The sequence below is a fragment of the Chlamydotis macqueenii genome, chromosome 4 (genome assembly GCF_036417535.1).
Source record: "Chlamydotis macqueenii isolate bChlMac1 chromosome 4, bChlMac1.mat, whole genome shotgun sequence".
NCBI classification, from domain to species: Eukaryota; Metazoa; Chordata; class Aves; order Otidiformes; family Otididae; genus Chlamydotis; species Chlamydotis macqueenii.
In genome coordinates this window covers 18,514,871-18,650,808 of record NC_141559.1, presented here as the reverse complement: position 1 = coordinate 18,650,808, position 135,938 = coordinate 18,514,871, and the positions used below count along the sequence as shown (strand labels likewise).

The 135,938-nt window shown below is 46.0% G+C and overlaps 8 protein-coding genes across 11 annotated transcripts; 4 read left to right on the top strand and 4 right to left on the bottom strand.

The window, feature by feature from the left end:
• Positions 1-8,405: 8,405 nt before the first annotated feature.
• KLHL8 (kelch like family member 8) lies at positions 8,406-35,829 on the bottom strand. 3 transcript variants are annotated; one of them, XM_086747626.1, is made up of 10 exons: positions 35,760-35,829; positions 23,256-23,566; positions 19,554-20,102; positions 17,060-17,246; positions 16,236-16,379; positions 14,947-15,058; positions 12,422-12,590; positions 11,710-11,869; positions 10,499-10,700; positions 8,406-9,996 (listed from the first exon to the last, which is right to left on the bottom strand). In XM_086747626.1, the coding sequence occupies exons 2-10, from the start codon at positions 23,457-23,459 to the stop codon at positions 9,873-9,875; spliced, it is 1,851 nt and encodes a 616-aa protein (XP_086603752.1). In that variant the 5' UTR covers positions 23,460-23,566; positions 35,760-35,829; the 3' UTR covers positions 8,406-9,872. The 3 variants fall into 3 exon arrangements, with proteins under 3 accessions (XP_086603752.1, XP_086603753.1, XP_086603754.1); XM_086747627.1 differs by having other exon boundaries at positions 23,256-23,499; positions 35,760-35,819; XM_086747628.1 differs by lacking the exon at positions 35,760-35,829 and having other exon boundaries at positions 19,554-20,023; positions 23,256-23,351.
• A 10,770-nt stretch (positions 35,830-46,599) lies between these two features.
• On the bottom strand, positions 46,600-52,554 carry LOC104482143 (estradiol 17-beta-dehydrogenase 11-like). The gene is made up of 7 exons (XM_086747539.1): positions 52,324-52,554; positions 50,213-50,320; positions 49,907-50,038; positions 48,581-48,687; positions 47,815-47,952; positions 47,442-47,558; positions 46,600-46,748 (listed from the first exon to the last, which is right to left on the bottom strand). Exons 1-7 carry the CDS (start codon positions 52,531-52,533, stop codon positions 46,661-46,663), a joined length of 900 nt encoding a protein of 299 aa, XP_086603665.1. The 5' UTR covers positions 52,534-52,554; the 3' UTR covers positions 46,600-46,660.
• Positions 52,555-56,246: 3,692 nt separating this feature from the next.
• LOC104477863 (estradiol 17-beta-dehydrogenase 11-like) lies at positions 56,247-62,489 on the bottom strand. Its single transcript, XM_086746516.1, has 7 exons — positions 62,023-62,489; positions 61,200-61,307; positions 60,894-61,025; positions 59,758-59,864; positions 58,270-58,407; positions 57,897-58,013; positions 56,247-56,930 (listed from the first exon to the last, which is right to left on the bottom strand). The coding sequence occupies exons 1-7, from the start codon at positions 62,230-62,232 to the stop codon at positions 56,843-56,845; spliced, it is 900 nt and encodes a 299-aa protein (XP_086602642.1). The 5' UTR covers positions 62,233-62,489; the 3' UTR covers positions 56,247-56,842.
• Positions 62,490-62,713: 224 nt separating this feature from the next.
• On the top strand, positions 62,714-73,243 carry NUDT9 (nudix hydrolase 9). Its single transcript, XM_086747181.1, has 8 exons — positions 62,714-62,914; positions 64,632-64,868; positions 66,300-66,395; positions 67,186-67,272; positions 68,594-68,705; positions 69,121-69,267; positions 69,505-69,589; positions 70,650-73,243. The coding sequence occupies exons 1-8, from the start codon at positions 62,781-62,783 to the stop codon at positions 70,814-70,816; spliced, it is 1,065 nt and encodes a 354-aa protein (XP_086603307.1). The 5' UTR covers positions 62,714-62,780; the 3' UTR covers positions 70,817-73,243.
• A 108-nt stretch (positions 73,244-73,351) lies between these two features.
• SPARCL1 (SPARC like 1) lies at positions 73,352-89,996 on the bottom strand. The gene is made up of 12 exons (XM_010123767.2): positions 89,874-89,996; positions 83,703-83,780; positions 82,199-82,316; positions 82,015-82,068; positions 80,367-81,533; positions 79,173-79,242; positions 78,413-78,531; positions 77,679-77,799; positions 76,735-76,871; positions 76,090-76,238; positions 74,999-75,147; positions 73,352-73,720 (listed from the first exon to the last, which is right to left on the bottom strand). The coding sequence occupies exons 3-12, from the start codon at positions 82,250-82,252 to the stop codon at positions 73,692-73,694; spliced, it is 2,049 nt and encodes a 682-aa protein (XP_010122069.1). The 5' UTR covers positions 82,253-82,316; positions 83,703-83,780; positions 89,874-89,996; the 3' UTR covers positions 73,352-73,691.
• On the top strand, positions 89,373-112,718 carry DMP1 (dentin matrix acidic phosphoprotein 1). Its single transcript, XM_086747180.1, has 5 exons — positions 89,373-89,431; positions 110,351-110,424; positions 110,537-110,584; positions 111,018-111,272; positions 111,420-112,718. The coding sequence occupies exons 2-5, from the start codon at positions 110,371-110,373 to the stop codon at positions 112,716-112,718; spliced, it is 1,656 nt and encodes a 551-aa protein (XP_086603306.1). The 5' UTR covers positions 89,373-89,431; positions 110,351-110,370.
• A 4,462-nt stretch (positions 112,719-117,180) lies between these two features.
• On the top strand, positions 117,181-125,634 carry IBSP (integrin binding sialoprotein). 2 transcript variants are annotated; one of them, XM_010123770.2, is made up of 7 exons: positions 117,181-117,261; positions 121,993-122,057; positions 122,140-122,190; positions 122,306-122,377; positions 122,568-122,624; positions 124,574-124,675; positions 124,959-125,634. In XM_010123770.2, the coding sequence occupies exons 2-7, from the start codon at positions 122,004-122,006 to the stop codon at positions 125,535-125,537; spliced, it is 915 nt and encodes a 304-aa protein (XP_010122072.1). In that variant the 5' UTR covers positions 117,181-117,261; positions 121,993-122,003; the 3' UTR covers positions 125,538-125,634. The 2 variants fall into 2 exon arrangements, with proteins under 2 accessions (XP_010122072.1, XP_086603483.1); XM_086747357.1 differs by lacking the exon at positions 117,181-117,261 and having other exon boundaries at positions 121,971-122,057; positions 124,577-124,675.
• A 1,820-nt stretch (positions 125,635-127,454) lies between these two features.
• MEPE (matrix extracellular phosphoglycoprotein) lies at positions 127,455-132,877 on the top strand. The gene is made up of 5 exons (XM_086747774.1): positions 127,455-127,582; positions 128,413-128,478; positions 130,044-130,094; positions 130,613-130,705; positions 130,816-132,877. Exons 2-5 carry the CDS (start codon positions 128,425-128,427, stop codon positions 132,724-132,726), a joined length of 2,109 nt encoding a protein of 702 aa, XP_086603900.1. The 5' UTR covers positions 127,455-127,582; positions 128,413-128,424; the 3' UTR covers positions 132,727-132,877.
• The last annotated feature ends 3,061 nt before the right edge of the window (positions 132,878-135,938 follow it).

The window sequence follows — 135,938 nt, the reverse complement described above, 5'->3', positions numbered from 1 at the left end:
AACAGCCAAAAGTATTTTTGAGTTGTTTTCCAATAATATTTTGTTGTTATTTGTTTATTTATTGGGCCTTTATTGACCAAACCAAATTTTGCAACGGTGTTTAATTTATTTTGGGATTTGTAATACATTATAGATTAGCTTGCTTTCTCTCTTTGGCTTGGCTTACCCTTTTCCAAGACAAACATTGTTTTTGGCAAAACAGCTGCATTAAAGTTGATTGCAGTTTCTCAGCCCTATGCTGCTCTCCAGACACTAAAATAGCCTGCTGGCAGCCTGTGCTTGCTTTATATTAATTACACTTTTAGTAACCTCTCTCACTGCCCAAACCCAACAGCGTTCCTGGGCCGTCGTCGGCATTTCTGAACCTGTTTCCGTAAACTTTGTGTTCCTGAAAGGAGGACTTCTGCACGTCACAACGGCAGCATGTCATCACTGCTGTTTTGTGATATGTTTTGACAAGGTACAGGACTCCTGGAATTCCCACTGTGTTCTTCTCTCCTGCTCAGTCTTGCTGAGGTTAAGGTTTTCTTTGGGTCCAGCATTTCATATCGTAGCAATACAGCAATGTTGTCCACTGCTGTTGTGTCAGCAAAACTGCATCCCAGCTGATAGATTTTTTTTTTTATTTCTGATCTCTCTTGATATTTTGAGGCACTTACCAGCCAGTATTTGGTCTGTGGCAGCTGAAAGGTATTTCTGAAAGTTGCTCCAACCTTTTCAACTTTTTCCTTGTTACACATGAGGTGCAGCAGGCTCTGAACTTCCTCATGAGCTCTCCTCGCTGTTCAGAGAAGAGCTAATTAGGACTTGGGGTCAGGCTTTTGCTTTGTCTTGTTTTTCTGGAAGGCCTGGGGAAACAGGACTGAGCAAGATGCAATCTGCAAAGCCGGACAGGAGCTGAAGGTTTCATGGGTGGCGTTTTCTTTGCGATGTGAATGCCATAGTGCCATGGGTGCTGGCAAGGCTCATGTCATCAGATCTCCGGGCAGCATGTGAATTGTGTTACGCTGGCATTTCTGGGTCATTTCTGCAGGATTTCTATTTCAACTGTTACTGTACAGGGTTGGGGTTTTGTTTGTTTTTTTTTTTTACCCTGCTTTAATCATCATCTTAGACCATAAATAAAGTCTGTAATTCTTAGTGAAAACGTCCTTAAAAAATAAGTCTCAGATTTCCTGAACGTGAAAAATTGGTCTTAAATGGTCCTCATCCCATGGGGAGTGACATGGCAGTCTTCCTTCCCACAGCGGCTCTTCGCATGCTGGGACACAGCAGTGGCCTGGGCACGGGAGAAGCGCGATGTCTTAGAGCCCCATGGAGAAACAAGGAGGTCAAGCCTCTTGCAAAACAGAGTCTCTAGGGGGAAAAGAGGTGCAAAGAAGTTAGGGGAGTTAGGGGAGGAGAATGGTCTGTTTGACTTCAGCACAGAATCTGTAGTCTGAGGCTTCTGTGAATTAGAAGTAGCTGCCTTTTATAGTCCTTGAAAAAGACAAAAATCAGATCTGTGATACAGCTTAAAAAAAAAAGGAAGGTAAAAAAGATAATTTCTCTGTTCTGGTTTTGTTAGTGAGGGGGGGCCTAAGGTGGTAGCTTCTGTAGGAAACTGCTAGAAGTCGCTCCCCTTTGTTCAATGGACTCGGCCGGGCCTAGGGCGGACCCGCTGCTGGCCAAGGCCAAGCCAATTGGTAGCAGAATGTCCCGTGATAACGCCTCTGCGATAACGTATTTAAGTAGGGGAAAACAGGAAAAAGAGGAGGAGAAGATGTGAAGCAGCTGAGCGGGGGGCAGAGAGGGGGAGGCGCGAGCCTCATGGGCCTTGCAGGCCTCACCCTCTGGCCTCCCACCGGGCAGCCGACTGGGCCCAACTCGGCCCGGCCTGGCTGCAAGAAGTGGAGAGGAGATGAGAAGTGAATAAGATGTAAAAAGGATCCTGAGAGGCGTCTGCCAGCCTGTTGTGAGGAACGGCTGCAGACGCCAAGGTCAGTGAAGAAGGAGGGGGAGGAGTAATACGGCTTCTGGCCAAGATTCCCCTGCAGCCTGTGGTGATGACCATGGTGGAGCGGGTTGTCCCCCTGCAGCCCATGGAGGTCCACGGAGGGGCAGAGATCCACCTGCAGCCCATGCAGGACCCCACGCCGGAGCAGGTGGAGGCCTGAAGGAGGCTGTGGCCCGTGGAAGGCCCGCTGGGACAGCTGTTCTAGAGGGACTGCACCCCGTGGAAGAGATGACCCACGCCGGAGCAGTTCCACGAAGGACTGTAGCCCGTGGGAGGGACCCCACGCTGGAGCAGAGGAGGAATGCGAGGAGTTCTTCCCCCGACGATGATACAGCGGCGTAAAACAACGCGTGATGAACTGACCGCGACCCCCATTCCCTTTTCCCCCCGCCGTGCCGCTCGGGAGGGGAAGGTAGTAGAGATAATGTTAAGCCCGGGAAGAGGGAGGGGTGGGGGGAGGTTATCTTGTTCCCTGTCTCATTCTCCTGCTAATTTTAGAAATAAATGAATAGTTTTCCCCAAGTCGAGTCTGTTTTGCCCGTGACGGTAACTTTAAGGATTTCTCCCTGTCCTTATCTCAAACCTCGAGCCGTTTTTCTTATATCATCTCCCCCTGTTCTCTCGGAGGGTGGGGGGAGCGAGAGAGAGACTGCATAGTCTGGTCCTGATCGGGGCTGAACTACGACATTCTCCAAAGAAATTGTGCTACAGATCTTTTGTTTGTTTGTCTTCTGTACTGAGGATGAATTGCTCTGTGTGTGTGTGTATATGTATCTATATAAAAAAAATTAAAATACGAATTTTGACTGGCTTGTCTTCAAGTTCTTTAGATGAAAGAGATGTTTGTCAAAACTGTAAAGATGAAATGCAAAACAAGCTGCCTGGGGAGGGGTATTTTTTTGTTATGCTGATCTGAAGCTGTCTCACCCTCCCCTGTGCTCTGCTCACACACGGTTGCACAGCCCCTGGGTGCAGGGGTGATGCAGCCATGCAATGCGTGACTCTGCCGCGCATCTTCCTTGGTATGTGGTTGAATTTCTCAAAATATTCAACAGAATGAACTTGGCACTGTCTTCACTTCATTGCCACCTTTTGAGGGAAGATACCAAAATGGTGTGTTTCAAGGTTTTTAACCTCACAGTGTGAAATTCAGGTATCCATCTTGATGAGACTGTGATGCTGGGATTCATTTGTAAGTACTACTTCAGCAAAACATTCAAGCATGTTTCCAAATTCCATTTATTTTGCTTGAGACTGGGGCATGTTTTACTGGGCCAGATGTCCTTGGGAACATCAGGAACTCCGGATACCTGGTACGTATGTATTTTCCTTTTCTCCTCTCTCCTAATGACTGCATGCATAGCAGTCTGATGCTGCCTCTGCCTTCTGGTTGATAATATGAAAAAGAAGACAGAATTAGTCTTCTCTTTTACCAGTTCGTTTTGGCTGACAGCTTTCAGTGAGGAAAACTAATTAAGGGTGGTAACTAACCTTTTGCTAAAAACCAGTCATCAGCAGGTGTGAACTGGCACCACACACGTGCAGAGGGGTGAATCTCAGCCTGAACCCAAGGTACTGGAGATGTTCGTGCCCCAGCTGATGACCCCAGCAGGGCTGTGCCGTGCGTTTCTGTGGCCACGGGCTTTACAGAGCAGGGCAAGTGTATGCCCACAGCAGCTTTCCTTTTTTTCCCCTCTGACAGGCGCCAGGGGAGGGAGTGTTGGCATGAGGTAGAGCGGTGTGGGTGCCAAGGTGAAATGGGGTTCGTCTGAAAGCCAAAGCTTGTGTGTGCACAGGCGTTGCAAGCAGGAAAAGAGTGCATGGGGCAGCGGCGCTGGCCCTCGGGGGAGCATGGGGTTTTAGATCTTTGCTGGTAATTAGGTGAGATGGATTATGGTTAGCTGACCTGGGGGTGCTCCAGCAATTTGTGTGGAGTGGGGAGTGATAAGAGGTGAAAGCAGCAGGCATGGTGGGCTCTGGGAGGCAGAAGGAAGACCTTGGGAGCCAGACAGCAGTAGCGAGAGCAGCTAGGATGTCCACTGAGGATGGCTGTTTGGCTCTGCTCTTCCGTTCTCATTCCTGTCCTTTCTGTCCTGCATTGAGCAAGGTTTTGGCTGGAGTGCTGGCAGTCACTTGTACAAGAGAAAAGTGAGAAGCGGGAGGAGAAAGTTACCATGTGGCATAATGTGCAATGACAACGTGACATCTAAATGCAATCATACTGGCAGCTGTAATGTGCTGTTTGTTTCATCTGGCGGCTGTTCAGCTGGAGATCTGGCTCGGACTGTGTCAGAACACTGCATGGATTTGCAATTACTTTCTCCCAGCTGCCTGTGCTGAGTTAGGTGTGCTGACTTGCACTGTCCTGTTTTGTTTTTTTTTTTCCTTTCTTCAAAATTGTGTGTGTGGGAAGATAATTTGCTTATGATTCTTTGCCTGTGTTAAGTCTTTCCTGTCAAGCAAATGAAGACGCAAAAATGTTTCTCAACGGCCATGTAAGCAGAGACAAGCCTCACTGCCACTCCCTGGAACGGCTGTAGCTGTGTAGTTGCCTGCTTAGAGTATTAATTTTCAGGACCATTGATTTAATAAGCATCAGAGAAATTCTCCTGTGGGACGCTGCAGAGCAGCAGGGGTGCTTCAGAAGCCAGGCAGGCAGCCATAGCCATGCATGCGTTCTCTTCAGCACAGCCCGGTGCACGTGTGTCTGATGATCTGTCAGGATGCTGACTGCCACACCACATAACGTAGATGGTGTGCACTTGCTGAAAGACTGAGTCACCATTTTGGTGGAAAACTTAGGGCAGGTGGGTGTTTGCATGGGCTTTTTGCTTGAAGGGGTGGAACACAACAACCCCTGCAGACCAGACAAGTCAGATGGCAGAAATTACATAGCTGCCTGTTGACTTTTTTCTGTGTGTGTGTGCTGGAACAGCTTTAAAATGAAACTGTCTGGAATCCAAAACTTGTGTTAAAATGTCATGAAGTGGCAGCAACACCAACCTTGCTGACAGAGCCAGGAAAGAATTACAAATCTGAGTTTCATCTCCTGGCTAGGAGTGCTTTATTTGCTGCCAGTTCCATTTGAGAGAACATGCAAGGGTTTAGAAAACAAATACAGATGTGGTAAAAGCAGCCAGCAAAAATATAAGTGGAGCATCTGGAATAAAGTCCTTGGGTTTGCAAAACTGTGCACTGCAGCAGTGTTGAAATAGTTTTAAAAGTAGTTTCAACCTCAGTGAAGGTAGAAAGCCCCATTTAACTGTGGGAGTGATCTGGAGTTACGGACTTTCCAGGCATTTGTTCTAATAAAGCTTGAACAGGTTAATTTTTATGGCCTGATGACAACTTGTCTGTAAAATGTATCTCAGTGTCATTTGGTGTCAGAGCCGTGGTCCCATCACACAAGATCATGCTGAGTGTGCTGCAGCTGCCACAGCAGACAGAGCGGACAGGCAGCAAACGAGGTCAACGCAACCGCTTCTGTTTCTCATTGTGGTTGAGGGCAGTTATGCTGGAGCTGTTGGGAAGCTGCGCAATAAGTGTTGCATTCTGAGCACTCAGTTTTATCTTTAACAAATCTTTATTTACTCAGGAGTTACCCTCAGTTGGTGAGGCCTGCCCCTCACTGCTCACTGTTTGCCATTTGTAGGTCTCTCTGCTTGTGGATATGAATTTTCTCATGCAACTCATTTCCAACTCCTAGAAGAGCTGGAGTCACTCCAGAGTCAAAATGTTGTTGCAAGTGGAGGTGAGACACAGAAATGAGGTTATGCGGTCAGGATGCAGTAAGGCAGTCTGATTTTAGGTAAGTACACTCAAAAGTTCAGAGCAGCAAAGGGATTTAATCAAATTTCCTGGGGCTTTGATAGCCTTAGCTAGACAGCCTAGCACAGAGGAAGAGGCCATTCAGCCCAAGCGTTGGTTTCGGAACCTGCTGCCAGTGATGCTGGTGGCAGTTGTGCTTTTATGTGCTGAAAGAAGCTCCTGGAGACAGACGCAGGATCCCTCCGGCGCCTGGCCGGGATCACGGCTACCTCCTGCTTCCGTGCAGCAGCCCGAGGCGGTTGGTCGATTGCCTGTTGGTTATGTTGCAGAAATACACAGTGTGCGCAAAGGCCTCTGCGGAGGCTTGGTGATTTGCAGGGCTGCGTCCCCCTCTACAGGCAGACATTTCAGTGGACTCATTTTCTCTCAGCCCGTGTTCAAACAGGAGGAAAGTCTGTAGCCCTTCTGATGGGACTAAAAGTGTGTGCATATATTTTGGTTATGTTTTAAAATATGCAAGTAGTATGTGTGTTGCCTTCTAAAGTGTTCTGTCTACATCTGAACATTTTAGCAGGATATCTAATCTGAACAGTTTTGCTGTGAGCATGGCTCTATTAGGAACGAGGTGCCTTTGGGGAAGAGGAACATTAAAAAATACTCAAAGATGTGAAGTATAACCAAATTCTCGCAGTCCCCTTTGAGCTTAAGTAATAAGGTATGGATTTAAGATTATTTTGAAAGGACATATTTTACAAAATTGAAATAAACACTAATACATGCAAGATCCTAGGCATCATCATGATGTTACGGCATGTCCTGAAAAAAAATACAATCAATCAGAAATTACTATTTTAATGTAGCGATCAGAAATCTAACTTAAAGGGAAATCTTTGTCTTGATCTTCCATACATAAAAGTGCTCAGACTAAAATTTCCTGAGACGTGGCTGTGGGTGGCACAGCAGATGATGTGCTGCCCTTGGCAGCGTTATGGTTTGGGAGGAACTGGGAAGCTGCAATCCAAGTCCTGAGTTGAGAAGCAGTGTCATGCACGAGAGCTGCTGTGGGGCAGGAGGAGAGCTCGGCTGGGGAGGCAGCGTGTCCCAGAAGCTGGAGCAGCAGTGGGGTGGGCAGGCAGCAGGGTGGGCAGGCAGCAGGGTGACCCGTGAGCACTGGCTGCACATGCGTGACTGGAGATACATGGCCAAGGGGGATGATCAGGAGTGGTCCAGAGCCTGGGCTTGCTCTTCCCAGAAGCCCATGGCATGGTTACAATCAGCAGGCTGGAAATTTTGGTGTAAGTAACCGTGACCACACTTCTGATTCTTCCAAAATGATTTTTTTTTTTTTCTTTATGTTTAAAGGATGCACTAATGGACATCTTTGCGTTTGTGATTTTTTTATGGGTAAGGACAAGGCTTGTAGATGCAGGAAAAAAACCTTAACAGAACCAGTAACAGTTCCACATTGGGGATCAGACGTGCATCATGTTTAGATGTAATGATTTCATGACCCGGAATATTTAAAGACTTTAGGTTTTGTTCTAAGTTAGAAGACGCGGCAGGAGTTAAGGGCTGCTGCCGCTGGAGGGCGGCCTCACCTCGGGGAACCAGGCTGGGCTGCTCTGTTCCCTCATCCTCAGCGTGGGGATTACTTCTTTGTCGCCACTATCCTGTTGCCAGTACTGGAAGAAAAACGAATTTGCTGATGTTCTGTCACAACAGCTTTATATGCAGGTAAGTCATCACAGTTTGTTGCCACAGTAATCCTATGCTTTTGGGTTTTGATGCTTTGACATCATTATCACATTTCCAGCAATAATGTTTCTAAAAACAGTTCTGCACAAAACATTTGTAGTTCTGCTGCCATCTAAGGTTAATAATGTGGACACCACTGTACTGGCAACAGGGTTGTTCATTGTTAACCTTTTTTTGCAGTTTTCCTGCCAGCCCTTAACAATATGCCTTCAGAAGCCTGAGCACAAATGTTGGGGCGTGGAGGAGTGTGAACTGAAATACAACAAAGTTCCTGAACACAGCCGTGTTCAGACCTCGAACCATTTGACTTCCAGCTACAGGATCCACAGCAGAGCTCCTCCCACACCATACAGAATCCCAGTGTGTTTGCTGTAACCAAATTTCCCCTCTGAACGCAGGCATCTCCTTTTGGTGCCTGGAAGGTGACTGCTGTCAGTGTGCGTGTGAGTTACAGGCTGCACCCATGGGTGCTGGCACTTTCCCACCGAAAGGAGAAATGTATCAGCTGGCAAGCAGTGCTGCCAGGCTATGTGGTTTCACAGTCAGAGTTACTTCGTGGAAAACTTGCCCTTTTATTTTTTTCTCTTAAGTTTTCTTGTTAGCCAGGACATCCATAGAAGAACCTGTTTGGTTCCAGAGAGGGAACCTGCACCTCTTCTTTCCACCCCTCCAAGCCACGTCAAGAACCAGAAATACCTCAAGGGTGACCATGTCCTTGCACAGGGGAAAAGGCAGTAGCAGGGTGGTATGGCCCACAGCTGTAACGCAGGGTTCTCCCTGCTGACAAAGGCTTCCCGTTGGGAATTATACTCTGCAGAAACCAAAAAATACTCAATGTTGTCATGTTTCCCCGCAACAGCGTGCAGCCATACTATAAACAAGGTGCTTTGAAGTACAAATGTTTTATTGCAATGTTTCATTATTTACAGTACCGTTCATTTTGTCTCTGGGTGCTACCAAAGTGCAAGCCATTTGAAACAGGAAAGCTAAATGATGGGAACCCAACAGCGAACCACGCCTGTGCCTTATGCTTGTGCTGTCCTGCCTCTTCCCTGGCACTGAATGCAGAGAAGTTTGATGCTCTCCCTGGTCATCTGGAACAGGCTTTGGTCATAAAGGATTGTCAGCTGTTGGGTCTGTTCAGGGTCATGCAGGAACAGGAATCTGCAGTCTTTCCAGCTGGAATTTGCTCGGAATTCAGGGTTTCTGACTGTGTAACAAGACGCCTTTGTACACAGCACTGTCAAGTTGCTATTCTAATTTTTTATGTAAGTACTTTTTTATTTTCCAGATCTTTTTGTTGCTGATTCTCTTTGGTTTATGTAAGCTGTAAGTCATCTACCCATTTTGAGGCTAGATCTTCCTGGCTGAACTACTTTAAAAGAGCCAGTACCTCTACAATTACCATGGAGTTGCTACTGGATACTGAAATTGGAGATGTCATCTCCTAGAGTTGCAGTGACAGGTCTTTACAGAATACTGCAACTTTCATTATGCGTTTCCATTTCGTATTAAAATGGTGATTCAGACACCACTGAAGCCTACATTTTCACACACTATCATCTCAAAGTAGGACAAATTACACTGGTTACCTCAGGAATGACCTCTCAACAGAAGAGGTGGAGGGCGGTTATCACAAATTTTACTGAAGACTTGAGAATTCCAGTATTCCAGTGGCTCAACTCAGGTAAAGAATCTTTTCAGCTTTGTAACAAGTGTATTAGCTTGAAAAAATACTTTGAAAGACAGTTTTCAGATGGAGTACCTGCAATTTCCACTGCTGCCAGCAGTCCCCTGGGAGGTGGGCAGTGAACTTCTCTGCTGCAGTTATCTTAGTGTGCAACAGGGATGTTGTTACCTTCTAAAACTTGAGATGCTTTGTGAAACAAAGCTCTTGTACAATTAAGAAATGTTTAAGACTACATTCCTGAAAATAAGTTATAGGAAATGGCACTCGAGTCCTCCAGAAAACACAAAGCGGGGCTGTTGGGTAAGGCTCAGCAGTACTAACTGCTGCTCGCTCTCCTCACCCCATGCCTGCTTCACAGCTCAATAATCAGTCCCTGCAACAGCTGCCTCATGATTCTGAAATTACAGCTACTCAAAAATGTGATGATTGCAGCTCTTGGCAGGTTTTCTCCTGTGAGTTACACTTTTTCTCCATGTTTTCACAGGCTTTTCTGTATCACTATTGATAGAAAGCCACCAAAAGCTTTACAGTTGCAGAAGGTAACATTTTCACAAAGAAAATGTATTGGATTTTTCTTAACCTACTATACAAAACACAGTGTTTAAAAGCTCTGCAGTGCTTCCCTACTATCATTCCTCTCGAATTTGGAGGAGGCAGTGGAGCTCACATGCAGTCAACAACGTTGCTGGATCCTTGGCCGACATCCCGGATCTGGCTGCTGAGACAAGAGCACACAGCCACGCCCGCCCCTGCTCTGCAGTGCGACACAGAGCCAACAAGTTCCCACCTAAAGAAGATGACAGAGGGAAAAAAAGAAAAGTAAGTTCCTGTCCTTTCTGAGCAACTTGAAAGTATTTCTTTTCTGTGTCTGAAATTCTATTATACAGCCTAGCTGTTTGCACAAAAATACACTCTGCTAGTTTATTCTTCTTATTTCTCTGGTAAATTTAGTGCAAAACCAGACTGAAACAAAAAGAAGAATGTAGCTTCTTATTCAATGAAGGCAGGAGGCCAAGGGAGGGAGAGGAGGAGGTGGTGCTTAAATATTTACCAGAAGAACCTAGTGGCATAAGCAGAACTCTTGTATCACTAGTCATGGATATTACTCAATTACTACCAGGAAACCACAGATAGACTCCTGCTGCACACTATTTCTATTATGTTGTGTTTTCATATAGGCAGATTGCATTGTCCTATTAAGCCAAATAAAAAAAAAAATCTAATTACCTATTCACTATGGGATCAAATGCATTGTCCTATTAAGCCAAATAAAAAAAAAATCTAATTACCTATTCACTATGGGATCAAATGCTTCCACTGTATTCAGGTACGCGTTGCCATTATGACCTCCAACTGCAAAAATTTTACCCATCAGTGTCGCTATGCCAACGCCCCCTCTTGGAGTTGTAAGCTCTGCTACGTATTCCCATTTGTTACTGCGTGGGTCAAACCGCTCCACCGAGCTCAGTGGAGAGTTGTCATCAAAGCCACCTGCAAGGAATCATGACATTATCAGTTTTTAGCCACTTCTAGTGCTGGTGATATCTAGGTCTGGTATTATCAGGCTACTCAGCATTCAGTGGGCTAGTGTGCAGCTCTATTTCTTTATATGAATTTTAAAAGCTCTTAAAAATTAATTCATCTAACAGCTCTCCCTCCTGCCACCGTACAACCATTACCAAGAGTGTTTTCTTCTACTCAAGTTGCAAAGAGAACATATTTCTATTATTTTTCTTCTTGAATTCATCTTACACATAGTTATAATGAAACAGCTTCTCATTTGGAGTAGAAAAAAACTAAGCCCAGTAAAAGGCTGGTCCTGATCTTATTCTGACTTAAGCAAAACACACTCTTGCGGTGTCTTCAAATTACAGCATTGCTGAATACTTGAGTAGGAAAAAAAATCCTCAAGTAAGACTTCAGTGATGCGTTCCCCTTGCTGAGGCAGCTGTCAGAGGAGCATTTTACTTGAAACTTTTAAAATCACTCATGACAATATACAAGGCAGAGTTCTGAAACTATGACTACAGCATAGCTACCTGGTGTCTTCCTCCCTTGGGAAAGCAAGTAAATGCAAGGAAAAGCAGAACAAGACAGGCCTAGGACAACTGGCTGTGCAGTAAGTGTAGTCACCGTGAAAAAAAACTCCTCTTGTCTACACTCAAAGTAGAAGTAGAGTGCTTTAGAGGTCTGTGAACTTAAGAATAATTTTCCGAAAAGGAAACTCAAGATTAGTGAGTCTCAAGAGGATTTTCTATATAGATATATTGTCCTGAACAGTATAGTCCTCCTGAAATATAAAAAAATACTGCTTTTTATTTCCTCACTAATGTACCTTTGTTTAAGCATGCCCTGGTTGTGCTTGCTTTCTTCTCCTGCCCAAGAACACAAAGTTACAGACCAGGTCTATCTGTTCCCCAGTTCCTCTAGCAACAACAGCCTCTTCCAAACGCCAGTGCCTGGCAGAAACAGCCCTACAAAACGCCACATGCCTACTCACCAACAACGTACAAGCAGCCGTGGAGCTCGCTGACACCATTGCCGGCTCTTCGCTGACCCATCTCTTTCACTTCTATCCACTTATCCAAATGGGGATCGTATTTCTCCACGCTGGAAAGAGATGCTACACCATCATTGCCGCCCACAGCGTAAACATGGTTCTGGAAAACAGTTTTGTAGAGAAAGATTATTTATGTTTATGTATTTACTCAGGTTTTCATAAGCAATGTTAAAATTATAGGAAAACATGGTATATCCGTACAGTCCTAATTATTTACACCTTGTAAACACTATCGTTCAACTAAAGAAGTGAAAAAGTTACGTAGGGTTGCAGATATTTTGCAGATTATACACGGCGACAGGGGAATTAAAGTGCAGATGCATTTAGTACCTTTAAATATAGTAACCATGACAAACCAGCATCTTCTGAATACGACATGAAGCATTAGCCTGGTGATGTTAGAAGGGTCCTGGTACTTGTTCCCAGTACCTCAGATACTGTTGAAACAGGGAAGGCAGTCCAATTTGATATGAGTATTACCCCAAATATCCTCACCTTTTGCACAGTTCCATAGGATTTTGATGCCCAGAGCTGCTCAGACCCAGCAGCTGCGTTTTGTTTAAAAATCTTGTGTTCTGCCTTATAAAAGCAGATGTGAAAAGAAAGATTTGTTTCTCCGTTGGCCTTGACTTGGGAGGAAACAGTCACTTACCACAAGGGCTACGGAGCCAACACCTCCCCTGGGAGTGTTCATTGGGGCAACCGCACTCCATCGATCAGACTCAGTGTCGTATCTCTCCACATCGCTGAAGCAAGTGTTGTCATCTAAACCTCCTATTGCGTAAATGGGGCCACCAAGGGAGGCAAGAGCGATTCCTCTCCTAAGAAAACCATAACATCAATACCTCAGTGCAAATCCTTAAGGAAAGGGAATGGGAAAGACATGTCAAGTGCAATGTTGGCTGACTGGCACCTGTTTCAAACAACGGGAAAAAAGTAATGAAAATTTTAATAGTGAAATTTATAATAAATAATGGCCAGTTACTGTGGCTGGCCCTCTTGCACACCTGTGTCAGTCTTGCAGCTTTCTCCTGAAAGTCTTTTGTATGTTTGCAGCCCCCTCTTTAGAGGGGCTCTAGAGTATTATCGTAACTTCACCTCAGCTTTCCCAGGCATCTCTATGTTCCTGTTTTACCCATGAACAGGACTGTTGCAGCTAGAATGTTTTTAGACGGAAAAAAGACAAAGCTCCCGTTTAAAGGAAAAAAAAACCAAATAAAGGCAGGTGGGCATGGAATCAATGTCACCTAAAGCCCAAGTCCTCTACTTACATTCTTGGATACATAAGATTGTCTTAGTTATTTGATTTCTCTATCTCGGTACTGAATTTTACACCTCCTATCTTGTTTTATTGAATGTGATGGAGAACCAAAAACCTGCTGGCTTTAACTTTGTTGGTATAGCTGCTGCTACAATTTGAGGATGATTATATTATATATATAATAGCCAGGGGAAGTTTAGATTGGATACTAAGAAAAATTTCTTCACTGAAAGTGTTGTCAAGCATTGGAACAGGCTGCTCAGGGAAGTGGCTGAGTCACCATCCCTGGAGATACTTAAAAAACATGTAGATGTGGTGCTTAGGGACATGGTTTAATGGTGGACTTGGCAGTGTTAGGTTAATGAAATGTGATGAACTTCAAGGTCTTTTCCAACCTAAATGATTCTATGGTTCTACATTAAAAGGCAAACCTGTGCTGCATATTAGATGACTGAACTCTAGCAAGATTTAATTGCGATTTCTTCCATTCTGTTATTTTCCATTGTCTGCATTAAAATAGTTGTCAGATTTTTTTTTCCTACTGAATCTACCAATACAGGAGTACAATCAGTACTACAAAATCAAAAGTCTGGTCTAGAATGTAAGGATTAAGTTTCTGCTTTAACTACCCAGATAGGAGATTTACCATTTCACTGAGAACATTCTTGCCCATTGCTGAGAACATTACACAGAGGGCAGGTTCGCAGATACCTAGGCAGCAGCAAGGAAGGCACGATTTTTCTACACAAGAAACTTTGTGGCAATATCTTGGACTTATCTTGAATTGCCTCAGCAGATCACGTAGATGCCATCAATGGTGGCAGTTTTTTCTCAACTAAGTATTCTGACACCACCTCCAAGAATGGGAGGAGTGGAGCGTGGCCAAGGCACAGCAGCCCTTTCATTTCCCGAGCTACTGAGTAAGAAATGTCGCAGAAATCTAGGGCTGCTGTTTGCCAAGAATATGCCCGGGGGTGGTGGCATGAGGGAAGAAGAGGAGCAAGAAGCTACTTCTAGGAGTCTGGGTCTTCTACTTTGATGAGGTCAAAGCTACAAATAGCTTTAGGACTTAGCCATGCTCAGTATTTTACTCCTACTTGTATATTATGTTTTTAGAAACAACAAGTAACAAAACAGAATGTAGAATTAAGGAGATTTATTTAAATGACAGCAGAAACAAAAGGTTACAAATCTGTGAATACAGTAGCTTCTTAAAAGAATCTTAAATGTCAAAAGGCAAGAAAAATCCTCAATCTGAATCTGTGTTTTAGTGCTTCTGGCCTTTTGTGGCAAAAACATAGGCAGCTATTGGTTTCCTGGGCATAAAGTATTTCACTGTGCATGTTCTGCTGGCAGTTATCTTGCTCGTTCTTAAAAAGTGCAAAAACCCCACAGAATCAGTTAATCAGTTTCAAGTTATTTATCGGGCATAGCAGAAAGGCCCTTGATATTAGAATGTAAGCACAGCTGGAGTAGAAGAGCTCTCTGCTCCAGAAGCCAGCCCCACTCAAAAAGAAAAAAAAGGATAACTGTGTGACAAAAGAAAGCCAAAGCATAAACACAACCAATGTTGCCATCCAGGACCTCTCCATGAAGAGAGGGATTATGCAGTTTTGCACTGTTACACACAACTTTGTGTTTCTGCAAATATGTGATGTCTCCAAGTATGTGATAGAGATTTGTGTTTACTTTAAAGATAGTAAATAAAGGTGTTTGATAGCATAAAGCTCCAAAGTAGGAAAAAAAATCCTAAAAATAGCAGAGTTTGGAAACCCAAGTAAAGGCAGGATAGACATGATGTTCATAGAATCATAAAATCATAGGATGGTTAGGGTTGGAAGGGTTTCTCAGCATCAGCAAGAAATGATGTATCAGAGACTAGGACTTAAATTTTCTATCAATCACAGGACATGTACCTCTTTGTGTTCATTGATGCCTTCATCATCCACTTGTTTGTGAGAGGATCAAATACTTCCATGCTTCCTAAGTGTTCATTTCCATCATGTCCACCTACTGCGTAGACTTTACCTGAAACACATACACATCTGTTGATACAAAGATTGCATTTATGTAATATCCCTGGAGACAAACAGCTCAAGCAAAGATTAAAGCTTTCAAATGTTTTCAATATCAGAATTTTCCTAAGTATGGACTTTATATTTTTAGATGCTTTACTCAACCAGAGATCTGTTCTAATGTGGGTGTTTATACAAAGCTTGAGATATGCAGGCAAAAAACATAACTTGAGTACTGCAGATCAGATGAGTTTTGGACATTTATATCAGTCTCTCCAGATTTCCTACGGAGAAAAGATGATCTCTGTTCTGCTGCAGCAATACAGGGGCTACTGTGTACAAGGAAAAGTTGCATCATGAGTGCTAAGCTGCTCTGGACTGCACAGACCTTTTTTCAGAAGATGGAGGCTCAAAAATAAAGGTATGTCTGCTCTTGGAAGAGCTATGGTCTTAGTGACTTGCCTGTATGGATTTAAGTATGAAGGGAGCTAGTATGAATACTAGCAAATTCTGGCTGACTCTGCTGTGTAAGGCCACTTCTTTATAAATGGATTTTAAAAAATAATTAAATCACCTATTAAGGCAACAGGCTACATACAGTTCATGGAATCACAGAATGGTTTGGGTTGGAAAGGATATTTAAAGGCCATCTATTCCAACCTCTCTGCAAGGCGCAGGGACATCTCCAACCAGATCAGGTTGCTCAGAGCCCTGTCCAACCTGGCCTTGAATGTTTCCAGGGATGGGGCATCCACCACCTCTCTGGGCAACCTGTTCCAGTGTTTTAACACCCTCACTGTAAAAAGTTTCTTCCTTGTATCTGGTCTGAATCTACCTCCCTCTATTTTAAAACCATTACCCCTTGTCCTATCAAAACAAGCCCTGGTAAAAAGTCAGTCCCCATCTTTCTTATAAGCCCCCTTTAGGTACTGGAAAACTGCTATAAGGTCTCCCTGGAGCCTTCTCTTGTCCAGTCTGAACAACCACAAGGCTCTCAGTTCACAGTAATGTCAGTAAGCATGCTCTCAGGTTGTTTCAGAATCAAAAACCCCTTCATGGGGAGAAGGTTTACTAAATTGAAGAATATCCAACAATTAAGCCATTGCAAGACAGATTTATTTAGTACCAATTCCAGCAAAAGGAGCAAACAAGTGCCTTTTGAATAGAGTTTCCTGAATAGGATTACTGACCTCCCACAGAGATCACACCCACATGCCTTCTCCTGCTATTCATTTCAGGGCCGAAGAACCAGCTGTTCTTACTGATAGAGTAACATTCAATGCTGCGAAACGGGTCACCCGATCCACCTCTACCACCGACACAGAACAGCACACCTGAAGAAGACAAAACAGGTTTCCAGAAAACTAGCAAAAAGATGGGGGATAAAGTTGTATAGCAGAGTGAACTGGAAATTATGTCGTTTGGGAGAAGTCATATTTTTATGCGGGGCACAGTTATTGCCCTGCATAACTGGGTGCTGGATTTTGGCCTTTGCTTGGCATGCTTCTATGGCAATTAACTATCTATGCTCTTGCAAAAACAGTGCATATTTTAAATATGCTTTTTGTGATTTTGCTTAGGGAGATAAACAGATTGATTGTTAAATATAACAATGTAAAAATTAGGATTTGCAGTCTAATATTCATCACTCACTTTTGGTGTAGGTTAGACAAAGTTTAAGTTGGCTCAACCTCCTTGCCCCAAAAGATCAGTGTGTACTGTTTTCAGTATAGCTCTGAGCATACTGCCTGGACATAACACACTTAACAGTTCTAGCTTTAATACAAATAGAGCCAATCAGGATAAATAAATAATACTTTAAAGATAGAAAATGACTGCTAAAGTTCTGCTAGGAAAATGCAGCACATTACCTAATTACCAGAGAGGTTCGCAATGGCTTTCCCAATTTTGCATTAACAACCATTTACACCAAGCTATCTAACCCTGCACAGATGTGCCGCCGCCTCTTCTCCACACCACTCCCTACTGGATAATCAGACACACATTTAATTACCAGCAGTCTGCTTCCTTGGTGTTGTGCGAATGGAGTACTCAAAGTCTGGCACTGCCCTGCTGCTCAGGTGAAGGTGGTAGTTTCTTGCTTCATCCAGCAAATCCCTACATTTTAGATTCTGCTTGACAATCTCTTCCTTTGCCACAACACCCATAAGGAAACAAATGGGCAAGAGAGGCAGCCGTACCTGACAGAAATGAACACAGTTGGAGTAACTGGCTGAACTGACTCACCATTCACAGTGACGCACGCCTAACAGATGGCAGCTTCTGAGCCAGCTGCCAGCCCCACGCTCTCCACTAAAAAGAACGGCTTTCAGAGGTTTTTTTTCCACAATAACAACAATATGAACAGTTCTTTTTAGTGCCAAACGTTTGCTACAACCATTTGTGTTTAAGAAGCAATGGAGATCAGTCCCTTGGCCCAGGCTGAGTGGAGGAAGAAGTGCCGCTGCCTGTGCTGCAACTGCGCCTGCCTGGTGCGACGCAGGCAGTGTCCGTGACTTTACCAGGGTAGCCTGTGTCAGGCTGGTCTGCTGAGGGTAGGAATTGTCAACTCATCGCTATGCCAGCATAGGAGGGCTATTGCTAGATTGGTTCATTTTCTTTGGGTGGCAAGTCAGAAAGGAAACACTGCTGGCATGAACCAAGTTTCTACTTAAGGGGGTATTGCTAAGATTTTTTTATTTAAAAAAAAAAAAAAAAAAAGGTTGAAAGGTAACTGAAGTAAAACCACCATCTGACTTCGTAATGTTTGGAGTCAACACTGTCGAACAGCTCCCAGTGAGCTCAGCAGCAATGGTGAAGGAGAAGTCCATTATCTCCAGTGCTTCTCAGAGAGAGCAGCAGGATGGTGCTGTTATCTGGCTGAGAAATGTCCCTGTCCCTGTCTTCAAATAAGCAAGTGTCTCTACCAGTTCCTCCTTACCTACTTGCTTTCAGTCCCATTTCTTTTACTTTGCTCAGCCTATTTTAGGCTGCTTAAAAGCACGACCATAGCCCTGCTAATAGACTCGTGAGGTTAGTGATGCAGTAAGAACTCAAGGCTGACAAATTCAGGACTTCATTACAACAGCAAAACCCGTAAGGCTGATTATGATGCGGATAATAACCGTCAAGAGGCCCAGTCATGTTTTCTGCTAGCAATAATGTCCAGATCAACTGATGGCTCCATACACTCTGGCAAATAACCCATATTTACAGGAAGGGGGTTACTTTTTCATTGCTTCATTCTAGACCGGTTTCCATGAATAGAATAAAGCAGTTAATCTCATCTGCTAACACAACTGGACAATAAAAATCAATCTCCTTTTTTTTTAAAAAAAAAAAAAATCTCAAATGATATTGCCTGTAAATTAGTGTACTAAAGAAGTTTGGGGTTTTTTTGGTACCAAAAACCTCATGCTAGTCTATATGAAACTGAAGGTTTCTGGAAGACAGTTAATAAACAGTTGTGATCTTTTTACCAGGAAATGTGAAAAATGATGCATGAAGACAATGACAGCAGCATGTTAGTGGACCTCTCGTTACTCACATGATGCAAATACTAGCAAATCTGCCAAATGCAAAATATTCAAGTTGGAGTTCAGTGACAACTGAAACAGCACAGTTCATCATACCTGCTAACACACATAGGGCATTTTGCAGTACATGGCACATTCCCTCTCCTCCCCAGCACAGGCTCTCCATACTTGTCTCAAATAATGTACCTTAAACTCCCATAACCAGCACATACGGAGCTTGAATAACTGAAGTACGTAATGCTTTGCCAGGAGGAGGTCTGGTGGGTGTTTAATGTCAGCTGAGTGATCTTTTGATACCCATATGTGTCTCTTTCAGAAGCAGTGGACTTACATCAAGTCTAGACAATTAACTGCACACACCTTTCGGATCCTACAGGTAACCAGCAGTGCTAGTCTAGTGAGCGTTAAAGGGTTTAACATATGTTTCTTAGCCCGCTCGCAGGGCTAACGCATCTTGGTCTTTTGTTAATTAAATACATGGAACATTCCAGAAGTCACATGACTTGATGTGACATGTCTCCATTGCAGTTTTACTTTCCTAGCCGTGTAAAAAAACCCCACCTCCTTGACAGCTTTGCTGTCCTTTGTTAAGTACAAATACTTGCCAGGAAGGGAAGCGAGCATTTCAGGCTGTAATAGCATCAAACCAAGTGAGGTGATGGCTTTATGTTCTCCACTGTGTGTAAATCTAACATCTTTCTGCTCTAACACAACTGCAGCTTTTTGTTGGCTCCCCACCCCTCAGCATAAAGTAAGTGAATACTTTTGTCTCTACAGAAACTGGAGAATACCGCTTCTTCCTGATACTCAATAGATCTAACCTGCTTCCACTGTCAACTCACAACTGTGAATACCAGATGAGGCACCAACTGGTAAGAACATCTTTCATCTTGAGATCTACCCAAGTACTAACAGTTGATTAGACAACTTAACCAGTGACGAGACAGGCACCCAGCCCTCAGTCTGCCCTACCTGCGCAAGTATTTCATCCAGCCACATAGCGTGATGCTGTGGATTGGCTAGCAGCCACTTGATAGCAGCATTGTAAACTTGCTTTTCGTTTTCAATATTCAGGTCACTGGAGGACAGGAGTTTATGGAGGTGCTGCGGTGAAACGCTCACGAAGTCTTCACACTCCACCACTTCTGCAAAATGTTCACAAGCATACTGATCAGCCATGTCCATCAAGTCAATACGGTTGTGACTCTCTGCAAATGCCCTGACTGCCAGGCAGTTGGAGGGATGGAAGTGCAGCTTCATATATTCACAGCACGCCTTTGCCACCAGTTCCACCTGAAGAATGCAAGCAGCGTACAAGAGAGGCTGGACGTTATCCACTGTCAGAGTAAGCCGGGAGGAGTACACAAACTTCACTAGGTCTTCTATTGCATCACCATCAAAGTCCTTGATCTCGATCAACGTCTGCTTGGCTTCAGCCATTTCTGAAAGAAACATGGCTCTGAAGTAAGGTATAACACAAGCTAGCACCAGTTTGTGGCAGGAGATAAGTTTTGAACCAACCTGAAAAAAAAAACCAAAAAGACCCAAACACTCTTTTACTGGAATGTCAGTTTCAGCTATGAAAGGATGGACAGTTAAGCTGAAATAAGAATTTGAACTCTATATGCATTGAGCTACTGTATTTTGTTCAAACAAATTAACTCCATTTGCCCTGTACTTCTGACATTAGATCAATGTATCCCAAGCAGATCTGAGTTGTAACTTGGCCGCCAGAGTAAGGCAAGGCCATAACACAAGGAAACAATAGCACTGATGCACTGAACTTGCTTTTCTTCAAGAGCTATGTCCTATTTTTTAAATGAAACATCCTTAGGAACCTTCTAGATGCATCTTGGAGACAGGAGGAGACTGCTAGGCACTTGTTTGTTTTATGTATATTCAGAGACTTTAAGAGGGAGAGAAATTGTAAAGTGACGTTTTTAGACTCCTTAATTTAAACCTCTGGACTTTTACTACTGTTGAGGAATTGAATTTGCTTCTTCATAGAAGCAAATTCATGTAAAACCACAGTAATAACAGCTAATACAGAGATTATTAAAAGTTACTAATTGAAGACTTCAAGACTTTTAGAAGCTGTTTAGCCACAAAAAAAATGTAATATTCCCCACAAAGACACAGTATTTTTCAAAATTCTGATCAGAAAGTGCAAAATAAGCTTTTCACTTATGAAATTCTAGAATTCAATTACATGAAAAGAGAAGTAAATACTGAAGGCAAATCAACAATCCACTACTATGTGTTCCAGGAGTGCTTTCTTACAGCCTTTGTCTTTCTGCAGTCTGCGTTAACATAAAGGGATGGCCACATTAAGCAACCACTATCCCTGACAGAATCAAATTACATGTTCATTTTCAGATGAAGGTCTTACAGTGAGCTGTCTTGCAATTTAAAAAAAAAAAAATATAAAGGATAATTTAGAGGGTTTTTTTCTAGCTCTGATTGAATACACAATTGCTCTATCCTTTTTATAAGTGTGTATTATCAACACAAGTGTAACCTGCCTGGTGACCAGTAAGTTGAGTACAGAAAGCAAACACACATGGAAGAGTACACAGATTAAAAGAGAGGAAAAGATGGATGGTTCAGTGTGAGTTAGATCACTCCAGAAGGAACAGTTATTAGACCTACCAAATGAACAAATACCAAACCAACAGGAGAAAAGCAGATGGTATGCTTCTGCCACTCTCCACGTTCTAAGAGGGAGCATATAACAGCAGCAGACAGTAGGTGAAATTCCAGATTCTAACTCTTTGGAGCAGAGGAAGTCTCCCTGTGTGCTCCCATGGTTTGTCACTGTTACAGTGTCAGCACTCCAGCTAATTATAGTACTGATGCAAAAAGATGCTACCAGCTGGCCTGCTATATCAGGGAAAGCTCCTAGGCCATTCTCACATTCAGAGATTTTTCATTCTGCCCATCATCCCACTCTCAAATTAGATCTTTCTTTTGAATTAAGTGGCTTCACTATTTTACCCAAATCTGCTTAATTTTAAATATCCATCATGTTCTTGGTATTTCAAAATCAGACTTCCCCTCCAATTATTAGCTATCACAGATACACAATCATATTTTGAGTGCCAACAGTTAAATCAATAATTCGTCTGACAATAGCAATGCCAGAATTGCTCACTATCAGAGATCATGCACAAAAGCAGAAAGTTCAGTAGAGAAGTAACTGTTCTTAAAATATGAGAAATGCCTGAGCAGAAAGAAAAATCGAGCCCTCCAGAAAATTTTTGTTCAAGATACAATTTCCAGTTCCCTCAAAATCACTGATTTAGGAAGCCTTACAGTAAGATGTACATAGGTTGCTCTAGCCTCCATAGATTACACTCTCTGCTTGGGAACTGGAAGCCAAGTCATGCAATCTAATATTCTTAAATTACCAAAGTAGCTCCACACAAATAATAAAAATGAACATTAATACAAGCGTAACTTAGGGAAAGTTAAACTGTAATATACAGCTGAGTTACACAGAATGCATTAAAGCAATGCTATGCAAGAATCATAAAACTGGTTTCGTCCTCCTCCTCCTTTACTCTTTGATCAGCTGTAGAACATAATTGTATGGGTGTTTGGTTTTTTTTTTTCTTTCTTTGCTGGAAGTTAGATTTGTTCCAGAAATCCTGTTTGCCAGGAAAAATCTAGCAAAGCAACACAGAATGCAAAAAAAATAGAAGACTGGGGATGAATGTGTATGAGAACAAAGAGGCTAACAAGGAGCTGAAATTGCACAGTAATACCCTGATCAACTGTAGGAACTTGCTTAGAAGGCAAGCTGGGTGAGGTCAAAGAAGTAAGTCATGTTCTTCCTCTCTTGAACTGTCAGTATGGTAAGTGTTTACATTTTAGTTGTAAATGTCCTAAATAAAAAAAAAAACCCATGAGCATATCTAGAGATGCCTCAGATCCAACTGAAAGAAGGGATTAATACCAAGGAATCAAGCTGATAAATAGTGATCAATGATTTACTGACCTTGAGAGAAAGATCAGTAGAGTCATAAACTTAACATAACGAGATACTTTCAGGATGCTCTAGCAAGAGCTAAGATAAGTTAGATGGGAACACCCTGAGGGGGTACAGACACACTGGCTGAGACCAAGATAAGGGGACTTAAGAAGTTTAGAACCAACTGATAGAGCGGAATAACCAAAGAAATTGGGAACCAGCAAAGATAAGTCAGCAAGAAACCACCCTGGCAGCAAGAACAAAGCAGGACAAAGGTCTGAATCCACGCAGCTGGACATAGTAATAAGGAGGAGAGAACGACCATCAGAGAGACTGTGACTCCTGAGCACAGACACAAGATGGACACAGAGACCCAGGAATAACCTGTCATGGGAGGAAACTTATGATAATGATTTATCGGAAACCTAATTAATATATAACCAAGTCCGCGGGATGATGCATAAATACCGTACCGGTTGCTTAACACGTTGTGCACATTTGGAGGAGCGATCCCCTGTGCTGCCCAGTGCTGAATAAACATACCTACTTTACAATCTTACAGATTGTGGAGTCTGCTTTCCGCACGTCACAACAGGTATTATGTGGCTTCCCTACCCCTGCCCAAATTCATAGCCACCCCCAACACACTTATTCGCAGCTTAATCTTCAGAATGTTAAATGCAATGAATGTGTGACAACATCACCTTCAGTGTAACATCACAGAGCTCTCCAGCTTCAAAGAAGTGAAGAAGAGAGCTGTGAAAATCCTTCCAAGCCTCATTTGCTTCAAAGACAAAGATGTCATCTTCACCGTCACTGTTGGAAGACCTAGTTTGCTGCTGCTGCCGCCTTTTTCCCTTTATCGCATGTTGTTTTGCCTGCGCTGGGACCATAGATTCTGAAGCCATTGGCTGTTTCTTCTTTCACTGCGTGAATCTTCAAAAACTCCTGCCAAGACAGAATCCAGCCCATCAGGAATCAAGTCCTAAAATGCAATTAAATTCTGCTCATCTTCCTGTTTAAAAAAAAAAAAAACCCACACAAAAAGCAGATGAGATAGTAGGTACCGCTAGTAACGAACACTTTGATTACATGTTATAAATACTACCTATAGTCTTACTTGGGGAAGGTGAGAGGAGAAGGAGGGGAAAAAGGCCAACAGTCAAGAATCCTATGCAGTACCTTCAGGAAAAGCCATTGTTTGTGAACTTTTGCCCACACCTCTTGAAAAATACATGAAAAAGTCAAGGATATATTGGACAGCTGTGCTTCTTTGGTCCCTAAATAGCATCATCTCTCATCACTGCTACCACAGACAGACTATGATCTGTCCCGACAGGTATTTTGTACATACTTCTTACTCGGCTTTCCTAGGTCTCTTCAAAAGCTAAAGCAATCCTTAAGTCTTTTGTGCATTTATGTAAATGTAAGCAAAATATTAAAAAGCTTTTACAGAACTGGAGAACAATAACTTACACTTAGAGAAAGATCTTGGAATGCAAATTATTTCCTTTTATCTAGCAACCTTATTAATCTAACAAATTAATATTTAAAGGATGACAATGAGTGTTATGCAAAAGTTTGCTCCTGCTTGCCAGCTTTTATTTTAGACTATGTTCACCCAGCTTAGCTGAAGATATTTAAGGCGTCTAAGATTTATACAGTTTGGACTAAAGGAATCTTAGCTGCTCTAACATCACAGCTTTCCCAGGGCTGAAAAACAAATGAGGGACACCACAGCCAATGGGGAGAAGGCTTTTTCTGCTTCTGTCACTCAAATATTTTAGTCTTCCCACTGCTGTGAGCTTCAGTTAGATTAAGCTTGAAGACCACCACTTAATTTGCAAACAAAAGTAAAGCAGTAGAGGAAGAGCAAATTTTTTCCCAGCATATTTTAAGTTTCAGCTCTGTGTGTCTAAAATCCATAAAAGCCAACTCAGTGAGATTTAGGTTTACATCCACAAGCTTTGTGGAAGATTATGAAGCCCACAAAAAAAAAAAATGAAGTGACCTGAAGGCGATCATACTTATTTCTGCTGTAGGTCACAGGGCTGTTGCCAGCTCCATGTCCTGTGCAGTGACAAGGCTGTTGGCTGCGCCGGGCCAGGCAGGTTAAAGTGAGATCAAACATGCCTAGTATATTCACTAACTGTGCTGTAAGCAAAGTAAGTATTCTTCCTTTAAAAGATATCTAAGAGAAAGATCTTACATCTTCCAAAACCACAAACTAGCTCAAAGATATTACAGATCACAGGATATTTATATAGTTCATAGCAAGGAATACCTTTTTCTGCCGAAAACTTAACTTCTATTATGACAGATCTGACAAATCACTATACTAAGATGTTTTTCTAGTTCATTAGGAGGAAAAGTCTTGGTATTTTGTTCTCTGCTTTTAACTTCAAATCAATCCTCCACTACTGGTACTCACCACCTTTGCTTTGTTTAACATGCCCTTCAAAGAAGTCACTATTACCATGGAGATATGGATGTAACACAGAGGTTCAGAGGCAATCTACTGAAGTTACAAAAGTAAACATGGACAAGCAAGAGGAAAAAGAGAGAAGCTGAAATGCTGTACAAGGGGTTTGAAAAGCATTATGTATTATTCATTCAGAGATAAGATACAGCATCTTTAGCCTACACTTCTAGAGAACTCTTGCTTATTTTGGTCCTTAACTGACATTCACTTCACTACTCCCTAGCCACTCACACCTAACAGTATTTTTACAGCTGAGTAGAAACACTGCTTTCAGATAGAACTGCCACTGATTAGCAAATAGTTGACAGCTCCCAAGCCATAAGGTTTTTCCATCTGGCATATATGCTACATTTATCCTCATGCTTTAACTGCAAATGCTCATATACTTTCCAAAACTATTCTGTGTCTCAGTGTAAAAGAGGTTGATGGTATGCCACTGTAAAAACACCAACACAAAACCCACAAGTCTTAAGATAAATCAGTGCTTTTGATGTGACTTTTTTTTTATGTTTTAAACTCAGCAGTAACACAAAAGCCAAACGTAACATTTTAAGCAATGCTTTTCATCCATATTTGATGCTTACATCAAATTAAGCTCTTGGAGGTGCTCTGAGCTCTCACTTGTAAGAAAAGAAGTTGAGTGCATATTTGGATTTATATATTTAGTACATACTAAGTACACACTTGGTATTGCAGGGGAAGAAACTAGAAATCACACCAGAGGAGACCAAGGCCATTACTCAGGTACGTAGCCATGGATAGGAGAATCACTTGTACGAGGGAGCTCCCAGTATGGCAGTATCAAATAAGTGTACGGGAACATCAGAGCAAGTCAATTACTGCTGCTTAGGTAAAAAGTTTCTGTGACATGTTAAAAATCAACATGTTTAATATAACCTTTAGGAAATATTCAGCTAGCAATAGCCTGACACACTTCAGTTTCATTTGATGAGACTTTGTGACATATAATAGTATCTTAGATATGATTTTTGTTCTTCCCCTAAGTCACCAATTCAGGACCATTTTGTTTTTGTGATACATCTCAATCATCCAGATCTCTTTAGATATCTATGCACAAATCCTCTGCTTGTCTAAATTAGAGCATCTCACAGTTTGAGTCTTCAAACAAATCACCATCTACTACGTAAAGTACCAGCTGTAGCCGTGAGACAGTTGTAAAGCTAACTTTGAAGGAGGGCCAGGTCACTGTATATATCCAGTTGGCTGTTAATTGTAGCTGACTTGAGAAAAAGCACTGTTATGAATTGTATCAGCTATTTGAAAAATCAAGGCATTTTCACAAGTGGAGGGTTAAGGTAAGTCAGGAGCCACTACCATACTTAACTTCTGTAAAGAGCCAGTCTTATCAACACAGTGCACTGCTAGAGTTAAACACAAAGAGAAGTAACATCACAGATGCAAAACACAGTACTAAGATAATGTATTGAAGTGTGTGATTCAGTGTATCACGACCCAGACAGAAGCAGAGAACAGATGTTTCATTTGCAGAAAATACCGGTTTGGGCTTATCTGAATGCTTAGCTATAGGCCTTCACTGTTCTCAGATTTTACACAGAACAGAGATGAGTTTTAGCAGCACTTGAATCAAGATCATAAACTCTGGAAATCTGAAGGTCAAGCAGAAGTCATGAAGATCAGTATATTTCAACTCCAAACCTACTCCTACCTCCTTCCAGCTTCAAGTGGAACGGTAAATAGTTTTGTTACTGAACAGCCTTAAAGGGATAGCATATGAAAAGAGCAAGAAGTTGAAGCTGTATTTTAATTAAACAGTTTAATTATACAGAATTTCACTAGTTTAAGAACCACTAGCTTGGAGGACTAATCAGCACTTAGGTTAGCATGCATGATGCTCTGTTAATTATGTATTAAGAATCCACAAACTGAGAGAGAAGAGCTGTTTACAGATTTGCTCCCTAAATCAACAGTAACGCAACAAAAACATCCAACTACTTGAGGTTAGTTTAGTACTGGGTGAATGCCGCAGACTTAACACATAGTCTTTCCTCTCTAGAACAAAACACTGCCATGGTCATTCAAAACCTCAATAACGTGCTCCCTTTTCATCTTGGCAATTAGTCTTCCAGCCTGGGTATAGTCTAGTATTTTGACCATCACAGAAATTGACTGGCTCAGGAAACTAAAGGAAGTGCCTCATTCATAACATCATCTGTTATGCCTTGTAGACAGCTGCTTGACACTTTCCATGAAGGAGTAACTGTCTGAATAAATAAAACAAACAAAACATTGTTTATAGCTCACCATTGTTTGCTGAGAGCAAGTCAGCAATTTCCTCGTTCAAGTTAAATATTTAAAAATATTGAGGATGTCTGCTGTTCTCAGAGTGCAGCTGTTCCAGATCCCAGAACTGATGTTCTGGTCCTCAGGCAAGGGACCGAGGATCCCCTCTTAGCTATTTCTCACTAACAAACTTAGAAAAGCAAGCAGGGATGGGAGGTCAGAGCACAAACATGTTATCTTATATCTGCTGTAATTCAGATAACAGTAGCATCCTAAAGTGAAGCAATTTTGATTCAGACATTCTAGCTAATCTGAAACTGAATTAAGTGTAAAATTCCTCAAGTCACTGAGTACTTATGTTCAGTAGAGGTAAAATACCTCAAATAATTTTGAAGCAAAAAGAAATGGAAGACATTAGGCAGTGGCAGGACATGAATGAACATCGCTGTTTTCCTCTGTCATGAAACTAAACCCCAGGAATCCTGGCCGACAAGGCAATCTGAATGTTGGAATACATGGCCTCTTCCCCTTGTCAGGTACCTTGGGAGACAGTGCCCCAGAAAGAGCGGATCGTCCTCATTCTTCCACTGACACAAGGGAGGAAGACATTTCAGTGATACAGAACAGAAACAAAACTGACTCCCACTATAACAGCAACTAGGCAGTGTTCAGATAAGAGGTACTATGGTACCCGTAAATCCAATGCTCTTTATGAGCAGTGGTACTGAAGCTGGAAAAAAGAAGGCAGAAGTCCAGGAGAAATGAAGATAGAGATGAAATTTTGCCAACGGTCCTGTAACAGTCCTGGTTACCCACCCACAAGATGAATAAAAATCACATGGAGATCTGTGCAAAGAAGGGCAGTTAGCCTCGCTCAGAAAACAAAAGGGCTTGTTAATTGAAGGAGACAACAAATTTGCCTTCTGTAAATGCAAAGCTTGGTAGCCCTATGAGCAGGGAGGTTTTGGAAGTGACTTGAGTATGAACAGATTGCATGCATACAAATGTAAACAAGTTTGTACCTGTGGCTGTGTAAAACTAACTTGTCTAATACAGAGCCTGATGAGTGTCTGCGGGTAATTATACCCTGGTGCTCGTGACCACACGATTAGATAAGCATATGCAGTGGCAAGATCTTCTCCAGTTTAATCTAGCTAGCAGCACAAGTCTAGCTATTGTCCTGTGCTGTACTAAGAAAACTTGAACATCTGAAAAGAGGGCAGCTGGCAGGGCTAAGGACGAGACAGAAGGAGAGAAGCGGGAAAGGCAGGAGGCAGCTGCAGTGCAAACTGTAGCCAAGCAGCAGCTTTGGCAGGGACTGCACAAGCAGCCGGTCACTGTTCAGTCTGGTTACAGCTGCATCACCAAGAAGGAACGTGGTGGGAAAAAACTGATAGACAAAATAGTGTATAAAAACCCCAGTGCTCTCCCCTTCTCTATTGACCCATTCCATCAAAGGAGATAAGGAAGCCTCATGCGAAATTGCTCAGATGCCCATGCTAATTAGGGCAAATCAGACAAGGTTGGAAAACATGGGAAAGTTCAAGTTACATACTGCATTACAAGCCTAAGCCTACTGAACTTTTCAGCAAAGTTAATTTAACAGAAAAAAAAACAAAACAGAAACCACACATCTAACTGGTTTAGCTTGTTTAAAACCACCAGGCTTCCTTTTGTAGAAATTCATTTACAAAATTCTTAGATAACACTAATACAAAATTTCTAGATCCGTTTAGTATTTCAAAGGTTATTTGTAGCTAAAACTGACATGTATTATTGGTTTACATTACTTGTCACACAGGTGGTTCTTTCATCTGCTTCTACAGCCAAAACCCCCTCACTGCCATAGACATACGAACAGCGAATAAGGATTGCTCTTTCTTGGAAAAACACAACAAGGACAAAAAAGGTTTTGTAGAGCATGAAAAGCATAGTCAGATTAAATCTAATTTTGGAAATAATTCTGCCTGGCAGTCCCTTAATCCTGTTTTGAGATAGCTTCTTCTCTGCTTCCTTTCATCCAATATTTGAATATGCTCAACAAAATTCTACTGAGGTTTAATCCCAGTTTCCATCACACACCGGAAAGGCCAACTGTCTTCTGAGCTTTACGGGATGATAGCTTGACAATTTTGTTCATTTCTCACAGAACTGTTGAATCATTTAGGTTGGAAAAGACCTTTAAGATCACCCAGTTCAACGGTTAACCTAGCACTGCCAAGCCCACCATTAAACCAGGTCCCTAAGCTCCACATCTACAACTCCAAGGGATGGTGACTCCACTACCTCTCTGGGCAGCCTGTTCCAGTGCTTGACAACCCTTTTGGTGAAGAAATTTTTCCTAATATCCAATCTAAACCTCCCCTGGTGCAACTTGAGGCTGTTTCCCCTCGTCCTGTCACGCTTTACTTGGGAAAAGAGATGGACATCCACCTCATTAAAACCTCCTTTCAGGTAGTTGTAGAGAGCAATAAGGTCTCCCCTCAGCCTCCTCTTCTCCAGAGTAAAAAACCCCAGTTCCCTCAGCCACGCCTCAGAGGACTTGTGCTCCAGACCCCTCACCAGCTTCGTTGCCCTTCTCTGGACATGCTCCAGCACCTCAATGTCTTTCTTGTAGTGCCCAAAACTGAACACAGTATTTGAAGTGTGGCCTCACCAGTGCTGAGTACAGGGGGACAATCACATCCCCAGTCCTGCTGGCCACACTATTTCCGATACAAGCCAGGATGCTGCTGGCCACCTTGGCCACCTGGGCACACTGCTGGCTCATGTTCAGCCGGCTGTTGGCCAACACCTCCAGGTCCTTTTCCGCCAGGCAGCTTTCCAGCGACTCTTCCCCAAGCCTGGAGCATTGCATGGGGCTGTTGTGATCCAAGTGCAGGACCCGGCACTCAGCCTTATGAACCTCATACAATTGGCCTCAGCCTGTCGATCCAGCCTGTCCAGATCCCTCTGCAGAGCCTTCCTACCCTCAGGCAGATCAACACTCTGGCCCAACTTGGTGTCGTCTGCAAACTTATAGAGGGTGCACTCGATTCCCTCGTCCAGATCATTGATAAAGGTATTAAACAGAACTGAGCTCTGGGGAACACCGCTTGTGACCAGCTGCCAACTGGCTTTAACTCCATCCACCACCACTCTTTGGGCCCGGCCATCCAGACAGTTTTTACCCAGCACCTGTCCAATCCATGAGCAGCCAGTTTCTCCAGGAGAATGCTGTGGGAAATGATGTCAAAGGCTTTACTGAAGTCCAGGTAAACAACATCCGCAGCCTTTCCCTTGTCCACCAACTGGGTCATCTTATCATAGAAAGAGATCAGGTTGATCAAGCAGGACCTGCCTTTCATAAACCCCTGCTGACTGGGTCTGATCACCTAGTTGTCCTGTACATGCATGATGGCACTCAAAATGATCTGCTCCATAACCTTCCCTGGCACCGAGGTCAGATTGACAGGCCTGTAGTTCCCTGGATCCTCCTTCTGTCTCTTGTAATTGGGCATCACATTTGCTAACCTTCCATCAACTGGGACCTCCCCTGTTAGCCAGGGCTGCTGATAAGTGATGGGAAGTGGCTCGGTGAGCACTTCCACCAGCTCCCTCAGTACCCTTGGGTGGATCCCATTCGGCCCTGTAGACTTGTGTGTGTCTAAGTGGTGTAGCAGGTCGCTAACCATTTCCCCTTGGATTATGGGGGCTTCATTCTGCTCCCTGTCTCTGTCTTCCAGCTCAGGGGGCTGGGTACCCCAAGACCAATTGGTCTTACTATTAAAGACTGAGGCAAAGAAGGCATTAAGTACTTCAGCCTTTTCCTCATCACTGTGTTTCCCCCCGCATCCAATAAACGATGGAGAGTATCCTTAGCCTTCCTTTTGTTGCAAATGTATGCATAGAAACATTTTTATTGTCTTTTATGGCAGTAGCCAGATTAAATTCTAGTTGGGCTTTGGCCCTTCTAATGTTCTCCCTGCATACCCTCACAACATCCTTGTTGTCCTCCTGAGTTGCCTGCCCCTTCTTCCAAAGGCCATAAACACTTTGTTTTTTCCTGAGTTCCAGCCAAAGCTCTCTGTTCAGCCAGGCTGGTCTCCTTCCCTGCCAGCTTCTCTTTCAGCACATGGGGATGGCCTGCTCCTGCACCTTTAAGATTTTCTTCCTGAAGAATGTCCAGCCTTCCTGGACTCCTCTGCCTTTCAGGACTGCCTCCCAAGGGAGTCTCTCAGCCAGGCTCCTAAACGGGCCAAAGTCTGCCCTCCAGAAGTCCAAGGTGGCAGTTCTGCTAACCACCATCCTTACCTTCTCCAAGAATCTCAAACTGCTGTCATTTTGTGATCACTATGCCCAAGACTGCCTCCAGCCATCACATCACCCACAAGCCTTTCTCTGTTCACAAATAGGTCTGGCAGGGCGCCCTCCCCAGCTGGCTCACTCACCAGCTGTGTCAGGAAGTTACCTTACACACACTCCAGGAACCTCCTAGACTGTTTCCTCTCTGCTGTACTGTATTTCCTGCAGACATCTGGTAAGTTGAAGTCCCCCATGAGAACAAGGGCTAGCGATTGTGAGACTTCTCCCAGCTGTTTATGGAATATTTTGTCTGCCTCATCCTGGTTGGGTGGTCTATAACAGACTCCCATCATTATATCTGCCTTATTGGCCTTCCCCCTGATTCTCACCCATAAACACTCAACCCTATTGTCACCATTGTCAAGCTCTAGACAATTAAAACACTCCTAACATACAGGCCTACCCCACTGCCACTCCTTCTTTGCCCAGCCCTTCTGCAGAGTTTACAGCCATCCATTGCAGCACTTGAGTTGTGCGAGTCATCCCACCATGTTTCTGTGATGGTGTTTTGCCAATGGACAGGGTCAGCACAAAGGACACAGACACCAGGTTAAAAAAGTGAGCTTATTTTTACTTACGTTTAAAGCAATAAGAAGTGAAATAATACAGCAAGAATAAAACAAAACAAGGCAATGTACCTAGTCATTACTATATATGGCTAACTATAGTGATTAAGAAAGACACATCACCCATTGCCCTGATACTTTACCATCATCCACATCCGCAATCGCTGGGGAGCCCCAGTTACTGCAGGGATTTGGAGAACCTTTCCAAGCAACTGGGAGGTCCTACGCAGTGCGTCCACTCGTAGGTGAGGTCTCCAAAGTCGCTGCAAGAGGGTCCAGCTTTTATATGGTTAAATAAACAAGCTTACGTAACTTCAAATGTGGAAACATCTGGTTTCATTCTCCTTTAAGATGCCACCCAAGCCGGGCCAAGGCTCAAGAAGGAACCAAGGAAGTTTCTTCACCTATTTGGCTTTGACCATGTGTTTCCAAAGAAGGCCTGACATCTGGTTTCATGGCCTTTACAACCTGCCTCTAAATAAGGAAAGATAAATACATTTTCATGACATTTTATCTTCACTAATGATTATATTTTATCTAGGCTACATCTCTGACTAATGATCATACATATATCACTAATGATCAGATACTAATATAACGTTTGGTTGGAAGGTTCAGCTAGAGGTTAACTTTAGTTCAGGGCCTATCGCTCAGGCCTCTACTTCAGATGGCAGCTGTATCACAGTTTTCGTGCTGCACAATGGCTTCCAGTTCCTCCTGTTTGTTGCCCACGCTGCGTGCATTGGTGTAAATGCACTTCAGGTGGGCTAGTGATCCCGCCACCTTTTTCGGGGGAGAAGCCCTAATTCCTATGTGACCATTTTCAGGCACTTCTGTGGTTTCTAACACATCAATAAGCCTTGCGTCCTTGCTGCAGCATGGGTCTCCACCCCCTTCCTCCAATGAGATGACAGACCAAAAGACCTTGCTAGCGCACTGTCCCTCAAACATTGGCATGCTGCCCAAAGGCTCATCTCTAGTGACCCTGGTTTTATCCCTTTCCTCCTTCAAATCTAGTTTAAAGCTCTTTCAAAGAGCCCTGCTAACTCCTGTGCAAAGATCTTTTTCCTCCTTTGAGACATGCATACCCCGATTTGCATAATCAAAACCAAACAAGCAACTTAATATGCCACAATTTACTTACGCTTGATTTACTTTTGCTTCAAAACAACCACCAAAACCCATCAGAAGCCCTAGAACAGCAAAGGACTCTGCTTTGCAGATACAAGTGTACTTAAGAAGTGACTTCTTTATGCAAGGTAACCTTGGGAATATCCAAAAAGTAGAACATGAAAGAAAAACCACTGTAAATCGGTGCAATTCTTGGGAGCATAGTGAAGTGTTGATAGATACGTCATAAAAATTTTAACTAGTACTTTACATTTGTAAGAACACAGAACAGGCCCTTACCAAGGAGAGGAACTGTTGTCTTCTCTGATGGACCTGATTAAAAATAACAATAGTTTAATGGTCTCCACAGCACTGTTTAGTCCAGTCCTTCCTAGGAAGTGTTAACGGAGAACAAAATAACTTCTAAATCATGTGGCAGCTGCACTTTATCCTGGACATGTGAATCAAGACATGTTACCCACCAGAGCATCCAAGAGCTGTAGCCAAACACCATGTTCCATAAACTCATGACCCCATCCTCTCAGGGCTCTCTACCTTAGCTGCCAGCCATCACATTCTCTCGTCTAGAATCCAGATTCACTGAGACTGCAGCCTCATGTTACACTCGTAAGTCAAACAGCTCAAACCATAAAGCAATATCGTCTTCCTTTTGTCCCAGAGCTGTAAGGCTCCTTCAAAATGTGCTTGAAATCAGGAGAGGGCAGAGGTAATACAAGATAAAAGGCTTCACAACCCAAGAAGCTACAACTGTCGATAGAGGAAATTATTATTAAATAAATAAAATCTGTTTGGTGATGCTTGCTGAGGAAGAACTACGACACGAGCTAACACGGTACTATGCTGCCTTGCATCACATTACTGGCAGTAATCATGCAATGGCTGTGTCCTCTCGTAACCACACTGATTAAACTTGCTTTTACAAATAAAAGGCCAACTAGAAAACCAGACACCAGGCTACTGACATCTCACTACCAATTGAAATAAACCAGGTCACAAGTACACTGCTAATCACATGCTGCACAGAAACTACAGGTACAATCTCGGCATGTTACAAAGCGGACACACTTCTTACATAGCACAAGAGTTCACACAGAGATTACAGGGCAATCAGCCCAAACTAAGTCAATTGCTTAAAGAAGGTGGCTGAACTTTTTGCAGCTTAACCCCCATGACAAGAAATCAAAGCCATATGTGATACAGCTGATGTGGTTTAGCTGGTTAACATTTGATGAGCTATTTTACCTGCTGTGGTACTTTTCTATAGCCATACATGTGTGAAGTGTTTCTTGATTATACTTCCAGAAGCCTTTGCAACAGGCACTCAAAGCCAAGTATCTCCGAGTTTTATAACTTTTACTACTGCAGAATACACAGGAATGACTAGGCACAAGGATGAAATGCAGATCTATGACCTAGAAGGCCCTATTTGATTTGGAAACTACCTACACACTCCTTATGGATAAGAGCTTGATTAATTGATACCTCCCAGCAGCCAGTAAGCAATTGGCTTGAATGGAGATGGGACGGTGGAACTTATCAAAGCAGGAAGGAAACTCAAGCAGGCAATATAAAGAGCTGGTGGAGTTGTAGCACCTGAAATTCTCATTTATTTGAGAAGGAAGGAAAGGCTAGGAGCTCCTGAGGCTCTCCCCAGTAGCAAGAGGTAATTTATTGCAGTTTTTTAACGCAAGAAATATTTGCTTTAGGGTAACTGAATGACTTTACCTGTTATCCATTACAAGACGTCAATAGTAAGCTGACCAGGGCACTAGTTTTGCAGGTTGCGGTCTCCACAGCAGCAAATTGCATACAGCACCTTGGAACGAACGCGTGGACTCCCAGCTCAGTTTATTTGTGTGGTTTTTGTCTCTGTGCTTGAATAGTATGGCAACCAGGAGCTCTGTGAGTGCAGGGCTCCACGGCTGCCCCTCCAAAGCAGAAGCCCTCTGATGCTGAGGAGAGCCTGGCCCAGGCAGTGTGCTACCCCCGCCTGCTCTTGCAAGGGGCAGAATCCAGCCCTGGGTGAGCTGCACCGATTCTAGGTTAATTTACAAGAAACCCAGGCGCGGTTTGGGTCTCTGAAGCCGGTCGCGGCAATAACCACCCGCAATGAAAGGGAGCCAGGTTCTTTAACGTAGGAATGGACGGAGGGGGGCTGCAAGGAGGGAAAGCTACCCCGCCCGCGCCAAAGCAAGCAGGACCGTTTCCCGTTACACCTGAGGGAGAGGAGTGGGGGCGAGTTACGTAAAGGCAGGGGCGACCCACCATGGCGGTGGCGGGCCTCGACCGAGGGCGAGCGCGGTACGGCGGCGAGGGGCGGCCCCGGGGGAAGGGCCCGGGAGTGGGGCGCAGCTTTCCTGCTGCGGGGGGGGGAACGGACACGACGAGAGACCCGGTTCCCGCCCTCTGCCCGCCCCGCTCACCTGCGCTGCCGCCGCCGAAAGCCGGGGCCCGCCGGGTGGCCGGCCGCTGGGAGGACGGGGCGCGCGCCCGCGCGGGGCAGGGCGGCGGGCCGGGGCGCATGCGCCGCGCTGGGGAAGGCGGGGCGGCGGCGGTTGGAGCCCGGGGGTTGCGGTCGGTTGGGTCGTGCAGGCGGTGATGGCTGGGGGCTGCGTGGGGTTCCCCTGCTCTGTTGGCGTGCGTGACACGGTCTGCGTTATGCGCCCCGCTCTGGCAAGATTCTTCGGTTTAATGCTCCTTCCACCATCGGCCTCTGGCGTTACGAAAACCCGACTCTTCTTCTTTTTTTTTCTTTCTTTTTTTTTTCCTTCCTTGTTCTTCTCCCCCCATCCCCCGCAAGAACCCCGTTACGAGAAGGAAGGGCTTGGTCCGTGTCTGAGCTGATGCTGCGTTTTTTACTTCTCTCGGCGTTTCAGCGGAACGGCGCCGTACCTGACGGGACGGGAGGGCATGGCGTGCTAGGGCCCATGCAGTGCCAGGGCCGCCTTTTAAGAAACACCGGCAAAATAGCACGCTGGGGGGAGGTAGTTGCACGTCAGGGTCTTGCTGCTATGAAATGATGTTCTGGAAGAAAAGGGGAGAAGGCAAGCTTCACAGTAAAGATGGGAACATGCCCTCCATCACTGTTTCGCAGTGGGCTGGCAGCAGAGTTTTGTTTTAGCTCAGGCAGTTCACGGTGACTACACAAAGCTGCTGCTCCAAGGACAGGCTTTGATGCAGTGTTGCTGATGCGAGTTGCTCTGGTTGTGTCTTGCTTCCTCTTCTCCGATACAAGAAGACCGCAGAGGTCGGCAGGAGCTGGTGGCTGAGCAGGGTAGCTGATCCCTTCTGTGCCAGCTCCATTCATTTACCAAGCAGCATATGAGAGAAGAGTTACTCTTCGTATGCTAGTTGGTCTCTTACTTTGACTGTTCTCTTTCTACTTGAGAGTGGTTTCTTGTGAAAAATATATTTTCCAGGTCAATTTAAAAATAGCAAAATTTGCACACGGGCTGCTGGAGCATGTGCGAGGCGCCCACCCCAGGACAGTTTCACTGTGAAAATGAGCCTGTTGGCTTGCTGTTCTCTCATAATCATGTTTCCCTTTTCTGGTTCAGTGTCTTGTATGAGAGCTTATCGCCTTTCCTTTTGGCACATAAAAAAGCTGCCCTTCAATGGGAGGCAGAGGCAGGCAGAAAAATTCCTGAGAAATACCATCACCCTGTCCCCCTAAAATCTGCGCTAGTACAATCTCCTAGGTAATACAGGTCAGAGTGATCCCACTTCAGATTTTGGAAGAGCTGCTCTCCATGAGTTCAGAGATAGAAGGATCTCGGGGAGAGAGGAGAAAAGCATGTACCAGCTCCTTCCTCCTCACCTATCTGTCAGCTCTGGATTGTCTGGTATGTATACATATCTCGCTGCCATACATCCCGTTCAGTGCAGGAATATGCTTCCCCATTACACACTGTCCCCCAGGTTTGTTTAAGTCTCTTGGTTTGTAGTGCCTCTTTCTGCCTGTGGAGCAATAAGGGTAAGTCTTGGTCTCATTTTGCTTAAAGCTTGACTTGAGAACTTGAAAAGAGTTGGCTAGGAATGTTTCACAGGCTGTTATGATCAAAGAAAGGCCTTATTAAAGAAATACATGCCCTGGGAAGTGTGGAGTCTTCTTAAATAACTGCATTGCACAAACACAAGCTCAGCTGGCCAGCTGAAAATGCCCTCTGCCTTCAGCCCCACAGCTAAATAGCTCAGTAGTTTTTCCAGTTACATAGTGCAGAGTCAAAAGCTGGACTTTCATGCCAAATTCACCTCTATAGATGTGCATAATAATTCTAGGATTTCCTTTTTTCCTGAATACAACAAAACTCTGCTGAAAAGCAGGAAGATGTTTTATAAATCCAAGCTTATCTGAGAATGAGTGGCTGGAGGTTTACAGTTCCACACAGAATACACAAATACTACGTTTAGGAGAAGATGCATATTTCTTTTGGAGTTTTTGAAGGCAAAAATGTCTAACTAAATAACACTGCTATTTGAGAAAGAACCAGAACACTATCCATGGGAAAATGGGGATAACCTTTATTATCTAAAGTATAACTATTTAATGAATTTGGGTTGTTATTCCCCCCTTCCCCTGCCATATATTTCATAGAGGTCTATGAAATAGAGGCTATTTTCCGGAACACAAGAAAACAAGCAATCCTCCCCAAATCCATCTGTGTATTTCCAAGGTACTAACCTGTATGTACGTGGAAGAGATGCTGCTGGCCACGAGCAGTTTCCAGAAGGCTGTGATTGGACAAACTGACCCATACAAACAGACCTCTTGGTCATATGGTTAAGAAGGGGGCTTCCCAGCAGGCTGTGGGAACCACAGGCACACAGCTGATGGTCTGATGGGAACAAGTTTGTCAGATCTTTGTGTTTTGCAGTTGTCTCCTTGCCTTCTGTTGTACTGTGTGCTTTTATTTTTTATTTGCCTCATAGCTTCTACATCGTATGTTCAACTACTTCACAGCACGTCTCCCTTTGCCTGGCAGCTGCTTTACTTCCCCAGATTGGTTCTCTTCAAGATGAAAGCTTGACACTTAAGAAGTTATAGGAAATCTTAACTCCCAGCTTCCTGAGATGAGTGGTGGGGGTTGGAGTCAGCTCGTTGCTCTGCTCTGTAAGAAGGTAGGAGGAATCAGTGGGCAGACTGCTATTCTAAATGAGAAACTAACGCCTTTGTACTCTTATTTTTGGTTTTGGGAATTAGCGATACTGCTTGTAATGTATTGTGGCTCTCATCCAGCGCCCCTGCAAACCACCGAAAAGGCTCCCACTGACTTCAGTAATAGTTTGATCAGGCATTCAGTCCACAAAGACGCCATTGTTTAGTTTTGCTGCCATTGGGGGTTTTGGCACAGTGCTTCCCTCCTGCCCTCAGATGCTTGCTAAGTCCTTGCAAGCAGTGATTTACATGTGTGGTGTATAATCTCTGATGGCATAAAGAGGTTACCTTTTCCTGAAAGTGGAGAGAGTTTGAGACTGGATTCCTGGCAATCCATTGTGGCTGTTCTGGTAAATGCTTTTCCTCTGTTTTGTTAGAAAATATAAAGTAACTTGGTGATTGAGTTCTCTTAAAGACTTGAGTTTAAAACTGTACTAGCTTGTTGGGTTAGCAATTGTAGAATCAGAAAACGTCTTCTCGAAAATGCAGTTAATATTCATAAAATTGTACTGGTCAGGAATTATATTTTAGGAAATTGAAATCTGATTAGTATCCAATGTATTTAATTAAGTGTATTCAGCTATTTTAGATCTGCAACAATATTTAAGAACACAAAACACTAGCCTGTGTATGCTGTGCTGCACAACGCGTATTAGTAGTGAAAGGGACCTCAGACTCCCAAGCTTGAGACTATATCTGAAGTTAGGCAATGTAGAGCCTAAGGAATTGGAAGTTTCGTAGCAGGATTAGTGATCATTTACAATAATTCAAAAGAAAATAATAAAGCCTGGATGGTTGCTAAGCTACTTTGTTCATTGGTTGGCTTTAAGGGACCTGTAAGACTTTTACACTTTTATTTCCTTGCTTTAAAGGCTGATTTACTAAACTGAGAAATGCAACAAGTTAAAATATAGATTCTTAAAACTGGCTTTTATTGTCATGTATCTTTCTGCTGTCTATTTTAATACATTTTGTATCCAGGATTAATGTTAATAAACTAAGAAATAGTTTCCAACTGTGCCCCATCAGGCAAGGGATCGAGACTTTTTATCCAGCAGGGATGCTTTGAGAAGAGGAGTTCCCTCTGAAAAATTAATTTTAGAGTATTGCTATTCCCTGATAGTAATAATTCTAAAAAAAAAAAAAAAAAGAGAGAGAGAGAAGCAGATATTTCACTAAAGAGTCAACTATGAAATCATGACCTGACTGCTCAGAGACAGGACATAAGCTTGAGTGAAAAGGATCTTTGAGTGTTGAGGGACTGTGGCTTTGTGTGCTAAGCTCAGCTAAACCAGTATGTGTCAGAGATGCCTACAGGGTGAGATCCCGCAGCAGCATAAACACCTACCTTGAGGAGGCTTCGGATAGAGACTGGACACCAGATAGTTGTATCTTGCCAAGAAGGTGTCATGCACGTGAGTATAGATTTGCGCTGTGTCACTTGGCGTTGTCCAGAGATCAAGTTAGCTGCTGGATGAAGAACAATCCCTTTCCCAAACATGTGACTACAGAGCTGCACTAATACAGCCAGGATCCAAGGTTGCAGATAAGCATGGGGCTATCTATGTATGCAGAACATCTCTTTCTCAGTGCCTTTGGGCTAGCGCTGAGGTAGCTCAGCATTGCACAGCACAGACATTATCTAAAACTGCCGTTAGAGTTTTGAGGATCATGCTGTAGGATTTAGAATCATAGAATCATTTGGTTGTCTGCAACCCATATTATGTGTTTAAGAACTTGAAAGGATCTGTGCTTAATGTAACTTTTATGGAGCGTCCTAAGTTTCATGACTTCTGAACCTGCAGATGGAAAGAGTGTTGTGTGTGACAGGGCAAGATTGAAACAATCCATGGCTTGAAAAATAACTATCTGAAAAATCTGTGCTGCTGCTTTCTTATATATAGGCCTGGGGTATACATGGATTTATGACATCCTGCTAAAGGAGAATACACCTCTATTTGGCACATGCTGCCGTTCCTTCCTTTTTATCTGTTCCTTGCTCCTGAGGAGAGAGAGCGTGAAGTGAGCTACAGCCACTCCTGCCCTTAAATTGGTTACTCATTAACCATATAGATTAGGGACAAAATGATCCTAGTGAGTCTGAAATTCTTCATCTAGAAAAATTAACATATAAACAGTGAGTATAAACTACATTCATAAAATGTTGCATTTTTGAATGATTGTCAGCCACTCATTCCTGATGTTGCATCCATTACAATTAACAGATAAAAAAGGAGTATCCTTTACAAAGTATCTCCATGGTTCAGTGTAGAGATCTCAGAAGCAACATAGCTGTGTTAACTGTAACTGTGCCACTATTAATTAGTGTGCTATTGTCAGACTGGTTTTGCTCTTACTTTCTTTGTCCTTGTGAGGAATAAAGTTAGCTCAGTAGAATAGTCTTACTGCACTTGTACTTCTTAAACTTCCTAAAATGAGAAACAGTTATCAAATCTGTCATTTTAAACTGGCACAGTGGGATCCTGATGTATTCAGTGGCTGATATCAGCTGTGTGGCCCAAGCAGAAATTCCTTGGTCAAACAGAGATCTGTCGTGTAACAACTAGCTTATGTGTATAAAATGCCTTTGTGAAGCAGGATCTGTATGATCATATCCCAGAGTTAAGATTTTCTTTTCCATATCAGAGCTGTGGAAATTACATATTTTTGTCTTGGTGACTTAATGTAAAAAAAAAAAAAAAAAGTTTGCGCTTGTTCACTTGTTTTTCCCCTGTAAAATTAGACTTAGCTCCATTTAACTTCCTCAAAGTATTTAACACTTTTTTTTTTTTTTTTTTTCTGAAACTGTTCATTAAATTCACAGGAACTGACGTGTAGCTCTGAGTGACCTAGAAGGGTACTTGTAAGGAAATAACCAATTCATCTAAAACGTTTTATCTTTTTTTGGTCCCATATTTAATTTGCTTTCTGTAAATCATGGTGTAGCCTCCTCCCAGACAAGGTCATTAAAATCCCCTTGGAATTGTGCTTGTGTTTAAAAGGGCTCTTGATACCATTTTATGTCAAACAGAGAGAGGAGGCTGGAAGTGGAAATGTGCCACATGAGAAAGTGTTTAGCTGGGAAGATAACACTGATGGTTAGGCTGTGCAGCCAGAACTGGTGTTAACTGCACGTGTATGCTCTAAGGGCTTTCAGAATTGTGCTCCGCATAAACGGTTCCCCACACACACCTTGTTTTTCTTACCACAGAGTCTTGAATCTTATCTTTTGCTAGTATAATGTCAGTGAAACTACACAGAAATCACTAGATGAGAGTAAATGCAGACCACTGCAGTTATTACATGATCTTCAATTTTTCGCCTCTCTTAGAGTGTAGGTGTAAGTGCTACAAGGCTTGAAGAACTTCTTATGTACTATATTCCAGGACAACTCTCCAAAACAAAGCAGCAGCATTTCATCATCAAAGCTGTGTGATCATCAAAAGATTAGTGCAAGTTCCTGCTCCATGTTTGGTATTGTTTTTCCCCATTAGAGATTACCTTGTGGGTAGGTACTAGTGAACATGAGTGTCTGGAATACCTTTATATAAAACACAGTTACTATTTTCACTGGGTTATTTTTCAGCAGTGAGCATATCTTCCTGCTGCAGCGTCTGTTTCGCTAGAATGCTTCTTGAAAAACATTTTGATGGTGATGTTTTGGAAAATGATCAGCTGCCAGCTGTGAACATTAAAGGGCTGAGAACACAGAGGGGAAATAGTTTGCATGAGAGCATGTTTACTCCTAGTGACACCTGGCTTGTTGGATAAATGTAAGCTTATTCATCTTATTCATAGTCTAATAGAAATTTTGCAGTAAACCTGCGATCCTCTTAGCGGTGAGCTCAAACTGTAGTGTAAGTGCAGAAAGCAAGGGACTTTCTTGGAAAAGAGCAAAATGCATGGCCAGATGCTAGATGCAGAGTGAAAGAATCGGAAAGGTTTATGATACCAAATATTTGTTTCAGAATGCAATTTTGCAGTTTTGCATCACTGTGAACAGCCAGTGATCTCAGATGCTTAATTTCAGTGGAGCAGTAGGAAAACAAACAAACAAACCAATCCAGAAAGCCCTTTAATTGAGCTGCTGGGTTCAGGAAGTTTTGCGCATTTAAAAATCCTTGTTCTGAAGTGCTGCCTAAAATTGCATATTTTTAAATGCATACTGGCATTAGTGCAAGCATTAAAATACTATGCAGATTCCTCCAATCATGAGGTCGGGGCCTCAGTGCTAGCAGACAGTAGCAGTAAGATGTACAATCATGATTTTTGCTTGAAAGTGGCCTACGTTTGTGACAAGAAACACAATTTGGGATGATTCTCCTAACATCCTGAGTAGGATTCATGAACTTTGGGAAAATGCAGCAGAGCCAGTCTCCAAATAAGTACTCTCACACTTTGCTAAAGAGACAGTTCAGGCTGCAGTGCTGTGAGGAGCTTTAATCTATGCTCAGTAAGACTTGATATGACCAAGATGAGCTGAAGCCACTGGGAGGCTCTTGAAAACTTTGCCTATCATGATGAAGACAGTAATTACGAATGTTAAATATTGTTGTTAAAAGTTGTTCTGTCCTCTAATAATGAGCCTGTCAAATTTCAGACCAGTCAGGTCTGCATATATAGTGGACAAAGGGAAACTATCACAGCTGCTCCTTTGTTTTATTCAGTGATGACTCGGATGGTGTCCTCAGAAGGCTTCTGTGTCCATAAACTTCCACTCCACTTGCGTAGCAGCAATGGACCCGGGCACGCACTGCCCCCTACACTGTGTCAGAGCATGTGCTGCCAGACATGGTTATGGGCCAAAACTATGCATGCTAACACTTTGACAGTATGGATGACTGCAAACCAGTGCATGAGCGTGGTGCCTGGCTTACAAACACAGCTATATAGGGTTTGTGATACCAATAGTTCTCTTACATATTTCCCGTACTGGGGAACAGAGCCTGTTAGGTAGCAAAGCAGTCACAGTGCATATCTGCATGCAGGGTGCAGCAGCTCAGGGAATACATAGTGCATCTGGTAAATAAAATCCCTGCAGGATCGTCACACTGCTGTGTTTTCTGAAAGTGTAACAGCTGCAAGAGGTGTAGAAGGAGGTCGACAAAACTCTAGCCAATGTCCCAGTGCTTTAACTGCACTGTTACTCATCTTCTCTGCAGGAGACTGAGTTGACTCCAGCAGAGACATTCAGAGCTAGGCCTTTCCTACTTTTCTCTTGGAACTTTGTTCCATTCTTAATTAAAACATCAGTGGTTGGGCCAGACCCTAATTGCACGGCTCAGTGGTGCTGTTATTTTCCTGGCACTGGGCTCCAGTCACTGCTGTGGCAGAGATGGAAGAGGCAAGGAGGGCAGAGAAGCACCAACTCCAAGAGACACCTCAGAGGGAAGCAGAACATGAGGCCGGAGTTGTTAATCTGACTCTTAATGAGTCCTAAGCCAGGATGTGAGGTACTGCTCTTCAAATTTGGGACTTAGCTCTAGGTGGCTCTATGCAGTTTTCTCGCATGGGCTCCTCCTAGGCACACATAGTGACCAGACTGTGGGCTAAGCTTCAGTTGTCTGTTGTGGCCAGGTAGGGAACTGAGGAGCCTGAGAGGCTTGATGATTCAATTTTGTCACTGGTGTTCAGGAGATGAAGGTTTAAATCCTTGCTTTTGTGTCTGTTTCTTTATGCCAAGCAGAAGACTGGCAGTCTCAGGCAACGTGAAGGAGAGCAAGTGGCTCTCAGTTGTGACAGGCCTGTTCTCTTCGCAAGAGCTGAATATGTAACGCAGAAGCAGCACAAAACAAAGAACTTCCTTCAGAGTAGACACAAGACATTAAATCACCGATCTCAGATTTGAGGGATGTCTCTGAGGCAGAGAAAAGGGACTTAGAAAATAACTCACTGAACATGCATGCAAAATTGACCTCCTTTATCCTTCATGACCCAAAGCATGCTTCTCAAATGTTTTGGGATTTGGAGGGTCTTGGTTTTAAATGCAACCCATGTCTAAAACTCTTTAATTGCCTTTTAACTTTTTTTTTTTATTATTCCCTCAAATTTGCAAATCCCTTCTTTCTTTTCCTTTCTTGGCTATAGGAATCTTGCACTGTGAAACAGAAGTTCCCAAGCTGGGAACTTGTGCTTTGACACATCCTGAATGTACTCTTACATGAATGTTACCTGAGCAAAAATGAAACCATTTTTGTGTCGTTTAGCAAACATGCAGCAGAAACTTTTCTACCTGTTGCCACCAAAGAGCAGGAGGAGCTGTGTGATGAGAGCTCCCCATTTCTGAAGAACCTCAGTTTGAAGAACATGAACTGCTCAGGTGAGGGGGATGGATTCTACTGGAAGTCACCCATTTCCAGCTGTGCCAAACATGGCAGTGTGTTCAGGCCTCCGTCGGATGACTGGGAGCCAGCAAATGCCTGGCGCAGTCGGAATTTGCACAAGTAGGTGGAAAGATAATATATGCTCTGGAGAGGTCAAAGACCATGTTTCATCAAATGCTGTTGTTCTCTTCTACTACAGGCCAAAGGCCTTTGGGGGTTTAACCTCCTGCTCAAGGTGGGTCTGGTCAGGTCAGGCCGCTTGCTTGTGATGAGGCTCGTTTGGAGCCTTCCCCATGCACCCTATGCGCCCTGGCCTGGCACCTGCATTTAAGCCCTGGCCCATGGCCGCACTGTCGGCGTGCCATGCCTGGTCCTGTACCTTGCTGATCCTGATGTGGTTTCCCAGTGTGACCAGGGACACAGGGACCTGCCTCATCCCTGCAGCCTGGCCTGGCGGTCAGCAAACTCTGGCTGACCCTTTCACCATTGTGGCACCTGGTGTGCCTCCTCCTGCCAAGAATTCCTGCTGTGCTGCTCCCCTGCAGCTGGAAGGGGCAGAGCAGGGTTGGGAAGGTAAAGCCCAGGGTCACAGAGGAATGTTGCTGCTGCAGCAGCTTCTCAAGGCCGTGTTTCAGAGCAGTGGAATACATAAACCCTCAGTCCGGTGCACATGCGTATGTGGAGGCACGTGTATTATCCCGAGTCTGTATGGGTGTAACTTTGTGCTGTGCTGAATGTGTTAATCAGTTGAAATGAAGACATATTCAGCAGTTTCCAAGAGGTCAGGCCTTCTCTTGCGTTGTACACAGGTGCGGGAGCCCTGTGCACTTCAGCATCAACTTAAACTTGCCCGCAGCACGTGAATGAAGGCTTTCCTGGCTTGGCATAACCTCGCTCTTTTCTTTCTTACACGAGTCAGACTTCTGAATACTGAAGCACATAGACTGCGGAATTTTCATTAGTTTGGATTATTTGCCTTGTAATGTAAGGAGAAAAATAGTCCAACTTGGTATGCATTCTCATGTAATAAAACACATTCTCTAGCACACATGAAGTGCAGGAAGGCATCCAGTAATTTGGAGAGAAATACTGCACTGTTTTCACAGGAAAATGTTTTAAAGGTGTCAGGAAACTGCAGATGAGCAGTGTGAGAAATGAAATGGGGAAAGGGTGTATTAGTTGATATAGCACCTTAAATGCACCTCCAGGACCTGATTATGGCTTTAACTGCAGAGAAGTACCTTTGTGTTAAAGAAGTGTATTTATTCAGAATAAGGCATGTTAATGGTGCTAATGCATAATCAATGTAATTAAGTATTACATTACATATAAGCCTGCATTATTTCAGGTACTCACTTCAAAACCAGATGAAATTCAGTGTGTATTAGAGCATTTTCTAAATGTAAAAAGATAAATTTAAGTGAAACAGGCCACCCACCTCCTCTATGAATTGCTTCTTGCAAGATACTTTTGCTCAGGGGTGAGTCCAGATTAACATAGCATATTCTCAGGCAATCCCTTTGCACTCAACTTCGCAGCTCTGCTGTGCCAAAGATGGGCTTTGTGGGAATTCCCATCTGCCTCATCAGCCCTAGGTGACAGAGGAGATGTGATGTCCAGCCAAAGCAGCCCTTAGGACTTCTCGAGTTGCATCTCTGCTTTGTTAATGCTCCAGGTTACGCAGCTATGCCCTGCTGCAGGTGTGGGATAAACCCTTAGGTATGCTTGGAAGTGGTGGCCTGGAGGCATCTGTCTTAGTTCTGCTCTGAATCAAGCCAGCTGAACTACGCTTAGCACAGGTTGTTTTCGCTTGTGCCACTGGGACATGAGAATCAATTTTTGCTTTTCACTGGGTGCTTCTCTGCCCAACAATTGCATCAAACTTTATATCAGTCATCCTTTTCAGAACATCCAGGGCACGTTCTGGAAACAACCTGAAAGAAATAATAACATGAAATTAAATGTGAGATTTTAAGCTTAAATTATGGGGAAAAGGGGCATTGCAGATTGAGGGAAGAGCTGGTCTGGGAGCAGAATGTGTGCACACACACAGACTGAGACCAAGGCTTAAACCGGGCATTATTTCCAAAGAATATATAGCCCTCATCAGTCTCTGTCTACTTTTAACTCCAATCCCACCCATGTCCTTTTATGAGAACTCCAGGACAGGTATGGACTGGACACAATTTAGGTTACAATATTGCTGCTGCATCCAGGAGGTTTTAATATTGAACATAAATGTGTGCATTTGCTTTCTCTTTGCTATCAAAACCCAAGTTTGCAGGCTTTCACAAGCAAGAAATCACCATGTGTTTTGTGAGATGTTGTGGAAGTTAACTGAAAAGTTAATTTAGTTGTTCTGATGTTAATTTTCCATTTGGAACCTGAGGTCTGATGAAAACACCTCCTCAGCAGAGCAGCTACATAGGATATTAAAGATGTGTGAGAGGACAAATCTTGCTTTGCATGGCAGAGCTAAGCAATAGAGCTTGGTTTGCTTGTGATGTGTTTTAAAATGAAACTTAATCTTGAATCAGATGTTACAAGTTTGAGTGTTATACACTCAGCAAGTTATATCTGATACATGTGAGGGTGTTTTGGTTTGTTTATTTTTTTCTTCTACATACCTCTCAAAAAGTAAAGCTAGGCGTTGGCTTGATGGAACAAAAATCATTTTCTGGTTGGTCAGTATTCCTTCCATCAGGGCCTCCACAACTTCTTCAATCTCCAAAATCTTTCCAATCCTACACAGGAAAGCATACATGCTAAGTGCTACGGTGGTAACACAGGAGCCGTACTAGCTGATGTAGGATGCTTCCACACATGCACAAACTCAGGTAATTCCAATGCAACCATCACGTGGGTTAAATGACACTGCAGATTTTGTTCAGCCAGTTGTATAGCCTGCCTATATATAGTCAGTTGGAATACAAGGCCTGAAGCTGGGGCTAATATGTAGAGCCTTGATGCAAAGAAGGGAGGCAGAGCTTGGATAGTTACCTTGTACTGGGGTTTTTGACAAATCCAGTGTTTATAAAGACTGGACAAAGACACGTAGTTTTTATTCCATCCATTCCCAGGGTAGACAGCTCCTCTGTCAGAGCTTTATGAAATCCAACTGCAGCAAACTTGCTTGAACTGCAGGAAGGGAAAAAGCAGAAATGAGGAGGGAGAAATACTATTTCTAGCTTTGTACAAAGGGAAATGGCCTAAAAGGTCACACAGTACGGACTAGGAGGCAAAAAAACCCAAAAGTAATCCAGCTGAGAAGAGAGGGCAGGGAATAATTCTAACTTTCCCTGTGCCAAAGTATAGTGCTGGATTAGATATTGGACTAGATACAGACTAATGCCACAATGGTAGAATGCTCAAAAGCTACTCATTAGAGGTTTACTTGACAACACTACAACAAGTCATAGGAGTGCTACTTTCTACGAACAAGAAAGGAAGAGGATGCCTTTTTTTTGCTAAGCAAAAGCCTGTACCAGTGAGGGAGAGAAAAAAGGAGAAGCTTTCATTAGTTGATGTATCACATGACTATTCCTTCATCCGAGCATTGCTCCTGATTTAGTCAGGGCTAAAAAGGGAATTGGCAGGAATCTCCAAGCATCCTTCAGTGCTGGCTGTTGAGCTTTTTTCCTCCTTAGCACCGTCCTTTGGACATACTGTGTTCAGTGGGAGGATTGTTTTGGTTACTCTGCTTTCTGATGGAGAAGATGAAATTGAGAAGAAAAAATGAAGAGAGCTCATTTTTAAAATCACTTACCAATAAACCACCATGTAAGAAGTCACAAAATGACCTGCTGCCGAAGCCACCGTGACAATGTGACCGTGGTTGTTGTTCATCATGGTTGGTAGAAAAGCTCTGGTGGTCTTGAAAGTCATTTAAACCAAGAGGCAAAAATGGGGTGGGGGAAGGAGGAGATCAATATTTTCTTAGGCATATTGAACACTGACTCTGACTATCATTAATTAAGCAACTAATGTTATCATTGATGCTATGTGCTGCACAGCACCTCAGATTCTGAGCACCACAGACATACCCGTTCAATGTTTGGCTGCTACAGTTGGCAAGCTATTTTCCAAGCAGGAACGTTTCAGGAAATCACCTATAAAGGGAATCTGATGCTCCCACCTTTCCTATGCTGCTCTTTGGGTTTTGGGTGTCAGTGGCAATGCTGCCAGTGTCTCAGCCCAGCATGTACAGTAAAAACCTTGTCAATCTGTAGCTTCTCTTCTGTTCTGCTGTGAACAAGTCCTTAACAGCTGAAACCCTCCCACTCTGTAACCCGTGCTGGCAGCTGCCCTACTCCAGGGGTCAGCTGTGGGCATGCCAAGGACCCAAGACCCAGCTCTGATAGGGCTCAGTTGTGTCACCTCCACCCAGGCTGCTGGGGTAAAGCCTTGAGAAAGTCCACAGAGAGATGAGAGCACTAGAAATCATAAGCAGAGGCAGGACTGATGGAAGATGAGCTCAGAAGCAGCTCATGAGGGAAGGTGGTGACACAGGGAGGTACAAACCATGACAGGAAGTGCGCCCATGGTTGGTGCAGCCCTGGCCAGGCTGGTGGGTGCAGTGAGGGAGGGGCCAGGCCTCACTGAGCCCAATAGCTGGGCTGTGCTGGGAGCTGTGGGGCTGGCCCTCCCCTGCTCTGCCCAACCAGCCCAGCCATTCCAGTCATGTGCCAACTGCCTTTTGTGCAGGTCAGCTGATAAAAATATTGTTTTGTATTTTACAACCATGTATCTCCTAGTTGCAGGGTTTTGGTGTTCAGCTGTCTCTGCCCAAACTACCTGATGTGACGAGGAACCCCAATACATCTCTGACACAGACCAACCTGTGCCGCAGGTGTTGCCATCACCAACAAGCTCATGCAGAGAAAAGGGAGAATGAAAAAAGTGGGCCAGGCTCGGGTCAGCAAGAGGTGACTCAAGATTCCCAAGAGCCAGTCTAGCTGGCTGCCCTGTGTTATGCACATCAGAAAGGTGCTTTTGGAATTCACTGGGAGATGAAAATTTTTGTTAGTCTAAATGTGCCTCCTCATCAACACTCCCAAAATAACATAGGTATGAAGATGGCAGTGGCTCTTACCCACATGTGAGCGAGAATGTTGACTTCAAACATTCGTTCAATCTGGTGGTCCTGAGTCGAGAGCAGGTCGGCAGCTGTAATCACACCAGCGTTATTCACCAGGATGGAGACATCCCCAATGTCCTCTTTCACCTTTTGGACAGAAAAAATAACAGAAAGCTGCGTGTCATTCATTATCAAAAAGATGCAAGGATGTGGGAGATGAGCAACAATTATTTTAACTCTTAATGTTGTTTCTTTTAGGGAGAGGAAGATCACGCCACGTTTCCAGATGTGGAAGCTTTGGACGTGGCCCTCCTCCCCTACCTTCTCTGCAGCCCTGTAGATTTCCTCCCTTTTGCTGCAGTCCACCACAAAGGCTTGAACAGTGGCTCCCAGCCTTTTGCATTCTGCTGCCGTGTCCTCAACCCCGTGCTGTAAGAGGCAGAAAAGAAAGACACTCATGCACAACCGTACCCTGCTCACACGTTGCTGCTTGGGCACCATGACAGGCCAGTTAGAGGGTGAAGATTTGTCCTGCCTGCATAACTGCCACCAAGCCCATGAACAGGTCATGGCTGCCCCGTGAAAGAGCTGCATGCAGGGTTCTGGAAGGACCTGCGTAGAGGGACTGCCAGAAAGGGAATGTGGCAACAAGAGTGAGTTTGCCTTGATAAAGCACACGTAGCTAGGCTGCAGAGAGGGGCCACTCAGTGCCTTTCACAGTGCAGCAGGCAGAGACCGTAGCTGTAAGCAGAACTCTTAAAACACTGGCCCAGCTGACACCCCTGAGATATGAAATGTGGCCCAATGTGTTTCTGCATTCCCAGACTGGATGTGAGAAGAGAGGTGTACTCCAAAGGACTGAATCTGTAATTCCCAGATGAATGCAAGAGCCCAAGTACTGCTTCCTGAAAACAAAGTAAGCTTTTTTTTTTTTGGCTCAGTAACCACCAAGTGTGAAGGGTTGTCTCGGCTCATGTCTTGTGTCTGAACATCTGTTCCTATGACAGAAGACTGTCAAAATACAAAGATGCTCTTTTCATTCAGCCACATTTTTTCTCCACTAGCATGGTCTACACATTTCATCATTTGACTAAACATTTTGGAGGTTATGCTGGATGTGACCAGCAGTGTGAAGAGCATCTGGTGGTGTTCATCTTTTATATTGCAACGGAAGAAATAGTAAGCCCGTGCTTCTGCCTCAAAGCAGGATCAACAGGTTCGTCTTGTTTCTGACTTTCTATCATAATCTAAATTGTTCTTAAAACCTTTGGTTTCACCGCCTCCCTTGGCAATGTATTTCAGTGCCTGCTTATCTCCAGCCTTACAATATATTTCCCAGCAGCAAAGTTCACTCACTTTCTATTAATTTTTTTCCTTCTTCCTCTGTTCCAGTGAACATGGACAGCACTCTACCTGCCAGCAGCCCTTTACACATCGCTAGACTAGTGTCAGGTACTACGGCCTCTACACCCGTGCCCTGCCCCGAGTCCCACCTTTTTTGAAGAACATTGCTATGCTAATTGGACACAAGCACACACGTCTGATCTTAGCTGTAATGGGCAATATAAACGGATACTGAAAATATTACACAATATCCTCCCTATTTACACATTCCCTTATGCTAGGCTTGTCTGGGGTAGGTTTGTTTGTGGTGGGTTGGTTTTTTTGCAGCTTCAGGATGGCACGAGGAACTCCTCTGCAGTTTCTGATCCACTGTGTCAGAAACATTTCCTGCACACCGCTGCCCAGCCACTCACTCCTCTGTACAGTCAAATGCTTCTCTGCACAGCACTTTGCCTTGATCCCTATTGAATGCCATTCGGCATGTTTGTATCTGTCCAGCCTGCCAAGGTCTTTTTGTGTTCCAGTCAGGTTATCTGGAATAAAGAGTTTGGGCTAGTGTAAATGTTTAACAAGGAGCTGTCTCACCTGTAACTGGAACAGAGGGCAGGAGGGCTCACACACAGCTCAATGAATCAGTGCCCATCAGTGTGAGTAAAGAGAAACGTATTCCAGCAAGCTACACAAAAGATATGGGGCTAGAGAGACAGCGAGCAGAAGGTCAGCCCGCTTCTCTGTAGAAACAGGCTTCTGGCTAAGCGTGCCTTTTCCTGTCAGCCCAGGCAGTGCTGCCAACAGCAGCTTGCTGACCACTATGTTCCCTCTTGCAGGTGCTCTCTGATGTACTGTGCATGCTACCCTGCTGATTAGCACTCAGTAACTGTGGGACCCACACACCTATGTCCTCCAGTCTAGTGGGGCCAAACGCTCTCCTGGCACTCAGCGTCCCAGTCAGTGAGCTGACCGTGAGCCGATGGGCGCAGATGTGGAAGGAGGTGATGCGGATGCAATTTGTACGCAGACCTTCTTATGCTATTAAAAACCCGGCAGCCTCGGAGATTATTGAATCAAGAGATGGATGGTACCGTTACCTTATTGATGTCCCACAGAACCAGTCTGCTTTGACGCTTGGCGAACTCCAAGGCAGTCGCTCTCCCTATGCCATGGCCAGCACCTGTGATGAGAACAAGCTCTCCGCTGACAGACTTTCTCTTCACAGGGACAAAAAGCTTCACAAAAGCCTCGATGTAGGAGTAGATGAGCGTGGCCAGAAACAGGAGCAGACCCACAAACGGATTCATTGTTTTTTCTGAAAGTCCTTTGATTGCCTGACTGAGCTGCGATCTCTTTTGACGAGGATGAGGGTTGTTGATTTACCAGCAGCACGTGGCCTGCCAGAGCACGCGCTGGCCCAGCAGGTAGTGGGCGGCACTTAAGGTGCCCTGGGCTCCTGGCCCAGGGCTCAGGAAGGTGGTGTTAGTCAGTGTTAGTGTTAGTCCCTCGGGAAGAGGGACTGAGCAGAGTCCCTTGCGCAGCCATGCTCTGTACGAGCTGTGTGGTGGCCTTGCACTGGGTGAGCAGTTCAGAGGTGTAGAGGCCTGCACGTACATTCTGTTCTTACCTCTTGTCATGGGTCAGCACAAGTGCAGCTCGGTGAGCATTGCAGCTGATGTGCTGGATGTAGCTCACAAAGGAGTTGCTGCTATCAGCATGGCTACAGAAATGTGGCTCTTGGGTGGTTTCTGCCCTTTTGGCTGAGGAAAACATAGCTGGTAGAGGTGTGTGTAAAATTCAGTGTTTTGCCCTTGGTTGTGATCTTGCCAGACAGCATCTGTCAGTTCCCCCCGTGACTGTTCTTCCTCTGGTTTGTTTGCCCCCACACAGGTGACAGCATGGATGCCTTGCTGTTTCTCTCAGGCTCTTGTGTCAAGAAGCAGCAAAGCATGTTCTTGTTTGTCGTTTGCTGTAGGTGGAAGAGGGACAGAAGTGGCAATAAAATCTCTCATCCGGTTACTGTTGTACTCTCTTTTGTAATCTTGTCTTGAATCCTGCTGTGTGACTGCCCAGTTGCTCAGTCTCATGCGATCAACGAGCAGTTTTCTTCACGGTGAGTCCAAGTCCTTCCTTTGCATAGCTGTGCATTGTCAGCAGAGTTGGTCACCTACTTTCCTCTTCTAGGTCTCCTAACAAAAGCTGAATGGCACAAGTCCTTTGGACTCCTGGGACTCCACAGGTGAGATCTTGGCTCGCTGTTCTGTCTTATTCTGTCTTTTAGTTAGTTAGTTAGTTATCCATACCTGGACCTTCCGTCTTACAGTATTGCTGCTTAGTTTCCTCAAGTCCTTTAGAAAATAGCATTGACTGCATGAATTCGGTCACCTGTATCTACTTGAGTCTAAATTGCACAACTCACACTTGGACTTGCTTGTGTGTAATGGAGAATCCAGAACCTTAACCAGAACAGGAATGCTTATAGAAAAGAGGAGAAAACTAGTTTCAGGTGGTTCATCCAGCTCTAACAATGGAACTGTGTGGTCTTATTTAAAAAGGATTGCTGACCTTACTCCTTTGCTTTTCAGTTAGAAAATCAGATGTATCCAGGTCATGTTCATAATTTTACTTAAGGTTATTTTTGAGCCACTTGGGGAGGAGTGAAGGTTGCATGAATATCTGTCCTCTGACCACAAGTTAAGAATAGAGTTGTAGAAAAAGATTTTTTTTTTTTTTTTTTTTTGTCCTGGTGTGGTGGTCTGGCTGCACCATTGCTTATCTCTGCAGGAGACTGAGTTGACTCCTGCAGAGACATTCAGAGCTAGGCCTTTCCTACTTTTCTCTTGGAGCTTTGTTCTGTTCTTAATAAACACATCACATCAGTGGTTGGGCCAGACCTTAATTGCACAGCTCAGTGGTGCTGTCATTTCTTGGCACGGGGCTCCAGTGGCTGAGATGGAAGAGGCAGTGGGGGCAGAGAAGCGCCAACTCCAAGAGACACCTCAGAGGGAGGCAGAACATGAGGCCAGAGTCACTAACCTGACTCCTAATGAGTCCTAAGCCAGATGTGCGGTACTGCTCTTCAAATTTGGACTTAGCTGTAGGTGGCTCTATGAAGCTTTTGCGCATAGGCTCCTCCTAGGCACACATAGTGACCAGACTTTGGGCTAAGCTTCAGTTGTATGTTGTGGCCAGGAAGAGAACTGAGGAGCCTGAGAGGCTTGATGATTCAATTCTGTCACTGGTGTTCAGGAGATGAAGGCTTAAATCCTTGCTTTTGTATCTATTTATTTATTCTAAGCAGAAGACTTGCAGCCTTTTGAGACACAGAGGGGAATCATAGCCACATACAGAGCAGCACACAAGTTGTGTTACCTGATAATTCCTCTGGGCTCTGAGAGACTGGATGAGATTCGGCAAAGCGGAATGAAATTTGGAGTGATCACAGTCTCCCTTTCCTTAGGTGTAAGCGTGCTGAGAAACTTTGCGGAAGAATGCAGTCTATCATTCCCTAGATGGATTTTTGTCTTCCAATTTAACGTTGCCATCAGAATCTGAAAAATGCTCGTGGTTTGGGAATAGTGGGCCATGAGAGGCCAAATATCTTGTCTGACGTGTCCTACTGGAGCCAGTCCTTCCTCTGTTTGAGAACAGGGCCTACTTCTCAAGATGTTAGCTTGTCTGTTTCACTTTTTGAACGTTTTTCTTTGGACTCGTTGGACCATACTGTACCCTTCCTTTCAGCAAGGGTTCAAGCCATGAAATAGTAGAAATGTGAAAGGTGTGTACCAGGAGAGGCTAAGCTGGGTGGAAAATTAGGAATGTTAACCAGCAATATAAGACACAACTGTCAAATACCTACAAATAAGTAAAATACTGATTTAGCTTTTAGGCTCCAGTGTTAAGGACAAACATTCTGGCCAGTGTGCTGTTCCCTCTGACAGGGCTTTTGAAGCGTCTCTATTTTCAGACCATTTGACTCCTCACTAGGTAAGAACAGGTGGAAGTGAACATAATGAAAAAGCCAAACAGATGTGCTCTGGCTTTAAGTGTCTCACACAAGTGACAGGACTGTTGTCTTAGCAAAAGGGCAATATGCAGCTTTGGTTTTAAATGGAAATGATGCCCAAGTATTGTTTTATTGGCTTTTAACTTTTTTTTTTTTGATGCTCTGAATTTTGCAAACCGCTTCTTTCTTTGTCTTTGTTGGCTACAGGAATTTTGCACTATGAAGCAAAAGGTCCCAAGCTGGAAATTTGAGCTTTGACACATCCTGAATGTCCTCTCACGTGAATGTTACATGAACAAAAATGATACCATTTTTGTGTCATTTAGGCTGTTGGCAGCACAACTTCTGCCTGTTGCCATCTAGAGCAGGAGGAGTTAGATGATGAGAGCTATCCCTCTTCTGAAGAATCTCAGAAACATTAAATTCTCAGGAACAACATGAACTGCTCAGGTGAGGGGGATGGATTCTACTGGAAGCCACCCATTTCCAGCTGTGCCAAACATGGCAGCATGTTCAGAGCTCCCTTGAATGACTGGGAGGCAGCAAGTGCCTGGCGCAGTCAGAAGTTGCACAAGTAGGTGGAAAGATAATCCGTGCTCTGAAGAGGTCTTTGACCCATGTTTCATCAGGTGCCGTTCTCTTCTACCACAGGCCAAAGGCCTTTGGGGGTTTAACCTCCTGCTTGAGGTGGGTCCCATCAGATCAGGCTGCTTGCTTGTGATGAGGCTCATCTGGAGCCTTCCCCATGCACCCTCTGCCCCCTGGCCCGGCACCTGCATTTAAGCCTTGGCCCTTGTGCAGGCTGCGCTGTCGGCGTGCTGCGCTGTTGGCGTGCCATGCTTGGCTCTGTATGTCTCTGATCCTGACACGGCTTCTCAGTGTGACCAAGCACCTGCCTCATCCCTGCAGCCTAGCTTGTGATCGGCAGACTCTGGCTGACCCTTTCACCATTGTGGCACCTGCTCTGCTGTCCTTGCTTGGACCTGGTTACCACTTTCACTGCAGAGAGACATCTTTGTGTTAGAAAACAGCATTTATTTGCAATAAGGAGTGTTGATGGTGCTAATGCATAATCAATGTAATTAAGTATTACATTACATATAAGCCTGTATTATTTCAGGTACTCGCTACAAAACCAGGTGAAATTCAGTGTGCATTACAGCACATTTTTTTAAATTAAAAAAGATAAATATAAGTGAAACAGGCCACCCACCTCCTCTATAAATTGCTTCTTGCAAGATACTTTTGCTCAGGGGTGAGTCCAGATTAACATAGCATATTCTCAGACAATCCCTTTGCACTCAACTTCGCAGCTCTGCTGTGCCAAAGACGGGCTTTGTGGGAATTCCCATCTGCCTCATCAGCCCTAGGTGACAGAGGAGATGTGATATCCAGCCAAAGCAGCCCTTAGGACTTCTCGAGTTGCATCTCTGCTTTGTTAATGCTCCAGGTTACGCAGCTATGCCCTGTTGCAGGTGTGGGATAAACCCTTAGGTATGCCTGGAAGTGGCATCTGTCTTAGTTCTGCTCTGAATCAAACCAGCTGAACTACACTTAGCACAGGTTGTTTTCACTTGTGCCACTGGGACATGAGAATCAATTTTTGCTTTTCACTGGGTGCTTCTCTGCCCAACAACTGCATCAAACTTGGCATTGGTCATCCTTTTCAGAACATCCAGGGCACGTTCTGGAAACAACCTGAAAGAGATAACATGAAATTAAATGTGGGACATGAAACTCAAATTATGGGGAAAAGGGGCATTGCAGATTGAGGGAAGAGCTGGTCTGGGAGCAGAATGTGTGCACACACACAGACTGAGACCAAGGCTTAAACCGGGCATTATTTCCAAAGAATATATAGCCCTCATCAGCCTCTGTCTACTTTTAACTCCAATCCCACCCATGTCCTTTTATGACAGTTCCAAGGCCAGGTATCTACTGGGCAGTATTTGGGTTGCAGGATCCAAGAAGGTTCAATATTGAACATAGATAGTTGCATATCGTGTGTTTAAAGCTCTGAAAAGCAGCAGGCCTATGGAAGGACGATACATTAAAAGTGAGGTGCAGTTTCCTCTCCTAGGATTTCTTGTTGTCTCCCTACTTCCCTATCAGCCTGTAGAGCAGTTGAGTTCACTGAGAACGGTAAGCTGCAGAAAGTGGATCACAATGACCTATGAGAGGGCTCAAAAAAATCTTTGTGTATGATGCCTGCTGTTGTCATTAGAAAGAACTATTGCTATTACATTACCTTGTTATGTGGTGTTCTCATACTAAAATGTATCAGATGTGTGGCTTTTTAAAACATAATACTCTCTCCTGCAGACACTTAGACATTATCTAGTTACTACAGGCAAACTGATGTCAAATCTAGAATTATAAATAAATAAGTATAGTGATGTCAAACACTGAAAATAGTACAAAATAAATGAAACTGTTTTGAATGTGAACTTCTGCTGTCCAGCTGTCATTCCAGGGTTTATCTACGCTGACAAATTTTATCTTTCACTACCATAAGTGCAAAATGCTTTTCCTCATTAAAAAAACCCAAACCCTTATTTTTGAATCAGATGTTAGAAGTTTGAGGGTTGTATACTCAGGTAGTTAGCACTGCTATGTTTCTCCTCTCCCCCCCCCCCCCTTTTTTTTTTTTTGTTTGCTACTTACATTTCAGAAAGTAAAGCAATGTTTAGATGTGGTGGAACAAAAATCATTTTCTGGTTGGTCAGTATTCCTTCCATCAGGGCCTCCACAACTTCTTCAATCTCCAAAATCTTTCCAATCCTACACAGGAAAGCATACATGCTAAGTGCTACAGTGGTAACACAGGAGCCGTACTAGCTGATGTAGGATGCTTCCACACATGCACAAACTCAGGTAATTCCAATGCAACCATCACGTGGGTTAAATGACACTGCAGATTTTGTTCAGCCAGTTGTATAGCCTGCCTATATATAGTCAGTTGGAATACAAGGCCTGAAGCTGGGGCTAATATGTAGAGCCTTGATGCAAAGAAGGGAGGCAGAGCTTGGATAGTTACCTTGTACTGGGGTTTTTGACAAATCCAGTGTTTATAAAGACTGGGCAAAGACACGTAGTTTTTATTCCATCCATTCCCAGGGTAGACAGCTCCTCTGTCAGAGCTTTATGAAATCCAACTGCAGCAAACTTGCTTGAACTGTAGGAAGGGAAAAAGCAGAAATGAGGAGGGAGAAATACTATTTCTAGCTTTGTACAAAGGGAAATTACCTAAAAGGACTAGGAGGCAAAAAAACCCAAAAGTAATCCAGCTGAGAAGAGAGGGCAGGGAATAATTCTAACTTTCCCTGTGCCAAAGTGTAGTGCTTGCACATTGCTGCTTGGGGGAGTAACTGTGGAAGGCAGTGTCTTGAAGAAAGAGTCACCTTATTTGCGAACAAGCAGATGAAGGTCAGGAATTGTTAGGAAATGATAACTAATATGCATTAATGGAGGGATTTCACATTTTTCCCATGTGAGAAGATTCTTAGAAGGAAGCCTGAGTTTGTAAAATTAAGAAGGATGAGCAGAGTAGGAATAGAGAGAAACTCTGCTGTTTCTCACACCACACAGGAGTGTCTCGTGACACCTGCGTGTGAATTTTTAAATAGAGGAGTATTATGAATGCAAGATTTGAGTGAGGAACACACTGCCACAGAAATTGGTGCAGGCCAGGAGTATAAATCAACTCCAAAGAAAGTAGAACCAGAGAATCAGTTTATGGACTGCTATTGATTTGGACAGTGTAATTCCAGTAAAATCCCTGGCTAGGGAGTCCCCATGTTGCCAGCAGTGAGTGACTTGAGAAGGAGGAGTGTTCCCAGAAGATTGCTCCATGTGGAGCTGCTATTAGAGAGGGCTAGATCTGATGCAGACTGACAATACACAAGCTAACAGTTGTTCCATTCACGCACCATGATTCAAATGATGACAGCAGAAAGAGGCAATGCATCAACATCTCAGTTGAATTAGTTAGGTTGCTCACAACACAGTAAATATTACCATGTTTTTACTTTCTGGAAAGTAATTTTACAGTCCCAAAGCAATTTTATCTCATGATGGCAGAAGTATTTCTATACACTAGTCACTGCCACAACAATAAAATGATCAAAAACTACTCATTAGGGGTTTACTTGACAACACTACAAGAATTCATAGGAGTGCTACTTTCTACGAACAAGAAGGGAAGAGGATACCTTTTTTTTTTGCTAAGCAAAAGCCTGTACCAGTGAGGGAGAGAAAAAAGGAGAAGCTTTCATTAGTTGATGTATCACATGACTATTCCTTCATCCGAGCATTGCTCCTGATTTAGTCAGGGCTAAAAAGGGAATTGGCAGGAATCTCCAAGCATCCTTCAGTGCTGGCTGTTGAGCTTTTTTCCTCCTTAGCACCATCCTTTGGACATACTGTGTTCAGTGGGAGGATTGTTTTGGTTACTCTCTGCTTTCTGATGGGAGTAGACACAATTGAAAAGAAGAGATGAAGAGAGCTTATTTTTAAAATCACTTACCAATAAGCCACCATGTAAGGAGTCACAAAAAGACCTGCTGCCGAAGCCACCGTGACAATGTGACCGTGGTTGTTGTTCATCATGGTTGGTAGAAAAGCTCTGGTGGTCTTGAAAGTCATTTAAACCAAGAGGCAAAAATGGGGTGGGGGAAGGAGGAGAAGAGCAGTATTTTCTTAGGCATATTGAACACCGACTCCGACTGTCATTAACTAAGCAACTAATGTTATCGTTGATGCTGGGTGCTGCACAGCACCTCAGACTCTGAGCACCACAGTGATACCTGTTCACCATTGTTGTGGTTTAGCGCTAGTCACCACACAGTTTCTCACTCACCCTCCCCTTCCCACTGGGCTGGGGGAGAAAATTGGGAAGAAAGGAAAAGTTGTGAGTTGAGATGAAGATGGTTTACTAGAATAGCAAAAGGAAAACTATAATAATAACAAAATACAAGGATGGTAAAATCTACAAAATGAACACTGCATAATTTCTCACCACCCAATGTTCCAATGACTGATACAGCCCCTTACCGAGCAGCGATCACGGAAAGCAAACCGAGCAGCAAGCTAAGGAGCGAAGGGGAGCCAGGAAGGTAGAAAGAGCAATGCAGACTGGTGGGTGCAGTGAGGGAGGGGCTGGGCTTCGCTGTGCCCAATAGCTGGGCTGTGCTGGGAGCTGTGGGGCTGGCCCTCCCCTGCTCTGCCCAACCAGCCCAGCCATTCCAGTCACGTGCCAACTGCCTTTTGTGCAGGTCAGCTGATAAAAATATTGTTTTGTATTTTACAACCATGTATCTCCTAGTTGCAGGGTTTTGGTGTTCAGCTGTCTCTGCCCAAACTACCTGATGTGACGAGGAACCCCAATACATCTCTGACACAGACCAACCTGTGCCGCAGGTGTTGCCATCACCAACAAGCTCATGCAGAGAAAAGGGAGAATGAAAAAAGTGGGCCAGGCTCGGGTCAGCAAGAGGTGACTCAAGATTCCCAAGAGCCAGTCTAGCTGGCTGCCCTGTGTTATGCACATCAGAAAGGTGCTTTTGGAATTCACTGGGAGATGAAAATTTTTGTTAGTCTAAATGTGCCTCCTCATCAACGCTCCCAAAATAACATAGGTATGAAGATGGCAGTGGCTCTTACCCACATGTGAGCGAGAATGTTGACTTCAAACATTCGTTCAATCTGGTGGTCCTGAGTCGAGAGCAGGTCGGCAGCTGTAATCACACCAGCGTTATTCACCAGGATGGAGACATCCCCAATGTCCTCTTTCACCTTTTGGACAGAAAAAATAACAGAAAGCTGCGTGTCATTCATTATCAAAAAGATGCAAGGATGTGGGAGATGAGCAACAATTATTTTAACTCTTAATGTTGTTTCTTTTAGGGAGAGGAAGATCACGCCACGTTTCCAGATGTGGAAGCTTTGGACGTGGCCCTCCTCCCCTACCTTCTCTGCAGCCCTGTAGATTTCCTCCCTTTTGCTGCAGTCCACCACAAAGGCTTGAACAGTGGCTCCCAGCCTTTTGCATTCTGCTGCCGTGTCCTCAACCCCGTGCTGTAAGAGGCAGAAAAGAAAGACACTCATGCACAACCGTACCCTGCTCACACGTTGCTGCTTGGGCACCATGACAGGCCAGTTAGAGGGTGAAGATTTGTCCTGCCTGCATAACTGCCACCAAGCCCATGAACAGGTCATGGCTGTTGTTGAGGAACATTGCCATGGTAGTTGGACACAAGCACACACGTCTGATCTTAGCTGTAATGGGCAGCATAAGCAGACACTGAAAATATTACACAATATCCTCCCTATTTACACATTCCCTTATGCTAGGCTTGTCTGGGGTAGGTTTGTTTGTGGTGGGTTGGTTTTTTTGCAGCTTCAGGATGGCACGAGGAACTCCTCTGCGGTTTCTGATCCACTGTATCAGAAACATTTCCTGCACACCGCTGCCCAGCCACTCACCAGCTCTCTACAGTCGATCACTCCTCTGCACAGTGCTTTGCCTTGATCCCTACTGAATGCCATTCGGCATGTTTGTACTTGATTAGCACTCAGTAACTGTGGGACCCACACACCTATGTCCTCCAGTCTAGTGGGGCCAAACGCTCTCCTGGCACTCAGCGTCCCAGTCAGTGAGCTGACCGTGAGCCGATGGGCGCAGATGTGGAAGGAGGTGATGCGGATGCAATTTGTACGCAGACCTTCTTATGCTATTAAAAACCCGGCAGCCTCGGAGATTATTGAATCAAGAGATGGATGGTACCGTTACCTTATTGATGTCCCACAGAACCAGTCTGCTTTGACGCTTGGCGAACTCCAAGGCAGTCGCTCTCCCTATGCCATGGCCAGCACCTGTGATGAGAACAAGCTCTCCGCTGACAGACTTTCTCTTCACAGGGACGAAAAGCTTCACAAAAGCCTCGATGTAGGAGTAGATGAGCGTGGCCAGAAACAGGAGCAGACCCACAAACGGATTCATTGTTTTTTTCTGAAAGTCCTTTGATTGCCTGACTGAGCTGCGATCTCTTTTGACGAGGATGCGCCGTGATGAGGTACCGGCTGCCCGCCGCACCACGCACCGCTCGTTCTGTCAGTCACAAGCCCCCGCCCGGGCAGGATCCACCCCCTGGCCGCGGCATTGCCCGCAGCGCCCGCTCGGGCCCGGGGCTCCCTCAAAGGCGGGGCCGGCGCTCGCCGAGGCCGGGCCGCGACCGGGGCTGGGGGAGCCGGGGCGCAGGGGAGCTGCGGCCGCCGAGACTCCGAGCGGTCTCGCGCCCGGCCACACCTCCCGGGGCCGTAGCAACCAATCAGAAGGGAAAAACGAGTGGCCTGCAGGCGCTTGCGCTTGGCGGCGCTGCGACCAATTAGAGGAGTGCTTATATAGAGGGCCCGTGGCGGCTGTTGGCTCGGAGGGCGGGGGGCTCCCACCCAGAGGTTTGGGGACGGGGCGGCAGCTGGGAGCGGGGCTATTCGCCCGCAGCTCAGGCCCGGGCCGTTGGAGTTGAGGCGGGGTCGGTGGCGGCGTTCATGCTTCTCCTCGCCGGCGCCCTGCGTGCGGCGACCGTGTCCGGTTTCGCTGGGGCAGTCGCCGTGTTTTCTTTCACTGTTGCGCTCTCCGCCCGCCCCGCCCGGTGCGTCCTCCAGCGCCGCCCGCCTCTCAGGTACCGCGGCCGGTTGACGGGTGGAGCTGCGCGGTGGCCAGCCCGGGCTGGGCCTGGTGCCCCTGGGTCTCGGAGCCTGCCTGAGCCGGCGGTGGCTCTGCTGGCGTTCGACCTCGCCGAGGTGGTCCCCGCCTCTCGGGGAAGCCGCCAGCTCACCGCTGGGCCGAGGGCTGCCCTGCCGTCCCCTGCCGGCTGGGGGGAGCTTGGTAGGGGACGTGCTCTATCGCTGAGGGTGGAGATGGCAGGAACAAAAATCAGGCTGTCCTGTAGAACTAAACCGATGCAGTTGCTGAAAAACACAAAAATGATGTAACATGGACCTGCCTATGGGGGTTGGCACCCTATCAAGTATGGCCTTTTCCCCATCTCTGTTAAAGATTTTGCAAGCCTCAAGTGGTCCATGAGCGGAACTGTGTTCTCAGCATCACCTCAGCAGTGAACGTGACAGCAGACGTGTGCTGTAACTGTAACCGATGAATTCTCAACTTCAATGTGAAGCAGAACGTACTCCTCTAGATGCACCTGAGGATTTCGTAGCATGAGTGAGGTGTTTAGAACTGGAACTGCTGTTTTTGAAAAAGCCTGGCCTGTTCTGCTACTTATGATCTAATAGTCACGTCTGGGTTCAAACAGCAGGGTTAATACTTAATGTATGAGTTGCTTTTTTCTTTTTTATCTGAAACTCATTGATCCTATCACCTTGCTCAGTCATTAAAACCTGGATGTGTTTTTGCAGAAGAGATACATTTCCTTATATGCTGGAAGTAATTCTTTATTATTTAAAAAAAAAAGCTTCTCACAAAGAACTTAAAAATATCTTGTCTTTAGGGTACTCCTGTAGTTTATGGCCCCTTGTTGATCTTTGAGCCTCTTATCTAGAGTAATCATCTTTATTTTTGTAGTACTTTAAAAAAATGTTGAGTATAGGAAAGCAGCTTTGTGTGTTGAAGGAAATCTGTGCAGATTTTTAAAGAGCTGGTTATCAGGCATTGTAACTCATTCTGCTGTTAAGTATTTTATCATTGTCTGGTCATTCAGCTGCTGAAAACCCATGGCAAAAAAAAAAAGAAACACAACACTAGACATCTCAAGTGTTTTTTTTTTTTTTATTTTAACTTAACTAGTTTGACAGTTCTAGCCTTCTTTGAAATTGAAAAACAAAGTGTGTGTTATCATACTCGGTATTGCACAAAATGATATTTTGGTGGTCACAGCAACTTGTAGAGCTATGTTGCCCGTGCTTTTGGGTATTTCATTCTTGTTCTTACCTGGTCTGCCACTGGATGTGAGAGGAGGACTCTTGTAGGGCTGGGTTGGTTTGTTGATGAAATGCCCTGATGGAGATTCAATGCTCAAGCAGGCCTTCCTTCTGTGTTTATGATAAATATCTTTGAGGTGTTCCTTGTGTATGATTAATAACTGGTTAGCGTTCCACACAGTCTGGAATGCCAGTTCTAGTTTTCATGCTATGAAATCTTCATGTGTGTCTAGTAGAGTACTCTTCTATTTCAAGAAGCTGAAGGTAGAATTCAGAATTTGTTGGTCCAGGCATACACTTGCATGATGTCTGAAAGAAGCAATAATATATTAGAGCGCTGTTTTGTGGGAAAAGCATAGTCTGTTCCGCTTGCTAAAATGTACTCTGCAGACCTGGGATTAAATAACAGGGTTAAAGCCTAATGAATGAGGTGCTTTTTTATTTTTTTTTTCCTTTCAGTAACTTGTCTGCAAACTGTTGGTCCCATCTTCATCCTATTAACATGTTCAACAGTTGTAATGTTAAGTTCTACCACAGCAAAGCTCTCGCCTCCCCATATCCAGGATCACACATTGAGCGTAGCCAAGTTCCTGAAGATAAAGTGAGCTGGCTGATTGAGTGGAAAGATTATAATCCTGTGGAGTACACTGCAATGTCTGTTTTGGCTGGACCCAATTGGGCAGATCCCCAAATCAGGTGAGTGCAAATTGTGACTCTCTTCTTCTGTGAACAGGGAAGCAGGAAATAGTGATTAGCTAAGTTAAGATGATCATCAGCTTAAGTGACATGTGATTCTACAGTGATGTGTGAAAGTCAAGACCTAGAAAAGTGGTGGTGAAGAGAACTGAATGGTTTGGGTCAGCTGTGAAGGTCTTTGACATGTGATTTTACTGAGTTGGTGATTGAGATAAGAGTAGTGTTAATTGGAGTAATGGGCAGCTGTTGATGCTGTGTAGTGCTGCTTCTCTGTGTTGTGAGCTAAGTAAAAATCTCCTAGTTCTCCTTAAGAATTTGAGAGAACATTTTTGTAAAATACTTGTTTGTTCATGGATTGAATGCAAGATGAGAAAAGAAAGTAGTATTGTAGTTCTTGAGTGCTCTGACTCAGGAAATGTGACAAGTTGAATGCATGACTAATTGTTTTTTTTGTGAATGTGTATTCATTTTTGTTGATTCTGTGAATATATTCTCCTCTGAAATAATGCTGTATGCTTCTTGTCTAGAAAGTTAGATGCATACCTCTGGTATAACTTATTATTATGTGAAATGGTGATTCCTGTGTATGCACATCTGTGCAGAGAGATCAGAAGATAATGACTCTTGAGATTTTAGCCTTACCTTCCTTGTTTCCCATTGCTGTGTGAACATGTGCTTCTATTTGCTCTTAATTTGGTTTAGTATTCTGCTGATTGCAAGGCACACAACTTTTCAGACTCTGGAGGGCTGCTGATGTTCTGCCAAGGCATAGCTGGGAAAGTGGTAAGGTAGTCTTTTAGTAGGTGTTGGTAATACTTGAAAATGCAGAGACATTTTTTAGGTATTAGTGTAACTTCCCAAATGAATGATGTGTGGAAGAAGCTAGTCAGTATGAAATCTGATGGTTTGAGAGCATTTGCTTTTGGGAAAGGAAATATACGTAGACAGCTGCTTCTCTACCAGCTTTCAGAGGTGCATGTAGGAGATTGGCATTAAGCTCACTTTGAAAATGGTGATTATTAGCTTGTAACTTTGATAAGTCCCCATCTAATTAAAATTTCTGCTCAATTCTTTTAATTAGCAAAATCTTTTTTAGTTTTATCAATGAATAACATCTTTCTGTCTTCTCTAACCTTAACAGAAACATCTTTGAAACACTTTCCCTAAATGAAAATCTAGGGAGATGCAATTTTTAATACTTTAGAGGACCACACTTTTGTTGGGGGGATTAAATACAGGGAATCTGTCACAGTAAGGATTGAGACTTTGTAGCTTCCTGTAGCAAAAGGAGGCCCTGCAACTTGAGTTCTGGTAAAAACTGCTCATTGGTCAAATGGGTGTTGTTGAGCTGGTGGCTGGCCTTCAAGCTTTTGTGGGACAGAGATATTTTGTGTTTTGTAACTTATCTCTAAGTTATTCTTTTCCACACAGCGATAAAGGATTTTCTCCAAAATTCAATGAGAGAGATGGAGAAGTGGAGAGGAAGAGTCTGAATGGCTTGTATGCAGTTGAAAATGGGAGGCCTCTGTGAGTGGTTTGTCTGTTTTTTTTGTTGTTGTTGTTTCAGAGCTTTTATAGGTCTGTCCGTTTTGATACATGGTACCTGCTAGAACAAAATCAAGATGTTTTGCCCTAGAGACAGGAAAAATGATATCTCAGGGCCAGAGAGTTCTTTCTGGAAGAAGATTATGGCAAAGGGGCACTAATAGGTTAGCCATTACTACCACCACAACATAGGGTTGTGGTAACACTGGAGTTGGAGGAGCTCTAACTGTTAATGGTAGGGTCTGTTGAATTAATTTTTTCCATAGTTGGATCAAGTGTTGGGGTGTGAAGCTTTTGTATCACTTGTGTGCTATGGTGGAGCAGAAGAATATTTCCTTCCACTGACAAGTCCTGGCATAGCACAGATGGGTAATCTCACATAAAAATAATTTTTTCTTTCTGCCATTTGTACGTAATTGAATGTTCTGTGCATCTGTAGTCTTGGAAACTAGATTCCATTTTTAGACAAGATTATGTGCACAGTGACAGTAACTCTTGATCAGGAGTGTCTCAGGACACAGGATCTGGGAAATGGCAAAGCTGTTTTGAGTATTTCCTTTCCCTGCGCTGTCAGACACAAAGGGGCTGGTGAAAGATAAAACATGCTTTGTCTCTCTTGCTCTTTAAAGCATATGGTGGCACTGAATGTGTGTTGCTATCCTTTCTTCTGTTGTTATTTAAGCTTCTTTAAAGCTGCTTTTTTAGAATACCTGGAGCATATTTTGAATGTGGGGAAGTAAATATGTTTAATGTACTGTACCACTTATTTCAGAAATCCGGTGGGAAGGACTGGCCTCACAGGCAGAGGATTGCTGGGGCGCTGGGGACCAAACCATGCTGCTGATCCTGTTGTAACTAGGTGAGGGACAGGTGACTGAAAGGTGCCCTGGAGCAGAGCAAAAACCCCATGTATTTTGCTTTTTCTGTGCATCTCTGGCCAGACTGTTACTTATCATGGGCCTCTTGTGTGTATTCCTCTATATGTAAGCCCCCTTCAGATATGGGTATCTGAATGGAAAGATACATGGAAATGCGGAGCATGAATTTCATGGGGTTTTTTTAGTTTTTTGTCTCTGGAAAAGAGTAAGGACTCGCTGTTAGTGACAAGCAATTGCTTCTGAAATGCAGAGGAAGCAGATTAAAAAAAAAAAAATCCAGGAAGCATAATTCAGTAAAAGTACATTATACTCCATTATATCTCCAATAATGAATGTGAAAACTGAAAGGATTACATGATACTTTGATACTGTATATGTAATATGCCAAAAGGCCTTACATGAGGCATATTAAATTGCAGTAATAGGTTTTTTTTTCTGTCATAATGACTCAGCTGAAAAAAAAAAGCAATGTGTCTGCTTTTGCTTTGATCTGTAAGAAATACTAACTTGGCCTAGTATATTATAGGAGGTGGGGTTAGGCTCCTCTGGTTTTTTTTGTCAGTGTTTGCTCTGTTTTCATGGTACTTTTGCTTGCAGGATCTGTGTGTACACAAACTTTTACACAAAGAAAGCACTCTGAAAAGATTGCGTAGTTAACAAAGGTGCAAGCTAGGAGGTGCCATGCTTGAAAGTCGAACCATTGTGAAAATCATCATAATGCATTTTACTTCTTCCCCTTTTCAGAAGGCTGCCAGTACTACTGAGTTGTTTCCTTGAATTGAAGAAATGCTGGTTTTATTTTCTTTGTTTAGATAGCTTTTTGCTTTAACTATTGGTAGCTCTTAATTATTTACTGAAGGCAATGATGGGTGTTTGTGGCCTGGTGCTGTGTGAGTGGTTCAGAGGTGTTGCAGCCTGCATGTATGTCATGTTCTAGCAGAAGGCATGCTTACCTCCTGTTATGGGTCAGCACAAGTGCAGCTTGGTGAGCGTTGCAGCTGATGTGCTGGACGTGTCTCTCAAAGGAGCTGCTGCTATCAGCATGGCTACAGAAACGTGGCTCTTGAGTGGTTTCTGCCCTTTTGGCTGAGGAAAACATAGCTGGTAGAGGTGTGTGTAAAATTTAGTGTTTTGCCTTTGGTTGCGATCTTGCTGGACTGCATCTGTCATTTCCCTCCCCTGTGACTGTTGTTTCTCTGCTTTGCCCCCGCACAGGTGACAGCACGGGCACCTTGCTGTTCTTCTCCCAGGCTCTTGTGTCAAGAAGCAGCAAAGCATGTTCTTGTTTGTCATTTGCTGCAGGTGGAAGAGGGACAGAAGTGGCAATAAAATCACTCATCCAGTTACTGGCAAAAACATCTTACAGTTTGTAGCTATCAAGAGGAGAGACTGTGGGGAATGGGCCATTCCAGGGGTAAGAACAAAGCTCTGGAGATGGTAGACGTTTCTCTGCTGGTAAGGCCACAAGGGGATAATTGGCGTGTGTGTGATAAGTGTGCTTTTTGATTAATGACCTCATGTTGCAGAGGTGAGGAGAAATGCTCCTTAAACTAGCTTTGCCTGAGCATCAACTGGCTTACCTTCTGTTTCTACATAGCAAGGTGATACTCATATTTAATTCTGACCATGTCTTTTACTTGACGCAGGCACAATTTAATCCGTTGCAGGTTTTGAAGGATGTGCATGCTTGCTCTTTACCACTAAGTGTGAAGTGCGTCCCATGTCCAGAGTATGATGCAGATGGATGTAATATCCTAAGGGCCAGTCAAAGGGGAATAAAAACAAGTGGAATCTGAGGGATCGTCACCTTTTTCTTTTCCCTCTCTAAGGGCATGGTGGACCCAGGGGAGAAGATTAGCACTACTCTGAAGCGAGAATTTGGAGAGGAGGCCTTAAACTCTTTGCAGAAATCGCCTGAGGAGAAAGCAAAATTGGAGAAGCAACTCCACAAGCTGTTTAGCCAGGAACACTTTGTGGTGAGCTCTGTCTCTTTTGATAGCCTCTTGAGCTGTGTAGGTAACTCACAACTGTATGGAACTTAAAGTGTAGCTGAAATGAAAATAAGCTCTGATGCTTGGGTTGTCATGGTGTAGGAGATGGAAGGGGCTATTGAAAACTCTGTAAGGGCAAATGTATCAGAAAAAAAATCTTCTTATTCATTCCACCTTGTTTGTTGTGACACTGAGCTTGTTTTGGTTGGTTTGGGGCCTTAGGTGTACAGAGGATATGTGGATGACCCTCGTAACACTGATAATGCTTGGATGGAGACGGAGGCTGTGAACTATCATGACGAAACTGGTAGGTATCTCCGTGTGAGCCTGGAGTGGAAGGATAGTCTGTTTCTTTTGTTATTTTTCCATTAGTAGCTAGTGTGTGCTTCAGGAGCATGGTCTCTTGTCACTGGCAGATTTTCATTGCATTTATTGCTTTGGTGTTGTAATTGCTCCTTTTATCTTGGTTGCTCTCCTGGAGTAATTGTTGGACCTTATTTTACTTCTATAAATCAGTAGGAATGGGCATACATTGCTAGTTCTTAAATTAATCCGTTATCTTGGATTCTTATCTCTCACATTTTAGTGTAAATTAATCTAGTTAAGGGTCTCTGACTTGTTCAAGTCAGAGACTTCAGATGGTAATATTTCCACTGTGTTTTGGGTAGTAGATGCCAGTGGTGAAGTTTCACGTGTCACTTGTCCTTGATTTATCAGCCCTCAGAAACAGTGAAGATACTGTCCCTTTGATCTTTGTTTCTAATACACATTTTCTAATATCTTTAGAAGTATTTCTTTGGTTGTTGTCTATGAAGTCCTGGGACTCTTTTTGGAAACAGAGTGAGAAACTTCGGAGAGCAATTCAGAAAGGCTTCTGATCTGCATCTCTCCTTAAGTACTATTTTCCATTTTAGGCTGGTTACTAAAATTTTAGTTATTTTGGATTTCCATAAGCATATAAGTTTCAGAATTCATTTTGTCCTGTAGAATAATACCTGAGAAAGGAATCAGTTAAATGTTAGCCAAAAAAACCCAAAAATCAAGGCAGAGGGATTGGCTAAACTTGTGGTAGTGAGTACATGTCATAATGACTTCTAGTAACTTATCATGCTGCTGATGGTACCCTAGGAGCTGTGAGAAGGAGTTAACACCACCTCTGCCACTCAGATTTGCCTTAAAATAGTGTGAGTGTGAAAAAGGTTTCTGGCACAGAATCAGTGAGCAGCTTAATTGATTTCTCTCTGAGAAGCAGTTGAAGGTTGCTGCCTGTGAAGGAGCCGTGTGGAAGGGCGGAACAGATCAGATGTCAGAAGAAAAAGCAGAAAAGAAGATGCAATAGCATGTCCTAACTCTTGTTTTGTGAACAGGTGAGACAATGGACAATTTGCCTCTGGAAGCAGGAGATGATGCTGGAGTAGTGAAGTGGGTTGACATCAATGAGAAGTTGAAGCTGTATGCAAGTCATAGCTACTTCATTAAACTTGTGAGTGAGAAACGAGGAGCCCACTGGAGTGAGGATCCTGGTCCTGAGTAACAATGAGTGATGTAAACGAGGAGCTGATGGACACCAAAGGGAGAATATGTTTTCCAGCTTTGAAACAGAGATGACATTGTCCTTTTCAGTGGAAATCCAGTGAAAATTCAGTGAAATTCAGCTGGCAAAAAACACTTGGCAGTGATAAATAGAGGCTTTTTCAGAGGCTTCAGATTGCTTCTTTTCACTTCTCAGCTAGTGTGAAATGAGATGAATGTGGAGCTATTACCTTGTTTTGCTTTTTCTTCATTATTTGCAGCTGTTTCATGGTATCTGCAGACCTGCACAACAACACTGGGATTCTGACTGGTTGTGTTTCAGAGGCTATTCACTTTAGCTCTGTAATTTTGCACTGATTTCTTGTCAGGAGCATGAATTCTTAAGGAATGTGAGACTTGTAGGATGATAATTTAAGTCATTATGTAGCACTTGATTAATAAAGTGGAGTTTCTTTTCTGAGTGGTTTCACTTAATGTCTTTTCAGTGATTTCACTTTAAATTAATACATATATCTGAGAAAAATCTTGTAGGATGCAATTCAGAAGAAGCTGGCATTATCAAAACTGGTACGAGTGGGATGGACTGAGGTTCCCCTCCCCCGGCAACATTCTGTTGTCTTGAAAGCTGTACTCACAGTGACTAAAAAGCCACTTTTAATGGAGGAGGAGCTCATGCTTGCCTTGAGAGCTGAATGTCCTGCTTCATAGCAGGTGAGACCTAACTGTATGAGAGCAGGCCCTTTCTGTTGAATTTATTGTCACAAGGATTAGTGCATGTGGGCTCTAGATAAGGGTGCTTGCTCTGAACACATACAGTTATAGGTCCTGAGGACAAAGTTGATCTACAGAGAACTCGGCAGTGGTTGTCCTGGATCAGAGGGAAGGATTGTCTGGTTGGCTGTTATGTCTGTAGCAGTGGGTGCTTCGGCTCAGAACGTAAGGAGAGAGGAAGCGCAGGCTGACATTCCTCCTGGAATATCCCTCGTGTTGTCAGCCTTCCATTAGGGTTGGAGGTCATGGCTACATCCTGGACTTCGATATCCCTTAATGGATCTATCTAAAAACATCTCTCTCCATCTGCTTTTCTTCTCACTTAACATTGACTTGCTGTTTTAGCTGAAATAGAGGAAAAGTCGGTAGGTCAGATGCTTGTAGTCCTGTTCGTGTTATAGCCAGCCACACGCAGTGGATAAGATTGTGCTGTGGTTTAAGTGTGAGAAATTAGTGGATGATTTGTGAGTGTACTCGCTGCGTGTGCATATGTTTAAGAACATGTATGTGTGTGTCTCAAAGTAGGGTGCGTGAGTCTTGGTAGGAATGTGATTTCACTGTTGATTCTCCTCTGTAAACAGGGGAAATAGTTATGACTAAACAGATGTTTCATTTACTTTCATGAAAACTAAATGGAAGCAGTCAAGTCTACAGAAGGGTAATAAAGTTATCACTAAGTTTATCTTCAAATTATGAAGAAAAAAATAAAGATTAAAATATTTATAAGTTAACCTAGAATAGTAACAATATAGTTACTATGTTACAGCTTGCTCCCTTAAGACTACAAGAGCTGGGCTGAAAATTTTTTCTTGTATCCTGAAGGTAGTGTCTATCTATGCACACATTGGCAAATGCTCCTTTTATGTGGCTTGCAGTGGAAAACTGGAAGTGGCAGCATCACTGAGAATTTCAAAACAGGTGGAATGCTCATCTACTCTGTAACACATTAGATGCTTCATAAATCTGTGGCTGTAAAGTAAGCAATAGGCTGCAGTCAGGCAGAAAAAAAAATGCCTGTCAAGATTACTTTCTCTCTGAGATATTTCAAGTCCCAGAGAGGATCGTTTTCAAATGGAATTGGCACAGAGAACCGGCTTTTGTACATGCAGTCCAGGTTGATTTGTATGTGCTGCTGTATGATGTTACAGAATGTGAAGTGGGTCACAAGTCAGGTTTATGGGACAAACTATCTGTGAAACTGATTTTGGTGGGAGATAATCTTTTGTTTGTGTAAGAAGTGCTGCCCTTACTTGTTCTAGAGAATTAGTGAGGGGCAAGTGGACATCCACTATTTGAGCTGCCAAACCAGCATTTCTGAATCTCATTTTCTTTTCATTGGAAAGGTGACATAGTTCAGGTAAAAGGTGTTTTCTGATCTTCCTTGGTAGCAATAGCATTTGGGGTTTCTTGACACATTCACACTCACCATGCTCATACAATTAGCTCATAACACAGTTTGTTAGCAGAAATTCCACTGAGTGGCATTGATACTATTACTTCCTCCCCCACCCCTTGAAATGCAACAGTATCTTGAAAGTACTGATTTTTTTCACTTATTTTAGGAGTTATGGTTTAAGGACTGGTGTATATGATCTACATTCTAGTTTCTTTTCCTCTGTTAAATCTAAAATAAAATTTCCTTTGAACAATTGCCTTACCTTTGTCAAAGTTCTGACAAAAGTTGTATATCTAAGTAGACTTTTGGTTTATTTTAGGCTTCTATGCAGAATGTTAAACTGACAATACGGTAAATAAAGGAAACAAGTCCTATTTCAAGGGAATTTTATTCAGTATGGTAAAATCCACATCCTATAATTCTACGGAAAAAGTTTTATGAAAAGCTCAGTCATCAAGTTAGTACTATTTATTGGTTCAGAGAGATTATGGATACATGCAGGGGAAAACACTACTCGTTTAGCTATGAACCACTTGGAGTAGTTAAATTTTTCTACTGTTAATGAATGTAGAACTTTTCTGCACTTGTGTTATTTGATAAGAATGTGGTGAACCTTATGTCACCTGTCTTGAAAACTATGAAACTTAACTACAGAAGTAAACGAGTTTCACATGTTTTAGTGCAGCACTGGGATTCTCTTCAGCCAGGCTCAGAAAAGAAGATTTTCATTTATGTCCTCTGGAACAGAGAAGAAGAAAACATTATTATTTGATGCCAAAGAGACATTTTTATGCTGCATCACAATCAAGAATGTGATACAGCAAAGGGCTCATGTAGGGGAATGCTATCCCTAACAAAAAACAAGTATGATTGCTGCTGTCACATTCAGGAACAATTAATTTAGACCCTGCTTCATAGGTGCTTTCTTCTTTTTAGTGTTAGGTCTCCTTGATCTGTTTGTGAGACAAGAATCCCTTCCACCTCCTCTTCATAAATGGCTGCCCCTAAACTCCTCTTTGGATGGACAATCATTGGCAGCAGTGTGTGCATATTACAACTCCTTGCAGCTTACTTCTGCAGGTGGTTTGTGACTGGTAAATTGTTATCAGAAGAGCTGAAAAAATTCTGGGAACAGTGAAGACTCTGCATGTCTGACCTCTGACCAGAATTGACCTCCATTTAGAATTAGAGAGTTGCTAGTAGGATTTTGAACACATTTCTTCAGTCCAAATGTTGAGCCAAATGCCTTCTGTCATGTAACTGTTCTAGGATTACCCTACCCCTGCTTAATGACTGGCAGTATTGTTCGGCTGTCACTCAGGGCTAGATCAGAACGCGGCAGATTGTGAAAGAATGCCTTAGGTTGAATGTAGTTATGTAAATCCCAAATTGCTACCATGACAGCTTCTGTTCAGCTGCTGCGTCATTCTAGAGACATCACCAGCACAGTAGTACCTAGGTTTTCACTTTCAGGTATGGATTGAGCTGAACCAAACATATGCCTATGCCATTTAGGATTCTAAAACTCCCTGCTTCTGTCTAAGCCTCCTGATGAGTGCAGTCTGGTGGGTACCATCTGAGCACATGCTGCATATGACAAATTAGGTAAAATAGACTGGCCTGCAGCTACAGAGTGTTGACAGCATTTGTTGTATATAGTAATCTAGAGGTGAGCATAGTTACCTGATCTATGAGAAATCTTGGTTATTTTTCCTACTTGGCTTGAGCTTTAAATGTATTTTCAATCAATATGCTTTGACCACTGATTTAAAAGCACAAGCTCGATTTGCCTTTCCTTTGGCACTAAAGGATAAAATAATTCAGTATTTTTTGAGAGACAGAGATGTGCAGAGCATAAAGGTTCAGACACCGCACAGGAATGTACTCCATTTGCCTCCGCGTACAGTAGCCATGAGTTTCTGGCTACAATTTCTCCTGTGCGTTGTGGTGTGAGAGTGTGCCTAGTCTTGACAGGCACCTTTTGTCCAGTACATCTGCCTGTTCTTTTAGGTTTACCTTCCTTAATCCCAAAGCAGTGGCACCATTCCTTCAAAGCAATGAGTTTATCTTGGTCTCCATCGCACTCTTGGAAGAAACGGGTTATGCAGTGTTCCATGGGAACAAGGGAGGCTCTCAAAGGTGCAAGCTCAGAGTGTGTTAATAATCTGAAAGAAAGAGCAGGTATGTGGAGCCGTACTTCATTAATAAATCACCAGGATCATCAAAGGTGATCTAAGCTGCTGGAAGATGACAATGGTGGCTTTGACAGAGACATCTCAGTGAATTCTGTTGTGATGCCCCTGTAGTAAATCTGTCCCAGGTCACTAGGATGATGTATAATACCTGATAAACTGAAATGTTTTAACTGCTCTTTGTTTGCCAAGATTTTTTTCTAGAACAAGTATTTCTGTGACTGGTTCACAAGTCATCAGTTGTGTCATTTTGCCATCAATCTGTGGAAGAGCAAGCTTGCAAAGGTGTTTAGCTATGTTCTAAGACAGTAGGTGTGATCAACAAGAGGTATTGAAGACCTGCAACCTTGAGACATGGATCCCACCACCAAGAGTCATCACCAAAAGCCTGAAACTGAATCACGTTCTCAGAAGTAAGCTGGAAGCTTCCTCTGAACTGACATTGCTCCTGTCTTACCATATCTACTCCTTAAACTGAGAGACTTCTGTAGTATTAGTTGAAAACTATGGATACCTCATTAGTGAATTATTGCTGATAGGTCTCTGCCCTTTGTACTTAGCCTATTGCTCTTGGCTCTCATGAGCCTTGTTTTCTTCCAAGATTCAGGGCATTAGTAGCTATTAAGACACTGCAGAGCTTAAGATGTAATACATGATGATTATGAAAGGCAAGAGGAGAGAAGATTCTGACCCAAGACATGGCTACAGCAAAATAATGAGAGAAGTTTTTTTAGATATGAATGCCTCCTTAGAAAGAGGGGGATACTGGCTTCTATTGACTGAGGGACTGGTCCTGTATGTAGAGAATCCTTTGAGTGGTGTAGAAAAGTTTAGAAAAACAGCCTAAGCTTAAACAGCAAATCGGAACTGAACCCACAAAGACCTTTTTTTTTTTTTTTTTTTTTTTTTTTTTACCTGTCAACAGGGTGCTGATCAAGCTGATGAAACTGCCAGTGCACAGGATACACATACATGTGATAATTTTTCTCAAAGTCATGCAGGAGCAGCTCAACTGCATGGTTGCCAGCCATAAGGCGCTTGTCATTCTGGTAGATTTTTTTTACCTGAACACAACAGAGAAATGGATATTTTTGTTTAGGGATGAAGATCTGTCCTGAAGAGAACTACCCAGCAAGGACATGGCCTGGAGAAATGAAACTTAATAAAATGCCACTGGGGAAATGTGTTTTAGTGTTTGTGACCATACACAGCAAGAAAAGCTTGCCTCAAGTAGTCCAGATAATTTTTGTTGATGTTCTTGTCAACTTTGGTAGTTACTGGAAAGGAATGGAAATTCCTGTGACATGATCGTCAGACTCAACTGAGCAGGGCACTAGCCTCAGGTTGGTAGGAGATGAAACTAATTTTATCACATTTGTTAGTCTTCTGTCTTGAGGCAAGAAACTTGGCTTTTGCTGTGAAATAAGCCATCTCAGAAATAATCTAATTTGTACCATTTAGCATGAGATGTTCCGGGTAAGATGTGAATCACTTGTTTTGCATGGTTTGTCTAGCTCTAACAATGGAACTGCATCGTCTTATTTGAAAAGGATTGCTGACCTTACTCCTTTGCTTTTCAGTCAGAAATCCAGAAGTATTCATATCACGTTCATAATATTGCATAAGGATGTTTTTGAGCCAATCCCGCATCCGGAGAGGGAACTGATCCACTTCGTAATCAGTACAGTGGGGGATGTCTGTGCCAAACAAGAAAGTTTTTGTTAACAAGTCATCTGTTAAGTACCAATTTGAGCATTTCTGAGCCAAGTTTGCTTTGATTCTCAATAGCAAACTTCCAGTTAAGCTTAAAATTCATCGAGTTGTTAATAGATAAAATTGGGAATGCCACTAATGGGTTCAATTACAAATCTACAATTATTTGGTGCACATGCTTAACCAGTTATGCGAGCCACAACCTTTATATATCTGTGCAGCTTCTGAGCAGAGTTGTGCAGTGAAGCTGTTATCAGTCACTCGCGTGAAAGCAGAGCTCTCAACAGCAAAGGAGTTTCCTGACTGAGACTGAGTGCACTTTGGTCCCAGGGCATGCAGGAGTTGAAGAGCTTGGAAATCCATTCTGGCTTTTAGATCCTTACTTCTGCATTTGGCATCTAAGTAGTTTTTTGGGGAGGGTTTTTTTTGGTGGTTTTTTTTTTTTTGGCCTTGATATTTTCATTTATTAACTGGCTGTAAATACTGGTTTTCTGATCAAGGTATTAAAACACATGTTCAGATGTTATAGCAATGGAAGCATGTAAGACAGGGTTGACAACAAATTGGTGTGAGCACAGGAGGGATGTCTTTAGAATTCAGAAGCTTAATACCCTTAACTATAGAAAAAGGGTATTTTAGACTTGTTTAGAATTTGAAGGTCTTGATTAGCAGATAATTGATGCAGAAGGGGAAGACCACAGGAAGAAAGCAGATAACTTAGGGCTAGCTGGTGGTTAAGGCTACTGGCTCTTTATACCTAGGTGACTTCTTCATGGAAAAACAAGCCTTACGTTTGCAGGCGCCCATATAGTCTAGGTGCAGCTGGCGTCCCATTTTTGTCCCTTCAAGTTGACATTTGGTGCCAAAGAGTTGACATGTGCCATCATAAGTCTTATTATCCGTACCACAAACCTAGAGGAAGAGTAAAAAACAAAACCAGCACCACCTTCCCCACACTGTGTTGAGAAAAATTCTGGTTGCTCATATAGGCATTAAGATAATGAAAGTATCATTAACATGTGGCATAACAGTTGTGAATGCCCACAGGGAACACACGTGATCTGAAGTATTGAAAATTGTAGTTGTTACACATCTACATGAGGATTTGCTGGCTCTGCTTACACACCCAGTTTTGAGACACTTGAATTTATTTTTGTATGGTAGTAATGGTTTCTGAGCTGGTACAGGATTATTACACTAGGTATGTACTAGTATTCCGTATATGCTCTAAAACATCAAATGGATAAACAGTACTTTTAGTGACAGGGAAAAGCTATGATCCCTGAGAGACTAAATGAAGCAGATCACCTCAGGGACTTCATAGCTACATATGTTCATTCTGTTCTCAAGCCATAGTCAGTGAGTTTGGGTACTTTATACTCACTTTCATCATTACTGGAATCACCCAAAGCCACTTGCATGTTTTTTAGGGTAGAATTATTCTAAATAATAGAGGGGGAATGTGTTATCTTGTAAACGTTTTAGTTGGTTTTCCCCTGTGCTGTGCACTGGATGAAATACTTACACGTTCATAGTCTTTGGTGGAAGGGCAAGCAGCAGGATCTTGGCAAACACAGTTGGCTTTCCCGTGTTTGTCCACTTGGCAGACTTTACCCCTTTTGCAGTGGAAGTTCCTACATGGGTCTAGCGATCATAGGAACAAGGAGGGACTGTTAGAGGGGATGGGACAAAGTCTAGTGTTCTGTCAGGTACTACTGACAGTAAAAGCATTCCCTACGATGTCAAGTGCTTTTCGTAAGTTTGTTAAAATGCAGGTGGATCTTGTATTGAATAAATAAAGCCAAGCTTTAAATTAGGATTTTTGTGAGACTTCTAGCAGTCCTAGATTTGAGTTGGATGGGGAAACAAATTTCTCAGAAAAAGCTATTTCTTCTGTAAGTGCTGACATTCACTTCCTGCTCCCTTTGGTGAAACGTATCCCATCTGTCCTGCTGAATCTAGCACTGGCACTCATCCCATTCCTACTTGAATTCAAGCTACTATTCTGAAACAGAGCAGTTTCAATGCAAAATAATTCCTGTTCCTGTCTAACTGACACAAAAAATTGTGCACTGTCTAGAAACGTTTTTCACAAAGAAATTAGTAAATCCAAGGGTGTATGGAAGGGATTCTCTGGGAATGCAACTGCAATCCAGGATTATGCACGAGCACAGTTCAGTCATGTGAAGTCGTGTGCTGCCAAAGGCAGAAAAGAAATGCAGACCAGCAGATTCCCTAGCTGCAGAGAGTGAGCAGTTATATTGTAGTTTTACGTTGTGGCTTACCCAGCAGAGCCTTCTCGCTCCTGTTGCTTGCACTTTCCATGTCACCATAGGAGCTGCCTGTAGTCTTAACCTGTAAAGTCACAGAGACATAAGCGGAAGTTGTGGTAGATCTCAGGAAGAAAAAAATACTTGGACAAAATTTTTTTGAGGTAACAGCTATAGAGCCGACTAAGGCAGAGTTTGCTCTGTTTGCAGTAGAAAGAGGTTGCTGTGCAAAATGCATGAGAAGTGCATGAAGCCTCTGGTAGTATTAAGGCACCCTGTTATTTGCAAAAAATGTAGGAGGTGGAGAGAGAAAAACAGGAGCCCAATCAGGCCTGGACACCTGGTTGTTCTGCAGTACTTGATACAGAGCAGGACAGTGCCTGGAGGCTGACAAAATTGGTGTTTCAAGTCTTGGTTTGCACTGGGGGCCTCCAGGTTCAATGAGCGTGAACTGCCTCTCACTGCCGTGAGCTGCCAGGCCGGACGTGTGGAGCAGGAGGAGGAGGGAAGGATGCATCTTCAGTCCAGACCCTTTTTTCGTGCTGCCAGGAGGTGCCTGCCTTCTTTCGAACTGATGCTTCCTAAAATTTTTTTTTTTTTAATATTACAGATCCTCATTTTAACAGCCATAGCAAAAATCACTCCTTTCTTTCAAAGAGTACCCCTGAAAGTCCACTGGTTATCTAATGGCTGACTGGGACACAAGAGATCTGGGCGTGACATCCTCCTTTGTCTGAAGGGACAAGACCCACATTTTTCATCTTGTGTGAAGGTGCCCTAGCCACCAGGATGGTAATTATTCCAGGGACTCTAGCCCTGCCTTTCTAAGCTGCTCACATTTGTATGGTAGCATTTAAAAATCTTTGGGTGAGGGGAGTGAACAGACTTTCCTAGTCAGCTTGAGAATGAGTTCCAATGTATCCATGTATCCATATTTACATTTCATTACACAGTTTATTAGGGCTGGAGCTCTAAAATTAGTTGTGCTCAGTCACTTTCTAGTATAATTAATCTAAATGTTATATGTGATATGGAACAGCATGAGCCAGATCAATAGGGAATAAAAGGAGATGAGACTTCTGAAAAAAATGAATAAATTATTACATGTATTGTTCTCCATAATATCCTTTGAATCATCAAGAATTTAAATTTGGGACTGGTTCCTTCCTAGTTTTCTAGTATTCCAACTTTATTTTAGAGAGAAATTACCTTATCTTCATGTTCCATTGAATTCATGCTCTGAACAGAGGTACTTGTTTCCAGTTGTTGCTCACTGTCAGAATTAGGTGGCTCATGATCATAATAATCTTGTTCAGAGTGAAGAAGGTCTTTAGTCTTGACATCTTGGTAATCCTGGGTCTCTCTGTGAACTGCACTGTCACCTTTGATGGTTCCTTCCCTTTCATGCTCAGTGCTGGTGCTCTCTTGGTCATTACTCTGTATTCTCTCTTCTTCCTCATAGGCTACTTCTTTCCAGGTATTGCTGAGATCTTCCTCACCATCAACATCACCACTATCGTGGCCATCATCATCAACACTACTGTCCTCTGTCTCTTGTCTTTTCACCACTGTGTCATGATCACTCTGATAGCTTACTTGAGTATTGTCTTTCCTCTCTTGGCTTTGCCATTTGTCATCCTGATCTTTGTTACGGGTTTTCTGAGAGAGAGGGATTTCTTCTTCTTTATAGACTGCCTTCTGGCTGTCTTCCTTCTCCTCTTCTAGGTCAAATTTCTCACTATGTCTCTTGGTTATCCGGATTGGTTGTCTGGAATCTCTCATGACTTCATCAGATTGCATACTGTTTTCATTTTGGTGTCTTTTGTATTGATTACCTTGATTTGTCTGGTGGCCTTTGTGCTTCATATCTCTGTAATCAGTTTCTTCACCCCATTCCTCATCCTCCTCTTCCACACCTTCTTCTTCATCACTTTCACGGTTGTTTTCAGATAGGCCAACTGTATTTTTATTATACTTCCACATGTTATGCTCACGATCAAGACTGAGAGCGTCCACTGGATTTTCTGCATCATCCAGAACATTTTGATTGGCTGCATTGCTGTGTTTCTCATGCCTCCTTAACTGCTCAGAGCTGGACTGTTCTCTGCTGCTGCTTCCAGAGTCACTGTCCTGGTTATCAGAAGCCAAACCTGGTTTATTGTGCAGCAAAAGGAAATTGATGCTTTTTAGGCTATTTTTCACTTGATGCTCGCTACCACTTCTTCCTTGTTTTCTAGTGGTCCGGGGCTCATCCCTGTGCTCCGTGTCTGGTACTGATACCTCTGGTTTTAGGTTTCTGTGACTGGGCAGTAAATCACCCTTGTCTACATACTCTGCATTCTCTTCCATTGGAGCGTCAAGATTAAAATCTTCAGTCTTAAAAAAAACCAAACAAGTAGATTAAATTTTAGAATTTATTTGAAGTCAATGCAATGTTATTTTTGTCTTGTATTGCAGAGCATGACTCTGACTTTGTTTGTTGTCTTTGTAAATGCTCCTCTTAAGCTAGCCCAGAGCATGAAATTCACTGCTGGTGTAATTTCTGTTTCTCAGCAAATTTGTTTATCTGTCCCTTCTTTTGTTGCTGGAGTTTCTGAAGAAGTCTATGCAACTCTGTTTAAGATCTGATAGGAGATAGATGCATATAGGTGCTTAATTAATAATTTAGTGCCATAACTTCAGGCACTTGTTGTAGGCTGTAGTAATTATTAATTATTTTAGAGTAGGTGTAAGGGGGGAGCCTACTTTTTTTAACCTAAATTAATTTGCCAACCACTAGATATGTGGTAATGTGTTTTAAGTATTTGAGATGAATAATATAGGTTGCCTTTTAATGTTTAAAGAACAAGAAGAGTACCTTTTCTGGAGTTTTCTGTCCGTGAGTTCCAAGTTTGTGGTTTAAGGGATGGGTCTAGAATAGACAAATATATTCAGTATCTGCATGTAAATAAAAATCTTGTATAGGTCAATGGGATAACACAGAGTATTCACAGAATGGGAAATTCTATGTGCTCAGTAATAATAGTGTGATGAGGACTTACTGGAATAGCAAAAGCTGATCCTGTGAGACAAATGAGGAGAGCTGCAGCCTTCATGATTTTCAGATCTTGAACAGGACAATAGTTAATAGTACAGTGGTAGGGTTTGGAGGTTTCCTTTCTGCAAGCAACATGAAAAGAAATAAAGTTAGGATTTGGGTGTAACGGCCCAGAAATGACTGATGGAAGCAATGTAGTGGCTGCTGTAACTTGCTGAGTCTAAAGACCCACAAAATTTCCATGCAGTGTCCAGTTATATGTTAACTCAGGCATTAGACCGGCTTGTCTAGAGGACACTTCAGTGTTAGTTCTTTCACAGGATTTAGGCTGTATGCTGTGTTCATAAACTCTAGTGGTGTTACTATGAATGTACATAGGTTGGGCCCTGTAAAGCTTTACCCACTCTTTTGGGCTACTACTTTGTGAAAAATGTCTGGTTTTATTCAGTTCTGAGACACTGCCTGTTTGTGGCATCTCTACAGCCAAGGTCTCTCCTGACTGCTGTCCTGTGTGGCTGTAGTAGGAAGAATTCAATAATGACGCTCTGCTCAGCAGGTCTCAAAGCCTAGAAACACTGTCCAGGCTGCTTGACGGAGTGATGCAGTCCTGCTTCAGAAGCAATAAACCCAATTCTGCTGCGCAGTAGTGTGCAAGACGGATGGGTGGAAGAACATGCAATGCCTTAGGAATTCATAGAATCATAGAATGGTTTGGGTTGGAAGGGACCTTTAAAGGCCATCTAGTTCAACCCCCCTGCAAGGAGCAGGGACATCTCCAAGCCAGATCAGGTTGCTCAGAGCCCTGGTCAACCTGGCCTTGAATATTTCCAGGAATGGGGCATCTACCACTTCTCTGAGAAACCTTTTCCTGTGTTCCACCACCCTCACTGTAAAAAATTCCTCTTATATCTAGTCTGAATCTACCTCCCTCTATTTTAAAACCATTACCCACTGTCCTATCACTACAGGCCCCGCTAAAGGGTTTTTCCCTGTCTTTCCTGTAGGCCCCCTTTAGGTACTGGAAGCCCATTATAAAGTCTCCCCAGAGCCTCCTCTTCTCCAGGCTGAACAGTCCCAACTCTCTCAGCCTGTGCTCATAGCAGAGGTGCTCCAGCCATCTTGTCATCTTTGTGGCTCTCTTCTGGACTCTCTCCAACTGGTCCATGTGCCTCTCATGTTGGGGGCTCCAGAACTGGACACAGTACTCCAGGTGGGGTCTCACCAGAGCAAAGTAGAGGGGCAGAATCACCTCCCTTGACCTGCTGGCCATGCTTCTCTTGATGCGGCCCAGGATGCGGTTGGCCTTCTGGGCCGCAAGCGAGCATTGCTGGCTCATGCTGAGTTTCTTGTCCACCAGTACCCTGAAGTCCTTCTCCTCAGGTCTGCTGTCAATCCATTCTCTGCCCAGCTGCTATTTGTGCCTGGGATTACCCTGACCCATGTGCAGGAATTTTCTCAGTCTGTGCTAATATCCTCATGTGAGTGAAAGGCAGACAAATCATTTTTACCTTGAGGATGTCACCAGCAATTTTTCTCTCTTTTGCAGTGCACGTGAGCTGGAAGTTTCTATGGCTGTAGCTGTATCACTGGGAAAAGCAAAAATTAATAGTCATGTTGCTGCTGTTTCTCCTTTTTTTTTTTTACTGTGTTGCTTTCTTATTCTTCTTAATTTCCTCCTGTTCTTTTTTCTATATTCATGCGGAATTAATGGGACTTTCACTCTGCTTCTTCATTCTGCTGGCTGTTCTTCCTTGGAAATTGTCATCTCAGTCTTCCCTCCCTTGCCTTTTAAAATATTTTTCACTTTCCACCTAAAACATGTCCGTTTTCATTGTTTCCCCCTTTCCTAATGAAAACCCCTGCTCTTAGACCATTGTGTCTCTTTTGCTGGTTGAACTCCCTGGCAGTGGTTTCTGTCAGGTCAACCATATTCAAACACATGAGGCTCAATGTATGGTTTTAAAATGTTGTTCATCCAGTTGGATTTGTTGGGGAGAGGGAGGAACCCAAAACGAGAATTTCAGGGGAGCTTGTGTTTGTGGGAGCCAGAATGGTGAAGCAAGAAACAAGGATTGAGCATTACATTGATTTTTGGTGTAGAAGCTTGCAAAAGCATCCTGGCTACTGCTGTGCTTAGATCTGAGTGTACGCTTTGGAAGATCCCTGGGTTATAAATTATTTAATGTCAATACCTTTTAGTTAATGAAGAGCAAAATACTTCATTAGTGGGGCATATCTAGTATGCAAACCATTTTTCTCACAGTTAACTCTTTTATTTTCTTATTTAATTATCTGTTATCTCTTTGGCATCCAGAGTTGTTTAAGATGTTTTTAGAAGGAAAGACAGAACACAACAAAAGCCATTAATGAGCATATGCAACATGCCCCACTGTACTGTTTATGGGCCGTCGCTTCAGATCAAGGCAAGTTTTGTCAGACTGAGGGTCATGCAGGCGACTTGCCAGAAATGCAGGGGCATCATCCAATTTCATGTATAGCCCTGAAAACTGCGTGCCATGGTTTTGAAGGCCTTGCAAGTGACAGAGGAACAAAGTATTTGAATCACAGCACTAGAAGCCAAGTAATCTTGATGTCTGTGTGTCTGCTCCTGGTGAGCAACACAGCTCTGGGATGTCGCTTGGCTGACCTTCTCCTTCTAAAAATCTCATTTGTCATATTTGTTTGGTAAAGTAGTTTGAGAGCTATAAATGAAAAGCTCTGCATGTTGTATTTTGTTTATAATTACAATTTTCATATCTGGCTCTGTCACTGGCAGTAAAAGGTGCCTCTGCCTCCTTTGTCCAAATAACGGAAAAGCGGTCGGAATGAATCTGAGTTAAGGTGGTAGGACAAGGCTTTTGTATTCATTTTTATCTTCTAAACTAGCCCACAGTGGCCCATAGGAAGCATAAGTCTTTAGTTATTGGAGAAGTCTGAGCACTCTGAATGCAGTATAGGAACATAGTCTAGTTGAGTATCTTTTTTTTTCTAGCCGTGATAGTCCAAATGAGTTGCAAGCGTTTATAATATTTCCTCCAATAGGATAACCTGCCTCAAACATTAAGCAGCATTTCTAAACACACTTTTAAACCGTAATGGACATGCAAGTATTGCCAGTGCCAATTGCTGGTTTTTGCCTTTCTGAATAGGGCAGCAATATCGATTCCTGTGCAGTAAGCGTCTCCTCCCACTGTTTTCAGAGCAAGGAGTTTTGGAGTTCAGATGGTGCCTCATAGTTGACCTAACTGCTCTATGTTAACCATGTTAATTCTGTTTCACCTTCCTGTGATACCAGTCCCATTGTGCAGCCAGTACAGGGAGCTGTTTGTGGCTAGAATCTGCCAGACATGTCCAAAAGCCATAGTCACAAAGATTTTCTTTTTTCAATGCTGACAGTGCTCATGAAGGGAGAGCAGTAGAAGAAATTAGGATGAATGTTACAAAAGCTGCAAAGGCAATCGCAACTGCCACCTCAACAGGGAGAAAAAAATAAAAATCTTTGTACAATGGACTGTGTTCCCTTCTGTCCATTTGTACAACGGACTGTGGTCCCACCTTCTCCAGAGGTGAAAAGAGTGTTTCTGTTGGTGTCCCTCCGGCAGCTTGGTTGTGCAAAATGCCAAGACCTTTTGCCAGAATCCAGGAGCACCTTTTTGCTTGCCACACGTGATCCACGTGAAAGGTTTTAGGTGGTTTGCTGGAGCAGGAGCCAAGGGATTTGCAGCTTGAAGGGTAAAGCTCTTAAGGGAACAAAAAAAAAAAACCACAAGGAACTCATCCTGCAAGCCTACAGCCCTTTTCACTGCAAAGGCTGTGGCTCATGGCAATAGGATTTTTGTACTTGCTCATTTAGTCTTTCAGTGTTAGAAAGGAAAAGTAATTTTTTTTTTCTGAAGTAATAGTATAGCCAGCCTGAACAGGTGCAGAGATGAGAAAGCTTTTGTGGGCTTTATGTAATATTTGGCAATGAAGATGATGATCACAGAAGAAATTAAGCATTAGATAATTGTCATATGATGCAAGGATCTGCATTGTGGCATTCAGGGTTTTTTAGGCTGAGATTTAAATGAAAAGACACTTTGTTCTTGCTTTAATTTCCAAATTTGTCCTACAGAACAGAATTTCAAAAAACAAGCTTTTGTAACATATAAGATCAGCAAAACTTTCGTAAGAACTATTATACAAGAAGCTATTTTAAAAGCAACCAGACATCCCCCTGGAGAAATGTAGTCACTATACTCTGCAGGAAAATCTGTAGGAAAACTTAGCTGAAAGATGAATATGAAATTCCTTGAATATTATTTTTTTTTTAACCAAGAAATGAGGAATTTAACAACACTTCAGCTTGAGGTATTGAGAAAGCAACACTAGCTAGGCCCTCCCACTCCTTTTTTAGGCTTGGAAAGAAGAATATATTTTGCATGAAACCTGGAGGAGGCAAAAGCTCTGAGTCGTTTATTCCATGGCAGTGGGTTCCTGACTGGATACATGTTGTTCAGCTTAAAATGGGGAAAAAACACCAAACAACAATTGCTTTTCTTGATGTCATAATTGCTCTGAGTAAACAACCCCCAAATGACCCTTTTTCAGAGGACGGTGCATAGCTGCAGAGCCGAGATGAAGCCAGGGGTGCTTTTGTGCATTCAGTCTTCTCGGCAGAGATGCACTGGGCCACGTTACACAGCTCCAGGGTAGGATCCTACAGCTGCTGCACAGCAAGGTTGGTCCAGCTCCTGGGAGCCTCTGCCAGGACTTCAGCAGAGCTGCTTTATGAAGAGTGGTCGCCTCCCGGATGATGGGCTACACATGACAGCCCTGTCTTATCATCTCTGTGCACGTCTGAGGGCCTGCTGAGCGTGGCCAACATCAGACCCAACCTGCTATCAGACTTGCAGAAGCATATGATGGGGTAACTGAAAGCTCTGATACATCAGTAGATTTTCAAAGACTGAACACTTTTCATCTGCACGGTTTGCTGAACTTGCAAACAGAAAGACTTTCTCCTCCAGTAAGGAGAGTTAGAAAAACGGATTCCAAGTTTAATATCAGTTAATCCTTAAGATAAGTGCATTTAAAAAGATGCCATTTAAAGATTCATAATTGCGTTTCTTCTGTTTGGAAGCCCAAGGGTTGCAACTCAACAGTTCAAGTTTTAGCTGACATGACTGCTCATGTTCTTCAGCCATCAGTTGCGAAGAATCCTGCTCAGGGGTTATTGACTCCTCGTGCTTCTGCAGTTGCTGGCATCTTTGCTGACACTCAAGCAACTTACTCTTTGGGGTCAGAGAGACTACTTGTGAGCTTATCCCTGGCAGGAAGACTGCACAAGGGCTGCCATTCTAATAAAACGTGTCAGCAGTCACTTGCAATACTGATTAATGACATTATTTTTGTCTAGAGGGTTTGAAGTGATGGCATCTGACATGCATGCTAGTCTTGCCAGTCCTTTTCAGCTGTGCTCTACCACATGCATTTTGTACACCCGTCACCCAGGAATTTCAATAGGGTTCACTCTTTCTCATTGCTGATAGCAGGAAGTCTGCATCTTTAATCAAAAATTAGGGAGAATTTCAAGAATAGATGAGATGCCAAGTGCAGTTGTTTCTGCTGTCTCTGTATTTTGTTTCTGATTCAGCATTGCTGTCAGCCACTGAAATAGCAAACCTCATGCAGCAGCGACCTAGCAGGTTCTCTTGCCTTTTGAAAAGCCACCCCGAAGGGATTAATTTGCAAAGACTGTGGCTGAAGGTGACAACAGATACCTCATGTTTAACAAAAGAAACCATGCAGACTGATCTACTTTCAGCTCTAGCATTGGCAGAAAACTCTGCATACGCTTTTGTGATTAGACCTAACTCTAGAAGAAGTTGTTGCCCAATCCCCTGCCATCGCTAATGAGCGTGGGTGTTGTCCGGCATTTAGAAAAGAGATCTGGAAGACTATGGGTCAACTTTGGAACTTGGTTTCTTATTGTCTAGAATGGGCATGAATGCGTATTTAATGAGGATGAGACTTTGATGATAAGCTTTTGTAAAACTTTGAAGGTCCGGTGAAATATTTTAAGACACTATGGTTTTTGTAATCATTAAAATGATAAAGAAGTTTCAGCATTGAGCTTTCATTCATATATATCCAAAGTATCATTGAGCAACCAGGTACTGTGATTTTTTTTTTTTTAATCACTTCATTGAAACTTTCTTGGACTGCAATAAAATTGGATGTCTTGCAATTCTTGTAAAAGGTCTCTGCTTGGTACCATGTCAAGCTTGTTAGCAAGAAGTGCAGATGCTGATGCCCACCTCCTCAGTGATAAATGCTGTAAAGATATGGTCCTCATAGCCAGGTAATGACCACAGCACTAACAATCTGAGTAGAAGATTTCTGTACAAGGGAAAATTCATGAGTGTGGAAATAGAGAATTCTCTGTACAATATCTATTCTTTCTATAACCGAGATGTATACATGATACTGTTGAATTGCAACCGACATAGCACATTCTTATGTATAGGTCTGTTTCAAAAGCCCTTTTGAGAGCGTGTGTATGTGTATTATATATGTATATAAGCTCGTTCATGTGTCTACATATATAAAAATTAAAGGTAAAGTTTGAGGCAGACATCCAATCTGAATAAAAGAAGAGATTGTAATAAGAAAATAAATACCAAAGCATATAACTATTCCACTCATTTTGCACCAGTAAATGGCTGCTAGTGAGAACTGATCCCTCTGATGCTATCACTTTTATAGCCACTACAGCCATCAGCCATAAGTCTTTGATGGCCGAAGGCAAAAAAACCTCCATACCACCAAAAAACTCAGTATTTCAGGATATGTTACAACAATTTAAAACAAACTGTTCACATTCACTTAATGTAATTGTTTGATCTGTTACACTTCTACCATTTGATTTTATTATCTACTTGTTGAGTTCTGGGTTGTTTGTTTGTTTTTTTTTTTTCTTTCAGAGCCATGTGTAGTTTAAGTCCAGTCCAAGCCAAAAAGAACTGCTTTGGTTTAATTTGAGAAGGGTCAGAATGAGACCATTTTAGTAGCCAGAATTATTTTCTATATTTGATATGAATTGGTGGTTTTTGTCATTTCCCATAATCTGCATTTCCTTCATAGATGCCCTGTTTCCTACAGGTTTTTACCAGTTTCTACCAACACCTTTGTGAAAAGTTCCTCCATGATGAGCCACAGTTTCTATCTCTCCGCTCTGCTATAGAAAAAGAGAAAGGTGAACTTGCTTTTTGTGGCCTTTTCTGTTGGGTTGAGGTTCAGAACTGGTATTACAGGAGATTATTGTGATAATTATTAGGAAACTGGGTCGCACCACGGCTTTCGACTGGAGGATTGTGTGCTTCTGCAAGAGGCGTGTATTTTGCTTGATTCTTGTTGGCCGTTGCATAGTGCTTTATTGTTTTGCGAGATCACAGGGAAAATAATGGTCCCAGCAGTAAGATCAGGGTCATCTACCCCAACGCAATAACTAGACAGTGCTTTCTCATCTAAAGAACATTTCTTTCTGTTCCAGCCATAACCATCTGAAATGGTTTATCCTCAAAACAAACAACACTCTACGACAGCTTCAGCTATTTCACAGTAAGTGAAAAAAATTTGTAGAGGGTTAGATACAAGGTATTATAAGGTTTTAATTAAAAATAAAGTAGAAACAGTACCATAGCAGTAGAAGAGGTGCTCCTTCTTGGTTAGTCACTGATGAACCAGAAATCCTTACAAAATCTTGCTGCTTTTTCTGTGATATGTTTTGGTGCCTGGTACGGACTGTCTCAGCAAGTGTGTTTTGCTGTGAGCTTCAGTGAAGGAAGACGATACTCTATGGGTCTTGGTAAAAGTAAGGAAACGATCTCCTAGGCTTCCACGGGATGAGGCGGGGGGTAAAGAGCTAGTGTAATTCTGCTGAATTAATTGAGTCAGAAGGACCATTCAGTGTTCACAGGCTCCGGGCCAGTGGAGCTCAGCCATTGCGTGGGAAGGACATATTTAGTCTTTTGCGGGGAGGGGAGCCAAAGGGAGTGGGTGCAATAGTTTCTCCCGCATTGGCTGGCCCCAGAAGAGCGGAACTAAGAGATCAGCTCAGATAGTCGCGTTGTGGGCCTGGGGAAAGTAAAGCTAGGCTTTTCAATGTTGTTTCAGTATACTGTACGTGGCATGTGCAAGCCTGCAAAAAGGATGAAAGGTAGAGAAGTTAAGAGCAAAGCTCTAAATTAAAAATTTTAAAAATAGGATCAGTTGGAGAGTCTTGTGTCACTCTTAGGAGTTAGCTATTTTGAAGCTGTTGCCATGGCTGCGTTGTGTCTTTGATAGCAACGGCAGAGAGCAAGCTGGTGGAAGTGTGAAAATCTCTACAAGTGGCGCCTGCCTGCAACAGATGGTTTGTGGCTTTCGGTTTTGTGATAACTCAGAATTAATGAGCTTAATCTTTCTCTTTTGTTCTTTCCATTTCATTATTCCATAAAATGCACTCCCTGAACTGAATTACCTCCTCGGAGGTTCTCAGATCAGAAATAGTGGAGCGGATGCACCGGTGTAAGAACAGAGGCACTTCCAGTGGTGTGTGCGGTAAAGTCAGCAGATCAGGCCTCCGATCTCCCATTCTGCCCATCTCACGCCTTACTAGCGAGGACTCTTTGCGTATTGTGGGGACATAATTGGAAGAGAGCTCAAAGTAAAAGGAAATAAAGTGTATGAATGGTAAGAATTGTAATACAAATGCTGAAAATGAAGTCATTTTAGATAATGTTTTAACTTTTTTTTTAAGATTACAGTTTTGTTAGCATCTATTCTGTTCATCCCAAAACGTAATAGACATTATGAAGGTGATTAGACAAGATACAATGAGAAATATACAGAAATTTACCATGTTTTATGTGGCCAACTGTGAAGTTTATTGTTAATTAAAAAAAAAAAAAAGAGAGGCTGAATTGCAGCTGAGCCGTCCCTCTGTAGACCAAGCGGAAAATAAAACTTTGACAAAGCCCCATGAGAAATTCTTTAAATCCCTTCCCCTTTTATCTCTGCTTCTTTGCCTGGAAACTAATTCATGCCTATTGGAGTTGAAATTCTGCTGGTCTGTCAGCCAGTCAGCGTCTGAAACAAGCAGTGACATTTCAGAACTTCCTGTGTTTGTTTTTTTCTTTAGTTGTGCATTACTAAAAGATAATTGGTTTTATCTTTTCAAAACTTCGCTGTTTTGAAAGATGCTGTGAGCATCCCTCTTTGTACTATCAGATTAGCTTTATTGGAGGATCAAAGATAAGTGTTTTTTTGTGATTTTTAAATATTCCAGGTATGGACAGATCCTCTGCTAATAGAAGAAAGATATTCAGGTAGCTCCCCAGAAATGAGGACAAATATGCCAATGCTAATCTTACACTAGCTAAGTATGCAGCTCTTTTTTTCATAAGACTTTCAGGTAATGGCTATTAACATGGCCTTGAAATTGTTAATTCACAAAAAAGTGATGAACTGCAAAGAACTGTGCAGGAACTTGAAGGGGATTTGAAGGGGAACTTTTAGGGATTTGGAGGTTATTATTGGAAAACGCGGCTGTGATTTCTAATCTTTGCCTGTTTCTGTGTTTAAACAACTTTCTTGAGACTTAGGGAGTGGTGGGGGAGGAAATGTTTTGGTTTTGAGGATGTTGAAGGATTATATATTGTTTATCAAAGCTGTTATATAGCTGTGAAATGTTTCATTAAATCAAAATTTCTGGTTTTGTGTTTGATGGCAAAATGCTTTGGCTGAAAAAAGATCTCTGGTTGTTTTCTGAGTGTCATCAGGCCACTTGAGCTTGTCTCAGCACCATCAGTATTGGTGGGGAAGTCTGTAGCCAGTCCCACTGTGCCAGGTAGTGTAATTTTTGGAAACCCTTTCACTGATGGATTAGTAGTTCTCTCACCAGAAAGAGGTGCTATACCATCGTGATAAAGTATGGGGGTGGAGGGGAAACTAACTAGTAACTGTGCTGGTAAACTTAAACCTAGAAATTTTTGTTGTGACTCAATAGATGATTTCATTTGGAAACAGAATAATTATATCCCATCCTCATCTCTATTTCACTCAGGAGGAAGGACTTAGGCACTAGTGTGTTTGACAGTTAGATGACCTTTTTGTGAAGTATATGACTGCATCAGTTCTGGCTCAACAATAGAAGGGCATGAATTCATTTAATACCAGTATTACCGCAGAGGTCCTGATATCCTGGCTTGATCTTTGCTCTGGTTTCCATTTCTGTTTCAGTGCTGTGCTTGTAGCCTGTGTGCTGGATATGAAAATGTGAGCCACATCTCAGTAGCCGTGCCAGTGGAGAGATGCTTTCTCATTTCAGGAGACTTTGGACTAAACCCTGAATAAAGTAATTAAGTTCAGATATTCCCCAAATCACCTGATTTACACAGGGCTATTAGATAGGAGTGAATGTGACAGCTTCCATCAACATGTGCTTGAGAAAATCTGCTTTTCAGGAAATGGTTTAGTGGACACTGTGGTGTTAGGTTGATGGTTAGGTTAGGTTAAAGATTCTATGATTCTACGAATATGTGTCACTGTGATTGAAGCGTTTTGGTGGCCTGCTGTTCTGTGCAATTTTTGATGTACCTAACAAAATGCATGGTTTCATTTTAGACTTTGGCTCTTTAATTGCAGCCTACAGTGTTACGGTGAAGTCATGTGTTATCCAGCAGGAGCATGGGAAAACTGGCTATGTGCAGTTCTCAAGAGTATTTTTGGGCAAAATGAGTGCTTACTAGTGAATATGACATGCTGGTCTTCAATAAGTCTAACTTGCAGTGAGGAGGAGTATGGCTGTTGGAAGGAGAAAACCTACACATAGAGAAAAATGAAAGGGAGAATATGCAGCAAACAATAAAGAAAAATTAAACACAGAAGAAAAGACAAATCAGTAAGAGGAGGTGAAAAAAAATCTATTTATCCCTGTCTCTGTGTGACAGCTGCTAAACAGACGCTTGAAACAAAGGAAGAAGAGGAAAAGCTCAGAGCAGTTTACCTTACATTTATTAATCTGCCTGTCTTGCATTGTTTTCCCTGGCAGAAAAGGTCTGTGGGTACGACTGACAGTGAGGGAGATGGAGTTAGACTGAAAAGACAAGTTTGTTTTTATTGGAGCTGTCTGCACATCTGCACACTCGGTACAGCCACAGACCTTCAGATCTCTGCCCACAAGAGAGTGGTGTTGAGCCATCCACTTCCACACCAGGTAGGAGGGTGCAATTTATAGTGTTTTTAAATGTAAAGTGCGTTTTAACCTTGGTGCTACTTCTGGTTCACAAATAACGTTTGACTTTTCCATCAAATATGCTTTACCTTGAACTGAAAACATGTAAGCAAATTGGATTTCAAGTGGAGATTTTAGACTATGTAAAGAAACTGTGCACATACGCTGGCAATTGTATCCATAATATCATACCTAGCTTATCTGTCCCTGCTTTTTATCTTTTTACAGAGAGGGGGAAAAAAACCCCAAAACACCACAAAAACCCAGACAGACATGAAAGCAGTTTGAGTCTGATCATAGCCAGGGCGGATCACGTGGCGCTGATGTGCCTGTGCTGCGGTTTCCCAGGTTGTTGCAGAGCATGGTCTGCCAGACAGTGTTGATAGGGCTCCATGGTTATCTCTGGTTGCCTATTGGTTATTAATTAACAGCTGATCAGGAAATTAAGGAAAGTCTCTATAACATCCTTACCAAATGGTGCACCTAAAGACTATAATGAGCCTGCAAAATGGCCTTCATTTAGGGTACCGATATAAATAGTTTAGACTCTTGAAAGACCACAGCCTGTAGCAGCTCCCACTGGAAATGTTGGCAAGTCCTGCTTGTCCTTTCCTGTTGGAAACAATTGCTTGGGCTGGTGTGGACCATAGAGGCATTTCATGGGGAGTCTAGTTTTCTTGCGAGTTAGCCAGGTAGAAAGACTGGTTGGAAGACAGTGCTGGGGAAAGGAAGGAGGCAGTGCCTTGACCAGCTCCGTTCAACCTCACTTTAGTTGTGGTGCTCCAGGGGAATACTGGGAGGGTTTTCTCTGCCTTATCCTTGAGGAGGCAGGAGAATATGTAGATACGTCGGTGTATGGCCAGTTGTGGCTATTTGGGTGTCTTACAATAGATACTCTGACAGGGAAGTTTGCTCAAGTATTTTTGCACATACTGCTTTCTAAATTAATTTAGCTACTGAAAATAAATTACTTATAGGGTTCCTATAATATATATGTGTCCATATAGACACATATATCTTACATCCTCTGGACTAAGTTATATTAGTACATTACTCCTGCCTTCTATTTTACCTCAAAAGAAAGAAAACTCGACAGGCTTCTGAAAGCTCCTTGGACTGAATTTGGACAGAAATTTTTATACTCTGAAAAATTAAATTTCAGCACAGCATTTTTGCCTCTAAAAGCTGCCCTTCTCAATTAGAGATGAGCAATGTTCTGAGTCCTTCCAGGATTAACAGGCATCTCATAAGATGGAGAATAATGATAAATTAATATGAGCTAATGATCAATATTTTCAGACTGAGTTATCTCTTAAGAGGTTTTTCAGAGAAAAATCTCAACAAAATGTGGCATATCATTAAAAAGATTTTTAAAAATCACAGAGAGACTAAGTTAAAAGTCCTCTGATGTGTTCTTTTTAGCCTGTTAACTGGCCAGCTCTGTGTCTAAAAACAGGTTCAAGAGCCATACAGACTACATGGTTTCACATTTTATCTTACGTGCTAGTCCAGGAGCCCCCATCATCAATGTTTTATTCTGTATTGGAGGAGTTCTGTCCACTTGCAGATTGTAATTTCTTGATTTTTTTCTACATGGTGTTTCCCAGTCCCGCAGCAATCCTCAGGTCTCACGAGCAGTTTCTGTTCAATGGGGACGCTGATCTGTTCACTGTATTGTTATCTCTCTGCATGGGGCAAAGAGCTGCTCCTATGGGAATCTTTATTTGTCAAAACCATATATGGCTTTTTTAAAATACCACCCTTCTTTATTTCTTTATCAATCTTTATTAAGTGATGCACTGAATATATTTCTGTGTATGATTTCATGATACCTGAGAACAGGAGGAGTGCCAGTCAGGACTCTTGTTGCCTGAATGCATGGACACGAGCTGCGCTTGTAACGCGTGGGAACCGACTCCAAAACGGGTTGAGGCTCTGCCCGTATGCTGCTGCTAAATCGGGCTCTCATCTTTCAAGCCGTGATGCAGTTGGTGTATTAGAGACTCTCGTCCTGTCTCCTGTGAGCTGCTGCACTGCGTTGTGTCATGTTTGACCACATTGCCTACACAAGCTGAAATTAAATGTTTAAAAAAGAGGGAGAGAAATAAACACCTCTCCCTGCCGGGGAACATTTGACTCCCGTTGGGGAGGAGCTATTTTAAAGCTCAGACTGAGGGATAGCTATTTTTGCCCTTCAGCCAGACAGACTCAGCTAATGGTCTATATTGTTCAAAACGTTTTTGTTGACCAAATTCTTTAAAAGAAGAATTAAAAAAAGAACAGGAAGGGTCCCTAAACCAGCACCAGGTAGACGTGGCACTAAATGGAAAGGATCTTGTCTGTACCTGAACTCTTCTGTAGTTCAGGGATGCAGAGATGGGCTTTGTCTTGTTATTATTCAAGTGTGCATTTGCTTTAATAATGAGAGACAGAGTCCGAGGCCAGCGTGGGTAGTTCAAGGGCAATTCTGCTGAAACCACTCACATTGCACAAATTGTGAACTCTCCAAGCGTAGCTCAGGAGTTGGCAGTTATTTCCCTTAATTGTTTCAGACACACTGTGCAGTTAGAGGCTTTTGGGGCAAGCGTAATGCAGAAGCAGCCAGTTACGCAGCAGAGACTGCTGTCCGAATAGCAAGGGATGTTGTTGTGGCTCATCTGCCTCGTTGCTGATGTTCCACTGAGTACTTGCCTTAAGACTGCCTGTGTAGGTGGATTTAAGTCTTGGGGTGGGGGGTGAAACACGTTTCGTGTTAGGGATGGGTGCCATTTCATTCAGTATTGAACCCGACTGCCGTGTGAAGCAGCTCCAAAGCCATCTGGGAACACCAATAAACAAATTTAAGTGGAGGAAAAAAGCTGTATCTGCTTGTGATGAGGAAGTTGATGTAAAAAGCACGCCAAGACTCACAAAGGAGTTTGTCAAGTTTTTTTTTATTTAATAAGTGCTGTGATCTTTGGTGATGACAAGCAGCAAAGCCTTTGTCCAAACGAAGATAGAAAAATTGTGCAACATTGCACTTAATCTGTTTGGTTTTGATTCAGGAACAGCATGGCCTTAGCCTGAAGTATCAAGATCTCCTGTTGTGGTTCTGCTGCTCATATTCCACACAGCCTGTAAGTGGCTTATTTCAGCTCCGATGCTGGCTCCCTCTTGCTCGAGACTCGGCAAAAACTAAGTGTCATTTTTTATAGCTAAACAAGCCCTGTCCTGCTCCTGGGCCCCTCTTTACCCTGACTCCAAGGCAGCATTTCGAGGAGCTTCCCTTGCTGCTGGGAGCTCCGGGATGGCAGCTCTCCAGGTTTTTTTTCACCTAGCTGAGAGCAGCGAGGCATCGCCCTGGAGCTGGCAGCCCTTCTCAGGAGTTTGCAGGGCACAGGAGGGTTTTGGTATCCCCAGCAGCACTGTGCCCTCAGATTCTGCCCTGGGTGACTGCTCCTCCCTTCCCTTGGGTTTTTCCCTTGCTGCGTGCATCCTTGACTTTCTGCAATTGCCTCTTCCTCAAACAGAAATAAGTACTGAGGTGTGTGTGTTGAAGGTCAGGCTCCTATCAAATCTGCCATCTGCACATGTGATGTCTTGCTGGTTACAGCCTCTCGCAAGATGAAGAAGTGTCTGTGGGTGGGCGGGTAAGCGATGGGTTTAAAAATACCACTTGCGAATTACCTGATGGGAGCAGTTTTGGAAGGCAGTCCACGCCCAACACAATTTATTTTTCTGGTGGCAAAGGTATTTGAAGAGATGTTTATTTAAAAACAAAATTAACTAAACATGAAGGGGAAGAGGACGCTGAGAGGAGATAAATATCTTGCAGACTCAGGCAGTATCAGTGTTACAGTGGCTGGTGGTTTTCATTGCAATCCTGATGCCTCTCTGGGGTAGCTCAGGTCACTGGATTTGTACTGGGGAAAGCAGAGCAAGGAGGCGATGAGATGGGATGAGCTGGGAACGGAATGAGAGGCAGCTTGCTTTTCACGAGGTGATAGTGACCTTCTGTGACTGAGAAGAGACAAACGCCTTTGCCATAAGGTGTCCATCATCTCTAGCTCCTGCAGCACCAGAAACGCAGAAGGCATTTACATTTCACAGGTTGTCTGAGTGGTCATTTCCCCATTAGGCAAAGGTATGGGGTTAGTGAAGGCTTGATGTAGTTGAGCTGCTTTAAGATGTGTGTCTGACTGGTCCTCAGTTCCTTGCTCCATCTCTAAGCAGCTGCAACTGCCTGACCAGAGCGAGATGCTCGACAGCAAGCACAAGGATGCTTGAGTTGCCTGCCAGCACAGCAGTAAGTCCAGGATGCAGCAGATGTGCCCCTGCACAAGGGAAACCTCCTAAACCTCCTCTTCTGCCAGCCAACATCAGCCCATGATAGATGCGTGGAAGCTGGCACACTCACCGTTGCTCCTGGGACGTGCCAGCTGCAACACTGTTGGGCACTTGTTGCCAGCATGGGCATCACAGGCAGGCAGTTGTGGGACAAGTGATGCCTTGGTAGGAGGAGCTTTAGTGAATCTCATCTCTTTTGTATGGGTCCTAGACGATTTTTTGAGCGAAGGCTTTGTGGACAACTCCAGATTGTTGTGTTTGCTCTGGTCATTCAAGATGTCTCTCACACAGTAAAACTTTGATTTCTATTTATTTCATTTTCTTTTTATTTACTTTTATTTGAAGAACTTTGATAATTTCCTTGCCATTGCAGAAACTTCTTGGTCAATTATACAGTATTGTTGTAAAAGTGTTTCCATTGCCTTTTGCCTAAATGAAATAAGGATAATAGAGAAGAGCATTCTTTTGATATGCCTTTTTAATATGTCTGTTTTGGAACCTTTTATTGAAAGGGTTTTAGATGTCTTTCTTTTAATCAAAATTCATTTCCAAGTACCCTTCTCTAGTGCTGTAGCAATGACTTCCCGTCTGAATGAGTTATGCTAATTTCAGTGCTGAAAATCCCAAAATAGCTGTGCGGAGAGGAATCAAATTATAGTTTCAGTATGGGGTGAGGTGGTGGGAAGAAGGAGGATGCTGCACCTTCTTCCTGCACGGGGACAGGTGCCTGTCTCCCTGTGCTCAAAGGAAAGCAGGACCCAAAACATGAGCAAACAGAGCACCGTGCGGAGGTGCCTCGCTGTGACTGTCACCTGCCATCCCTCAGAAACTCAGCTCCTGAGGTCCACAGCCTGAAAAAACCCCAGCCTTTCATTAGCACCACCATCATAGAACAAGATCTCCACAGCTGTCGCATCACGATGAGCTCATTGAGCTCATGCCCGTTTCCGAACACTTACACACAACATCTTGTGAGAGGGCTAAGACGAAGCACAGCTTATATAAAGCCAAGAACGTGTCAATGGTATAATTAAAATCTCTGGATCCTCATCGTTATTAGTCTGGATCTAATAGTTACAGAAAAGGAAAGAAAGAGGAATAATTTAGAAAATTTCTACATGTAAAATTCTCAATAATACTATACATTTGCTACTTTCTTTTTTACCCCTAAAGCGATAAGCTCCATGCCTGAGCTTCACTGCTCTGTGCCTACCTGAAGGGTCAGCAGTGCCCAGCGCGTGCCCGTCCCTCACCTCCCACCCCTTTGCCGCTCTGTGCTGCACCCCATGCCTCCATCATGGCAGTATTTCCCTGTACTGCATCACCATGGTGGAGATGTGGCCATAAACACCTGGTCAGCTACAGACCCGGCCATCACAGCCGAAGCTGGTACAACACACACTGCAGGCAGGTCCGGAAAAGCTCAGACAGAGCAAGCCTGGCTGTTGTCGGTCCCCAGCCCATGCCAGCTCAGCAGAAAGAGTTTTCTTGAGAAGTCCACTAAGGTGAGTGGTTTTGGATGATGCCTGTTCAAGTGCATCATTTGCGTCAATGCCTGGCCAGCTCATATGAACTTTATTTTGGGTTTTGGTTTTAACTTCTTTGTGTTTTGGTTTTGTTAAAAGAAAAAAAAAAAGGGAGGGAATAAAACCAAAACCTCCCTTTATTCCATTTATTTTTCAGTTGTGCGACCATGCATTGGAGGCAATCGAAATGATGATTCCATTCCAAATGATTTGAGCTTACCTGCTGGAGCTGGAGTACATTGGTCATATAAAGAGAGGACAGCTGTGGGCATGGGCAATATTTGAACGTGGGCTGGGTGGTGAAGCACTTAAGCCCACAGTGCTGAGAGGATTACAGATGAGATGGATCACTTTTTGAGATTCAGGCCTGATTTCTTCAGCAAGGAGTGTCTGGAGCCTGCTGAAGGCAGAGGAAGCCTGGGCGTATAAGCTGGAGGTGATGCTTCCAGGCATCCTCCTCCTCCGGCTGGGCAGACAGAGGAAGTCCTTTCATGGCTTGGCATTCCCATTTGGGCTGCTTCTGGAGAGGGGCCTGGCGGAAGACAGAGGTGTCAATGCCACTTCCTTATAGAAAGCCGCGAAATATACCATGTAATTACATCTGGGCAGAGCGGGGCTGCTCCAGCAGCACAAGCACTTTACAGTTAGCATACGTGACTTGAGAAGGCAGGCAGTGCCAGAGCTTGCAGACGTTTCAAGAGGCACAAATACTAGAAACCCACAGGAAAACTTTTGTCAGTGACTCGACCTTGAAGATACTTAAAAAAAAAAATTAAATAAATAAAAATTACAGGGGAGTCTTGTGTACCTGCTCCAGCTGTGAGACTGCAGCAGCCAAAAGCACAGGTTAGGAACACGCAGCTGTTCATAACCCTGCTTCCCCAGCCAGCACATTGCCTGCGTTTGCACCAGTCTTCCCTGCTTGGGTATCAAACGTCTGCACATCTTTTTGTTTGTGACTGGTTATGCAAAACTGTGGATTCTGTGCGTGACGGTAATTGCTTATCCACTATTCATTTCTTACAAGACTTTTTTTTTTTAAAGATTTCTGCTTGTCTTATCTCCTGTGCAGTATTCTTGTGTGCATTCAGCATGCAGAACAAGCATTGTGTGACAAGAGGGGTTTCCAGCAGGAATAGCTAAGAGGAAACAGCCCAAGTCAAAAAGGCTGTGATTAGCACACGCAGTCACACGTACGTAACGCCTTTGAGGTGTACCATTGAGTTCAGCTGGAAGTTTAACAGAGTGTGAATACCCTTGTCCAGCAGAATTAATCCGTTGGGTAAGATTTCAGTCCGTCACTTCCAGTGTGCTCATTTAGGTTGATGGGAAGAGAATTACAAAGAACTACGGCATGGGGGGGGTGGGGGTGAAGCTTTGTTCATGAGTAGATCAAACAAGGAAGAGTGTTAAAGTTGTCCTGTCATTGAGGAGAAACCGTTGATCCAGCCCTACAACTGAGATCTGAATCAGGTAAAGTGATTCCTGAGGTGAATAAATAGAAATCTTCTGAACCTAGGTCTTAAAAGCAGTAAGACTCAACTCCTCTTGCAGTCTGCATGAGCGTGGGGCAGCAATGCAGATTCTCGTCTCAGAATCCCACATGGCTGCTGACAAGTGCTGGGTGATGTTCCTTTGAGTGTGCTGGCAGCGTGCTGCGCACAGCCTCCCTGGGAAGTGCACGACAGTGCTTTGGCTGCTCATCGAGCCCTCGCACAGGTTTCTCGTGTGGTTTTCAGGAAAAGTATTTCCAGTTAATCATTCCAGTTTTCCCTTTGTCCCTCTGACGTGCAAAACACTGGATCCCCCCTGCTCCGAACCCCAGAATTTATACGCTTTCTTAGGAAGTAAGGAAAACCAAGAAACATCTCATTGGATTTAATACTTGTTTCTTGCTGAAAGCAGTTTAACATAAGCATGTAGATTCCTATACAATGTAAAATAACTTCTACAGGACGTTTATTATATAGACCCTTATATAATATGGAATATTGTTATGAAAGATGTGGCTACAGAAGTCATGTAGTAACAGTTAATAAAGACTTGGATCATCAACTGAGTGTAGAGGATTTGCCAAAACAGCTGTGAAATGCCTTCAGATAGTAATGTACTCAAAGTGGTTCTATGAAGCATTTTGGCATTGGAAATTAGGCTGTTTCTGATGAATCAAATAGGAGAAACACTGTGCCTGTCTGCCTGGTGAGGGAGGAAGGGCAGCAATGGAGCTCCTTAGCTCTTGCGAAGCTGTAGGTTTCATGCCTGCCTCGGCTGTTTGTAGGTAAGCAAGGACAGATCTGGATTCCTCCTCCTTCTCCCTCCTTCATACTCTGAGGAAGCAGGCAAATTTGGTGTTTCTGTCCTCCTGGCTCTTCAGCTCTGAGCATCTTTTCCTGCAAGCTTTGACTTCCTTTCCTGCCGGGGGATGGGCAGTTCGGCTGCAAGTGGTACAGGTACTGTGCTGAGTGAGCTCAGCTCAAAGGGAAACTGCGTGATGTCGTCCTACAGTTGGGTTTGGGTTGGGTTTTGAACAATGAGGTTCTAATTACATTATAAGCACAGGAGGAAACTGGCACATAAAGAAATAGGCCACCTTGATTGCTGGAGAGTTCTTCTGCTGTCCCACAAATTTAGTATCTTCTGTCCTGCTATTTTCTGTGCAGGTATTTGTTGAGACTTCTCTGGGTTCTTTGGTTTTGTTAATGTCATTAATATTTTGAAGTTAAAAAAAAACAAAAAAAAAGAGTAAGGCAAAGGAAAGGCATGTTGTCAGCATTAGGGGAGAACATCTCAGCTGAAGCATGTCAGGGATTTAGCTCATTGCAAACTGGACAAACTTGGAGGTATAATTTATCATCCCAAGCCAGACTGAGGATCAGGTAACCTTCTTTCCGACAGGGCCTGGCACAGGCCGCATCTCCAAGAAACGTGCATATCTTGTCATGACAGATAGTGCTTTAACTATGGAGCAGGCTTTCCGCTCGCAGGGTTGGTCAGTGATGGGGACTGTCTTTCTCCATTGTTCTCACATGGAGCTGTGACAACAGCTCCCCTTGCTCTGTGTGCCCAGGCAGCTCGCTGAAAGCTGGGCTGCTTCAGCTCACAGTTGCTCAGCATCTCCGCAGGAAGAAGCTCATAGTGGAGAAAGCACCACAAGCTTTTGAAAACTGGCTTCTGTCCTTTGGAGGTATGAACCAAATTGCTGCTGGTCTCTTGCTCAGGGCTATGTTGACGGCATCTATCCAGCTTTTCCAGGCTCCCAGGTGGGTAATGCTGTGGTAATGCTGTGGTAATGCTTCCTGTCCAGCTACACCGAGTAGCGATAAATTTAGACCAAGTGAATCATAATGACAGTACAGGAACCAGAGGAGCACAGACCGCCCTCCAGGAGAAGGGTCTGGCTTCTCTGTACAGATGTCTTCATCCCTTGAGCTGCCAGCCCTGTCCTGAACTCTCTGCCTGCTACAGGCAGCCTGTGGCTCCGCATCACCCGTTTGCATATCCATGCAGTCCCTGTTTTGTACCATAGAATCATAGAATAGTTTGGGTTGGAAGGGACTGTTGAAGGTCATCCAGTCCAACCCCCGAGCAAGGAGCAGGGACATCTCCAACCGGATCAGGTTGCTCAGAGCCTCATCCAACCTGGCCTTGAATGTTTCCAGGGATGGGGCATCCACCACCTCTCTGTGCCAGTGTTCCACCACCCTCACTGTAAAAAAATTCCTTCCTTATATCTAGTCCAAATCTACCTCCCTCTATTTTAAAACCATTACCCCTTGTCCTATTACAAGAGGCCCTGCTAAAGAATTTCTCTGTATTTCTGCCTGGGATTGCCCCGACAATCATTCACATCAGTCGTTTCCCCCTTATGGTTTTTTCCCCCGAACAAGAAATCAGGGTAGTATGAAACGTTTGTAGACATGCATAGTGCAACTGGCTGTATTTTTAAACCTGCAACTTGGAGTGGGTCACCCCAAGCGGCCAGCTCATGCAAGGGCAAAGCTGGACCTGTATTTCATTTCCTGAGAGCACTGACATCACACTGCTTTGCCAGTGTCTGGCACTGATCTCTGCAATTCCAGTTGGAGGCGGGGCAAGCACAGGGAGATGGCTGGAGAGGGCTTTTTGAGTTAAGGCAGTTACCTTTCCATTTCCAGCTTGTGATCGACAAATACTTATTGCTCCCGCCTTCAAAAGGTCTGACTTCTGAGCAAGGAATAATTGTAGAAGGTATGGTACTCGAGATGAAATTTCAGGAAATTTTAGCTCAGATGAAATTCTGAGCTATCGGCAGCCCAGCTGCACTGGAGCTGCCTGGTGCCCGTGCCATCAGTGTCAAGACTGGACCCTGATGTGGGGCAGAGCTGGCCATCTGTCCCTGCCCTTACTTTGACAGAGGGCAGCGAGGGAAGACGTGTTGGATCTGGCAGTGGCCAGACAGATACCAGGCACCTGGGTTACAGCTGATGAAGTCATGGCCTCAAATTAGTGAAGTCAGCCAAGCTGGCTGATGAATGTGGGTTTATAGGACCTGAGAATCTGGTCACACACATCTGGCAGACACGGCAGGAGATACCTGCTCAGCCACAACTTCCAGGTGCAGTGGGCATGATGCAAATACCAATTATTGCTCCGTGCATTTTGTTCCTGCAACAAGCAGAAGCACAAACTGCGAAGTAGTGCAGAACACCTGTGACCCTTCATCCAAACAGATGGTGAAGGTGATGCGCTGGTTTTGTGGCTCCCCTGCCCAAAAGAGGCTGGAGCTGTGTGTGTGGAGATGGTGGTGAGGAGGCATGGGGGCTGCGGAGGAAGCCTGTTCTCAAAAACGTAGGTGCAAGGGGCTGAGCAGCCCTTGCTTCCTGGCTACTGCAGGCATTCAGTAAGGGGCTTTTTTCTGCGTGATGGCTGAGAGTGCCCAAAAACCAGCAGCTGGCAATAGGAGCATACCCAGTTATTCACAAGTAGTGCTTTTGGGACCTGTAAAACTAATGGAGCTGGGACCTGTTATGCAAGCACATAGAATCATAGAATCTTTAAGGCTGGAAAAGACCTCCAAGATCATCAAGTCCAACCATCAACCTAACACCACCATGTCCACTAAACCATGTCCTGAAGTGCCACATCTACACATTTTTTTAACACCTCCAGGTAAGGTGACTCCACCACTTCCTTGGGCAGCCTGTTCCAGTGGCTGACCACTATTTCAGTAAAAAATTCTTTCCTAATATCCAATCTAAACCTTCCATGGCACAACTTGAGGCCATTTCCTCTTGTTCTATCATTAGTTACGTGGGAGAAGAGACCGACACCCACCTCCCTACAACCTCCTTTCAGGTAGTTGTAGAGAGGGATAAGGTTCCCCCTCAGCCTCCTCTTCTCCAGACTAAACAACCCCAGTTCCCTCAGCTGTTCCTCATAAGAATTGTTTTCTAGACCCCTCACCAGCTTCGTTGCTCTTCTCTGGATGTGCTCCAGCAACTCGGCGACCTTCTTGTACTGAGGGGCCCAAAACTGAACACAGTATTCCAGTTGTGGCCAGTGCTGAATACAGGGAGATGATCACTTCCCTGCTCCCGCTGACCACACTGTTCCTGATACAAGCCAGGATGCTGTTGGCCTCCTTGGCCATCTGGGCACACTGCTGGCTCATGTTCAGCCTGCTGTCTTGCAGTAAGAAAAAGTAACTTTATTTTTTAAACATTTTTACCTTTTTTTTACACTTTTTCCTCACTGCCTAGCCCATCTGCCTGCAATCTCCAGGAGAGATGGGGGCGGCCACACAGGTATATTTTTGACAAGTGCCTCTCTGCGTGGCATTTTCTTCTGAGGGAAAACATTTGCAAAGAACCTGGAGCCAGCTGCTCAGAGGAAGGTGGTAGAAAAATGCTGGAAATAGAAGTGGAGCGATTGTGGGGCTGGCGTGGGAGGTGGGGAGAGGGGTTTCAGGAACTTGCCTTGCAAGTGTGTTGGGAAAGATTGTGGTGCATCTTGTTGGTAGAACAAGATCGGCACACTGGTCACCTTCCTCCACCAGCAGTGTCACAGAGACTTCAAGCAGCCTGCGATGCATTTCAGCCTGAAATAGGCACCTGAAATAAGGCAAATGATTGGTGCCTTAAAAATACTTGTTTTTCTCTGGATGTAAAGGAAACTCCATGGTAGGCACCTAAGGGTGGGTTTACAATCCTACACCCGTCATGACGGGTGGCAGGGGGAGAGGGGTGTTGGTTTTGTGCAGGGGTCTATCTTTTGGGAGGGCGCTGTGTGTGTCTGTAATTCAGGGCTCCAAGACTAAGGCTCCTATGGTTTGTTTTTTTCCAGTAAGGAGAAATAGCAAATTTTAAAGGCTTAGCATAAACCAAACTTGTGCACACCTCCATGCTGCGAAAAAACACAATGGTAACTTCCATCTGCCGTATATCACAGCATTTATAACTTTGAGGCTTGCTGCTGGGAAGCGTTGAACTATCGATGCTGTTCTTCAAAAACCTGAAATGGTATCATTAGATACTGCATCATGTGTCACATTACTGCTGTTAAACACAGGGAATATTTGCTCAGGCTTCAGAGAAGAGGCACGATGCCTTTTCAGTTCCCGTGCAGCTGCAGAGGAGCTAAAGCCAGGCTGCTTCTTCCCTCTGCACCCACAGCCACTGGTTGTGTTCTGTCCACCTGCAAAGCAGGCAGTGACATGGGAACCTGGCTGGTTTGCAAGGTTGAGCACCCTTTTTCAGAGGAGCAGTGTGGGAAGGAATCCCTTGGGATTGGGTGCTGGGTGATTCCTGGTGCTAACGCAGCACATACTGGGGAAACAAATGTTCAGGAGATCAGGTTTTTCTGGCCTGTTCTAAACTGAAAATGCAGCACTGCATTTTAGCGCCTGTCACCAGTACGTGCTCAGTGAAGGAATTTGGATCCGAGCATAAGGCAGGAGTTGGTGTTGAGTGTTTGGAAAAGGGCCAAGGATGTGTGCCTTGAGCCCTACTCTCATCCTGGTCTCTCCTGCTCTAGTTCATTCATCGGTCCTTTTCCTTTTGAGGCTGCTGTCAAAACCCAAAGGTATAGTCAGGAGAGAAGCGCACTAGCAATGTAAATATTATGAAACTACCTTGGACTGACAAAAAAGAGGGAATCATGACCGTTTTTGTTTTTTTCTTTTTTAATAGGAATTTCTTGAGTTTTTGATGCTGATATGTCTCAGTTGGCAGAGGAGAGCAGCTGTTATGTGCCTCCACCATCAGCTTGCTCTCTGCAGTGCCAACTTATGTCTTGATTTTGGCATCTCTAATCCCTCCTGCTGTCTGCGCCCAAATCTTTTTTCTGTCTTCATGAACACCACACGGTCCAACTTGTCAAAAAGAAAAGTGATGTTCCTGCATCTTTTTACCAGCCCTCCCAGTCCTCTCGTGCCTGACCCACCCACCTCCTCCCCGGTACCCTGAGGGTCCCAGCTTTAGCCTGGCCAGGTTTCCCCATCTCCTTTGCGCCACTGGTTCCCATCCCAGCCATTGCTGGGGACCGAGCATCTCAGGAGAGGAAGATGTGCTTTCTAACGGGACTTCAGGAAACACAGTGGCATTTAAAATGCTGGTCAAACAGCTACTTCCCCCACCCCAAGTCCGTTTCTCACCTCTGGTGTAACAACAATAATCCTAAATATTATTGATTTTTCTTTAAAGACTTCTTGTAAGATCTGTCAGCTGGGGTTTTCTTTCCTGGCAAAACAAAGGCAGAGCTGCCTAGGCAGCCTGGCTGATGCTGTGGGATGCTCTCTGGAAGAGATCTGGGGGAAAGACCTTGGGCTTTCGACTCAGGGCTAGTGGAGGTTGCGGGGGATCGGGGTCAGGTCAGGGTCTTGGCAGGGAGTGCTGTTGGGTGCACTGGTGCCATGGGTGTTTTGGGGCCTCACGAGAGGAGGGAGGTGACCTCAGGGGCTGGCGGGGCAGCAAGTGACCTGTTTATAAAAAGGCTGGGTATGCAGAGCTCGGTGCTTATCCCTTTCTCACACTGCGGGGCTTGGACGTAAGGCAGCACCAGGTCTTTGGGGGCTGAGTTAAATGCAGGTTTGATGTAAAAAAAAAAAAAACAGCCATGGTAATTGTTGGAGGTGCCTGAAAAAGATCGTCAACGTGAAATCATATCTAACTGGGGACAGGGGTATAATTTTGTCACAGGTCGAGAGGAAAATACATCCCATGGTATCTGCGGCAGGGGTTGGGTAGAGAACAAGAGGGAAAACCTCTGCCGAAGGTGCATGCGTGAGAGTGAGCGGTGTGATGGTGCCCATCTCGAGGGTGAGGGGCTGCAGGGAGAGCAGTGGGGCCAGGGTGGCACCGAGGCCTCCCTGCACGGTAGGGAGGAGGAAGGAGAAAAAAAAGATGCTCTTCACACTTGGCATCTGCGTGGTCCTTGCACAACCCATGCGGGGCAGACCCATGTGGTCCCTTGGCTGGTAACGATGGGGGAAAAAGGCAGGAGATTTTGTAGGACAAAATTAAGCAGAGTGACATGTCTGGTTTCTGACAGATATGAGCCACGGTGAGGTTGCAGCATGGGGGTTGCTTTCTGGGTGCTATTGCTGTAGATGATATATCCCAGGCAAATTCAGATAAACTGCAGTTTACAGAGCCCTGGCTCAATCCTGACCCTGCTCAAGTGTCCTTAAGTCATGGCGCTGGCATATCCTATGAATCTCTGTAAACCTTCACCAACAGCTCCCTGGCACAGGCCTGCATCCTCCGGTCACCATCTGAAGGCCTCTTTCTTCTACTCAGGGCAGCAGAAACACCTCCTCCCAGCTGGGGTGTACGTGCAAACACTCCTCGCGGAGCATGAATGCCATCATTTACGCTTCCCCTGCAATAAAACACCCGTAGGCACCCTACTCCTGGCCCACTCACCCCGTGGCTGTGCCCATCATCTGCGGCTCGGTCATGGGGAGACACCAGCTTGCAGAGCAGGGATGCGTTCACCACTTCAAAGCAACCTATTGGCACTTGCGGCATGTTTTTATTAGTAAAGAGGGGGTGTTGTGGGCATAGAGGATTTAGGAATGGCCAAATATAGGCAAGGAAGTAGTCTTCCTTCCTCCTGGCCTGGGGCAGGGCAAGGGGCAGGAGGAAAGGACCACACCGGGTGTATGGCTGGTCCTGTCCTAAACCACGTGGGCAGAGAGGTGCAGTTGCAACGTGTCAAGGCGTGTGTGTGTGTGCGCACGTGGAGGTTTGCAAACTCCTTCTTGCATTACCTGTGAGTGAGCAGAGGCTAGCTGTGCTGCCGGTGGGCTATTTTGTTTGGAGTAGATACCCACGCTGCACCAAGAAACCCTAGAGTATATGTGGTGCATGTATATGTATTAATATATATAAATTGCATATATGTGCCCATGCATATTCACGTCCATACACACATGCACGTGTTGCTGCTTGTGTTTTCCACAGCAGAGGTTTTATCCCCTGGCTGGCAGCTGGAAGAAGCCCTGGTGGTGCTGTGGCCCCTCTGTACAGGGGGGACCATTCAGTATTTCCTTTCTGCATGAGTCCATGTGGTGGGCAGGAAAACAGCCATGTCCTCTCCTCGCCGCATGGTTTTGTGCTCCTGCCCCGAGGCACAGGGGAAGGCTGAGTCCTCGCAGATCCCACGTGGGTTTCGGCACCCTGGACCATAGCAGGGGGCAAACGCCACTCCCAAATGCACATGTTAAGAGGACGCCCTCCCTGGGATGGGGTCCAGTGCTTCGTGTGGGCGATGCTGTTGTTGTTTGTGTGTGTCATAGCGGGAAGTGTGTGAAGGGAATAAATTTAACAGTCAAAACACAAGGCTGGTGCAGTCGGTCATTAACTGCCAGCCCGTCTCGTCATCCTGCAACCACAAGGAGCTTTTTTAGGGCCGGCGTCCTGACGGAGGCCGGAGGAAGCGTGGGAGGCCAGTTCCCGGTGACACCTCCGCGTGCAGGAGCTCTGCCCGCCGGTGCCATTGGCTGCCCCTCGCCTGGGGCCGGCACTGGCCAGCGGTTAAATGCCCGCACGGCCACACTGGGGCACACAGCCTGAGACATCCCACTGCAGGCAGACAGCTTGCCCCGTCCCAAGCACTGGAGGAGACACTGGCTTGCACCACGCCTCGAGGTAAAGGTTTCAGTTTCTTCGGGTTGCTTTGGCATTGCCATGAGTGAAAACGGCAACATTTGGGGAGAGAGGTTCTAGATTTGCTTGTGAGGTTTGGTTGAAAGCAGGAGAGACTTGTAAGCTGGGATGTAGGTGCTGCTTCATAAGGGAAGAAATCAGGAGCGTGGCTCTTTGCTCCAGTGCATTTTGAGAGCACAGTGATGCACAGCGCAGTAAGTGCGCCCCGTGGGGATGTGGTGCTCGGCTGCCTACTTAAGGGACTTGGAAAGCAAGAAGACAGCTGGAGGAAAGCCCCCTGGTGCTTTACCTGCCTGCCCAGGCAGGAGTGCTGCTGCTGCCCACAGAGCCGATGGCATTGCTCCTGCCCCAGTTGAGGTGTTGCTGTGGCTTTCTGCAGTGGCTACCACTGGAGTTGCTAGAGGGTTGCCACTCCTGAGATGGTTTTCCTTAGGATGCCAGGCTGATCCAGAGGTCACTGGGGATATGACTCTCCACAAGATGATCCTACTGGGGTGCCTTGCTTTGGGATGGCAGGAGGTTGACGAAGCTGTCGGTGACCATGCCAGGTGGGAGGTGCAGCTCTGCAGCCCACGGTCTTGCAGCCCTTCCCGTCCCCCATGACAGTTCCCATTGTGGCTGCCGAGCTCGGTTGGGTGGTGGGTGATATCATAATGGGAAAAGGGAATTCAGAGGACCTTTCCCACTCTTTAATGATGCTCAGACAAAAAGTCTGCAAGAACACAGGCAGGCATTTAAAATCTCAAACTGAAGTGGAGTCCCTGCACAGGAGGTGGCATGAGGACAAATCCTTGGCTTATGTGATGACGTGCCAGGCTGGGCATCACATGCCAGGATGGCAAGGCTATGTCGATCAGAAGGGCTTTGTGGGGCACATGCAAATACTTTGCTCCCTGTTGCAGCTGCAGGGACCAGAACCAACATGAGGGCTGCATTCCTGGTGCTGCTCCTCTGGGCCGTAGCCTGCGCTCATCCCGTAAGTACCCCGCTGCACAGGTACTCAAACCCCAAACCCTGGTGGTTTCGCCCACACAAGGCGTGCTGCTTGACTGCCTGTTGCTGATCAGATGTCTCCTGGATGTGCTTAGGTGCCCAGCCATGAGCCCGCCCGCCCCCGCCGCAGCGCCCAGCAGGAGGTAAGCCGGAGGGTGCCCCAGTCCCGCCAGTGGCCTCTGCTTGCCCTAGGCAGGTGTTCTCAGACCAGGCACTTGGGGGAAGAGCTGCTGCTTCTGGGGGTCCTTGAGCTTTGCTCATCTACTCAGTCTTTTCAAGCTGGGTTGCTTTCATCTCATTTTGCCTTGCCTCCCTGTGCATGTTCCCAATTCACCTTACACGTTGCGCTGCATTGGTCCTGAAAAAGGGAGTTTCTGTGTTTGGGCTTTTCTGAGTTGCTCTCTTGTTGGTGGCTTCTTTTGTCTTGCATCACAAAAACAACTGAAGGGCTGAGGGACAAGCAATAAAAAAGGCTTCAGTGGCTCCTAAAAATGGCTTAGGAGCAATATGTTGTCCTGCAGTAAATGTACAGTGGCATTTAATTAATGAAAGCACCATGTCATGTTTTCCTTCCAGGACACAGCAAATGAAGATGACATCAATGCGCTGGGTGACCTCCTGGATGGTGGAGATGGCAGACACCCTCCTGCCAGTGCGGAGAGGGGGGACAATGCCCTTGCTGGGGACCTGGCGGGTGGGAACGCTGTGGGTCAGGACCTGGGCAAGCTCGGCAGCCAAGACAAGGGAGGCAGAGCTTGGGAGGCTCAGCACCAGAATCACGTGGACCATGAGGACATGAATGTCCAGGATGGGAATGGCCTTGGTTTCCTGGTAAGTGAGCAGAAAGAGGTTTTGCTCTGCCAGCAGAGTGTGCTGAGCTCCATATCTGATGTCAGTCATGGTAGCGCTTGTCCTGCGCGGCAAGCAGCACCCATAGTGTCTGTGACCTGCAAACCTTTGCATTTATCACCACCATAGGAGGAGGATGCACGCGATGCTGATGACGGTGACAACGGAGAGCACCACAGCACTGGAGACAATGGGCTTCCCTCCTATGCTGGCGGGCACCTGGATGAGGAGGATGACAGCGGGGATGACACCTTTGACGAGAACAGGGAGGAGGAGGGCAGCGAAGGTCCTACTTATGTGGCTGGTGCCGATGGGGCAGGCGAGGATGGCCGTGACTCTGGCCGTGACTCTGGCCATGGGGACGCTGGGGCTGGCAGAGGACATGGTGACAGTAGCAGCAGCAGCAGCAGTGAGAGCATCGGGGCGGACCACCGGCGGTACAGGAACTACCTCGGCAGCTGGTACCAGCGGACCTACAGGCGGGGAGGGCGCAGCAGCAGCAGCGAGGAGGAGGAGGGCTATGACTTTGAGGATGAAGCCATGCAGGGCGATGACCCCTCTGTCTTTGATGACCCAGGCAGCAGCTACAAGGGACGCCGTGCTGGCCTACGCGCCCTGGGGAGCAGCCGGGAGAGTGGCCGAGGGGCTGGCTCCCACCGTTGGGAGGAGGGTGACAGCAGGTCCCCAGAGGTGAGAGACACCAACTCGGAAGAAGACAGCCCATCCACGGAGGACAACAGTCAGTCAGAAGAGCCTGTCACCAGCCAGTCAGAGGAAAACAGTGCCAGCCGCTCCGGGGAGGACGAGGACGGAGAGGACAGCCGCTCTACGGAGAGTGAAAGCAGCAACTCTGACCAGTCGGACGATGAGCCAGGGGAGTCCCCGGAGGACATCTCCCAGGAGGTGGTGGGCACGTCGAGCGAGCGCAGTGGCAGCCAGTCCCAGGAAGGGCAGGAGGACCGGGAGTCTGCCGAGGACAGGAGTGCACCATCCATGCCCGACAGTGAGTCTGGGGAAGACGAGGGTGACCAGAGCAAGTCTGGGGAAGATGATGGCGACCAGAGCCAGTCCACGGAGGACACCATGGAGGAATCAAAGGAGGATGAGAATGACTCTGATCCCGATGGGGACGTGCCGAGCACATCAGCCGAGAGCCAGAGTGCATCCCCAGAGGATGATGGCAGCCAAGAGGATGATGCAGGTGAGGACAGCAGATCCATGGAGAGCAACAACAGCGAGTCCCAGGAGGATGATGATGATGATGATGAGAGCCGCTCCCAGGAGGATTCCACTCGCGAGTCCAGCAGCCGTGGGGACAACAGCTCACCGCAGAGCCTGGAGAGCAGGAGTCACAAGCGGCGGCCGGGTGCCTACCGCCACAAGCCCGCTGCTGACTATGATGACAATGACTGCCAGGATGGGTACTGACGTGTCTCCTGCTGCCTTGTCAGTGCTGGGGGGTACGGAGGGAGGAGGGGTTTAATTTATTTGCTATGTAGCCTGGTTGACTTCTTTCTGAGAAGGTGCTGTGGACAAAATGGAGGCGGGCTCGCCAGGGCTTGACCTGGACACATGGCATGGGGTGTGAAGTGGGAGGTGATGCCAAACACGGGCAAAATGCCAAACCACAGTGAGAAAAGCCATTTCCTGTACCAAACCAGAAAGCAGCGGAGAGCTGTCAGCACCAGCAAGGTGATGGCTGCCTGCTTGCCACAAGCGCATGGTGGCGGCTCGGCACTCTGGGATCTGAGCCCAGGCGTGCCCGGCAGAAAGGTCCCTGCGTTCACCCCTTGTATTTACCTACCACTGCCCTAAAATCATCTGCTCAGGCTCCAACGGGAGGTTTCCATTAGCTCCATGTCCTGCACATAAGGAGGACTGCGCATGTGGCGTGTGGGCTCAGCAGCGTGAAGTACCACTTTGGGATGGGATGTATGTAATATTTTGTAAGAAATGTACAGAAAACATTATATTGTATTCTTTTTGCATTGATGACACTTGTATTTCAAAGCTGAAATGTACCCTGTTGATTTCCTTAATTACCATTAAAAATATCGGACTCCACAGAGGCGTGGTTTGCGGTGTTGCTGTTTTTCTCTCCTGAGGGAGTCAGGTGCTGCGATTCAGAGTTGAACGGAAGCGAGCGGGAAGTCTGCACAGGGAGCTGCAGTGTGCCGGAGGGAAAGCAGGGGCTGAGGGGTGTTCCCACCTCCCTATTTCCAGACACTCCAAGAGCCATCCCCCGCCCCTAGGTGACCCAGCAGTGGGGGGAAAATCTGGCTAAAGACCCCAGGGAGCTGGGCTTGGGGTTTTGCTGTGTTATGGCCATCACCTGCTGCAAGCCAGGGCTGTCCTGCTCATCCCAAGGCACTGGGAAGGAAATGGCCCAGGGAGCAGTAGCTCTCCCAGACCCCTGGCTCTGGGTGCCTGGTACCTGGGTCCCAGCACCAGGTCCCCTGCAGCAGAGACACAGGTGAGCAGGGGAAAAGGGGTTATTGCAGCCAGGTAGATCTCTTTTATTTAATGTGCATTAATTTTTTTTTTCTCCTACCAGTAAGCAGGTAAACAACATGATATTTATTTAAAGATCCCACCCAGACTCTTCTTCTTACTTGTCCGTGTGCATAGGACACGCTGCAGAGCGTAGGCATTGATGCTGATGGAGGAAGCCATGGGCTGTTGCGTAGCTGCGTGGTTTTGCAGCATGGAGATGTGGCTGTGCAGGGACAGTCTCTGAGGGGGCGGTGCAGGTGGGTGCACGCCTTTCAGCTGCCTCGGGTCAGCGGTGTCATTGATGGGCATTGCAATACTGAGTTCAAAAATTATCTCATTTTTTTACTACTTATAGCAAATCTGCACTTAATTTGTTGACTCTCCACCACTACAAAAGTTGGGAGCTGAATAGCTCCTGGTTTTAGTGGAATTTATGTTTTAATTTCCACCCTGTGTAAGCTTTTTCTATTTCTGTACAAAACCAGCTCTGAAACATGCAGCTTCCCTGCACTGCCACCCTGGGAATGACCCTCTTTCCTGACCCTGCCTCTCCTCCTCACTGGCCCCCGCTTCCCAGTGGAAGCCTCGACTGCAATTTGCCCCTTATTTTTTACACCCCTTGCATTAGCTGCGTGAGGAGTTGGGGGTTGCTTTGATGCTGACAGTGTGTGTCAGGGTTGCGGGTACCAAAACACTGGTGCACAGCCCCATTGCTCGTGTGAAAAACAGCAAGTGTGGGCTTAGTTGCAGCCCAGAGGTGCAAAAAGGGCTGGGTGACAGCTGTTGCTTTGGTTAAAGATTGTAGTAATGATGTGTTTGCTGGCTCGTCTGCGTGGCAGTGCGGGGAAGGGCACTGCTCTGAATTCTTCCACATCCAGCAAGCGGTGCTGCTACTCAGGCAACTGAGACATTTCAGGTGCCGGCCCTGCCATGGGGCTGGGTCGCATCCCTGGGGCCATTAGAAGTAGTGCTTGTGTGGGGACAACTGATAGGAATGGGAACTGGGAGGTTTTTTCCCAGCCCCACCTGGAAAGCAAGGAGTGTCCCACAGCTCTGTGGTGAGCCCAGCCCGTGGGCAGGATGGCCGGGACGTCATGAGGGCTGGATGAAATGTGCTCTGTGCTGTGAGGTTTTTTTTACAGTTTGTGCATGACCATTTGTCCATCCTCATCCTCCTGTGAGCGGCAGCACTGGGGAAGGGGCTGCTCACCTTTGCTCAGCAGCAAGGGGACAGCAGGCACTCGTCCTCGTGTTTCATGCATGGATAGAAAAACCAGGTTGATTTGGCTTTCATTTGAGTGGGAGGAGCGCTTGCCTTGCAAACAGGGCATGCAGTGCCCTGCTGCACCCTGTGCTGGAAGGGTGGCCAGCTGCGCTCCTCCTGCACGTGGGTCCCCTCCGCGTGCCTTCCCAGGGACATGCCGCGGTTGCACGCACGTTCCTGCCAGCAATGCCCGAAATTTGCCTCCTGCTGGTTGGCTGCTCCCCAAAGGCCAGGGAGCTGGTGCCAGAGCCGGCTGCTGCCTGCTGGGACAGCTTCCCACAGGACCATCCCTCATGGGCAGCACGAGGGGGAAACTCAGCCCTTCCCTTGGGAAATCGCCCAGCTGGCTGCAGGGCCACGTGTGTCCACGAGGAGGGGCGGGTGTTTGGGGATGCTGGTGGCACCGGGGTGTCCCCATCGAATGCTGTGCACCTGTACACAAGCAGGACCACCCTGCTTGCCATCTGAAGGGGCTCGGTGGTAGGCAGTGCTCCATGAGGTGAGGTTTTGGATGGCCAAATATCGCAGATATCACAGCCAAAAGACACTCGCTTTAAGGATTTTAAAGTAATTTTTAGCAGCAGCTCGTCCGTTTGGTTTTTGTGGCATGTGCCTGCCCACAGCAAGCATCCAAGGGGAGTGCTTCCACTCTCTCCTGTCAGGCAGGCAGGAAAAGCAACTGGGAAGGTCGGTTGTGGGCTCGGCTTTTGCTGGAGGTGTTCCTGCATCCCCTTTTGGGCTGATTGGACAATGAAGTTGTAAGGGTCAGCTTGCTTGGTGGGTTAGGCAAGGATGAAAAGTGCCCATGTCAATATATGCATTTTTTTCTGTGCAGCCACATGACATTTTTTTTGTATGTTTAGGGGTGGCCTCTGGACCTAAATGCAGTGATTTACCCAGGAATTTGGGTTTGTGAAAACACGAGTCTGCATCCTCTTAAAAGAAAGGTTTCTGCTTGTTTATTTTTTTGTGTTTTCCAAGAAGAAAAAAAATCTATTTTTAATAAGTAGCCAGCGTGGCCAAAGCAGTGGGAGACACCAGCACCAAGCCTGGCTACAGCGGCTGGACTTGGGGTGCCCACGGCAGGCAAGCTGGATTTCTTCAACCCCTATATTTTCCTGGCTTTGGTGGGAGAATCAGAGACCCTCACGACCCATGGAGCACCTCTCCATCCAGCAGCGGCTTTTTTGGCAGTGGAGCCATGCACTGTGGGCTTCCCATGGCGGACTGAGCGCTCCAGCCAGCTGCAGGGCTTTTCTTTGGCCCCTTTCTGTCTTTAGCAAAATGGGAGTATCTGTGGAAGAAACGATTGATGACATGCTCTCTTCTTTGCCGCCTGTGATGGCTTTCTGTGACAGGAACCGCTCCTTTCCAGGCACGTGGTGAGGCTGGGAGAGTTCGCTTGCATTTCCCTGCCCTTTTCAATGGGGAGGAAAAATCTCTGACGGCATCACTGCTGCCGTCAATCTGAACAAAAGAAATTTCTCAGTCGTGGGAAAACAGCCTCTGACCTCAGTGAAACCCCAAAACATTACAAACCTTTCGAATGCTCTAAGGAAATTTTTCCCCCAAGCAAGCATTAGCATTCTGTACTGCACCCTTAAACTCACTATGGAGATGTTAAAAGCTGCAGAGTGAGCAAGTGGTTTGCAGTTCAGGTTTTTCTGTTTTCACACCCTGAAATCCAAAGCTGCAAAGTGTGGCTGTTTAGTTTTAGCAGAGGGCATCAGGTTTCTGTAAACAGAAGCTGAACCTGCAGCTGGGGAGCAGAGGCAGCACCTGCCCTCTCCCGTCCCAGACCTGGTGCTGTTTCACCTGCAGAGCAAAAAGTAGGGTGAAAGCTTTCAAAGCCTTCTTTTTTGAAAATAAAATGGGTGCCTGAGTACTTATTGCAACAGATATGTACTTGCCTGTGTATATATGCATGCATATACATGTGTGGCAGCTCATGTATGCACATAACAATAACCACTGCAAGCTCAGCGGTTTCCTGCTGACACACGCAGCGTGCTCTGCCTCTGCTGCAAATTGTCACTTTTTAAGCCCAAATGCAGAGGTTTTTTTGCAGGTTCGAGCAGGGCATGCAGCGATGGGGAGGCAGGGCAGTGTGGGGAACAACATGCCTCCATGCCATGCAGATGCCTGACTGTCCGGAGACACTGACCGTCTCTTCGGCAGAGAGCTGAATTCCTGAACTGGGTGTGCAGGTTGTTGGTGGGTACCTCTGCAGCGAACCCGGGCTCTCTACCTGCTTTCCTCCTGAAAACAGGGCCTTTTTTAGGTTGTATCTGTTTTTTTCCTCCTGTTTCTGTTGGGTGGCTGTGTTTGAGGGCTCTCACACATGGATGGAAGCAGCAGACTGGTGGTTGGACCAGTCCTAGTAACTTATTCTCACTGATGTGCACAGTTTTTTCCTCCTGAAAAAAATGAAACAAGGAAAAAAACAGAGGAAATATGATCTACAGATATTGCTCTAACATATTAGGACCTGGGTAAGTGCTGGAATTTGTGATATCCCCATGACCTGTCCACAGTGATTTGCTGGGTTTCTGTTCTCCAGAGTTTAGGCTGCCTCAAAGTGCTCGCCTTACAGAGCTGCTTGTGGCCAGGTGTGTAAATAGAGTTAATTTCCTTTATCTGTTTTCCTGCCTCAGAGAAAAAGGAAAATAATATTAAATGTTTCATTGCAGAGGATTGATATATAAAGATTGCGCATTGATAACTGAGGCTGACACATGGTGCATTTTAGGTGTTCTCTCCTCCTGCTTTCTTTCTAGAATCAACTGTTCGCAAAAAAAATGACGAGCCCAGCGCTCAGCTGATGTTGGTTTGCATTTGGGTTTGTGCTGTGAAAGGGAAGCGGGATGAGAGGGATGATCTCTTATTCTCATGCTGTTTCTGGTGCAGGCTCTCCTTGCTCATCACTTCGCTCCCCAGTTTGTGGCCGTCGCACACAAGCCCCTGTCCCCAACAGCACGTGGGGAGAGGTGGGAGCAGGGGCAAGCTCTGCCTCTGGTGCCCCCCATGCACATTTTGGAGGTGCCCCTTTCGCTGGCTGCAGCAAGCACTTCAACCTCTCCCCACCATGCTCAAAGTGTCCTTCTGGTTTTGTTTTCTTTACTTATTTTTGGCCCTGAGGTTTCCTTCCAGAATAGCTCCAGGGTGTGGAAACAGGACAGTGCGGCCCTGACCGCAGCCTTGGCCCCACGGTGGACCCAGGCAGGACGGGAGCACGCTGCTCTGCTCATTTACCGCCCTGCAAAAATAATAATTAAATTTGGAGGTAGGAGCCATGTCAGCCTGCGCCAGACAGGGACACTCTGACCATGAGGTCTCTGCGGGCTCAGGCAGTTCCAGCAAAACTGTACGTTGCGCCCTTGCCATGCCATCCCGGGTGCAGGCCCAGCTGGTTGCAGCACAAAGCTGGTGCCAGCGGTTGGTACAGACCCCAGCAGCGCTGGGGCACGGGGCCGATGGCGGGGCTCAGGCATGGCAGCAGCCACCTGGCAGCGAGCAATGCGCCCATGCAGGGCTCGGGGCATGGGCTGCCTGCCTCCCCCACCAACTTGCATGTGGTGAGCAACACGGCAGCATACTGGTACACGTTAAAAAACTGATGGGAGTGCAGAAGGGAAACCATTGTGTTTGCACATGTGGGCCATGCATTGCACACCTGCCTCCGTCGTCTCAACGTGCTCCTGAAAAATGTGTTTTTGCTGTCGTCACTTTTGGCACATCCCCCAGAGACAGGCAAGCTGTTTGCTTATCTACAAAAGCGAGATTATTGTCATGAAGCTGTCAAATCCTGCTATCACGTCTAATTACAGATGCCAAAAGCTGCTTTCCAGCAAAAGAGTGACTTTTCCAAGCCCTGCTGCCTTGGACAGCCGGAGTTCTTGCAAAAGCGTTATGAGATCAATGCTCCAACCCTGGGATGTGATACTTTTAAAAATTTATTTATTATTATTATTATTCTTTTAAATTGAAATGTTTTGGCCTCCCAGTGTGCAGTGCTGCGAGGGCTGCTGCTGCTGGTGGCCTGCCCTGGGCAGCGCCCGCTCCCTGCCATGGGAGCTAAATATAGGTGCTGGCTGCACGAGGCGCTTTGTCACACGTTAATTATCCTGCTGCTTTTTAGGGATTTTGGGTGAAATACACGTTTTTATAGTCAGCTTTCTTTTTTTAAAAAGGCTGGAGCAGCAGCCCTTTAATTACATTAAAAATCACCTCCCACGAGCACTCTCTGTTCCCTGGTCCCAATTAAATATATGCTCAAAACTTGGCACACGCGTGCCGCTCTCCTGCATGGGGCAGCCCATGACAGTGTGGGGCAGTGGGAAACAGGGCTGTCTCTGCCCCATGCCCCCTGCATTGACCTCCGCAGGGCAGGCCCTCCAGCCGCCCCAGCCCCGTGTCCCTCACCATGCTGGGGCCGGTCTTTACTGGAGGCTGCTGTGTTGGCATCACAAAACTGCGTTGCCGCTTTTTTTTTTTTTTTGGCCTTTCTTGAGGGTTTTTTTTGGGTTTTCCTGGCCTGAGGCGCCAGCTGAAAGCCACGGCCAGCTCCAGGCCTCCCTTGTAATTATGGCTTTCGGGCTTTGAAGGCCATGGGGCAGGCACAGCTGCGCCCTGTAGCCCCTCAGGGTTTGCACGGTGGGCATGCAGGCCAGCTTGCGCCAGGGCTGCTGGACCCCTGGACCCCCCAGACCTCTCCGTCCCCAAAATCATGTATTGTGCATCCACGGCATTTCAGCAGCAGTTAGCAGCTCCCCACGCTGTACCTGTTGATGTGGTGATGAGTAAGAGGACAAAATAACACAAAAAAAAAAAAACCCAAAAGCTTTGTCTTTCTTTTGTCTTTCTGTTCCTAACTTGGGAATTTGGTTAAGAGGAAATCCTTTGCTTCCCAGTCAAATCCAGGCTGAAACTGGGCTCCCCTGGATGTGGGTGAGGCTTTGGGCAAGCACAGCCCCCGGTTTTGAGCAGAAACACAGGAGAAATTTCTGCCCTAAATAACTGGAGTTTTATCACTGGCTAGCCTGCGTGTCATGGACCCACTCTCAGGAGTGCATTTACCCTATAAGGGTAGATGGTTTGCATTTTTTTGCACCAGGCAGATATTTTGCTTTGCTGGGGATGCACACAGAGCCCCTAGGTTTCAGCCAACTGATTTTAGGGAGCAGGGGGCCCAGCTGGCCCCTGCATGGGTCTGTGTAGTTTGGGGGGCATGAGAAATGAATCAGCTGTGCATTTTGTAGCATCACTGTGGCAGAAATGGCTCTCAAAGGAGGGGTCTGGTGACACCAGTATCCATGTCCCTTTTCCTTTCCCTGTAAATCCCAAGGCCCATTTCACCTCTGCAGGCAGCCTGGAGAGGGACTTGTCCAGATTTAGCCTTTTTTTTGGCTAACGGCTATGCCCAAGTGACCGTGGAGCCAGGCCTTTGAGGTTGGTCTTTTTTGTCTTCTTGAAAAGAACAGTGACAAAATTTCCCAAAAAGAGAGGTAGACGCCCCCCAAGAACAGATTTCCCAATATTTATTTTAACTTAAATGCAGAGTGTTATTATACCCTCTGGCCTCCCAGCCGTTCCTCTGAGGCCAGACCCTCAATTAAGTGGTGCAGTGCAAACCTCGCCGGGTTTGGCAGCAGCACGGGGCGCTAAGTTTGTGCACCAAATCTGCCAGCATTGAAATTTGGGGGGTTTTCTGGCGCACGCTGCCAGGCTGGCGTCACACTGGGCAGGGCGGTGACTGGCTTGGAGGGGGGGCAAAAATAGACCTTATATCCTGGCGGGGCAGCAGTAGGAGAAAATCTGTGCCAGCCGACTCCACGGGTAGCTGTCAGCGCTGCGGCGGGGTAAGCTTGCCGCTGCTTTTCCCAGTTGGGTTGTGCGTCGCCATCTGCATTTTGCAGGGTGCCTGGTGGGGGGGGGACTTGGCTTGCTGGCAGGGGTGGATGCTTCTTTTAGCCCTTTCCTGGGTCTGTGGCTTCGTTAAAGCACTCAGGGCTCAGGCAGAGGTGACCTGCATCCAGAGGCTCACTGCATGGCTAGGGAAACTCGCTTGTGGCCGGTTGTTTTCTAGCCTGAGTTAAGCGAAGATGGGGAAACTTCAAGTGCAGATAAATATAACAACTCCTCCCAAAGCTCAGCATAGATGATGGTGGATTTAGCTGGAGGACGGGTAAGAAAAAGGAAGGTTAGTGGGCCTGGTTGAGCCCAGAGGGATACCGGGAGCATCCCTCCCAGAGGGAGACCTGAGTGCTGCATGAAGGGTTGGGCGTGCTCCTTGCTGGGGCAGGGATGGAGAAGAATAGGCTGGTCTGCAGTGCTTAGGGCGTGCAGCTTGGACCTGCCCAGAGCTGAGCCCCCCTGGATATGCCTACAAGGGACTCCTTACATTGCTGCCTTGCCACTGCTATTTTTATCAATGCCAGACTGTAGAAGTTGATTATATTCATTTATTTGTTTGCTTCTTCATTTTTCCTTGATGTGGTGTAATTCCCAGAGGTGTTGCTCCCTGGGCAGAGCCCGGGCAGGTTGCAGGGGAGTGGGAGGGTGGCTGCAGTGGGCAGCACGCCCGACAGCTGCTCCCGTCGCATCTCTGGCGGGGTTTGGTTTCCCCATTCGCTTGCAGGTGATGGGGAGGCAGGAGCGAGTAGTGCTGCTCAGGGAAAGCAATTTGTCTGCTACCAGGTGAAACTTACTCTTCTGGTATTTTGTGGCTTCTTGCAAAACCAAAATGTGTTGCTGGATATTGAGGCAGATTTGTCTAAAAAAGGACTGGGGTCTCTGGAGGGATCGGTTGACCCCATCAAGCGGTGGCTGGAGGTCAGCCTTTCTTCTTCCCTCTCGCCTGTGCAGACACAGACACCTGGACAGTTAGGGTAGCGACAGCGCTTTCTAGCTGAAAAGAAAGCCGTCATCGTGTTTTGCTGTTCATAGAGAAAGCAGCCATGAGGTCTGCCCTGGTCTTTGCCTGCCTGGTGGGGATGGCCTGCGCCTTATCGGTGAGTGCTGGGCAGCTGGGGGGATGCCCTCGCCCCCTTCGGAGCTGGTGAGGGGCGTGCACCAACCCAGCCTTTCCCCCAGGTCAAGAGCTGGCTACGGCGGGCCAAGTCGGACGACTCAGAAGAAAATGCGGTAGGGTTTTGCCTCCCACCCCACATAGCGCTGGCCTTTGGTCATTTTGGTGTTTTGGTCACTTCTGTACTCAGCCCCAAAACTGATGGGATTTACCCCCTTCTCCTCCCGTTAGGTGTTCAAGAACAGGCACCGGTATTACTTGTACAGATACGCCTATGTGCATCCCCCCCTGAGACGGTACCAGGTAGGTGCTTCGGAGGGGTTGCTGATGCTTCACTGCCCACCAAACGTGGAGATATCAGCCCAAAAGAGATGGGGGTCATGCTCTGCACCCTGTCTTCCACTGGCCTGCAGGGCTAGGCTGAGACCGTTGTACTTGTGACAGTGATGGAGATCCACCAGCGTGGCTACCGCTTGGTTTTCCCTCTCCTTAGGGCAGTGACTCATCAGAGGAAGAGGGGGATGGCTCGGAGGAGGAGGAGGACGGCGGGGTGAGTACTCCTGCAGCCTTCTTCCCAGCAAACCAGCAGCCCGCAAAACAAATACCGGAATTTGGGAACTTTCCTTGGTTTTGTAGTCTCTGCTCATCAGCATTTGTGGCCACTGACCGCCCACCGCCTTGTGTTCTGGATGCGACTGGATTTTCTACTCTGGGTTTTATTTTATTATTTTTTGTGGTTTTTTTTTCCTTTTTCCTCTTTTTTTTTTTAAAGAAGATGGGCAGGATATGCACCAAACAACCCTGAGGCAAACTTTCTGGGTTTCCATTTTCAGTGGCTCAGAAAGAAACAGGATGGGCCAAAGTGCAGAAGCAGGGAGGCTCAGCCTCGAGAAAAACTTTACCTCTTACCTTCCCCTTTCACGGTGCGCTGTCCCCACAGAGCTGATAAAATTCCTATGGTAAATACATTATGGTCTGCAAATGTGCGTGTGGAGGGACACAAACTGATGCTACACTGAGAAACGCACATTTATACTAGCCCAGCTGGTAACTCTGCTCCCATCTGCTGGGTCAATATGAGCTCAGGCACCGCTGCATTTGCGAGAATCACTAAGGTCCAAAATTAAGCACTGGGGATTACAAAGGTCTCTTGTGCCTCACTGGCTCCAAACGCTCAAAAATAATTCTGTGGTCTCAGGCACACGGGTGCTTTGAGAGAGGGATTTGGCATGCTTGGAAATCTATACGTCAGATCTATTGACTTTTAAAAAAAAATTAATTATTTTAATGCTAATTGCAGGGGCCTTTTTAACAGCAGTGTGAGCCTGGGCACCCTTTGGAGGTCCACCTGGGGCTGGGGTGCAGTATGGGGTGCCCACCTGCGCCTCTGCCAGCCCTAGCACATCTCTGCAATTTGCCCCTTTCTGCCTGCTGCTCTCCCGCTGCGATCACCAGGGATAATTTTGAGTAGTGGGATGAGACAGCCAAAGAGGGAATTCCCTTCCTGAGGAAGAAATTAAGTGATGTGCGGGAACGCAGTCGCTCTTTGTAGCTGCCCCTTTCAGTTTCAAGGGCATCAGCACGGTGGCTGTTCCCAGGCAGGGATGTTGCGTGCCTTTACTGGCACAGGGTGGCCAGAAAGATAAATTGTGATGAAAGGCCTCGAGCTCAAGTACAGGTACGTAAAGCTCACCACTATAACAGCTGCTGGATGGGGGACCATCGCTCCCATCAGCATGGCCAGCTGCACAGTGCAGTTTTGGAGAGGAAAACAGCCTGGATTTTCCCTGGCACCAGATGCACCAGTATTTTAAGCATCTGAGTTGGCCCAAAATGCCAGGGTGTGCGCCCTTGGTCTTGGCATGCGAGCAGTGGGAATTGCCTGCGGCAGGGACGGCAGTGACTCCATGTCTCCCTGCTGCGGCTGGGTTCGTTTGTGGGTGGCAAGGTGCTCCTCCTCCTCCTCCCAATCTGGGGACTGGGCAAGCTGCCCTGCTGCCTGCTCCAGGCTCCACTTGCATTGGGGTTATTAATTGTCTTTTTTAGCGGCACGAGCTGCCATGCACCCCACTGAAACACTCACTCTGCTGCATGGTCTCTGAGGCCAAGTGGTGCTGACGGCTTATTGCTGGTGGGGTTCAGGCTTGCAGCTGGCTTTGAGCCGCCGCGCGTAGTGTGTCCACATATGGTGGCTTTCTCTGTTTATTGGAAACTGGGAGAGCAAACTTCAAAAGCAAACCTTTAAATGCTGTGTAAACCAAATGTGTAGCCAGAATAGGAACAGCTGGCTCCAGCCACCACCACTTAATTACTCAGCTCAGGCTGCCCCGCTGCAGCATCTCAATTTCAGCCTGGAGCGAGATCCATAGGAAAGCAGGAAACTTAGAGCAACTCTCAAACGCTGTGTGGGGATGGTGCGTGCTCCCCTTTGCTGCTGGGAGGGCTGCACTCTCCTCCCGCTGCTGACTCCCTGCCCCATCCTCTGCCCTGTCCCCGCAGGAGCCGTCCCATGCTGGCACTGAGGCTTTTGGCCACCCTGCCAGAGCAGCCCCTGGGGACAGCCAGAGCGAGCTAGGAGGACACGTCGCATCCCCCCAGCAGGTGTGGTTTGGGGGCTGGAGGGGAGTGCCCGTGGCAGGGGGTGTTTACTGTATGCCCACTTGCACCCATGGGATGCCCCGCACCCTGTTTCTGTTTGTGGCTCTGCTGCACAAGATGCCCATGGCTAGGCCAAGCTCTGGGCATAACCCAGTGCAGGGCTAAGAAGGGGCCCCTCAAAATGGCAGCCTTGCTATGCAAGGTGTGGGAGGATGCTCAGCTGTGCCCATGCTGTGCAGCACCACCCTCCTGACACTCCTAATGCCGTCTTATTTCCCCCCTCCAGGGCAAGAGCTGCCAAGGGGCCCAGAATGGGGGCAGAAACAGCATTGCTGGCAAGAGAGGTGACTCTGAAAATGAAGACAGTGACGAGAATGAGGAGGAGGAGGAGGAGGAAGAAGAAGAGGTAGCAGAGAACGAGAATGGCATCAATGGCACGAGCACCAACACCACCGAGGGGGCAGACGGACCTCATGGCAATGGCACTGCAGTGGTTGAGGAGGGAACCGGTGCAGCTGAGGAGGAGGAGGAAGAAGAGGATGAAGAAGAAGAGGAAGAGGAGGAGGAGGAGGAGGAAACTGAAGCCACCACAGTTGCCAGCACCACCAGTGAAGAGGGGCTCTCCCAGGCGACCACCACAGGAGATTGGGGACCCACGGACACCACCACAGCTGGGGAGCAGTGGGAGTACGAGGTGACGGCCAGGGGCCATGGCCGGGGGGACGAGGGTACCACTGACGGCAGCTATGGGGAGCAGGATGAGTATGCCCGCGGGGATAGCTACCGGGCCTACGAAGATGAGTACGGCTACTACAAGGGGCATGGCTATGATATATATGGCCAAGATTACTACTACAGCCAGTGAGTGGGTGGGGGGGTGGCCCCAGCGCTGCCCCCCATCTGCCCCATCCCACTCAGGAATGTGGATCTGAAGGCTCCCTGCAGCTGCTGCACACCGGAGGGGATGCTGGGTGGCTTGTGGTGCGCACTGGCTCCATCCCAGGCTTTTTTTTTTGTATCTCGCAAAGTGAAATGAAATAAAGCAACTGAACTGAGCTTGTTTGTAATGAAGGGTTTGCTGCTGAATTTCCTGGGGTCAGCGAGGGCAGCACGGCACTTGGTGGGCTGAGGGGCTCATGCTCCTTTCCAGTTCAGATGCGCACAAAAGGAGGGAAGAACAGAAAGGCTAACTAGAAAAGCCTCTGTAGAGTTGAGTCCCCTCTGAAAAATGGAAGGGCATTTTTAGGGTCACTGCTACGAGATTACTGCCATGCCTTATGGAAACCCAGGGGAGTCGATGTGAATTTGCAGTATGTGGGTGCTGATAACTTTACCGTGACTTCCACTCCTCTGCATGGGAGCGCAGCCCTGGCCATGTGGGGACCAGCGCCAGGGATGTGGAAGGACCAAATCCCGCTGTCTTTCAGGCTGGTCCCCCCATTTAGGAAAAGCGGTGGCTTTTGTGCACTGTGCTGGCTGCTGCCACAGGTTATTGTGGGTGCCGTGCTATCCTTGCGCTCCTGGAAAAGAAACCTGTGTTCAGCTCCTGATATAGGTCTGACTGCAAAACGAGTTTCTATTCTCACGGCAGTGAGCTGCTGGCCATTGTACAAAACCGCCTCCGTGTGCCAAAGCTGGGCTGCATCAGCTGGGGCAGCGGGGGATGCTGCCTGCGGGGTGGGCACTCCTGGGCCCAAATCCCTCCAGTGGCACCGTGGAGGCCTACACATGCTTGCAGCCGGCAGTGGAGGGACACGAGAGCCTCATCAACTGCATCCCCACGGGTGCCCAAAGACGTCAGGGAACCAGCGTGGACAAAGGGCCTCGGCGGTGCCGGGGCCGGGTCCTGCTCCCACAGGGTGCCGAGCCTGGCCCCATGTGCGTCAGCCTCCTTCCCAGCCCCAGGCACCCAGCCAAAGCTCTGCCTCCCTGAGCCAAGGTGTGCTGGCCGCTCTGGTATCCGTGGGGCAGCATCCATCCGCAGCTCCCTGGCCAGGAGAAAGGGCAAGTTTCCTCCTGGCCCCAAGGTTTGCTCCTGCCTGAGGCTGGCTGCTGATGGTTTAAGCATTTCTGGTGTTAATGCAGTGGTCACGCCCGCTCCCAGGGTTTGGGTTGGGGCAGGGTGGTGGGTGGGATGGGTGCTGCTGTCACTGTGACCCCAGTGAGTGCTTGAGCCAGGCTGGTTGCAGCAGGGGAAACCCACCTTGGTGTCCGTGTAGGCGACCAGCAATATCTCCAAAGCTAGAGGGGGGCAGGAAGAGAGGACATACATTGCATGCATCCTTGTAACACCCTCCCACAGCAAAGGTGGGCTTAAGGAGACCTGTGCCAGCAGTCTGAAAAAAAATTTTTTTTTTTTTTGTCTGCTCTATTTTACACTTGCACTGGTCTTAGCACAGGGGGGTTGAGGTTGAAATCCAAAAAAGCAAGTGTTGGAGGCATGGCATGGTGGTGGCTATTGGCTTGGCCAGTGTGTCCTGCAGTGCCAGTTGCGGCTACAGCCGGACCAGGCTCAGTGCATCACCTTTCCCTTTCTGCAGCCCTGCTAGCTTTCCCATGTCGGTCACAGTGAGCCACTGCACTCCCCCCACCTTATCAATAACTAGGCTGGACGTGCGACACAGTAAGATCTGCTCTAATCATCAAGCAATTTCGCCTTCAGAACAGATATTTATAAACCGTGCTTTCTGTTTATCCAGCCAGGTGGAACATTTGATAGCTGTCTTCTACCACAAACACATTTTTAGCTGGAAATTACTCCCCCTGGTTATCTGCGGGCACTGCCAGCCCTGACAAATGTCCCTGGGCAGGAGCTGATTGGCTCCGCGTGCCCGAGGCCAACTTTAAATTTCAGCAAAGTGGGCACAGCCTCCACGGTCTGCCGCTGGGACCTGCCTCTGACAGCGAAAGGTAATATTCTTACCTAGTTTGCCTGCCCTGTCTCTCCCCAGTCCTTCGGCTCTGCCCTCCCCGAGCAGGGCATCTCCCGCTTTCTCTCTGGGCAAGTTGTGGTGGGGACAGGGAGACGGCCAGAGCTTTGGCTGCGCGCGTCTCTGCGTTGCGCTCTCTTGAGCCTTCCTTGCTTTGTACCACTGAGCCTCCTGCATGAATTTCCTTCTGATGTTTTCTGTAGCAATGCTTGCATGGCTGAAAATAATCTCCGGGCAAGTTGTGGTGGGGACAGGGAGACGGCCAGAGCTTTGGCTGCGCACATCTCTGCGTTGCGCTCTCTTGAGCCTTCCTTGCTTTGTACCACTGAGCCTCCTGCATGAATTTCCTTCTGATGTTTTCTGTAGCAATGCTTGCATGGCTGAAAATACTCTCTGGGCTGGACCTGCCAGCCCTGGCCAGGGTCAATGGGTGAAATGAGAATTATTAGCCAGCAGAATGCTTGAAAACAGCATGCAGGTTTCTTAATTCAGACTTAACGACTGTACGGCTTAGCCTGCAGTGAGTTTGGTGGGCGTTTATTGCAAACATCCATCCAAGCCACTTTGACAGAGTGATTTAAGAAGCTTTAACGCCTGGTGTCAGAGTGCCCGTACGCACACAGCAAGAGCATCGCCTTGGCTGTGAGGGGTGCAGAGAGGCAGGCTGGTGCTGAGGAGCACTGCAAAGTCCAGGGAAAGCTGGGGTGGCTGGATAATCCTGCCACCACAGGGTTGCCGCTGACCAGGACTGTTGGGGACTGCAAGTCCTGGGAAGACAAACTCCAGTGATGCTTTGCTTTGTGCCTCCAGGAGCTGCCCAAGATGCAAACAGCCCTCCTGTGTCTGTGCCTGCTCGGCACGGCCTTCTCGACACCCGTGAGTATGGCTCTCCCCAGTGTGCTGCCGAAAGTGGGGGGCTGTACTACCCAGTGCACCCCAGCACGCTTTCAACAGCAGGGAAATATGAGTTGTACTTGCATACAGCACCTCTGGGGTTTAGGGTTTTTTTTTTTTTTGAGGTGCTGATGCAGAGGTGAACCCAGGAGGAAAAATATATCAGCACTGAGGGGCCTGAGCACATCCCTGTAATATAGCAGTTAGGGCACTGTGCAAGGGCCGGTCCAGGTCGCTGTAACTCTTCCCCTGGATTTCTGCGGATTTGGGATCTGCCCAGGGCTTTTGGCCTGGGAACAGCCCAAGCAGAGCCACAGGAAGGGAAGGATACTTGCCTTACCCACATGGGCAGGGGTTGGAGAGGTTCCTGCAGCTCCATTCCAGCTCTCCTAATGTGAAATTTGGACAGATATAACTAAAACGAAGGGTAAACTAAGATTCACATAACAGCAGCATCTTTTGTCCTGCGTAACTGTTGCCCAACACATTTAAATATCCAGCTAGAGGGAAAATCTGCTCTTAGCAACAGCTTGCTTTTCTAGCAGGGGAAGGGGAAGGGAAACTGCATCTTCCCCAAGGGCTGGACCCCAGCAGGATGTCCTTTATCCCCCAAGGCAAGCTTGCACAACCAGCCTGTGGCAGGGCAGCACGGTGGCTGGCAAGATTGGGGGTGGCAGGGAAGGCAATAAATCAGCACAGATTTGCTTTTCAGATAGTGATGCAGAAGTGGGCTGTTTAGTACCCTGCTGGGTAACCAAGGCTGTAAGCCAGCCTTTGACATTGTTCACAAACAAAGGAATAACCTGGGAATATTTAATACTCTGGGGCGTGTTTCTGCCTGTTTCAGCTGGGCTTGGGGCACTTCAGCAACTGGTTTTGCTGAGGCTTGAGAGGGCTCCCCTCCATGGGGCATGCAGGGAAATGTCCCCAGATGGCTTGGTGGGGCTCATGGGATGCTCCCACCTCCAGGTCCCCTATCCCCAAGGGATGCATTGGCCAATACATCCCAAAAGGTGCCAGGATGACCAGGGGAAGCCAGAAACTCGCAAGCACATGCAAGAAACCTGGCTGTGAGGGCACAGGCGTCGCTGCTCAGTTGCCCAGCAAATGCTGGGAATTACTCCGAGTTAACCAGATCCAGGCTCCCAGCACAGTTAGATCTGTATGTTGGAGTGTCGTGGCAAGAGCAGTGGTGCAAAGTATTGAAACTGCTCTGTAATAAAAACACTCTGCAGCAGAATCTGGGAAAAGGGTACTTGGAAACCAACGGTATCCTATTAAAAGAAACATGCAAGAAAAGCATGCTGTAGCAGAATTTGCAATACATTTCAGGCCTTGGAAATGGTTTTTTTTTGACCTTTCATACTATTCCTGTCTTTAAGTCGGCACCCCAGGTAGTGCCTAGCAATTTATTAGCTTACCAACATGGTTTTCCCACCCTTCTCTGAATGCCGCCGTGGCAGGCCCATCACACCGGTCAGGGTGGGCAGCAGGCGTTGGCAGATGCGTGGACGCCTCAGCTCTTGCTTGTGTTTTGCTGCCCACAGGTGCTGCCGCTGCCTGGGAGAGCTGCTGGGAACTGCGTGGGACAGCACCGGGTATGTCCCCAGGGTGCCCTGCACCTGGGATGCGGGAAGAAAGCGCTGCTTTTGGAAGGCAGCCCCACTGAGCTACAGGAAAAGAGATCAGCAGTCCCCTCACCTCTGGGACCCAGTGTTTGATGGGGAAGTGGGAGAGAAATGTCTGAGTGGCCCCTTATGAAGGGCAGGGAAGGGAAAAGGCATGATGTCCTTGGGTGAGGTGAGGGCTTCCTCCTGCAGCCACTCCTCTGCCCCTGCCCAGCCCCATGGTACAAAGGCCTGGCGTACCCACAGGTGAGGTTGTAAAAGTCCCAGATCCAGCTGCTACAGGGTTTTTTCAAGCCAAACCCCAGAGCCTGGGAGGCACGCACACACGTCCTGCCCAGGTCCCTGCCCGCACCGGCAGCCATGTGATGATGGGAGTGATCGATTGCCCTGGTGCCCCAAGTGCTGGCACAGCAGGGGAAGCTCCTGCCACTGCTTTAAATTAAAAAAAAAAAAAAGTGGGGTTTGGGTTTTTTTCTTCCTCCTCTCAGATACTGCTGAAAGGCTGCAATGCCAAGCATGGCTTCTACGTTTTCAAATATGTCTACTCGTTTTCAACACGGAGGAACCAGACACAGATAGAGGTGAGGAGGCAGCTGGGTGGTGCAGCAGGATCTTGGTTCAGCTGCAGCACCCCATGCAGCTGATGAGTGCTGGGACCGGCTCCAACCTCTTCCTTGTGTGTGCTGCACAGAAGGAAGAGGCCAAGAGCCAGAGCACTGGCCCCAGCCGCCAGTCGGGTGAGGATGACGCCAGGTGGGGGCTGACGGAAGATGGGGCAGCCCCGGAGCGAGGGGACGATGGTGGCACTGACGCAATGGAGAACAGGACTGTCCTCAAGACCGAAAACCATAGTACCCCGGGCATCAGTGGGGATGCCCGTGGTCCTCGTCCAGGCACCAGCACATGGGCACACAGTGGCATTGGTGTCGTGGGTCCCACCCCAGCCAGCTCAGAGGGCAGCGGCAACCTGGATTTCGTGGTTGAGGTCAATGGTGATGGTGGTGTTTCCATCCTCCCCCAGGGTGGACACCCTAGTGAGGCTGTGACAGGGAACAGGTCTGGAGGGGCTGAGGATGAGGGTAGCGGTGAGGCCACTGTCCTCAGCCAAGGGCAGGAGGATGCCATGCAGCGCATGGGGATGGGAGGCACTGCTTTCACCTCTGTCACCGAGAAGATGGAGGATGTTCAGGTCGACACCAAAGGTGTGGATGAATATGCTTATATTCCTGACTCAGGCAGAGTCACCATCACCCAGGGAAAGGTGGGCAGCACAGCAGGGGGCACCAGCTTCACCCAAATCTCTCCAGACGCAGATGAAGAGGTCAACATCTTCATTGGGAGGGCCAACATCCACGTGGGGGAGCAAGAAACCACCCTGGCAGGTGCCACTGTTGGCAGCAAGGATGACAGCATCCCCACTGCGGGGACCAGCAGCTCCATGCCCAGTCTGGGTGTTGCCGCTGCACACGATGGTGATCATGATGATGGCATCCCTGCTCGCAGGCAGCCCGAAGGACCAACCACCACAGCCACCACAAGCCATGGCAACAGTGTCACCAGCAGCCCTGGGGGCAATCATCCCACAGAAGATGGTGAGGATGGTGGCACCACCATCAGAGACAGAGCAGGACTGGTGGCCTCCGGCCCCTGGAGGGTTGCTGGTGGTGATGTTACTGTCCCGGCAGGGGCTGGTGGCCATGGGTACGATGATAAAGAGAAGAGAGGTGAGAGGCAGAGGTTCAAGGGGAGGCTGGGCCGCCCAGCTGTCACCACCCCAACTCAGGGGGGTGATGAGGAGGCTGCTGCCACTGTTCCAGCTGGGAAGGCCAGCATCCGCCTGGGTGCCACCGTGACCTCCCCCGGGGCAAGTGAGGGGGACTGCACCACCTCCCTCCGGACTGCCAGCGGCCACAAGACAGGCAAGAGCACTATGACAGGGAGAGGAGGGAGTGGGGAAGTGGGGCCAGCCACCCCCCAGCCCGGCAGGGAGGGCCAGCTCGGTGCAGGGGCAGGGGTCCGGCATGGGGGAGCGGGGCTGAAAAAGCCACTCAGGATGGACAAAGTACCGTCCCCAAGTGGGAAAGCTGGCAGCCAGGTATTGAGCAGGGCCCAGGCAAGGGCCGGTGGCCATGGCAGTGATGCCGGGGGGAGTCTGGCCACCACCGAAGCGGGGGGCAGCCCCCCTCTGCAGGCAGGGCAAGCCAGGGGCAGCGTGGCAGCGGGCAAGGGCCGGGAGCAGGGGCAAGGTGGCGAGGCTGGGGCGGTGGCAGCAGGGGCCAGAGCTGGCCGACTCCCTGGGCACCACGGCAGGAGGCCGGGGGCTGCAGCGCCAGGGGCATTCGCGGCGCTGGGCCGCAGCAGGCAGGTGGACCAGGTGAAGCGTGCGGATGAGCTCCACATCCGGGAGCAGGCCTTTTACGCCCTTGGTGGGGCAGGGGGTGGCCCCCGCGGGCCCTATGCCAGCCTCGGGAGTGCTGACAGCAGCCAGTCCTCCGAAGGGGAGCAGGGCAGCCACAGCGACAGCCGACAGGCGGGACCGCGGCCCTCGGCGTGGGGAGGCCCGGGCCACCCCCACAGCCACTGGAGGCGGGGGGCCCTCTGAGAGGCTGCCAGCATCCACCCTGGCCCCAGTGGGCTGTGGCGGAGGATTTGGGGGTTCCCATGTGTCGCCTGCCCCCCAGCATCCTCACTGCAGGCGCTGCTCTTGCCTGGGTGAGGCACGCTCTGCAAATTGCTGGGGGTCTCATGGTGACTTGCAGCTCAGGAGCTGAAAATCACTGGTTCATGCAATCCTGCTGTTAATTTTGAGGGGGGGGGGGCTGCATCTGGCACTGCGAGAGCAGTGCATGGGTTTGCCATAGATTAAGGCCTACTAGACAGCCATGTCACAGCAGTCACGCTACACAGCATAGGGTAGCGTTGGTCGTGCACTGATGCAAAGCAAGCAAATAAATGGTGAGAAAAGGCCCCTGTCCTCCTGTTTTCACTCCCAGCCTAACAGAGAAATAAAGGCATTTCTGTACCTAAGGCTCTGTTGACTTTGGTGTTTGCAGCAGGACTTCAGGTGGCCGCTTTGCTGCAAGCAGCGTGCTGCGGGTGGGCTGGTCCTGCATACAGGGAGGGTTTCTGGCCCCAGCACACCCCTGGCCCTGTCATCACTCCTGGGGCTGCAATTTGGCCACCTGGCCCTGCACATCCCCCCCTTGGGGTATCAAACTCCACTGGCTCCTTCCCAGGGCCACCCACCTCCCTGGGCAGTTTGTCCTTGCTGGGGAACCCCACAGAGCATCTCCCCTCTTGCCTCATCCATGGCCTGCAGTGGGAAATCCCTGTTGCACCCTTCAGCACGCTGCCGGGGTGCTTGTGGCCCCACCACCCTTCCAGCAGCACCCTAATGCCCCAGCCATGCTGCCGCCATTCCCACCGTTGGCTCCCGCACGTGAGCCAGGCTGGGCTTCGACACCCTGGAGCCATGCTGCCAATGGTGCCCAAGGCTAATCACTGTTTATACAATTGCAGGTTGCTTTTTCTGTCTGAGAAGCAGCTAAAATGGAAGCGCTCAGCAGTCCGTTGGAGCAAATGGCACAGTGGGAGCGGCGTGGAGCCCCACGGGGAGAGGGGCTGCCTTTGGGGACTTGCCACTGGCACTGTGCCCATGCGGGGAAAGGAGGTGGGAGCAGCTACAATGGCAGTGACACACTCACAGCGTGCCTGCTCCCCTGCTCCCTGCACGGCCACACGTGGGGAAGGGGCAGGTCCCATTATGGGCCAAACACTGGGTTCTTCGGGACCATGTGTGGTGATTGCCACTGGGACCACCCAGAGCAAGGAAAACATTGTGCATTTCACTGGCGCCATCAGTAGCACCAGCTATCGGAGTTCTGCCTTGCTAGAGCTTGCGCACTCCAGCAGAAAGGATCAAAAATTGCATGTGCCCTCTACACCCCACACCACGGCATCAGGCCCCGGTGCCCCCAGGTGAACTCTGCTAGGCAACCTGACGTAAGCAGCTTGTGGTGGCAGTTTGCCTGCAGCTTCCTGGTTGTGAGGTAGCATCTATGAGACCCTCAAAGGCTTGGGAACCTCCTGTGCCAGCCCATCCATCGCAAAGTGAAAGAGGCTGCAGGGCAGTCCGCAGTCTGGGCTTGGCAATTCACCCCTGACATTGCCATGACTTGTCACCACCCCAAATCTGGTGGACCACGGCAATGATCCAGGCATATGCTGTTGCCTGGCAAAAGAAGAGGGCGGTTTGAGGGTCTTGCTGCTGGCAGGGCTGGGGCTGGTGGGTTTGCAGCTGCATCGGGACCCCAGCATGGTGCCAAGCCACCTCCATCCCCAGTCCTGCCCACATTCTTGTCCATGCCAGTAAGCAACATCCATAAGCAAGGTCTGGGCACCATCTAGTGGAAATAAAAGCTTTTTGCTGGGAAAGTTTTGTGTCTGTTGAATGATGCCTGGTGCCGGGACAGACACTGCTGCCTTCTTGCCCCGCCGCTTCCCAGAGTTCCCAAAAAATCTGCCTAATTCAGGCATAAATGGCATACATTTATAAACCAGCACCACCTCCTTGCACAGCTGCTGTTAAAACACCTGGATTTTTGTGTAGTGACTCTGGCTCTATATCCTGGGGCACACGGCATCTTGGGATGCTCACCTCAAGTCCCCTCCTCACCACCACCACCAAGGTGCCTGGCTGCACTCTTCCAAAACTCACTTGCCACATAGCACAAGTGGCCGCTGAATGAATAAATTGCAAGTTTCCCGTGGAAAGGGTTTTTCCTGGAGTACTGGAGCAAAGCAGGGAGGTGGTTTTTCCCAGGGACGGCTCGGGCTGATGAGTGCTGGTGGGGTGGGAGCTCCCAGCATGAATCACTGCCACCCCTTGTGCCCCAACACCTGCAGCAAGCTTACAGGTGAGAGAGAGGTGGCAACCAGGTCTGGGAGGTGTTCCTCTGTGGCTCTTTGGCTGAGCTGGGCTGTGTATCTCTGGGGATAACTTTAATTTAGAGCTTTAATATATGTGCATTTAATTCCTGTTCCCATGTGTTTTTTCTTTTCTGAAGGGCAGCAGTGATTTATCTCCAGGAGTTTCTTCACGTAGGGACAGCAGAGATGGTTGCTGAAGTGCTTTAGGGTCACTCACCCCACCCTGTAAGTGAGCGAACCCAAGCAAAGAGCACTTTCCAGAGGTCCAGAAATGGAAAGAAGTTGTCCCTTAAAATCCTAGCTTCCCTTACAAATACTAATTGTGGAGATGTGGCCAGGTGAGTATAGGCAATTGTTTATTCAGATAAATGGCACGTTTAGAGGAGAAACATCTGCTATTGTGGTCTGTCACTGACTTCTAGTGCCTAATTGGCCTGGCACATGAGGTGCAAAGGATTTTCTGCAGCAGCTGTGTCAGTGGAAACCCCTCAGGTTTTGCAAAAGCGGACTTTTGTTAACATTGGAGGAGAACGTGGGCTGATGTGTGCAGCAGTACTGGCAAAAGCAGGCACTGGGTGAAAAAGGGACTCAGCTCCCCCTGAGTCAGGTGAGCTAGATGCGAGAAGGATGAACCATGATCCCTAACTGGGGATGGCCACAGCAGGCCGGCTGGGCAAGGCTCAGGCCAGGTCCTTTCCCTGAAGCATGCACAGCTGCAAAGGTTTTCCAATGATGTGTTTTTGAGCAGCATCCTCGTTAAGGAAATCTGCTGAGCCCAGCCTTTGGGTATTTAGTCCCTTGGGGAAGCCTCCTTATCTCTTTCAGGAAGGCAGCAGCTGGCTGGGAGCTGTTTGTTGTTGAGGGCACTGGCACCAGCCACTTTGC

Excerpts from the sequence above, each read along its gene's own strand:
- KLHL8 (XM_086747626.1), bottom strand. The coding sequence starts at position 23,459 with ATGGCTTCAGAATCTATGGTCCCAGCGCAGGCAAAACAACATGCGATA. Across the intron at positions 17,247-19,553 it reads TGGATGAAATACTTGCGCAG|GTACGGCTGCCTCTCTTGCC; the intron begins GTAGGGCAGACT and ends CATTTCTGTCAG. Across the intron at positions 11,870-12,421 it reads TTGGCTCCGTAGCCCTTGTG|AACCATGTTTACGCTGTGGG; the intron begins GTAAGTGACTGT and ends ACTGTTTTCCAG.
- LOC104482143 (XM_086747539.1), bottom strand. The coding sequence starts at position 52,533 with ATGAATCCGTTTGTGGGTCTGCTCCTGTTTCTGGCCACGCTCATCTAC. Across the intron at positions 50,039-50,212 it reads TCTACAGGGCTGCAGAGAAG|GTGAAAGAGGACATTGGGGA; the intron begins GTAGGGGAGGAG and ends TCTGTCCAAAAG. Across the intron at positions 47,953-48,580 it reads TCTTACATGGTGGTTTATTG|TTCAAGCAAGTTTGCTGCAG; the intron begins GTAAGTGATTTT and ends CCCTTCCTGCAG.
- LOC104477863 (XM_086746516.1), bottom strand. The coding sequence starts at position 62,232 with ATGAATCCGTTTGTGGGTCTGCTCCTGTTTCTGGCCACGCTCATCTAC. Across the intron at positions 59,865-60,893 it reads ACATTCTCGCTCACATGTGG|ACCACCAGAGCTTTTCTACC; the intron begins GTAAGAGCCACT and ends ATGACTTTCAAG. Across the intron at positions 58,408-59,757 it reads CCTTACATGGTGGCTTATTG|TTCAAGCAAGTTTGCTGCAG; the intron begins GTAAGTGATTTT and ends CCCTTCCTACAG.
- NUDT9 (XM_086747181.1), top strand. The coding sequence starts at position 62,781 with ATGCTTCTCCTCGCCGGCGCCCTGCGTGCGGCGACCGTGTCCGGTTTC. Across the intron at positions 67,273-68,593 it reads GCTGATCCTGTTGTAACTAG|GTGGAAGAGGGACAGAAGTG; the intron begins GTGAGGGACAGG and ends CATTTGCTGCAG. Across the intron at positions 69,590-70,649 it reads GAACTATCATGACGAAACTG|GTGAGACAATGGACAATTTG; the intron begins GTAGGTATCTCC and ends TTTTGTGAACAG.
- SPARCL1 (XM_010123767.2), bottom strand. The coding sequence starts at position 82,252 with ATGAAGGCTGCAGCTCTCCTCATTTGTCTCACAGGATCAGCTTTTGCT. Across the intron at positions 82,069-82,198 it reads GATCAGCTTTTGCTATTCCA|ACCCATCCCTTAAACCACAA; the intron begins GTAAGTCCTCAT and ends TGTCTATTCTAG. Across the intron at positions 78,532-79,172 it reads GAGCGAGAAGGCTCTGCTGG|ACCCATGTAGGAACTTCCAC; the intron begins GTAAGCCACAAC and ends TATGATCGCTAG.
- DMP1 (XM_086747180.1), top strand. The coding sequence starts at position 110,371 with ATGAGGGCTGCATTCCTGGTGCTGCTCCTCTGGGCCGTAGCCTGCGCT. Across the intron at positions 110,425-110,536 it reads CCGTAGCCTGCGCTCATCCC|GTGCCCAGCCATGAGCCCGC; the intron begins GTAAGTACCCCG and ends GGATGTGCTTAG. Across the intron at positions 111,273-111,419 it reads GGAATGGCCTTGGTTTCCTG|GAGGAGGATGCACGCGATGC; the intron begins GTAAGTGAGCAG and ends TCACCACCATAG.
- IBSP (XM_010123770.2), top strand. The coding sequence starts at position 122,004 with ATGAGGTCTGCCCTGGTCTTTGCCTGCCTGGTGGGGATGGCCTGCGCC. Across the intron at positions 122,191-122,305 it reads ACGACTCAGAAGAAAATGCG|GTGTTCAAGAACAGGCACCG; the intron begins GTAGGGTTTTGC and ends TCCTCCCGTTAG. Across the intron at positions 122,378-122,567 it reads CCCCCCTGAGACGGTACCAG|GGCAGTGACTCATCAGAGGA; the intron begins GTAGGTGCTTCG and ends CCCTCTCCTTAG.
- MEPE (XM_086747774.1), top strand. The coding sequence starts at position 128,425 with ATGCAAACAGCCCTCCTGTGTCTGTGCCTGCTCGGCACGGCCTTCTCG. Across the intron at positions 128,479-130,043 it reads GCACGGCCTTCTCGACACCC|GTGCTGCCGCTGCCTGGGAG; the intron begins GTGAGTATGGCT and ends TGCTGCCCACAG. Across the intron at positions 130,706-130,815 it reads GGAACCAGACACAGATAGAG|AAGGAAGAGGCCAAGAGCCA; the intron begins GTGAGGAGGCAG and ends TGTGCTGCACAG.